This window comes from Eleutherodactylus coqui, chromosome 7 (genome assembly GCF_035609145.1).
Source record: "Eleutherodactylus coqui strain aEleCoq1 chromosome 7, aEleCoq1.hap1, whole genome shotgun sequence".
Lineage (NCBI taxonomy): Eukaryota > Metazoa > Chordata > Amphibia > Anura > Eleutherodactylidae > Eleutherodactylus > Eleutherodactylus coqui.
In genome coordinates, this window is record NC_089843.1 from 50,139,915 (window position 1) to 50,284,093 (window position 144,179).

General features: G+C 45.0%; 2 protein-coding genes across 3 annotated transcripts; one reads left to right on the top strand and one right to left on the bottom strand.

The window, feature by feature from the left end:
- Positions 1 to 2,249: 2,249 nt before the first annotated feature.
- On the bottom strand, positions 2,250 to 51,948 carry MRPL35 (mitochondrial ribosomal protein L35). Of its 2 annotated transcripts, XM_066572991.1 has the most exons (6): positions 51,873 to 51,948; positions 50,862 to 50,953; positions 6,894 to 6,937; positions 5,996 to 6,146; positions 4,766 to 4,910; positions 2,250 to 2,493 (listed from the first exon to the last, which is right to left on the bottom strand). In XM_066572991.1, exons 2-6 carry the CDS (start codon positions 50,882 to 50,884, stop codon positions 2,305 to 2,307), a joined length of 552 nt encoding a protein of 183 aa, XP_066429088.1. In that variant the 5' UTR covers positions 50,885 to 50,953; positions 51,873 to 51,948; the 3' UTR covers positions 2,250 to 2,304. The 2 variants fall into 2 exon arrangements, with proteins under 2 accessions (XP_066429088.1, XP_066429087.1); XM_066572990.1 differs by lacking the exons at positions 50,862 to 50,953; positions 51,873 to 51,948 and adding an exon at positions 9,284 to 9,483.
- Positions 9,575 to 79,749, top strand: POLR1A (RNA polymerase I subunit A). The gene is made up of 34 exons (XM_066572989.1): positions 9,575 to 9,694; positions 11,858 to 12,062; positions 12,766 to 12,915; positions 14,262 to 14,369; positions 14,469 to 14,554; positions 15,676 to 15,767; positions 16,444 to 16,530; positions 17,837 to 17,933; positions 18,237 to 18,393; positions 23,519 to 23,692; positions 25,291 to 25,413; positions 25,590 to 25,814; positions 25,917 to 26,171; positions 28,000 to 28,191; positions 29,546 to 29,695; positions 30,387 to 30,570; positions 30,653 to 30,735; positions 34,521 to 34,679; positions 34,768 to 34,866; positions 35,552 to 35,704; positions 38,243 to 38,325; positions 39,994 to 40,159; positions 44,638 to 44,856; positions 46,170 to 46,375; positions 46,919 to 47,086; positions 48,202 to 48,337; positions 58,636 to 58,793; positions 59,179 to 59,302; positions 62,163 to 62,267; positions 68,367 to 68,627; positions 72,164 to 72,364; positions 73,278 to 73,395; positions 73,887 to 74,051; positions 79,356 to 79,749. The coding sequence occupies exons 1-34, from the start codon at positions 9,618 to 9,620 to the stop codon at positions 79,454 to 79,456; spliced, it is 5,067 nt and encodes a 1,688-aa protein (XP_066429086.1). The 5' UTR covers positions 9,575 to 9,617; the 3' UTR covers positions 79,457 to 79,749.
- Positions 79,750 to 144,179: the final 64,430 nt, after the last annotated feature.

Genomic DNA, 144,179 nt, shown 5'->3' on the forward strand with positions numbered 1-144,179 from the left:
CAACTGGCGCTGAATAGATCCCATTGACTATGATGGGGTACGTTTGGTTTCCGTTGGGCCGTCCAGCATTTTATAGGATGCTATTTCGTTAGATGGGATTGATACGCCTTGAAAGTGCTACTCTCATTTCAGCCAAACATGTTTGAGATGGGAATACTACATGTACGCCATGAGCACCAGTGGTCGGTATTATGGAAACAGCCAAACTGGCTCTTCTACGCCGCTTCACTAACTCCCCTACCCTGTGCCATGCTGTTTCCATTGCTCCCATTCACTTATGTGGGAATTATGGAAACAGCGTAGAACAGCCAGTTGAGCCTTCATCACCCGGGAGTCGCATTGGTCAGACCCCCACTGGTTAGAACGTTCAGCACTTACTAGTGATATGTCATAAGATTCCAATATTGGATTACCACTTTAACCTGAAGCCATGGTGCACTGGGCACAGAATGGAGGTCATGTTTTTCATCGCTGCTTTTAAAGTTCTAACTTTTCACTGTTTCCATCTACATAGTCATATGAATGCTTGTTTTCTGCAGCACAAGTTACGGGCACCAGTTTAGGGTATATATAATGTATTGAGAGCGTATCCCAAAAACAACACTCCTTACGACTCTAGCGCTACGGACAAAGGTGGATGCAAGTAAGATAATGAGCGTTTATCCAGTGGACGTGTTTCAGCGCTGGTCTAATACCCTTCATCAGGTCCAGAACATGGATCTAACATAGTAACTATAATCTGCGAATCACTGCAAGTACAGCAATACCAGATTTATGGAGCTTCTATCGTGTTTTACTACTTAAAGCATAAGAATTTGCTTTGAGTCACCACATTCTGACACCAAAAACTGTTTAACTTTTTCAACAATAGGGCCGTCTGTCTGAGGGCTTTTGCTTTTTTGTGGGGCGAGTTGTAGTTTTAATTGGTATCATTTTGGGGGTACATACAACTTTTTGATCACTTTAAATTACACACACCAAGCAATCTTGGCATTGATGTTTATTTTTCCCCCAAGCAATAACCGTGTTTGTTTAAAGGGAATGTATCACCTACCTTCTTTCCCCACAAATTAAAACGAGATGGTGAAACAGGTTCCATTTCTCTATTCTGCTTTTTTTCTGATTATGTTCTGTACATGACTATTGGACGCAGCCATCTTACCTTTGCTTTATAGCAGCATCATGGGGCATTCCCACAATAAACAGGAGCTGGCCCATTGACTTCTATAAGATAGTGTTATAGGCATGCTCTGGGATATGTGCATAGGTCATTGTGCAGGGAGGAGGAGGAGGTGAGTTGTGACCATCACCTGCTGTGAATGGTAGATTCTGTGTTCTCTGTATATATTGGTGTACCTTTCATTGTAATCCTGACTGTGATGATAATGAGATGACAGCTGTAACATTTTCACTACAGAACAAAAGGATCAGATGATTATTAGGTTGAGCAGTCAGTACGAAAACGGCATGATTCTCTAATATATAGATTCTGACAATGAAAAAAATCTGAAAAAATAATAAGATTTAGTCCCACTAGCGGTCTAGGGTCTAAGGCTCCTTTTCACATGAGCCGATTCTCAATTGAATGAGCGAACGAACGAGTGATGTCACCACTAGCTCATTCGCTCTCAGTTCAGCTTCTTCAGACGGGCAGATACATTGTTGGTGTGTTCAAACGGGCATCTTCAGTCTTTCACATTTGCTGTATTAGTGACTGAGAAAGACTGAACAGGCGCTGGTTAAACTGAACGATAAGTAAACGAGCCAATGATGGTTCTTATTCTTCTTCTGCCTGTGGCAAAATGTAACAGTAGTATAATGACGGTAGGCTTGGAGGCACCAGCTATCATAATGCTTCGGCACTACCGCAATTGCTTTGTGGGTTTGGGGGAAACTGTGGACAGAAGGAGACACTTGTCTAACCCTTAAATGCCATGGCCGCTATTGACTAACTGGAATAGGAGTTACCTCCGATCTCGGCCACTGTGGATTCGTGTCACCTGTAAGCACTGCCATTATATAGAGCAGGATCAACTCCTGATGAAGGATGTTGCCAAGAGGTTGAAAACAGAAGGCGATAGCGGAAAGTTTTATATCGCCATCCTGTTTGTTTTTGGATGGGCATTACTTTCTTTACAGGTCGGTTCTTTTCCATGACTGTCTGATAATCCTGCATCTACGGGATCAGATTAATGCTGAATTTCCAGGATTATAATGTAACACAGATTGACAAATTGACACACGATAACTCCAGGTTTATATAGGCTTTATTACACTTCATAGTAAGATTGTGCAGGTCAAAGTCTACACTTTGAGGTTAGTGCGGTCGTGGTATTTCTGGTAGGGGTCATTGACGTACCAGTTTCTCCTCTTCCAGTACGGCGAGGTCATCTTGTCCAGCAGTTTGCTCTGCGTTTTGTTACAGAATACGATTTCTCGGAGACGCTTCTTCCTGGCGGCCTTCTTCTTCCACAGCTTCTTTTTATAACCAGCCTGCAAATGGATATTAGCATAATGTCAGCTCCTTAATTGCATATCGTTGAAGGGCGCTACACTACAATGATGGGAATTACTGTCCAAAATAGAAAATCATTCCGATGTTATGTTTATATCCAATAACGTTTATGCATCTTTATGTCGATTGTTGATTAAACCCTTAAAGGGGTTGTCCGGCCATAAACATTAGATCTCATTACTTCTGTTTGCCCATTTCCATGCACTTTGTAATATACATTGTGCATGGAAAATGAAGCAAACAGAAGTTTTGGACTTACCTGAAGGGATGCCCCCCCCTGTGTTGCTCCTCCGTCGTCCCTGGTTACCACAAGAATCTTCTCTTCTTGTCGGGCCAGCTCTTGTCGGCGCGGGAACGAGCCCCTTCTCATCCGCGCATGCGCAGTTCTTCTCTCTGCAGCCGGGACCGATATACGATCTTCTTGTGTGCAGGGGGGAGAGGATGGAAGAGCCTCAGAGCAGGAACTGAGCTCCCGCCCCCTCTCTGCCTCCTCTCCGCCCCTCTGCACTATTTTCAATGAGGAGAGGCGGGACGGGGGCGGGGCTAAGGTTCACGAATTAGCCCCGCCCCCGTCTCGGCTCTCCCCATTGCAAATACTGCAGAGGGGCGGAGAGGAGGCAGAGAGGGGGCGGGAGCTCAGTTCCTGCTCTGAGGCTCTTCCATCCTCCTCCCCCTGCACACAAGAAGATCGTATATCGGTCCCGGCTGCAGAGAGAAGAACTGCGCATGCGCGGATGAGAAGGGGCTCGTTCCCGCGCCGACAAGAGCTGGCCCGACAAGAAGAGAAGATTCTTGTGGTAACCAGGGACGACGGAGGAGCAACACAGGGGGGGGCATCCCTTCAGGTAAGTCCAAAACTTCTGTTTGCTTCATTTTCCATGCACAATGTATATTACAAAGTGCATGGAAATGGGCAAACAGAAGTAATGAGATCTAATGTTTATGGCCGGACAACCCCTTTAAGGACCAAGTGCCGTAAATAAAGGGCTTTAATCCCTGTCGATAGCAGATGTACGGTGTGGGAATATAGCCTCCGAAATCAAGCAGGAGCAGGTTGGGTCTTCAGCTGTCAGGCACAGCAGAAGACCCAGAAGAGAAGAGAGAAGTGTTTTTTGACTAATTCTAACTTCTCCTTTTCCGGCTACATAGAGCTCGGTACTAAAAAGCCCCGGATCGGCTCCGTTAGTGACTATTGCCACTACAGGGGGATATTTTCCCTGTTATTATGGCTCCTATGGATGCCCCAGGTACAGTGGAAAAGTATGTTAAAATATGAAATTAAAAAAAGACCTTGTGAATGACTCCCAGAGGTCTTATATGATGTAATTGGGGACATAGATAGTAAAAAAAAATTAGTCAAAATTACAGAATAAAATAAAAATATATACATAAAAGAAGAAAATGACCCACCGTCGACACCAATAAAAACCGTCGCAGTATGCGCCCTGTAATCCGAAACTTTACATATTATATATCAAAACATCCTAAGCAAAATGAGGAACCCGTTTCCATTATATAATATAAATTCTAATTTAAAAAAATAAATTTAAAAACAAAAAACATTTTTTTTTAGCTAAAAAAAAACAGGAGAAAAGATATAAAAAAAAATAGCCCTATATGTACCATAATAATTTTTGTAGCGGAAGGAAAAAAATAGGGCAGTATAACCACTACATGGGTAAAATCCCTAAAAAGGATCTTGTCCTTTAGGGAGACAACAGCCTGGTCCTTAAGGGGTTAAACACAACAACATAGCAGTCATTCAAAATGACACCTTTTGCATTTTTCACTACTAATTACTTTGCTACTTTTCATGTTTTACTTGCCCATTTTATCTGTATGGTTTATGTTTATATGTATCTTAGAAGGTTGGTCCACTGCAGTTTGTCAGAAGAGCCCCTGCAGATCACACAGGGTCCTACTGTCAAGATCTTCGGTAATCAGCGTAATCCGTGAAGATCAGCGCCACCACAGGGAAGATGAAGCATTACACAGGGCCTATTGCTGTTCAGAGCTTCCAGTCCAGATGTGTCCCAGAATCCTGCACTATTTTGTCAGGTAGAATGCCCAAGGGCACGACAAAAGCCAGACAGACCCAAGTATAGTCAATGGGGTCCCTCCGGCACTATTTGGTTGCATCATAGGCCGGATCCAGCAGGGATTCAGTCTTCCTGCTCTCATAACAGGACAGGAAAACAGAAACCCACAGCACAGATGTGAACCGCGCCTAACGCTATTTCTCAATAATACCTTTCTCCGGATCCAGAGGCCACAGTGCAGACGCATAAACCGGTCGGTTACAGATGGCACCGTCTTTCGCTTCCCCTTCCGTAGGCTTATATACGTGACGGTTCTTGAAGGCTGTTGAAGGATGCTTGGAAGCAATGGAGTTACACTAGAGAGACAGGGGAAAAAAGTGTTGGGGGAAAACTAGGTCAGTCGGTCCTGTACGTTTTCCGAGAGTCCAGTGAGGTTCTATGTTTCCATTGAAAACAGTTATTAGTAGTAGAGATGAGGTTCATTGGAGGATGGTCAGTTCCAAAGTGAATGGGCAAACACACCACCGCTCCATTCAATGGGACTACCGGAGATAGCTGACTCCGGAGGTTCCACAGAAGCGAATGGAGCGGTGGTGGTGCACATGCATGGCCACCTACAGCCATTCACTTCAGAACTGAGCCACGGATGGGTGTCTGCATGACAGGTAAAATCAGGAAAGGACGCTGCACAGCTTTCTAATTCACCACTGCTGATCACATGAGCAGCCCTGGCCAATCAGAGAGAGGGTATAGTCCATTAGTAATTTGGCGCTACCAATGCACCGCGGGGATTAGGTAGTCTGAAGACTGTGTTAGCCATCTTGGATGGCTGAAAACAGGACCCAGCGGATTGGACAGACAGCAGAGAAGAACAACTGCAGGTAATATACCCCCTCCTACTCTGGTCCTGGGGCAGAATTTTGTCTTGATTATTAATTCAAATAAAATGTAAAAAAAAGTTTGGAAACTCCCTTTAATCACTATAAAATGAAAACTTCTACAACTTTTTAATATTACATCTCATTTTTTCACCATGGTTATTCTGGCTTTGGCTCACAATTCCTAGTAATTGTTACAAGGCTTGTATGGAAAGTCTGATATTGACTTCCATCTTTCCATTTGCATATTTCCCAGAGCAGCATGGATGGTCTTCAAAGTCTTCTCACACCTTCTAGGTGCTCTCCCTAAGAATCCTTCCTGACCCAAGTCTATAGGCCTCTCACTAGCCAAGCCAGACACCTATTGTACACTGATAAGGGGCAATCACCCATAAACAGCTGTCTGTGTATGGTTCCTCTGGCTTTGACTCACAATTCCCAGTCATTGTTATAAAGCTTGTTTAAAGAGTCTGACAATGACTTGCAGGAATGCTGCCTTCCAATAGGTGGCGCTGCAGAGGTATTGTTCTCACCATGTAAGACCAGGAAAGAGCCCCACTTACCTGCTGAGAACGGGGCAGCTCTGTGTAGGGGTTAGTCTTTGTGTTGCTGGAAGAAGGATGCTCTGTGTGGATCTGCTGAGCGGGGAGCACAATGCAGACAATCGTCGGACGTCACCGGGCGCACATGGATTTACCAGCGGCCGAAGGAGAGCTGATAACGGAAACAAGATCACAACATTATCAAGGAAGTAATCGTGACTTTGCAACTTCTAAACAAGACCTATGAAATGCAGCGCTGTGACGGAGGCCATATTGGTTTTCACACATTTTATTGATAAAGCTGACAAATTACAACTGAGTCTTAAAGGGGTTGTCCCGCGCCAGCAAGTGGGGGTATACACTTCTGTATGGCCATATTAATGCACTTTGTAATATACATCGTGCATTAAATATTGGCCATACAGAAGTTATTCACTTACCTGTTCCGTTGCTAGCGTCCCCGTCTCCATGGTGCCGTCTAATTTCAGCGTCTAATCGCCCGATTAGACGCGCTTGCGCAGTCCGGTCTTCTCCCTGGTGAATGGGGCCGCTCGTGCCGGAGAGCTGGTCCTCGTAGCTCCGCCCCGTCACGTGTGCCGATTCCAGCCAATCAGGAGGCTGGAATCGGCAATGGACCGCACAGAGCCCACGGTGCACCATGGGAGAAGATCCGCGGTGCATCGTGGGTGAAGATCCCGGCGGCCATCTTAGTAAGGTAAGGAAGAAGTCGCCGCAGCGCGGGGATTCGGGTAAGTACTAAACATTTTTTTTTTTTTTTTTAACACATCCATTGGGTTTGTCTCGCGCCGAACGGGGGGCCTATTGAATAAAAAAAAAAAAACGTTTCGGCGCGGGACAACCCCTTTAAAATGTCCATTTGTCTCCTGAGGGGACAGAACTAGGAAAGCCATCCACATACCTGCTGCGCCGATTACAGGCGGAGAGAACTTCCTCGGCCACAGGCTGTAAGAAAGGATAGAAAGTGGTTTTATAAATGACACAAATGTTTATAAACAAAGAAAAAGAATCTTATAAAGACAAAATTCTGTCCCGGGACTGGAGGGTGGGGGGTGGGGTATATTACCTTCTCGCCCATCCCTCCTTTCCGGTTTCCATTTTTGGGTGGCCTAGATGGCCGTTGTCATCTCTAGACTACCTAATCCCCTACAGTGAATCGGTAGCGTTAGGACTACCAATATACTACACCGACTCTGTGATCGTGGAGCGCTGATCATGTGATCAACACTGGCTATTCACAGAGCAGTGTATAATGTAGTTAGTCAGGGGTTTGAGCCACTCAGCTGCTGTCACCAGCTGGCTCCCATAACCACCCAGAGCAGGGCAAGAGGTGAAGTAAACACAAATTTGGTGGGAAAGAAAGCCAAAAAGGGGTCAAAAGGGCAGCTCAGTGCTAATGATTCAAATCCCAGGCATTTCATATGGCGTTTCCATATTTTTGTCCACCTCCTTTAGGGAAATGCAATCTCAATTATTTTGAGTGCAAGAACACAACAGCGCCTGGGACTCCCGGCGATTGGCGTCCTCTCCGTTGTTTGGCCCATTCATGTGTTGATCGGTAGGATCACAAATGTCAAACCTCCAATCAAACATTGATCGACCACCCAAAGGGCCCCCTTACCCAGGACAACCATCGGGGGCTTTAGTGCCCAACAGTCGTCCCAGCGGTAATCAGCTCTGGTGCTTTCACACAGTATATGGAGGCAGAGCAGGCCTGAGCGCGTGCCAGACGGCCGCCTCCATTCACAGTAAACAGGCAGTTGTTCATAGATGAGGGACTGCCTGATCACACAGGACGATCGCCGCTTCACTTATACATCTGCAGAAACTGAACGAGGAGTGCAACCACAATCCAATGTAATCGCCGATCCACATGATAGGCGATAGAAGTCTGATCGCTGGAGGTCTCACCGCTGGGACCCCCACCCATCTTGAGAACGGAGTCCCTTGCCCCTGTCCCATCCTCATTGGGGGCTCGCTGTACCTCTCACGGTGACATGGAAATTGAATGGGGCTGATGGAAAAAGCCGTCCCACTGAAGATGACTGCAGCCGCAACGCATACGCTCCACCGCGCAATTTCCGTATCACTGTGCGGGAAGCCCACATTGAGGAGGGGAAAGGGACCCCTGTTCTTGGGATCAGCGGTGAGACCCCCACTGTTCACGCTTCCATCTCCTATCCCATAGATAGGCCATAAAAGCTGATTGCAGTACAACCCCTTCTATCTAGATAAAAACCCAGAGCTGCATTCACAATTCTGCAGGCTTCAGACCTGAAATCTCCCAGCATTCCTTGCTTGCTCAGCATCTGCTCAAGTAAGGGGTTAACAACGCCGTCTTACTTTGCCTTCAGAATTTGGAGTGTGTCCCGGCCTGATCGCGGTCCCCTGACCTGAACGCTGCGCATCATAAGTGCATATGGCGCTCGGAGTCGGGTCAGGCCGGGACACAATTCCGAATTCTGTGCGTAAAAAAGGAAGGTTAACCCCTGACGTGCAGGCAGCGAAGCGGTCATTACCCCAGTAGTGTACAGAAACCGGATATAGGAAATAACCCACCCTTAGCATTGTGAAGTCTGTCCGCACGGCTCTGACAACAACTTGCTGACTGTTTCCATTGACAACCAGCAGGATGTTGTATGAATACGGTCTGCAGCGTACAGCCAGTGCAAAATAATCTATGCCACCCAGGCCGGGCTCACACGTCCGTGTTGGTATAACGTGTTCCGCATGCGCTGTACCGATCTCCTATAGGCGGCCATGTTGCTGCTCACGTGAATTGCGTGAAAAACACACGAAAGATCGCAGTATGTTCTATCCTGGCGCGTATTACACCCACATATATGCCGAGTGCATGGCGATTGGCGCACAATGTCTCCAGCAGGCGGCACGCGGCGGATAACGGCAACCTGAGCCCGGCCGTCCTCACACGGCGTAAGAGTATCTCCATATATTATACATGGTGCAGACATGGAAGATCCCTTTAACCAACCTCCGGGGGAACTACAAGTCCCAGAAAGGCACAGATATCAGAACTGCACACAGTCCAGATACAGGGGAACTACAAGTCCCAGAAACCATGGCTCTCCGTAATATAGTGGAGTATTACATGCCCCAGACTGGGACTTGTAGTTCCCCGCTGTGGGTATACAAGCTGTGCCCTCCAGCAGAGGTGATGTGTACCCACTTCTCCCCATTCCCCCACCACAAAATACAAATGGTTTCGTCCTTAGACCCCCAACACCCACTGGCATTTTGCTCCCCAGCCGTTATGCAGAGTCCCCCCCGTACCTGAGCAGTGCGCCCGTCCTGACACAGACAGTCCGCAGCGACCCGCAGGACAGCGCCATGATGCCAGACTGTACCATCCGCAAACGGGGGGAGCCGTTCTTATGTCATACACATAAACCGTGTTCTGTAACCAAAGCTTTTCCTAGAACAGAATACAAGACTATGCGTCTGCTACAGCCTGATAATATATTACAGTCTAACCGGTTGTAGAGCGTGCTAGGTGAAAGTGACCCGTCCCTTCCCCCCCGTCCGGGTTACACAGTGGAACATTCCACTTCCGGGTCCTGCACATGTGGAGGAGCAGTGAGCAGCTCGGGCCGGAGAGTTCAGCAGCATGCAGTTCTCCAAGGAGGTACCATGGCGGCGCCTGCAGGACATTTCCTTTTGTTACTTCTCATCCGAGGAGATCAGGTAACCGGCGGCTGTTGTCACCGTCCCGCGGCGGGCTGTTACTGTGCTCGTAGCTCAGGGGGCGTCCATAACGGCACACGGGGGCAGATAAGGGGAATCCCCGCGGCCGAGCCAGACAGCGCTGAGCCGACCCACTGAGTATAGTGGGGTCAGATCGGTTTCGCTCCGCCGCAGATCCAGCTCAACATACTGGAAGGAGAGCGGTACATGCAGCACTTCTTCCTTCTGTCCAAAATCCACAGCTGCACTCACTATTCTGCTGGTGGAGTCACTGTGTACATACATTACTGATCCTGAGCTACATCCAGTATTATACTCCAGAGCTGCACTCACTATTCTGCTGGTGGAGTCACTGTGTACATACATTACTTATCCTGTACTGATCCTGAGTTACATCCAGTATTATACTCCAGAGCTGTACTCACTATTCTGCTGGTGGAGTCACTGTGTACATACATTACTTATCCTGTACTGATCCTGAGTTACATCCTGTATTATACTCCAGAGCTGCACTCACTATTCTGCTGGTGGAGTCACTGTGTACATACATTACTGATCCTGAGTTACATGCTGTGTTATACTCCAGAGCTGCACTCACTATTCTGCTGGTGGAGTCACTGTGTACATACATTACTTATCCTGTACTGATCCTGAGTGACATCCTGTATTATACTCCAGAGCTGCACTCACTATTCTGCTGGTGGAGTCACTGTGTACATACATTACTTATCCTGTACTGATCCTGAGTGACATCCTGTATTATACTCCAGAGCTGCACTCACTATTCTGCTGGTGGAGTCACTGTATACATACATTACTGATCCTGAGTTACATCCTGTATTATACTCCAGAGCTGCACTCACTATTCTGCTGATAGGGTCACTGTGTACATACATTACTTACCTGTACTGATCCTGAATTACATCCTGCATTATACCCCAGAGCTGCACTCACTATTCTGCTGGTGGAGTCACTGTTTACATACATTACTTATCCTGTACTGATCCTGAATTACATCCTGCATTATACCCCAGAGCTGCACTCACTATTCTGCTGGTGGAGTCACTGTTTACATACATTACTTATCCTGTACTGATCCTGAATTACATCCTGCATAATACCCCAGAGCTGCACTCACTATTCTGCTGGTGGAGTCACTGTTTACATACATTACTTATCCTGTACTGATCCTGAATTACATCCTGCATAATACCCCAGAGCTGCACTCACTATTCTGCTGGTGGAGTCACTGTTTACATACATTACTTATCCTGTACTGATCCTGAATTACATCCTGCATTATACCCCAGAGCTGCACTCACTATTCTGCTGGTGGAGTCACTGTTTACATACATTACTTATCCTGTACTGATCCTGAATTACATCCTGCATTATACCCCAGAGCTGCACTCACTATTCTGCTGGTGGAGTCACTGTTTACATACATTACTTATCCTGTACTGATCCTGAATTACATCCTGTATTATACTCCAGAGCTGCACTCACTATTCTGCTGGTGAAGTCACTGCGATCATACATTACTTATCCTGTCGGAGTTGGACTATTGACAGACCAGAACTGCAGATGTGAATGCGCTCTTGTGTAAAGGTGCATTTACACTGGAAGATCATCGTTTAAATTTTGTTCAAACGATAAACCGCCAGCGAATCACGCCGGATGACGCTTCCCATAGCGTTGCTATGGAGAGCACCAGTATCTGTCCACGAGCGGAGAATCATTGCGATTCTCCGCTTGCGGCAGACAACTTGCAGTATGCTGCGAATTGCCCCGATTCTCCGCGGTCAGATAATCTATTAGATAAGGCTGACTGGCAGAGATTCGGCAGCAGCTCCCGCCACGGGATACCGCATCGCCTGTGGACAGCCGGCCTAAGTAGCTAATTAGCTACTTAAGAGCTTATTCTTGTGTAAATGAAGCTCACGCTGTATGCAGAAGACAGCGGGAGCACTGTCTTCTGCATACAGCTGCATTGTCCTCGGAGCTCTCAGCTGATATCCAGCTGTGAGCTCCAAGCGGGATACCAGCTGAAACAATAGTATCAGCATCATCCCGCTGAGACCTCAGTGCGGCGCTGACTTTTAGCTTCGCTGACTCCCCCTTAGTACATTCTTAGACTTGTGACCGCGTCTTCTTCTGTTCTAGGAAGCTGAGTGTGAAAGCCATCAGCAATCCCCAATACCTGGACCCTGCTGGGAACCCCATGGTGAACGGCCTGCATGACCTGGCCCTGGGCCCCTCCGACAGCAAGGACGTGTGCACCACCTGCTCTCAGAACTACTACAGCTGTCCTGGACATCTCGGCCACATTGAGCTGCCTCTGACCGCATACAATCCCCTGCTTTTTGAGGTAGGTATCCACCATTTGTGATACGACAACCATCCCCCCCGCTGTAAGGAGTCATTATGTTCCCCGCTGGTGAGACCCTTACCTGGCCCACATGCCTCTCTGCTGTCGACACCCTTCCCCTTGAAATATTGCTGCTTTGTCTGTGCAGGGTGCGCTCGGGCTACCTGAGTGACGGAGGATCGGAAGTGTCTCCATCCATCTCAATGGGAAACCTTGCTTTGCGCACTCATGCGATGCATTAGGGGGTCACATCAGAATCAACGGGCGATGCGTTCCGATGAATGCAGAGAAATGGGACAAGCTGCGGGAGAACATCGCTCGTTAATGACTCCATTTGTGAGATTTGGGGAGATAACCGTTCTGTGTGCATGTGGCCGCTGACGGGGACAGATCACTCGCTTGGTGGCGTCCCTTGGCTTTTTAGCTGAACTAAAAGTCAAGCGACTGTCGGGCCGCGTGAACAGGAGTTGCCCAATCTATGAGGGACTCCTGCTTACCGTGAAGAGAGGCGGTGGCCACAACCATCCCCGGCGCCTCGTCTCCATTTCCTTGAAGGACTGTGGCTCTTGTGTAATAGTCGGGCAGTTGTCTACCTTAAATTCCTATCATATGTTCTCATTTTAGGGCACAAAGTATGTTGCTGCAGACTACTTAATTTTCATTGGCTCATCCGGGTAACCATTTCTTCTTCTTCCTTGTGTAGAAGCTGTATCTGCTCATGCGTGGCTCCTGTTTCCACTGCAATCTGCTGACATGTCCTCGTTCCGCCATTCACCTACTCACCAACCAGCTGAGGATACTGGACAGAGGGGCTCTCCCCGAAGTATATGAGGCGGAGGCTGTTCTCAACCGGGTAAGTCGGGCACATTGTAGTATACTAGAGACCCCCAACCCTTTCACCATTGGAGCTTCTCTGCATGGAAATTGGATCTGTGACCCCCGGAGTGCAGCATAAAATCAAGTGACACATTTTTATTAATTTTTTGGATCACTTCAGTGGGAATCCACACTGGAGTGCAGCGATTCCCAACCAGACCCGGGCACTGCCAGCTTTGTAGGGTTTTCTCGTGCAACGTTAGGGAGTATACTGAGGATGGTGTGGGTGAGGCAAAACAAGCCGTGAAAGAGAATCCTGCAGATGCAAACATCTTGTCCACAAAAGGGGTCGGAGGATGTCAGGAATTGTTGTGATGAACAGCTGTTGCACGCTCAACTCTGGTGCACCAACTATCGTGTCCGAACCTCCAACTCATCGTTCCTTAGCACACATGGGCTATAACAGGAGGCAACCAGTTTCAGCACCATCGTGTTTCTCTTAAACAAAAGGACGAGATTCCAGTGGGCAAAAGAGCGCAGAAATCTGATTCATACGACCAGGCGATAGCTTCTCCACTGCTCAGTAATACAGATTTCTGTTGCTCCATGTGAAGGGTCAGGATTTGGCAAGAGCAGCATGAATTGATGACCCCTTCCTCTCAGCTGGTCAGAACGTGTCAGCTCCTCCATCTAATTTGCAGCAACTATATATTAAGAAAAAAACATCCTGTCCATAGGGGCCGATATTACTGCAGAACAATTACCACACTTAGGCTAGGTTCACACAGGCAATCGGGATATCGCCGTGAGAAAATCCCGTCAATATGGCAATCTTGCTCATGAAATATCTGCGCGCCAGTGATGCTTTTACCCGAATAAACATGGCTGCCGTTTTCTCGCAAGACAGACAGGTGTTTCCAATGTTAGAAATGCATCACACGAAAAACTCAAGTTTGTGCTCCGCCGTGTGATAAAACGAAGGCTCTTTAGGGAAACATAGACGATTTAAAAAAGAGCAAAACGCAGAATGCTAGGACATGCAGCAACTTCAAAAACGTGCGACATCGCTGGAGTGAAAACATTGCAGATGTGAAGGAAACCATTGAAAAGCCTGGGTTTCATGAGTCTGCGTTCTCGCATCGTAAACTTTTTTTTTTTTTTTTTTCTATTTATTTTTTTTTTTCCATTGCCCGTATCAAACCGGCCTCAGGGTAATCTATGGCGCTATGAAATCGTTGCGGTTCTAAAGGCCAAAGAAGGCCCAGTGCGCTACTAGATGGGGGTCTCTAATAAAGTTGTCATTCGGTGTATTTGACTAGATCATATAGAAGATGAAGTTTTATAGACTTGGCACTTGACTTCTGTTCCATCTTCCGCCTCCAGTTCTTAGAAGGGAATAGCGGAGCCACTGGTAGGGAGATTCAAGAAGAATTGGAATCGTACACCAAAGAAGTGCTTAAAGCATACCCGAAGAAGCAGAACCTATCCCGTGTAAGTAGGCTCAGTGTTGTGTACTGCTTGTCGGTAGGGCCGTCCAGAGAGTCACGTTGGAAGATGGTCATGAATGTCATTGTGACTGCTTCTCCTCAGGTGAAGAATGTCTGTATGATCAGGAACAAGCTTTTAAAGGAGTTCTGGCGAATGCATATGAAGTCCACGAATTGTCCGCATTGCAAGTGAGTAGACCTTGTAGAGTTACGGGCGCTGTGGTTTTAGCCAGACGTTTCCTGCAAATCCGTTCCCTATTATGATTGGGTAGAGGGCTTGTCCGGCACCCTGTCCAGTCGTAAGCGATAACTGCTCAGGGCAGCATAGTCTTGTTTGTCTACTTGCACACTCCGAATCCCGTGAAGATTCATCGCTGCATGGCTGTGCTGGGGCTGATGGGCTGCTCCTTCGAGGCGATTCCTTTCAGCCGACTTCACATTCAGCCTCTTCTGAGGCCCATTCATTCGAAGTGGGACAATTCTGTGACCTACCTTGATCGGAAGATCTGACTACCTCTGCATATTCAGCGCTGCCTGTTTTGTTCGATCCCTGCTATCATGAACTATGGATGTCATGCTCACATGAAATCCATTGTTTGGCAGAAAAGGGAATGATGGTAGCATTTACACGCAACAATTATCGCTCAAAAGCCATCGTTTGAAAGAATTTTGAGTGATAAGTGTTGCGTGTAAATGGGGCTTAGGATGCATTACAATTGTCTCCCTTTGAGCCAATGTGGGACATTTTCCAATGTTTTTGTCCACACATTTCAAAGAGGTCATAGTTCTGCCCTTCTTCTGTCCAGAACCTAGAGAGCATTGTCTGCACAAGCTGGACACTACACATCTTTCTCTCTTGGACAGAAGCCTTCCGCCCTGGGTATTTGAAGGCGGTGATGCCTTTAAAAAAAAATCCAAAAAATAGTTTTCATTGTGCAAAAGTGGGAAAAACCTTCTGTGGGTTTTTTATTTACCACCATACATATGTTGAGTCCTGGGAGAACACATCTGTGACTCCTAAATGTGGTCTGTCACCTCTGACAGCCCCCAGAACCTAAAGTAACAAATAAATGGTAAGAGATGCACAGGCCAGATCTGTAATTTGCATTCTGACTCTCTCCTGCTTCCACGCTGTGCGGCTGCAAACCGCCATCTGTTGCATGGAGAAGACTGGGTGCATGCACCTAATAGAGGGGACTAGTTCTCTCCTGCACCAGCATGCAGCGAATGCCCCATTTACTGTCTCGCATGTACATCACTAGTTTCACTTGTAATATTTTGGCGCTCACCACCATTTATCTGTTACTCAGGGCACCGCGCTCCGTAGTACGGAAAGAATATAACTGCAAGTTGACCATCATGATGACGCACAAAGCAGACCCAAGTACGCCCGTCTCAGGAGGTGAGTTAGCTCGGCTTTATCTGCTCCGTTGGGGGACGCTTCTACCAGTTCTATCTGTAATATACTGAGTGAATGCAAAGTCAGAAAAGTGACCCCTTTAAATACAGGGTTCTCCATTCTATCAGTTCACAGAGTACAAAGTATGAATTGTAGGACAATGAAACCTAACAGCGCCAGAAGTTAGTTTATGGTGCTTTAGGCAGATGACTGGTTCCCTTTAAGTGCTGGTCCTAATACATTTTCTCCAATGTATGTTAAAAAGTTGCCAAACTCTTTTGGTACACAAGAAAAAACTTCATTTGCAAAAGCTGGATATACCAACAAACTCTGTTCATAAATGAAGGGACAATGACACTCCAGCAAGCACCGTGCTGCTTTTCATTGAGTACCCAGGCACAGCACCGTTCATATAGTTGAGGCTGTTCCTGGCACTGCAGCTCAGTCCAATTCACTTCAAAGCGACTGAACTGCATTTCCAAGTACAGACACAACTGTGTGTAGATCACTGGTGCCAGGATTTGGGTATTGATGGTCTATGATGAGGATGTCATTGTGCGTTTGACTTTCCTTGCATTTATTAAAATATATATGAAGTTGCCAATTTTTTTTTTTTTTTTTACAAATGTATCAACTACTTTTTGTGTTTGACAAGTTTTTACTTTTTTACCTTTTCCAGTTAGGGACACGAAACAGCTCGCTCATCGAGGCTACCTGACTCCCAGCAGTACCAAAGATTATATAGAGGCTCTCTGGGAAAATGAAGGTAATGCCATGCTACTGTACGTACTGGCACACAACATGGCCAGATATGGAATTATTTGAGCATCACATCTACATGGGCTAATTATGTTTGCATTACTGCAGAGGGGAGACTGGCTCACTGCTGGTATACAATCACCTAGAGAGAATGGTGGTCGGCTTTTTACCACTACAGCCAATGATTGTTCCAGCAACCTCAGAGCTTCAGCTCCAGTAATGATGTCATTGTTGGACCAATAAGTCCTTAGCCCTCTCATGTCTGATTCCAAAATGATAGTACAATAAATTTTAACAAGCTCCAAGAGAAACAAAGACTGACACCAGTGTCTTGTGGTAGCAGATGATTCTCTAATCCTAGTATGAAGTCGTCTATTTGCACCAAGTGACATAACAGCAGAGATACACACCCTTAAAATTCATAAGTATTTATGGTGGGTTACAACTCTAATGATTAACCGATGTTTACGCCTTAAGGGGTGGGTTAGTGATATGTTACAATTCACACGCGTGAATTCTGAGAAATGGAGATGAAATAAAGAGAATTGACTTATACAAATGATCAGTAGCCTAAGGAATGCAAAGGTAGCGATTGAAGCTCTTTCTTATCAACGGAAGGGGTGAAACTGCTCCAGGAGAAGGCAGAGAGATCAAGTTAGGAGTTTTACCCAGAGAACAAAGCGTGGGGGGTGATTAGAAGAATCTTGCACATACAAGCATATAATATAATGTGTTTGCTTCCAGCAAGAGAAACCAAGTAATCTCGTAGATATGCTAGCATATACAGTATATTGCAATACTAAAGTATTTCTGTACATGGCAGCTCTGTGGGCCTTCAGAAGGCCTCAGGCTGTCTTGACTCCTAAACTGCACCCTGTGATTTCCTTTTTGGGGGCTATTTGAGCTATTTAAATGCAGCTATCGGAATTGATAGCAGCATTTAAATAGTTAACAGCCGTGAACGAACTTATCTCTGATATTAACTTTTGCAGTGGAGTGTCAGCCATGTCTGGAGCGTCTTGTCTTTGGAGACTGCTCCATACAATCCCTGCACCCAGCCTCCATATGGGAATGCTCGATGCCGCCAAGAAGTTAAGGGGGTCCCTGATCTGAATCCCAAAGAGATAATCTCGCTACTGCCTGCAGGTTAGACTGCATGCTCTGTGACAGGTGGTCTTGAGGATACAGAATTGGTTGTGTTTAATAGCACATGATATCTGTACATTTTTGTTGAGTTAGGCCAAAAGTATTGAGAATGTTGTTGTTGTCCCTTTGATTCTGTCTTGTGACGGCTCCTTTTTCTACTTTTCCAGGTTTCTTCCTCCAGTACCTGTTCTCTGGCATGGCGATAGGCAAGGACTTCTCCCCAGACATGTTTTTCCTTGATCTCTTGGTGGTTCCTCCGTGTCGGTAATTAACTCGTTCCTCACTAATATTTGTATCACAAGCCACGTTTTGGAGAAGTTGGCTATTTCCTGTCTTATGGTTGTCACTATTGGAGTTCAGTTCCCATTGCTTGCAAGACAATTAGAAGTGTCACTTTTTATAGGCTGTATATGAGCCAACACACTTGTCTGTCTGACGCGTCACTGATGGATACGTATACATTTAATCCCTGATATAGGATGAGTTTAACTACACACAATCATTCCACAATAGAAGGGGAAAATAAGAATGACTGGGAGTGACTTGTGATGAACTCTTCTGTTCTAGATACCGGCCCATCAATCGCTTGGCAGATCAGATGTTCACCAACGGGCAGACTGTTAATCTGCAGTCTGTCCTAAAAGATGTGTCTGTCATACAGAAGTTGTTGGCGGTAATGGCTCACGAGCAGACGGAGACTCCTAATGAGACTGAACAAATCGAGGTAAGATGTGATGTCATCTTCTTGAGGGTCTCGCTCACCTCTTGCGCTCAATAGCCATTAGTATGGTCCTAGTGGAAATCTTTCCATTAGAGGTTCCGTCCCTTTTTGACAGCAGAAATATTGCAGATTTTGAGGGATGGCTTCTGTTAAAAGTCAAAGCTATGATGCCTGTATGAACAAAGCCAAAATGTAATGGGTTTTTCCAGGTACAGACTAACACTTTAAAATCTAATGTACATCATCACAATAAGTAATTCTGTAATGGGGTCACTGTACCAGGTCAGGCTACTTTATTCAATTTCTCACACGGACGGATTCTAATTGTGGAATCCGCTATCACTGCCTGTGCAGAGGATCCACGGCAAAACGCAGGCATTGGGGGGGAAAAGGAAAAAAAAAACTGTACAGTGTATAGCCACCAGTATCATCGTAATACAGAGAAATCGGGTACGCAGGGAGACCGGACGGGCTTACAGACGGAATCCGTCCCGTTCGATGTGCCCGGTCTAACCCAGACCTTTTCAACTAATTCAAGTTAAAGGGGTTAACACAAAGCAATTTCCTACTAATAAGTGATAACTGTCTAATCAGAATAGGGGATCTCAAGTTCCCCTGCTTAACTAGGCTATGTGGCAACTTAAAATTGTATGCAATTTCTACTTTCTTATGCGACTCATTGGGGGACACAGCTGAAGACTGTTGGTATAGCTATGGAAACGAAGCAGAAAAGTGTTAGCTCCTTCTATTAACTATACCCTCCTGCAAGCACCAAGTGAACCAGTTTTAGCTTGGTTTCTGTAGGAGGCATAACTGTTTTTTATCTGTCTTCAAGAATTACTTGGATTCAGAATTCGGGGCTGGCAGGACTCTCCCCGTTACCCCACCGAGGAGGAATAACAGAATGGAGTTAACCGCTCTGTTGCCTCCCCTGACCTTCCAAAAAAAGGAGGCGCATCTAATCCCTAACTTGAACGTAACCCGGCAGGCAAAGACAGTGGCGTACACTGCTGGAACTATGGAATCCCCATACTTTGTCAGCAAAAGGGTATCTCCTACACTCTGCAGCAAGGTTGTGTTCTTCCCCCTCTCTCACACCCGACCCATTCCACACTGCCCACTACGACGACTTCTGTTTTTCTCCATAGGGAGGCTCAGGGCTATGTTACTGCACCCGGGGGTCCTCTACAGCTGAACCGAGAACACCTTGGGGCTTTTGGGAACCTTCTCTACCATCTTGCATATCTGTCTCTCACACTCTGCTGCTCTTACTAACTACATTTCCCATAGCCGGTGTACCTTTTTGAAGAGAAAGGGGTGGGGTGGGGGGGGTGCATGTTGCCTCTTCAACGGTTCTACTCTGGGGCTGCTGTAGGTGGTGAGGCTCATTCAAGCCCCCAGGAGTTGGTAGGGGCGGGGGGGGGGGGGGGTTCTCTTTAGGTAGCCTGTGCTCCTTGTGCAAGTGCCACGGAGCTTCCTCTCGTTTCCTTCTCTATCTGGCATACGACATCATGCCCGTTGCCTACAAAGCATGCTGCAGGGAATGGGTGCAGCGAGGAGATTCTCCGTGGCTGAGTGGTGGATACGAGGACCCTCCCCCATTCAGAGTTTGATGTCTTGGCCAGGGAATTAAACTTTCCCAACTAAGGCTTCACTAAACCTAAGTGTCTGGACCTCGTGTGTCTTATTCCAGGGGAGTTAGTGGAGAAGTTGTTGTTTTCACTAGCAATGGATCCCCCAGTATCCAGTTTGGCAAAATGCTCCACGATTCCTAAGGCGGACATTTCGCCTTTTCAAGATGTGTGTGAAGGAAAATGGAATCTCTAGCAAAATCTTCCTTTGAGGCAGACTCTTAGCTTGCACCTCGGCAGCTTCAGTAGTCACACGCCAGGCCCTGTGGATAAAATTCTGAGACGCGGATGTCAACTCTAAGAGGTTTTCAACAGGCCTTCCTTTTGTTAGCTGAAGACTTTTCACCACCAGACTAAATGAAATAATCTCTAAAGCCACTGGTGGTACCACCACTGGTCCTAAGAGTTCCCACCTACCACAGAACGTGCGAGAGCTCCGTAGAAGAAAATACCTCAACTTCGCTCCTTTCACCACTTCAACAAAAACCTCACTGGAACAAAAGCGAAGGCCCTGCTTTAAACCGAAACCCTCCTGGTGCCCTTTTTCATCCAGTGTGGGGGGATGACTTCCCTGTTCAGGGAGACTTGGCTCACCAACGTCTCAGATGCCTGGGATTTGGAGGTAATTTCTTCAGGTTTTTTTTATCTGCCCACCTTCCAGATCGCTTCTTTAATTCCGGGATCTCGAGGTCCCCTTCAGAGGCCTTTGCTTTGGCTTGGGTGATGTAGATAACCTGTCCTCTCAGTGTCATTGTTGCGGTTCCTCATTCTCAACGCATTACCAGTTTTTATTCCAATCTCTTCGTGGTAACCAAGAAGGATGGCCGTGTTGGTCAGTTCTGGACCTGAAGAAGTTTAATCAGCGTGTCAAAATCTGACATTTCCGCATGGAGCTACTGAGATCTGTGATTGCATCCATGGAACCTGAGAAGTTCCTGTCATCCATCCACAATGCCTATCTTAATGTCTCTATCTGTCGTGCATCAGCGTTTTCGTCAACCGGTCAAATCACTATCAATTCACAGCCCTTCTGTTTGGGTTGACTACAGCCCCCAAGTCTTCACACGTGTTCTGGTGTTAATGATGGTCTTCTCCACTCCAAGGGGATAGTGTCCTCTTATCTTGATGACCTCATAGTAAAAGCCCCGAACCGGTCAGCCAACCTGGAGAGTCTCCACATCACTGTAGACACCCTGTGCAGGTTCAGATGGATTATCAACCACCCAAAGCCTTCCCTTTCACAATTGCAATGTCTGAACTTTTTGGGTCTCTCCTTTGATGCGTCTCTTCCCCCTTCCCACTAATCTCATAACTTTTCAAGATCAAGATGGCATGACTTTCATCGCTTAAGATTGGCCCCAGCCGTGTGTGGTATGAGGATCTCGATGGCTTTTCATAGCATCTTTCTCTTCAAGAAGATCTCTTATTAGGGATCCCTCTTCACCCAAGTTTTGTATATGCTTCGTTTAACGGTGTGACGGTTGAAGCCGCAGTCTTGAGAGCCATTGGATTTGTGGAACCTGTCATTCAAATCCTGATGAAGGCTAGAAAACAGTCCTACTCTCGGGTTTATCTTGGTGTTTGGAAAAATTTCTCTGGTGTGATCGCAGCTTTAATCCTATGCATTTCTCTTTATCCCGCCTCCTATCCTTCCTACAGGAGGGTCTGGTTTTTGGCTTCGGCCTTCATTCCCTGAAGGGTCGTAGCCGCACTGTCTATAGTTTTTCAACACCCACTGGGCTCAAAGTCGACCATCTGTACTTTACTAACTCCACACCATTCTTCTGTCCCAACTTAGTATCTTAACCCTTTCCAATCCACTGTCTGACGTCTGAAGACATGATTTAAGGCTGTACAGCTCCGGTGTTGGAAAACGCCCGTCTGGGTTCTCTTACTGTATATTGCCAGCCTCTCTGCTGTCGGAGCCTATCCAATGTGTCACCTCATGCAGTACTGGCTTTAGCCAGCAGATAGCGCTGTTGTATAACGGCAGAAAAAAAGTAAGATCCCTAGGAAAACCAGGATACAAATTGGATTGGAAAGGGTTAATCTGATACTGGATTTGCTGCAGTCTCTCCGTAGATTCCTCCCTTGGTAAAGGAGTTTGACTGACTGCCTTCAATGGACTGTATGCGTTTTTCTATAGTTTTCCCCACACCTAAGGGTCTGCTTTGGAATGTCCCAGTCTTCAGCTGTGTTTCCCAATGGTACAGATGAGAAAACAAGATTTTCATACTTGCCGTAAAATCTTTCTCCTCTCGTTCATTGGAGGACACTACACCCACCCAGTCTGATCTTAGGACTTTAACAGATCTTCCTCCTTGTTGGAGTGTCATCTTAAGACTTGAACATGAAGCTATGCTGAGTAATAGTTTTCATGTTTTTGCTATTGCTTACATACAAATTGGTTGGCTTGGTGCCTGCAGAATGGGTATAGCTAGTGGGAGGGGCTAACCCTTTCTGCTTAGGGTTCGCCTCCTAGTGGCAGTAGCAATACATAAGGTCTTCAGCTGTGTCCGCCCATGAATAAGACGAGATTTTATGGTCAGTACAAAAAAAAAATCTTATAGTGAAACATTTTTCATACAATGTGGAATTATCACATGGGTTGAACCCTTCTAACAGTCCTAAAGGGGTTGTGCTGTCCTTGGGGGATATTCCCATCTCAGCAGGTTATTCCCTGCCTGCAGGATGGGACCTATTTTGCTGATTGGTGGGTGTTCAATTGCTGCGACCCTCACCAATCCCAAGACTTCACTCCCGGTGTGTCCCGAAGTTCTGAAAGCGGTGGCCATGCATGCTTGCCTCTGCTCCATCCTTCACTTCAATGGGACCGCCAGAGATTTGTAAAATTCAAGCACTCGGCTATCTCCAATGCTTGCTCTGAAGTGCATGCGCTGCCCCACTCCATTCACTTCCATGAGATTGCTGAGTTCAGGTACTTGGCTATTACCGGAACTGCCATAGTCTCAGGATGGGCCGGGGAAGGGGGTGAAATTCCAAGATGGGGAAAACTTATTTTAAGTGGTTGTCCGACCAAAGAAGGTTATCCCTCTAACTGCAGGATAGGGGATTACTAGCTAATTGGTGGTGGTCTGACCACTAAGAACCACAGCGGCCCTGAGAAAGGAGCTTCTGAAGGTCCCCTAATGAATAGCGCAGCGGTCAAGCGTGTGCGATAACGCTCCATTCGTTTCATTAGGAGTGCCAAGTATAGAGTTCAAGCGCTCAGCTCCTCCCACTGTTCACTGAAGTGAATGGATCGGTTGTGCTGGGACGCCCACCGATCAGTTTATCTCCTAATCTGAGGTTAGAGGTAAAAATTATAAATTTTTTTTTTTTTTTTTTTTTTTCGTGGGACATACCCTTCAAGGATCACACCAGCAGAAGGGGTTTCTGGAAGCAGCAGTTGGTTCGCAGCTCTGCACAGCGGTTGGGTAGCATCTAGAACAAGGTGACGGAAGCAACGACTGTTTATTCCTGTTTTGTGTTTTCAGGACGACGCCAAGCCCATGGAACCCTTTGATCGATCCTTCTTAACGCTGCTGCCCGGTGAGAGCCTCACAGATAAACTGTACAGCACTTGGGTTCGCCTGCAGTGTCACATAAACATTGTGTTTGATAGCGATCTGGACAAAATGATGACTGACAAGTTCCCCGGTGTTCGCCAGGTATGTGCGCATTGCCCTATCACTACTGGTAGGATCATAATGGGCGTTTTCTTGTCCTGATTCACTGTATCTTTTAAAGGGGTATACCCAAGCTAAACCTTAAAGGGCAAACAACAAAATAAGAATTTTTGGTAATGCTAAATGTATTTTGGGTATCACCATGTATGGCCTGTCTGTGTCATGCTCCATTACTCTATGGCGGGGGATTTAAAACCATGTTTCTGGTGACATGTTCCTTCTAAAGGGGGCTCCTAAGTTGGCATACCCCTTTAAATCCTGTCTTCTGCGGTAGTTGATATGCCATCTATGTCTGATCAGTTTGCCTAAAGTCATGCCTTTATAGGAATGACTACAGTGATAACGGACATCCAGACTTTTATAACACCTCCTAGGATTTGCTCTCCACCTATTGGGGGTGTGCAGCACTCTGGGGACCCTTTAACCGCTTCACCCCAGGATGTGTGTGTATATATGCATCCTGTTTTCTAGGGGTGTGTACAAAGTGGGGATCAGGAGCCATTCCTGCCCCATACATGGCTGGCATAGGCTGTTTTTAACAGCTGGCATCTGGCCGCATCGGCTGCAATCAGCATGAATTCTCATTGCAGCTGTTAACCCTTCAAATGCCACTGTCAATTTTGACAGTGGCATCTACATGCCCCAATCGGCGTTGAGTGGTCTGGAATGACCCTCCACCATGAGATTTTGAGGTGCTTTTGAGTTGTCATGGCAGGTGGGTGCCTTATTAGTTTCCAGTATGGGATCGTCCTTCTCAGGACTTGTACCCCTGAGAAGGGCAGCCCCATTATTAGGTGTTCTATTGATTACTATGACGGCTATTAGTATATGTGCTCCATCTGGTCGAAACGTAATCCACTAACCGGTTGGTTGGTCGATTGGTGTGGTGGGAGAAAAAATGTACAAAGACATAACTCGCAGAAAAGGAAGCCAAATATGCATTACCTGTTACACTGCTGGGCAGCTCAATCACCATGTCCCCTAGTAGAATGCAGAAAGCCAGATTGCAGTATGAGGGAGCTAAATGTTATGTTGTCTGCAGTGACTCCTCCCCCAATCTGGCTTTCTGCATGCTACTAGGACAGGGGTCCCCAACTCCAGGCCTCAGGGACCACCAACAGGTCATGTTTTCAGGATATCCTATGGTAAGAACACCTGTGGCAATGTCAGAGGCATCAACAATAATTACATCACCTGTGCAATTCAGAGGAAATCCTGAAAACATGACCTGTTGTCGATCCCTGAGGACTGGAGTTGGGGGAACACTGTACTAGGGGATATGGTGATTGAGCCTGCCCTGTAACGTATCAGGTGATGCATATTTGGCTTCCTTTCCGGGTGGGTGGGTTGGTGATCGGGTGGTTTTCTTAGGGCTGGTCCTCTTTTGGAATACATTATTTCTGTGTATTTCACCACTTGGAGTTGTTAAGTAATTGTAATAAAAGCTGTGTTTTTAGGTTTTGACTTTTTTGGCAGTGATAGGTGCCATGTATTTCTGCCTATTTACTGCCAGCTTTGTAGATTAACTCTACGTAGAAGCGTGATCTCTGCACAGTATGAACGACCTGCTTCTATTACAGTTATTGGAGAAGAAAGAAGGCCTCTTTCGGAAACACATGATGGGGAAGCGTGTGGACTACGCAGCTCGCTCTGTTATTTGCCCAGACATGTACATCAATACTAATGAGATTGGCATCCCTATGGTAGGTATCTGAAGGTACAGAAGATGGACTTTAGTAAGCGCTTGGCCAACTTCTTTCCCTTAGGGCATCTATAATCCCATTTGGAGCTGCACAAGTGGACACAATCCCTCCAACAAGACATCGCCCCTCATTGGGGGTCACTGATGCATTCATACCTGTGCTCTGTCGTTTTCTAGGTATTTGCCACCAAGTTGACCTACCCGCAGCCGGTCACACCGTGGAATGTACAGGAGTTGCGGCAAGCTGTTCTAAATGGCCCCAGTATCCATCCCGGAGCCTCCATGGTGGTTGGTGAAGATGGGTATCACACGATATTGACTTCTGAGCTTGCCCAGCGTGAAGCCATTGCCAAGCAGCTGCTCACTCCATCCACTGGTTCACAAAAGTTTGCTGCAAAAGTGGTAAGTGACTTTGTGAGGACCTTTCAGCTGTGGTTCAATGCATATGCTATGTCAGCGCTTCATATTATTATTTATTTTTTTTTATGTTTCTCTGCATCTCAGGTTTATCGTCACATTAAGAATGGTGATATCATGCTGCTCAACCGACAGCCCACGCTGCACAGACCGTCCATCCAAGCTCACAAGGCCCGCATCCTTCCTGGAGAGAAAGTGCTGAGGCTCCACTATGCCAATTGCAAAGCTTATAACGCTGACTTTGATGGGGATGAAATGAACGCTCATTTTCCGCAGAATGAACTTGGTCGGGCCGAGGCCTACACCATAGCGTGTACCGATGAGCAGTATTTGGTGCCCAAGGTAAGGATGGGAAATGCTTGGATTTCAGAGGATTAATGGGCCATCTTCAGACATTCTGCATTGCTTAGTTTATTATTGCCCGGGTTTTTCAGTCGATGGTGGGTAACTTTTTAGATCTACACTGATCAGATACTTTACTAGAGACCCCCATCTAGTAGAGCGTCGGACCTGCTGTGGCCTTCAGAACCGCAGCAATTCATAATGGCATAAATTCCACTAGGTGATAAAATTTTTCTGCAGGAATACCGGCCCCTGCGGACGGGAAGCTTCTTGCCAGTACCTCTATCTAATTTTTGGTAACATTTTCTGACCAGCTGACAGGAAGGGGTCATCAATTCATGCTGCTTGCGCCAAATTCTGACCTTGCCGTCCATATGGCACAACAGAAATCTGGATTCATCTGACCAGGGGAGGTTTTTCTGCTGCTCAGTCATCTAATTTTTGTGCCCGCTGGAGTCCCCTTTTCTGCTTCTCTTAGACATTATGGTGCTGCAACTGATCATTGCTGTTATAGCCCGTCCGTGCTAAAGAATGATGAGTTGTGCATTCAGACACCAGCATTGTATTTGGATGCAGTTTGCTTGACTTTGCAGCACTTGTTCCTCCATTCTTGACATTCTCCTTTGACCCCTTTGTGGCCACGAGCCATTTACAGCCACAAGATCCCCTTTAGCTGGATGCTTTCCCTTAATCGCACCATTCTCGGTATACACCCCACACCACTGCATGAGAGTACCCTACAGGGTTGATAGTGAAATCGTGGCCCCAGCTAGTGTTAACACTGATGACCAGTGCTCGTTGGATGCCACTCGGATTACAGGATTATCCCATCTAATATGGATTTACACTGAAACAGGTCTAATTTCCATACAAGGAAGCTCCAATTGTGAAAGGGTTGATGTCTCTTATAAAGTGGCCATTCAGCGTTTGTAGTATTAGTTTTCCATTCCGTGCTCAGAAACCACTTAGTAGACCGCTATAAGGATATCTTAAGAGATGATTGGAGCAGCATTTTGGATCTAAGGACGACTTGATAAAAGTTGAAGATTCACTGGAACTAGTGGAAAATTCTGTACTCGCAAAGGTGTGCTTTTGGTTTTGGTTTTTGACATCCTTCCACCACCCACGCCCAACTTCCACCAATGACCGACCCCCCCCCCCCCCCCGCTCTACTGCCACCGATAACTCGGACAGCCCCTTTAACTGCTACATTAAACAACCACGGTGTGGGCTTCTGGAGCATGTTTCTGTTTTTTTTTTTTTTTGTTTTTTTTGTTTTTTTTTTTGTGTATGCAACACTCCTTGCATACACTGTATATGCTTTCACTTTCCCTGCTCCGTGTCGCCATCAGTCCAGCTCCTATCTCTTTCACCAGCTCTTAATATAGTCCCCAGTAAGTTCCCTAATCGGGCTCCTTACCCCTCTGGCAGCCATAAATCTAGTTCGATAACTGTACCATGGAGTCTAGCATAGTGAAAATTAAATAGCACTTGCTTGTTCAGTGGAGAGAATGCCAGCATGTGTGCCCAACAGCAACTCAATAGCTGGACCTGCACATTGCTGTACAGTGAACACCAGGTGGCGCTGTGTTATATAACTAAAGGACATAACTTTTCACTGGAACTTTTTTTTAATCGCATGTAAATGGCAAATATTTGCTTTTCATGACCTGTAAAATATGTGTAATATTTATCGGTGGGACGACCCCTTTATTTTAAAGAGCAGCAGCTGATTTTGTGTGGAGCTCCCATTAACCGTTTCTCAGTGTGATGTGTAATGAAGAGCTTACTGATGTGTGCGCCTATAATTGTTGTATTTCTCCGTCAGGATGGCACACCCTTAGCCGGCCTCATCCAAGATCACATGGTGTCCGGAGCCAGCATGACCATCCGCGGTTGCTTCTTCACCAGAGATCAGTATATGGAGCTGGTATATAGGGGTCTGACAGAGAAGAAGGGTCGGGTTAAAACCCTTCCGCCTGCAATTATGAAACCGTGCAAACTGTGGAGCGGAAAACAGGTGACATTTTTGGTTTCCATTCGAAGTGGTATTCTAGCTTCAGCCAAAGATATAAGCTAAATGGATGATGAACAGGTTTTCCAGGTCTCTAATATTGATGACTTATCCATAGGGTAGATCATCAATATCTGATCAGGGGGTTCTGCTCCTTCGAGACCTCGGTGCTACCAGGCACAGCGCTGTACATTTCATAGCCTTGGCACCTATCCACTCAATCCCAGGCCATGTAGCTAATGATCATGGCGTCATTGGTCTGAGAAGAGTCCGCAGTGATCGCCTGAGTACAGTGGTTGTTTCAAACGGCTGATCAGTGGGGATCCCGAGCAATGGACTCCCTCCGGTTAGGTATTGATTACCTATTCTACGGATAGGTCATCAGTATTAGTCCTGGGAAACCCCTTTAAGCTTCGACTGGATGGGAAGTGTATTTTAAAGGCATTATCCAGATTAGAAAAAACATGGCTGCTTTCTTCCAGAAACAGCACCACACCTGCCTGTAGGTTGTTGGGTATTGCGGTTCAACTCCATTGAAGTGAATAGGCCGTATGTGAGTTGCATTGGATAGCACATGACTATCCCTGTCGTGTGCTGTCCGATATGTGGGGACAATGGACCCTGTATGTCCTGCTCTTGTCCGTGATACGGGTCAGAATAGGACATTAGGACATGCTGTGATTTTTTTTTTTTTTTTTTTCTTTTCTTTTCTTTCACACAGACCATGTGAAAACTCGCACATGTGCATAGTCTCATAGGCTATAACATTTCTGCGTGCTGTCCGTGAAATATACGGACCGTCCATAGACGGAATATACAGCTGTGTGAATAAGAAAGATGAAGGCTGCAAAAATTTTAATTTGTATCAGTCCTGCTCTTAGAAGGTTGAAAACTAGCAGTGCCTTCCCCTCCTTCCTTGCACAGGCACTGACAGCTTACTGCAAGTAGCTGTTACACTATATGTCCACTAGATGGAGTGTCATACACAGTGTTGTCATTGCTGGCCGTGCACATAAGATTAAATGAACGCCATGTACATGGAGGCTACACATTCATTCTCTACATAAAGCAGGGGTATCAAAGGTGATAAGTTTCACATACAGATTAGGGTATAGCATATTCGGGAGGAAGTGTTTTTCAGGTTTGGCATTTTCCTCCATTAGGGCTTTTGTATTTGATGACTACTTGATAAATCTAGACCTGGTAAAAGGGGTTGTGCAAAATTGGCTGCAATCCTGTAATCCGGACTATGGAGAAGTGTGGTGCTGTTTTTGGAAGAAGTCAACCATCTTTCCTATCTTGTACAGCTTCCTTCTCTTCGCACAGCTTGTAATGCCCATTATTCCTTACTTTATCATAGGTGGTCTCTACGTTACTAATCAACGTAATCCCGGATCACTACATACCACTTAACCTGACCGGAAAAGCAAAGATTGCTGGGAAAGCATGGGTGAAGGAAACCTCTCGGCACATCCCTGGGTTTGTCTCGGACACCATGTGTGAGTCGCAGGTCAGTAATTGATTTGTCTGTACTTTCCTCTGCCTATCTAAAAGGATCCATGAAGTTACTTTGCTTTACTCCTATTGCGTTGGTTTTAATGGGCATTTTCTTGAACAGCACTTCTAGTTTAGTGGTTTTAGTTTGACCTAATTATAAGAGTTGTCTTGTTGTATGAGTGATGGCCTTTCCTCGGGATAGGTCTACAAGAGTTGATCTGCAGGGGTCTGCTGCCAGGAAGCCCCCTGATCAGTTCTTTTTCTGGGCCGTTGTGGTTGTGCACTGAGATGATTTCTGCAGGAAGCAGCTGATTCCATTCTTACTGCAGTGGCCAGATTTGGTATTACAAAGTTCCCATTCACTTCAATGCCTGCAATACCAAGTCTGGTCACTACAGTAAAAACGGAGCCATCTACTTCCTACAGAAATCTGCTCAGTGCACGAGCACACCAGCCGGTCAAATCGCTTATCAGCTTTGGTCCCAGGCGGCAAACCCTCAGCAATCTACTATTGATGACCTATCCTGAAGATACGCGATCAATAGTTTCAACTACATAGTTCGTTTTAAGAGGTGGTACCGCATCTCACAGCTGCAGGACCCCTGAATTGTGTGAAGCCCTGCCATAAATATGGACAAATATGCTTGCCTTTATTTCCTGCCCTGGGCTGCTCATTGTTAGTTTGTTTACTTCTAATCTTCCAGGTCATCATAAGAGATGGAGAGCTGCTCTGCGGGGTCCTAGATAAGGCTCACTACGGCAGCTCCTCCTTTGGCCTCGTCCACTGCTGCTACGAGCTCTATGGCGGCGAGATGAGCGGGAAGTTTCTTACCTGCCTAGCCCGGCTCTTCACAGCCTACCTGCAGCTCTACCGGGGCTTTACTCTGGGTAAGTCTGCAGAGTTTACAATGACCTTTCCTTTTTCTCCAAATGTCCATTACTGACATGTATGATAACTGCTGTCTTCCAGGGGTGGAGGACATTCTGGTTCGACCTTATGCTGATCGGGCCAGGCAGAGGATTGTGGAAGAGTCTTCACATTGTGGTGGAAAGGTATGTTGTAATATCGCTGCTGAATATTTAAGGGGATCCTGCCATCCCCCTATAAACTTCTCGAGTTATGCTACTAATAGGACACGTTGTAAGGAGTCGGGGAATGTGCTCTGCTTAATTGCTCGATTCCCTTTTCCTCATTTCTTCACTGTCGCCCATAGAAGTCACTGTGCGGACTTATCTCTGCAGGCTGTGTCTGTCGACCCATAGAGAACGGCCTGCAAAGAGGAGTGCACTGCATTGTCCACACACCGTGACGGCGGAGGAAGTATACAAAGCTCTTCCGGACCCGTCCTATGGGCGTCGTAACTTGCTCAGAAGTGATTATGGGTTCCTTTTAGCTTGTCTCAGGATGATTGTTGGTGGCATGGGGCTATAATATGCCATCCATGTCCAATCAACAGGGTACCAACCAATATAGTAGTAACATAGTATGCTAGGCAGAAAAAAAGACAAATGTTCTTCCTGTTGCCACTCCCCTTTGTTGATCCAGAGAAAGGCAAAAAACTCTCAATAAGCAGAAGGCAATTTACCTCATTTTGGGGGGGAAAAATTCCTTCCCGACTCCATAATGGCCGTCGGAATAATCCCTGGATCAACATTTGAAAAGTTCCTCCCTGACTCAAAGTCCAACGGTTGGAAGATCCTCAGAGCAACAGCCCCGCTGGTTATTTAATGCCCATATCCTGTAATGTCGTAGCGCTCTAAAAAGAGGTCTAGTTCCCTCTTAGACCCATCTATGGATTTTGCTGCTATTTCAGCTAATCGAGGTTATGCTGCCCAGTTTTCCTGCAATTGTGTATCACAAGCATGTCTAGTATTGCAAGTAAAGAGATAACCGCATAGCTAGACAAATCGGGCATTCTGAGAAAGCTGGATGAGATCTCCAGTGTATCCTGTAATGGCGGCCATGTTTGTCACTTAGCTTTTCCATAAATGGATGCACCTAGGAAACGGCTGACGTGTAAGGCTTGGGATCACACCGCTACTGAACATATGTGAAATTGTTCTTGCATGTCATTAGGGGTTTTTCCCTCCCAGTACACGGGACAGCCGCTGCCCCAGTGATAATCGCTTCGGTGCTTTTACACAAGGGCAAGGGTCGCTCAGAGAATGCAGGCAGAGCGGGCCAGAGATTGTTCTGGCCAACCCACCTCCATTCACAGTCAACAGGAAGTCATTAGTTGATGAAGAACTGCCTGTTCATACCCGCTGATCATCGGTCCGTTTTCATGCCTACAGAAACTGGTGAACGATGAGCAAACAAACTATTATTCAGATTGTGCAGGCAGTTTGCAATGATGATGTTCAGCTTCCCATGAGCCAGTAAGAATGTGAACTACCATCAGTCATGTAAAAGTCTCTGGCCCTTGGTGCTTACAGCATTAACCCCATCTAATAGCAGAAATCGATGTCCCTCTTCTAGTATTAGGAATACATTTGCGTTGGGCAGTGAAGCTGTAGGAGGGGGTGACTATCTCTGGAGGAAAGATGTAGCTGAAAGTTGTCGGTGACCGCCATCTGCGGTGCCATGTGTTCTGCATAGGGCAGCATTGTTGTTGACATGACTAGATGTATAAAATCGCACACACCTACATGTTCAGGCTCATTTTCTCTATCTTTGTGTGACCAAACAATACATAACCGGATGGCCGCAGAGGAGCGTTCCTCCACCCACGCACCCCATGTCTAACATTATTGCTATTGACATTCCATTCTGTATGTGTTTGGCAGTCATTAATCTATAATCCTCCCCTGGACAGATCTATTGGGAAAGTAAACCCATTGTGTCACTGCTCGCTTCCATCAATATGTTATCAGCGGTGACCCAGCTGTCGCTGCGCTCCTCCTGACACACAATCTATGTAAATGCCTTATTGATCTTCTCATTGATCTCCTAAAATTACAACAAAGTAGGATTCCAGAGTCCGTTTCTCGGTACAGGAAGCTTTCTAGGCCTGTGTCTATGGAAACCTTGTTGGCGTATTGTATCAAAGCTGAGCAATCTGAAGGCCCTTTTGCACGCAAAGACAACTTTCAAACGACTGAAAGATTTTGCAGTATTTTTGCATAAAGTGTCGATTGCCATTAACACTTTATCATCTTCATTTGCATGTAAAACGCCTCCAGGAGCTGTTTGCAAAGCTCAGCGTGTGTTTAATTACCTGCTGTATTATTCTCTTTGCAGCTGCTGGCTGAATACAATGTTATCTGCCGGGTCCTGTGGAAATAACAGCGTGCAGTCTGTTGAGAGATACTTTATCTCTCACTAGCTGAATGATGGATTTTAGGGTCACCTTAAAATCCCCGTTCAAACAAAAAGTGCACGATGGCAGCATTTACATGTAACGACTATTGCTCATTTTTGGTCGTTTAAACGAATTTTGAGTGATAATTATGTGTAAATGGGCCTTTAGTGTCCCCAACAAGAGTTTGGTATTGTCTTGGCAGCAGAGAAGGAACTGTAATTTTCCCTTCTGTCTTCCTGTCCCAAGGGAGGAGTAACAGAGTTTTGTTTGTTTTTACCCCTATTATCAATTGCAGAACATGTTTGCTCTCGGATTGTCACATATGAGGGAAGCGGATCTTTTTATGTCCTAGAAAAATGAACACTTGCTCCTCTATGCTGTTTAGCTCCACAGCTGCTGCAGTCCTTGCTAACTGCCCTATCAACATTTTTTTTTTTTTAACAAAAAAATAATTGTAAGGTTTTTTTTCTCACTCCCCCTCCCCTTATGTGAGGCTTTAAATGTTGATTGGGGGGGGGGGACTACACAAAATTGATATCGCCACATCCATAATTTTCCATCCTATACAATGTCATTTATGAAACAGGGTAAATTCCATATTAATAACCATTTTTTTTTTCTGGTCATCTCTTCCCCAAAACAGGAATAAAAACCAATCAAAAGGTTATATAAACTTAAAATGGCAGCAATAAATTACAAATCATCCTGTAAAAAAAACAAGCCCTCAAACTGCTCTGACAATGGGAAAATAAAAACGCCCTGGTCCTGGAATAGGGTGAAACAGTTTAACTGCTCAAAAAAAGTGGTTATGTTGGACAAAAGTAGTAAAAGATATACATTTATTATAGTGGTGTTATAGTAACCCTTAGAAGAAGGTTAACATTTATACCATATGGTGACCGCCTTAAAATAACCCCTCCCCCTAAAAAATAGGGGTGAAATTGCTTCCCCCCCCCCCCTCCCCTAGACCTTATATGTACCTGAAATTGGTCCCTATAAAAACTGGAACTCGCCCTGCAAATTTCAAGGTCTCATGCAGCTACATTGATGTAAAAAGTGGTCAACAAGTGGGGAGAAAAAAGGTCCCTCCTACACACAAGTAGCCTCCGAGAGCCTTTTATAGGCCATGGGGGAAACCACTTTTAGGGTCACGGGCGACAAGACCGTTCATCTAATCACACCACAACTCCAATCATTTGTATATCTGCCTGAGATGGAACTGCATGCTGAGTTTTGCAGCAAAAATGACAACTCTTCTCCTTTTTTTTTTTTTCTTTGGAAAGTGTGTACCTCTGTTACTATACATATAAGATATCTGAGGCTCAATAAATCGGTGCCCATACAATTGGTAGGTCGGCGTTAGGAATTGTGCCATCTTGATAGGAGTGCCCGTCTTGCAAATCCCACAGGTCACACAAGGATCTGCACAAGGTCAGGGCAAACCAAGTGGTGACACTACCTAGTTGTATCTTGCAAATCCTGTATATTGGAGCAAGGACTTGTATGGCTGCTGATGAGTTGATTTCCCACTTCTAGGCTGTGCGGGCAGCTCTCAACCTCTCACCGCTGACGTCTGATGAGGAGGTCCGGGATAAATGGGAGGACGCTCATCTAAACAAGGACGAGAGGGACTACAACATGGTAGACTTGAAGTACAAGGAGGAAGTTAATCAGTTCAACAATGAAATCAATCAGGTGAGCACAAGTTGGGGAAGGGTTTGTGTCCTCCTAGGAGTGCATTTGGGTTCACGTCCTGAGCTCCTTCCGGGTTTGTGCCTTCTAGGTCTGTATGCCGCTCGGTCTCCACAGACGTTTCCCAGAAAATAATTTGCAGCTGATGGTCCAGTCTGGAGCTAAAGGATCAACTGTGAACACCATGCAGGTACCGATCACCTCTTGGGGCATCTCTGCTGTCTTCTCCAAGGTGCTCCTACGTATAGCCACAGCTATAGTAACTTGTGGCTGCGTGACGTAAGATTGTGAAGTCTCACTGCTACATTGTAACTCACGATGGTGAACGGGGTTCTGCTGTGTCAGCAGAAATCCAACCATGCTGGGTTTCAGCGCCACCGCAGTCACTGTCATTAACCCCTTCCTGCTATATGACGTACATTCGCATCATGTAGCTTCTGGGTATGTATGAACAGAGATCACGGGGTGACCTCTCTTCATACAGCTGACACCGGCGGGCTATTAACCCTTTAAATGCCGCTGTCAATTCTGACAACGGCATTTAAATCCCGTAAGGCATTTAAATCCCTATCACGGTATAGTACTGGTATCTGACTGTATTATTTAGTAGTATACCAGAGCTGAGCCACTGACTTAAGTCTGTTCCTGTGTTATCTTAGTCTGTGTATATTATTTTCGGGGGCAGGGACATTGTTTGCACAGGGGCCCTCTGTATCCACCCCAGCACTGACATGAATGCCTGTTAGTGCATTTGGACATGGGGTTTTCTTCTTGAGACAACCCTTCTATAACCCCAGGCCGTGGCGGGTGGTTTTGAGATAGGTAGCTTTATACAACTGCCATGTTGATCTAATTACATTTTTTTTATTTCGCAGATCTCTTGTCTTTTGGGTCAGATTGAGTTGGAAGGTCGGCGGCCACCACTGATGCCTTCTGGGAAATCCCTGCCTTGTTTCCAGCCATACGAATTTGCACCTCGATCTGGTGGCTTTGTGACTGGCCGTTTTCTCACTGGCATCAAACCTCCAGTATGTGATTTAGATATACCTCAGTGCCTTGTGTTCAGTTTGTAGCTCATCGTGAATGACGCAATGTGGGTTGACGTAGACTCCAACCTATTCCAGGCGCACTAAACCTCTCCACCTTATCCAAACCCTTTATCCAGGTTACCCCATATTTCTCATACGTGTCATTAGAAGACCTTAAAGGGGTTGTCCCGCGATAGCAAGTGGGGGTTAAGCACTTCTGTATGGCCATATTAATGCACTTTGTAATATACATCGTGCATTAAATATTGGCCATACAGAAGTTATACACTTACCCCCTCCGGTGCTGGCGTCCCCGTCTCCATGGCGCCGAACAAAGCCGCCTTCTCCCTGGATTAGACGCGCTCGTGCTGAAGGGGCCGCTCCGGTGTGCTCGCGCCGCACAGGTCTTCTGCGCAGAAGATTTGGCCTGCCACGTATAGTACAGAAGTTCTGCCGTGTATTATCTTAGTGATCATGAGATCGCAGATTCAAGTCCCCGACCCAGGACATTAAAAAAATTAAAATAAAAATTACATGTTCGGCATCTCCATATCTTTTAAGGCCAATCCACTGAAAACACTTTTTTTTTTTTTTTTCCCCCCCATGCCTGCCCACTCCGCCGGTCACACTTTAGAGGTCTCCTCAGTGTATTGAAGTCACTTTCATGAAATGCAGCCCCCTGTCTGATGCTTGTGAGGCACCATCTTAGAGCTGAGGTTTTTGTTATTTTGTTTAACATCTATCCCATGGTGAATTAGCACATTAGCTAGGGTTATGCCATTCTGCCTGCTGGAGAGGGACAGTTTTTATTATTACCTTCTATATTCCCCTAAATAACCTACGAACCATAAGCATATGATCAGGAGGATGAGCTGTGATCTCCTTTATTAGAACTGTGTGACAGGAGCTGTGCATTCATTAAGAATTGTCACAGGAGATTGTGTCCCTCTGCAGGCAGTCTCAGTGTTAGACCCATGTAACAGCATCACAGAGACATAGATTCATTTTCTAGTGACAATCTCAAACTCCCAAGTAAATCTGAGCTGCTCAGAACTGAGATCACATGACCACCTGAGGAAAAAGGCTGGTGGTTAGTTATTTATGTCTGAAACTAAAGGTCCATTTACACGCAAAGATGATCACTCAAAATTTGGCAGAAACTGACAGTTTTGAGTGCTCATTTTGCATAGGTACTAATGGGCTAATCAGCCTATTAGTAGCTAACTAGCTTCATTTGCATGTATTTAGAGAACAGAGTGTGGTCTGTTCTCTAAATACATTGCTTTTGTTGACACAGCATGCTGTCCCTGTTATCGGGGACTAGCCTTTTTTTTATGCTGAGCGGAATATATATTTTATATATAATATCCAAAAAGGGTGTTTTATTGTGCATAATGGGAAGAAGAAAGAAAAAAAAATAAAAATATATATATATAATTATTTTTTATAATTTTGGTATTGTCATAATTGCTCCCCTGGTGAACACCATGCATAGGTTTTTAAAAAAAAAAAAAAAAAAGACTATGGGAGAATTTATGCTCTTTTTTTTTTTTTTCTTCATCCTGCCCTAAAGAAGTTTTTAAAAAAAAATTGCATAACTCCAAAATGATCCAAATAAAAACTACAGCTAGCCACACAAAGCACAGGCCCTCATAAGGATATGTTGACATAAAAATAAAGTGTGTTGGTTTTTAAAAAGTAGAGATGAAAATCACAAAGAATGTTGTGTCCTTAGTTTCAAAATAAGCCCTATGGAAGAGGTTAAACAAGCGTGGGCTGCGTGGTGTTACTGCGCCGTGTAAGAGGAGCAAACTCCTATTGTGGTTTACACCGCTGACATTCAGATAGACGGATCATTTAATTGTGTGGTTTAGTAGGAAGCTCTGGACTTTCCATTTTAATTATATATTGGCGATCTTTCCTGTACACATTAAATCCCATGGTGACCTTTTGTTAATGAATTATTGAGAGCGGGTTTTATCCCATCATAAGTAGCATTATGACGGCTACTTAAGATTTATGTGCAAACTTTTAAAGGAAACTTACAAGTAACCGAAGTCTGAGACTTGCAGAAAGGGTTTGTATGGCTTTACTAAGAGGCATTGACTTTTTTTCCAGAAACGGCTCAGCTGTTGTCCTTGGGCTGTGTCTGGTATTGCAATGTTTCTTGAATGGGGAGGAGCTTCAGTACCAGATACTGCCAACTTAAGAGTAGCGCTGTTTCTGGAAGTCTCCTAAACCCCTCTTCCAATGATGTGTGGGCCACCGGAGAGGATGGAGTTCATTAAATGGCCAGAGCTTTATGAGTATATTTCCAGATGATTGGGGGTGGAAGCTTTCTTCTGCAGCAAGCTGCTTCCCAGCCAGTGACTGGGCACATAGCACTTTTTGTCTTCCTGTTTTTTGCCATTTTCATTTCAATATGAGACTGAATCAGAGTAGGAAGAGTGGATTGTGATAAACAAACAGCCCACTTTCCCGTTAACACATTTCCCAAACCTGCTTTGAGACGTTGCTTGTATTTTTGCTCTACTTTAGGAGTTCTACTTTCACTGTATGGCTGGGAGAGAAGGCCTGGTGGATACGGCTGTGAAGACAAGTCGTTCCGGTTATCTCCAGAGGTTAGTGGGCTGCTGTATATGAGCAAGCTTCTTGTGGTGACATAATGGTCCATATTTTCAGGTGGCCACTCTTGCAGAGATCTTAGGTCTCAATTATGAGCTTTTACAAGGCAAATACCCAGTTTAGTTAGTTATGATGAGATCCAAATATTCAGCCACTACAAGCTCTGTTCTCTACTTTGTTGTTGGAATTGGCATTAAAACCTTGGATCAGAGAAGCACTGTCCTACCAAAAGTAATTGGCACCTGAGCAAGAATCAAAAGTAGGAGTTATTTACATTTGTATATATTTAGTGGGGTTTCTTTGGCCCTAATGACAGATACTCCCCGTAGCACACTTCAGCTGGTATCTCCCTTCATTCATCCTGCAAACATCTGGCGATTTTTTTTTTTTTTTTTTTTTTTTTTTTTTTTTTTTTTTTTCTTCCCCCCCCCCCCCCCCCCCCCCTCTCTCACAGTAGATGGGCGCTGTTCTTATTTCCTCATCCAATATTTCAGTTCGTCCACAAAAAATGTGCAGCCAGTCCAATCATGGGACATCCATATGCTCAAACTAACTTAAAACAGCATTGTATTTGTGTGTTGTCTTGTTGGAAGTATGGCTGACCATTCCCAGAGTATTGCCACATTGTCAGCAGCACATTGTCTAGCATGTCCGCGTACACCTCTGTATTCATGGTTTGTGTCACTACAACCAACAGACCAAGACCATGCCACTTATAACATACCCAGACCATAACAGAAACTCCGCCGTACTTGCCTGTTGGTACAACACACCAGCTTCTCACCTGACAGTGCTCTACGTGGCCGTTGCCTCATCTCTTCAGGACCAACTTGATAAGAAGCTTGAGTCCTTGGCTAAATTCTCTTTTGAAGCAGCAGGTCTGAGTAGATTATATCTCAAGTTCTCCTGGGGTCAGTATGGCCTTCTCAGAATGGGCCAGACAGCTGCACCGAGATATTCTCTCGGGGGTCCCTCCAGAACATCTGATTGTCCTGGTTGGCCAATGCCACTTCTAAGGCCTCTTGTCCACGACAAAAATGGAATTTTAAAAACCGCACAGATCTTCCGCGCGTGCGATTTGCACCCATAGGGAATCATTGACCACCCGCAGGTAATTAAATACCTGCGGATGTCACGTTCTCCTTGGCATGCGGAACGCACGGGAAAACAACCGCAGCATGCTCCATTTTTGTGTGTGTTTTTTTCCGCACAGACGGCTCCTGCGGCTTCCATTGGAGCCAATGAAAGCTGTCCGGATCCGTGGTAGAGACGTAGCTGTCACTGCATCCGTGCAGCAGGAAAGCAGGAGTTTTTCTTTAAAAAAAAACAAAACTGCATGCTGCCGGCGGGCCGAGCACATCCGCCGTGCAGAAGAAAGCAGATCCAGCCTGCACAGAGGAGAGCCCCGCAGCGCCCAGACAGGTAAGTATATTGTATTTTTTGGCCTCATGTCTGCAGGCCAGGTGGAATCCGCTGCATGATTCTGCACGGGGAAACCGTGCGTGCCCATGGACATGAAGCCTAAGTCTGAGCCTTCCTATCGTAGGCTCCTGTCTCTTCGGTAGTCTCCTCAATGAGATGGTATCCGAGGCAATGGGCAGAAAGAATTCTCATCTCCCTCCAGAACACTTTTGAGATGATGATTATTATTTTTTTTTAAACAGGTGTGTCATTAAGCATCTTGAAGGGCTGGTGGTTCAGTATGACCTCACCGTGCGTGACAGCGATGGTAGCGTGGTGCAGTTCCTGTATGGTGAAGATGGACTGGATGTACCCAAGACGCAGTTTCTGCAGCCAAAGCAGTTTCCGTTCATTGAAGAGAATTATGAGGTATGTCCATGTTATACCGCTAGTGTTGCACCAAGCGGTCTGGTGTGTACATGTACAGTGGGATGCCAGTCACGACCGAGAATCTCAGGTGCAATTATCGGCTGTGTAAATACGACCCACCAGGCATAGGCCAGATACTAGTTGGCAAAAGAACGTGAAAATGAAATCTCTGAGCAGCTGAAAAACATCTGGTGAGATGAATCCAGATTTCTGTTGAACCGTGCTAATGGGAGGTCAGAATTTGGCACAAGCAGCATAAATGGATGAACCCTACCTGTGAGGCGTCAACAATTCAGGCTGGTTGAGTGGAGCGATTATGCAGGGAATGTTTTTTTCTGCACACCTCTGTTCCACTATATGTGGATGGGTCATGATGAATTGCTGCGGTTCTGAACAACAAAGGAGAGCCAAGGCTCTACTAGATGGGGGGGGGGGGGGGGTCTCTACTAAATTATCACTTTATTGGAGGGGAAAAACATTGTGTTGACTGTGTATAAGCACCAAGTTAGGCTGGTTACACATCTTAGTTGGAATTTGCGGTCGGAGGTTCCGTCATGGGTCCGGCTCTAAATATCAGAATATTATAGTCGGTGTGTTCTGTCTGGCGCTCTTCATTTCCGTCCAGGGGCAGAGCAGTCCGGCCATGGGGATTCCTCTTTCCTTGTTCCCGAATGGAGCAGTAAAGTGGTACCCCAAGCGCAAGTGGTACTCCAGAGGTGCACATACACATACTGAACCTGCAAACCGATTCAGAACAGGATATCTGTGAGCGGGTGCCTACAGTGGATTTTTCGGTCGCTATTGACATTTGAATGATAAAGGGGAATGTAAGGTACTAATGGGGCATATAGTCTCCAGGGATATGGGGAAGGAGCGGACACAACAGGCTTAAAAAAATCCTCTTTATAACTGGGGTTTATGATGTTTGCTCTCGTCTGTGTGATCCATGCCTGAAGCCTTTGGCCGTAACCTTTGGAATAATTGACTGATCCATAAGGAGCTTAAGCTGTTAAGACAAGTGGGGGGGACATCACCAGTGTTTCTGAATGATCAAAATACATAGTAGCAATGTCCATCTAGTTCAGCCTGTTTTAACCTCCCCCTAACTATACTCTCCCAGGTCCAACCTAGAACCTGTGTTAAGCATGAATTCAGTGGGAATTCATTTTATTCCCCTGCATCTCGTGTGGCATTTAATTTTCATTCGTGAATACACTAGAAAAAAAAGCTATTTAATAGATCTGCCTTCCGTATGGTTTTTCCTGCATTATTTGCACTGCTTTCAGTACAAATCCTTTTACTGTTTATATTATTGAAGAATAGTTTAGGGTTACTTTTGCTCTCTTTGGCAATCAGTCTTCCTGCCTCCTCCTTAGCAATTTTTATCTTTTCTTTAGGCTGGGTTCACACAGGGCTGATTTGTCGCGTTTTTTCCGTTGCGGTTTTGACGCAGAAGAACTGCTTCTGCGGCAAAACCGCTTCAAAGGTTAATTTGGGCTTGCGGATTTTGCTGCGAATTTTCGTGCAGAAAAATCCGCACGCGTTTTTTTCCGCAGCGCTTTTTTACTTTTTGTCACGTATTTGGTGCGGTTTTGGCTGCGTCCATAGAGGTCTCTGGACAAAAAAAGCGCAGCGGAAAAGACCAAAGAATGAACATGCTGCATGTTTTAAAACCGCGACGCAGTTGCATTTCTGCACTGCGGCTGTGCGGAAAAAATCCGCACTGTGAGAACAGCTTTTTGGCAAATCTCATTTGTGCTGCATTGCACTGCAAACGCAGCGGTTTCGCCGCAGTGCGGATATGCAACGGCAAAACCGCGGCAAATCTGCTCTCTGTGAACCCAGCCTTACAGGATTTGTTTTTTTTCCCTGTATGATTTTTAGCGCTGCTTCGCTGCCTTCTTGTTTTAGTAGTTTAAACGCTTTCTTTTTTTCGTTTATTGCCCCCCTTAGTCTTGTTGAGCCACATTGGTTTCCTTCTACTTGTAGTCCTTTTATTTTTAAAGGGTATGAACTGCTCACATGAGGTCATTAGGATGTTTTTAAACTTCTCTCATTTGTCGTATGTACTGTTATTTGAGGACATTATCGCAATTAATTTTACCAATGGCGCTTTTGAAAGGATCAAATTTTGCTTTACTAAAGTTTAGTTTTTTTTGTCGCTCCCTGCTAAGGCGTCTTGTTAAATGACAGCTGGAAATTAATAATATTGTGGTCACTATTTCCCAAGTGTCCCTGCACTTGCACCCCCGTGATTCTGTCTGGTTTGTTAGTACGAAGTCCAGAGTGGCCCTTCCTCTAGTTGGCTCCCGTACAAGTTGAGTGAGGTAGTTATCTTGAATTGTTCTCAAGAACTTATCACCCTTTTGAGATTTGCAGGTTTTTGTCTTCCCACATTATGTTTGGATAATTAAAGTCCCCCGTAATTTCTTCATTGCAGTTTGACACAGCTTCTATTTGCCTTAACAATAAGACTTCAGTTTCTTCTGTTGCTTTTGGTGGCCTATAGAAACCCTCTATCAGGATTTTTTTTTTTTTTTATCCCCAAGATTTCTACCCACAGAGATTCGACGTGTTCAACTCCTGCACCTATATCTTCCCGTAGCTTCGGCATTAAGTACAATTTAACATACAGACATACTCCTCCTTTCTGGTTCCTTCGGTCTCTTCTGAAGAGATTGTAACCCTGTAAATTCTCCGCCCAATCGCACTTATCATCAAGCCATGTTTCCGTTTTTTCCTACTTATCGTAATTTTCATCAGACATTCTCGCTTCAAGATCACCCACTTTACCGATCAGACTTCTTGCATTCATTGCCATACAATCTTATACGGTGGTTGTTTTTTTATATTCACTTTGCTACTAATGGTACTATTAGCTATTCTGTGAGTTCTAACTGCACTAACCCCCACCCTCTGCGTGACACGGTCTACTCACCCCCCCCCCCCCCCCCCCCCCCCCGTCCCTAGTTTAAACACTCTTCCAAACTTCTAGCCATCTTCTCCCCCAGCATAGCTTCACCCTCCCCATTGAGATGCAGCCCATATCTACGGTAGAGCCTGTAGCCGACAGCAAAGTCAGCCCAGTTCTCCAGGAACCTGAATCCCTCCTCCTTACACCAACTCCGGAGCCACTGGTTTACCTCCCTAAGATCCTGCTGCCTTTCTAATGTGGCTTGTAGTGCAGGTAGTATTTCCGAGAACACTACCTTGGAGGTCCTCTCCCTAAGCTTAGATCCTAGGTCCCTGAAAAACGTTTTTGAGGGCCCTCCATTGACCTCTAATTTGTTCATTGGTGCCAATGTGCACCATGACCGCTGGATCCTCTCTAGCCCCTCCCAGTAATCTGTCAATCCGATCCGCGATGTGTCTAACTCCAGCGCCAGGAAGACAACACACCGTTCGACGATCCCGGTCTTTATGGCAGATTGCCCTATTCGTCCCCCTTATAATTGCATCCCCCACCACTAGGCCCTGTTTAGTCTGCCCTGCGCTCCCTGAAGCAGTTATCCCCCTGGCATGTCGTGCTGCAGCGGTGCTGGCTCTGTAATGACATCCCCCCTCATCTGCCAACTTTGCAAACTTGTTGGGTTGTGCCAGTTCAGGACTAGCCTCCCTGGTTCTCTTCCCTCTACCCCTTCTTCTGTCACCCCTCTAGCTGCCCGCTCTTCCGGACTACCATCTGCCCCCGCCTCTACCCCAGCGAGTGTCTGCTCAGCAAACTCCTTTCCATGTTGTCAGTGCATCTCAGTGTTGCCAGTCGCTCATTTAGATCCAGGATTTGGGCTTCCAAATGTGCGACAAGCACACATGTTGTGCAACAGTATGCACCCTCGATCGGCTGATCAAGGACTACATACAGTGCACAAGTTGTAAAATGAAGCAGATAACCGCTGCATTACTGTATGAGGAGACACTAGCTACAGTAATGCTCAATGGGCAAGATTCAAGATGCAGAAAAGAGCTGTCGCTAGTTGGAAACCATCAAGATGCAGGCTAGCTGCTGTTGCTAGTGCAGCTCTGGAGTATAATACAGGATGTAACTCGGGAGCAGTACAGGATAAGTAATATATGTACACAGTGACCCCACCAGCAGAATAGTGAGTGCAGCTCTGGAGTATAATACAGGATATAACTCAGGATCAGTACAGGATAAGCAATGTATGTACACAGTGACTCCACCAGCAGAATAGTGAATGCAGCTCTGGAGTATAATACAGGATGTAACTCAGGATCAGAACAGGGTAAGTGGTAAGTATTTACAAAGGGACTCTGCCATCGCTATTTTGTTGTGGATGCAAAATAGTGGTCAAAAGTGGACATAACTTTTTTTTTTTTTTTTTTTTATTCTTTTCGGGAACACAAGCTGTTCTTGGCATCTGACACTTCCATAATGTGATTCATCTCGGTGACAATTCTCAGTACTTGCATGGTTACACACCATCTCTTTCCTCTTATCATATATCTTCCTTCCATAGGTGATCAAACGGTTGAAACACTTGGATGAAGTCCTATGTAAAATGGATTCTGTACAAGCGAATCTCTACAATAATTCTATCCTAAAGTGGAGAGCCAAGCATCCTCCCTTCCAGAGAAACGGGCCTTTCCTGTTGTACTCCCAAAAGAAGATGGCCGCTGCTAAGGCGCAGTGCGAGGAGCAATATATTGACAACGGAAGGCAGCAGGCCGTGGTTCTGGTGAGAAATAATTGCCTGCAATGTATGAGTGCCCCCTATAGTCTAGGACTGCGTGAGAGCCTATACAATAAATGGTAAAGGGCTTCTACCATGACGTATAACTGCTTCTCCATCAGGAAGGACAAGGGGGGGGTGAAGCAATTTGAAGTGATGGAAAAACCTCTTTAATTTTTAAGGAATTGTATGAGGTAAAAAAAAAACATGTCTATCTCCTTGAGTTGTCTGGTATTACAGCTCAGCTCCATTGAAGTGAATAAGGCTAAGGTGCAGTCCCACACACAACCTGTGGGCAAGTGTGGCACTGTTTCCAAGCAGCTTCCTGGGTCCTTATGATATGAGGGAAATAAGATACTGAAGATCAAAAAGGCCTTGGTAGAGTTGGAGTTTCTCCATAAAACTCTTGAGTCATGTGATTTTAATACCACCGCCTGATTTGGCATGGCTTTAATGGCACCAAAATATATTTAAAGAGGAACAGTCGTCTCTCCTGGCATATCCGTTATTGTGAATACTTAATGGACCTATATATAAAAAAAAAAAAAACGTTGAGGAATTTTTGTGCCATTCTTGTGTTCCTCCTGGAAAAGTAAGACTAAATTGACAACTGGGCATTACCATTCCTCTCTTCAGTCGGGTGATTCTCTAGAGTTGGGCAGTGTTAGCCTGTAGGAGATATAATTTATTGCCATAATAGGGAAAGATGCCCCAAATTGTACCATGGGAAATGTAAGTCATTACTACAACAGCAGCCGTGTCTGATCAGACAGGTCCTCTGGTAGAACGCCTCCGTTGATTTCAAATAGGGCTTCTCGCACAAGCATTTGTAATGCTGCAATTTTGTATCGCTGTCTGTTTGGTTTAACCCTTTGCAATCCTATTTTGAATTCAGGGTTTCCTAGGGGGTTTTCTCTCTCTGTCATTATACAATGGCACCATCTGCTGGCTAGAGCCAGTATTGCGATATGGGACATGCTGGAGAGGCCCCCCGACAACAGAGCGGCCAGTTATATACAGTAAGAATACCCTGCCGGATGTCTTCCGACATCGAAGCTGTACAGCCTTCAATCAGAATGTCTTTAGACGTCAGACAGTGGATTGGAAAGGGTTAATTTGTTTCAGTGATTTCCCCACCATCAGTCCTTGTGAAAACTCGTCCATGGGAATAGTTTCATAGAATTCACGAATGGGCCCCTTTTACAGCCCATCAGTGAAATATACGAATGGCAAATATGACCGTTTGAACGAGGCCTTCTTTAGAGGTATTGAAGACTTTGTTGTACTGCTGGTTAATGTGACTTGCTTTTTCTTCCCAGCTGATCAATAATTGGCACAGCCTGGACAGAAAGGTGCAGAAGAAGTACTTAAAACGAGGGTCTCGCCTGCCTGACCCTTGCCTTTCCGTCCTTCGTCCAGATCTTTATTTTGGATCGGTGTCTGAAGTCTTTGAAGGCCAAGTGGATCAGTACACTCGGCAGCAGGAGGCGCAGAACTACAAACAGTCTAAGGTGCCATCTGATAGGTAATCAACAGCAACATGTACTTCTGGTGTGCGGCCATAGAATTGGTGCAGGTTTGACTTTTTATACGAACACCCTTGTAGCTCCCTCATAGTTAAGGCCTCATGTCCACGGGGAGATCGGATTCCGCATGCAGGAGCCTGCAGCAGAATCCGACCCTGCCCACGGCTGAGGACACTGCTTACCCGTCAGGGTCTTCTGCACACATCCACAGTGAAGAAAACAGAAGCGCCGGGGCAGGCTATTTGAGCAGTGTAACGAGTGCCGATTAGCGAGACTGGCATTCCTTTACCTGGATTTCACATAGGCCATTTCAGACTACATAGGAGACAGACTATCATTCATACGATTGTCCATCCATCATACTGTTGCATTACTGCTGGCAGCACGTCCCTCGTTTACATGGGGAGACAATAGGGACACTGAATCGGCCAAGGACTATATGGTAAAATAAACCCTGGAATGTAGCCTATTTGGCTGGAGGGCCCAGTGGTTGCTCTGCATATTACAGTACAGATCACTGGAATTATTTCTTTTCGATACAGTTTAAAGACTTTGCTGAAGCTGAAGTGGCAGAGAGCCCTATGTGAGCCGGGGGACGCAGTGGGCCTTCTTGCAGCTCAGAGCATCGGAGAACCCTCCACTCAGATGACACTGAACACCTTCCACTTTGCCGGCAGAGGAGAGATGAACGTCACTTTAGGTATTCCCAGGTAAGTGGCTTGATGCTCCCGTGAATCTCCTTGTTCTATAATTTCATCTATAGGACATACACTACCCTACCAAAAGTAATTGTACATCTGGGCAAGAATCAAAAGCAGTATTTTTTTTCCATTTGTTAGTACTTATTGAGGCTCCTTTGGCCCTAATGACATTAGATACTCTGGCATACTTTCTACTAATGTCTCATACTCTTCAGGTGGTATTTCCCTCCATCCATCTAGCAAAGGTCTGGTCTCAAAAAAAGATGCATTGGTCTGTCTACAATGGTGCAAGGAGCACTATCGTTGGGCATTTAAGCGATGGAAGAACAGTCTCTGGATTAACAAATTATGCTACTCTAAATCAGATGTCCGTACCTGGGTGTGGAGGGCGCCTGGGGAACGTCTCTTGCCTGAATGTGTTGGGCCAACAGTTAAGTACAGTGAAGGTTCCGTTATGGTCTGGGGTTGAATTACATGGTGTGGTCTCGATCCATTAGTTGTAGAGGCAAGAATCATAAACTTGGAGGTTTACCCTGACATTCTAGACAATGTGGCAATATTCTGCGACCGGTCAGCCATACTTCCAACAAGACAACGTGCCTTATCACAAGTCCAATGCTGCTTTACGTGGGTTTGAAAATATGCGTGTTCTACAATTTGGACCGGCCTGCATAGAGTCCTGACTTGAATCCTATTGGACATCTTCAGAACAAACTTGAGCGTCTGGTCAGGAAATAAGAACGGCATCCAACTTGTTTTAGAGAACTCATCAGACATTTGCAGGATAAATGGAGGGAAATGTCAACTGAAGTGTATTAGATGTTAGTAGAAAGAGACTATCCAATATCATTCGGACAAAAGGAGCCCCACTAAGTCTTAACATATGGAAATAAATATTACATTTGTTTCTTACTTGGGTGTCCTGAGCAAAAAGCTTAGTGGGATCAACAAAACTCAGAAGATATAGTATTACATCTGATTGTGCAACAGACCGCGTGCATCAGAGCTACTGCCTGTTAGCAACTCTGGCTCATGGCGGAGGTCCTTGGGCAGATTTTGCCTTCCTAGGACATCCATGTGTTTTTTTTGTTTGTTTTTTTTAAGTAGATTTTTTACTTTTTCAGGCTGAGAGAAATTCTAATGACTGCGAACTCAACTATTAAAACTCCCATGATGAGTGTGCCTGTCCTCCCTACTAAGAGCGCTATGAAGAAAGTGAAAAGATTGAAGAAGAAGCTGACCCGGGTGTGTGTGGCTGAGGTAAGTGGAAACTGCCATACTGCTTGCTATGAAAATCGCATCAGTGAATTGGGGCTTACATGATGGTTCCGCCAGCACATAGCAGCCAGATTTATACGTTCGCTGTTATATTGCAATTTACAGCTTCGAGCAGAGCTGGGGTTGTCATTTGGAATAAGTAATAGTGAGATTATAATGTACTATCTGTGTAATCTGAAAGGGAATCAAAGTACTTACGACCACTTGTCTGTGAGTGAGTTACATGCTCCACCCCTCATCACATGACAGTGACATAATCACCAGTCCTTTATTCCAACCACAATGTCACCTCACCGGGCAGCTGGAGCTCTGAGCTCCGCCCCTGATCACATGACAGTGACATCATCACAGGTCCTTCAATATTTTGACTAACTCAAACAGTCGTCATAGGTCCTTTTTAGTGAGTGATGTCATTCACTAAATATTATAAGTGGTGCATTGCGGCACCAGAAACACTGGTACTATAAATAATACGAACAACTAGTCTATCATATTCCATGCAGGGTTAACAATGTATGCAGTGGTGCAAGTACATAACCATATATTTTGTATGACAATATTCATATATCTGTTAGCATCCAGATATTGTCTTTTCATGAAGGTTTTTCTATTACAAGCGATCAGGGTTTATTTCTGCTTTGGATTGTTCATGTCTTTTATTGAGTACACCAAGTAATCCTCCACAGTGCAGACAGAAAAAGTAAGTAAGCCTCCGCATTAACGACTTCTCCAAGAGCTAATTGGTAGAATGTGCTTGTCCCATTAAATAAAGGCACACAAAGCCTGGTTACTGACTCATCTGTTCTTAGGAATAATGTGATCTTTGCCTCTATAAAAACAACTTTCAGAAAAGCTCAGAAGGTGTGTTCTAGATATGCATTCATCTGGAAAAGGCTACCAAAGCATTGCTGAAGACCTGCGTGTACAGCAACCCACGGATTATCTTCAAATAGAGAAAATTCAGGACTGTTGCTACTTTCTCTAGGAGTAGGTGGGGATCACTCTAAGAACACAGTGAGTCCTAAAACAGGGTGAGCGAGAACAAAATGAGAACGGCAAGAGACCTACAGGAGACACTGCAAAACCCTCTGTTGATATATCCACTAGTAGAAAAAAAAAACACTGAACAAGAATGGTGCTCCTGGAAGGAAGATGCTGCTGGCTAAAAAGAAAACATTATGGCTGGTCTCAAGTTTACTCAAGACCACCTAAATATTTCACAATGCTTCTAGGAAAATGTAATGGAGACAGATGAGACAAAAGTGGAACATTTTATCACAAATTCATAATGTGTTTGAAGGAGAACTCTTTTCTCCTTAGGGAGAGCAACTATATACTATAAACTATAAACTATAAATAAGTGAGGAGACTCAAATGGCCACGCACGCTCCTCTGGGTAATATGCAAATAAGGGAGATGGAATAAATCCTCCACAGTGCCACCTACTGAAAGGCAGCATTCCTTCGAGTCAAAGTGGGACTTTTTATACAAGTCTTGCTACAATGACTGGGAATCAAAATCCTCACTTATTTATAGTATATAGTTGCTCTCCCTAAGGAGAAAAGAGCGTTTCTGACCCCTGTCCCAGGCCTCTCACTAGCAAAAGCCAGACTCCTACTGTACACTGATGATGGGCAATAACCCGGAAACAGCTGTATGTACATGGGGTCTGGCTTTGCTTTTGATTCCCAGTCATTGTAGCAAGACTTGTATAAAAAGTCCCACTTTGACTCGAAGGAATGCTGCCTTTCAGTAGGTGGCACTGTGGAGGATTTATTCCATCTCCCTTATTTGAAGGAGAACTCTGCACACCAATACCAAAGCTCATCCAAGTGTGAAGCCTAATAGAGGGGACATCATGGTTTGTGACTGCTTTGCTGTCTCAGATCCTGGACAATCTCTGAGGGTACAATGAATTCTAAGGAGGAGCAAAGCATTTTACAGGAGAATGTAAGGGCAGCCGTCCATGACCTCAGGCTGAAGAGACAATGGATGATGCAGCAAGACGCTGATCCAAAGCACACAAGCTAATCAACTGAACAATTGTGGAAAAAGATGTGTTTTGGAATATTGAAGTCAGAGCTTCGACTTCAACCCTATCCAGATTCTGTGGCATGACCTGAAGAGGGCTGTGCATGCAAGACATCCCAGAAATATTGATTAACTGAAACACAGAGAAATTGGCCAAAATTTCTCTTCTTCGTTATGCAAATCTTATTTACAGGTACAGGAAGTGTTTGGAGGTGATTGCTGCTGAAGGAGGATCTGCAGGTTATTACATTGAAGGGTTCACTTACTTTTTCTCCCTACACTGTTGGTGTTTACTTTTTAATGTGCTTAAAAAATACATGAATGGTACAACTGAGTACCGTTAGTTCGATTGCCACAAATACTGTATGGACAAACATCAGACCATATTTAAGTAGAATTTGGTGCAGAAAAACAGGTAATTCCAAAGGGTTTATTTAGCAACTTGGCTTGTACTGAATTGTACAGGGTTACTTACAGTAGTATGCTCCAGAGCTGCATTTTCAATTCTGCTGTTTTTTTGTTGGATTGAACAGTTTAGGTTGAAGACTGTTGTGTCCTTCCCGACATCTGTGAGGATTTTCAAGCGCATGAAATAAATGTTACACCTCCCACTTTGCAAATCATCAGCACAAGCTCTGTGCAGCCATTGCGCCCGCATGGAGATTTCAGCTCTGAAGCCAGCAGACATGTGAATGCAACAGCTCTGGCATATAATATAGGCTGTAAGAGATGCAATATATCTGCAAAGTTACCATACCCTTTAGGTAGATTAAAAAACTGTAAAAATGTGTTCAAAGGTGGGCATAAGGTTTCAAGCGCCAAGTAGATGAGGGCATGGCCTTACCTCTGAGCTGTCCAGACTCTAGGGGAAAGGAGCTCCTGTGCATACAAGGGAAATACAGCCCATATTTCTATTTCCGAGACCCATAAACCTGGTGGGCTTGTGTATTAAGAGCCCGCACACCATGAGGTAACTGCAGATACCTGCATTGTGCGGTCAGGAGATTCCCCATCAGTACTTCAGCCTACAACACATGGCTCACCTGGACCTCCCCACTATGGTCCTGGCGGCAGCAGATCCTTCCTTTTCAAGGGTTTAACTTAAAAATAAATAAATAAAAAAAAATAAAAATATTTAGGCTTTTCAGCCTGGAGATAATCGTATCCTCAACCCCTGCTGTTTTTGTGTATTAAAAAGGCCTTCCCTAGTGGATGTGGAGTGATATGTTGCTGATTTTGGCCTTTCTACGGATGTATTAAATGTAGAATTTATAAGCTCCTCCAGCCTGCCATTACTCTTGGACCTATTTTTGTGTGCTACCTTGACTAGTGTGCATCTTTTACATCTATGGCCTCTACTAAACTTGCTAACAAGCTGCAGCAATTTGCATGATCCAGTGCCATGGCGGTCTCCACCACCTTCTGCGGCTAGTTTAACTAATCTGGATGTTATCAAAGCCCTAGCAGAGTGCCTATCCGTGCTTACCGTAAAGATCACCTCCTTTCAGTCTGACTTTGGACTGCTACGTGCGGAGGTCCGGTCTCTGTGCAAGCACATTACAGCAGCGGAAACTCGTGTCTGATCTAGAGGAATGCGGCCACGCCGCTTGGAGGTCAGGTACAAGTCCTTCACTCTGCCTCTGTTACACAACAAAGGAAATAAGATGGCCTGGAGAATCACTTGCATAGGTGTAATATTAGACTGATGGGACTGCTGGAGGGGTCGAGGGGAGAAGTCCCCGTGAATATCTTGGCTCTGTCCTTAAGGAGACCGGAGGATCAGAATCCTTCTCGCCCCTTTTCTGCGTTGACCGTGCTCATCACATGTCAGCCTTGAGCTGCGCCACCAAAGGCTTCTCAACGCATATCATTCCCATCTATGGGACTAGTGGGATAGATATAAGTGCTTGAGGTGAATCCTCAGCTGGATCACCTGAAGGTCAGGGAATAGGAGGTGTAGGTTTTCCTCGACTTTTCCTTGGAGATACAAAAGAAGCGTTCAAATTTAGCAGAGGCAAAAAGCCCACTACTCTCCAAGCAACTTACCTACACAATGTTGTATCCCGCTGAATTGAAAGTCATCAAGAATTATCACTCCCACTTCTTTGATAAACCGGAGGATGTTATTTCTCGTCTGTATCATTGGGGGACACAGCAAAGACCTTGAGTATTGCTTCTGCCACTAGGAGGCGACCCTAAGCATAAGTGTTAACTCCTCCACTAGCTTTTCCCCCTTCTGCAAGCATCATGCTTGCTCAGTTTTTAGCTTGGTGTCTAGGAGGCAGACTGTCTCTCCTACAGAGACTTTTTTTTCTTCATTTTTATCCGGAATAACGGGGAGGCAGGACTCTCCCTGTTAACTCGCCATAGAGCCCCCTCTTTCTTACGGTCCGGCATCCCCTCCCCCATCAAAGGCAGGCGATGGTGGGGAGAAGCTCTGCGGGAGCCTGGAAGCCACCCTACCTCGGTCAAGAGGTAAGTATGTGATTTTGTTGTTAGTCCACCACCGTGCGGATCGAACAGATTGCGCTGGCGCGGTAGTTGCGCCGCCTGTGTTTTTTGTTTCGCACTGTCTGTCTGCGCCTGCAGCGTGTATTGCGCCGCCTGAGGCTTGGGTTCTCCTTGCACCATCTGAGACTTGTGTTGTGCTGGTCGCAGGGACTGAGGTCAGGATGAAACGCGGACGGGTCGGCCAGAGCCACGTACGGGGTGTGTGATCTCGCTATGACACGAGATTTACATTCACCTGGACTAGGCCGCCCTATGAGCAATATTGTTGAACTGCCTGTGAGTTTTTGTCTCTAGCCTTGCTGAGACCTGCGGTACCTTCCAAGTGGAAAGAGTACGCTCACAGGAATCTGCGAACACATCGCACATCATCTCCGCTCTGCAGCGGGTGAGCTCGCGCACTGGTCCTTTACCTAAGTGCTAGCTCCCCGGGGATGACCGCCTGCCCGGCAGGCAACTTGGGGGCGATCTCCGATTTACAGGAGAGCCGCAGGCTGGAGCGGCATACTATGTGCACTCTCACCACAGCCGAGACATCGAGTGGTATTTTGGGTCCCAATTCCGACATGGAGCTGGGAGGGGGGGCGATAGATACGTCTATGGGGCTCCCCTCCGGTCAGCTCTTTATCATGCCTATCCACTGAGTCCGCTCCCTATATGGACAGTCTCGAACTACAAGGCATCTTGTGTGGGTTTTTTTTTTTTGTTTCTTCTAGGAACCTGGACTGCTAGTTCTATCAGCCGTGTCCGTATGGACATGGGTAGCTCAGGTCGTCTGGACTACAAGCAGGATACCGGTTGAGACAGAGTTTCCTGCCGACCCTAATGGGTGCAGAACAGGCCACGTTTTTTCCTATATTGTGGATGGAGAGGCTGTGGCCGTAGAAGTACTTTGTATTTCGGAGCAGTGGCTATTGCGGATCAGGTGTTGGGTGCTGATCCTCGGCAGAACTAGTTCATCTGATTCTCTTGCGAGAGTATAGGGAAGGTAATATGTTTAGCGGAGTTAAGGCGGACGGATCCAGCAGCATGCTGCGACCCTCCTGCATTGTTCTCCCTGCATTATGCTTCCAGGAGACCGTGAATCGGTCAATACTTGTACCGTCTATAAATTCTTAGGGTTCGCCCCGCTCTTCTGCTGATGTTTCCTCAAAGAGACAAGCAAGAGTCCCGTACGATGTACCCTTGCGGCCTTGCTGTGCAACTAACCTTTTTGTGCCCAGTGGATTCAGACGGTTCAATGAATCCCAGTACTGGGCCAGCTACTCAGTCAGTCGCCATCCCAGAGGATAGACGTCTTCGGAAGCCCACGGTTCATGCAGAAAGTTGATGCTGTGCGCATTGTCTCAGGATCACGGGGCCGAAGTATATCTTTAGGCAGGTTTTTTTTGCTAATTCGCTATCGGACATGCTGCACTTCAGCTATGCGGCCTGGGGCCAGAAGTCTGTCCTGGGGTGCTTGTCCCCCCCCACCTCACATCTGGGGGTAGTTAACTGCTTTTACGATTTCTCCAGAATAATCGAACCGGGAACTTACCGCCGCAAGCCTTCCAGCTTTGGTTAACACAGGGAAGAGGTGTAAATTGCAACAAGCGGCTTCTTCGTTGGCGTCTGGAATTGACCCTGCTTCCTCCCTCACGGCGGGACTGTGAAGGTGATATTGCCACCAGGTGTATGGAAGCTGATGTACAACTGGGTTGAATGTTGGAGGGCCCCCACCTTCCTGAAGTTTCGACGCTCATGGCTCCATAGCTCTGTCTTGGATGCCTATTTTGTATCGAAGGTTGTTATCGGGAGACGGCCGTTAGCGACCTGCTGTATATGCTGCCGGTGGTATCGGGATCCATTTCAGTGAGGGATTTGGTGGACACCTTTCTCGGTAGTGCCTTGTTCCGAGGAACGCTCCAGTGGCATGTGGGCCCGGTTCAACTACGCAAGAGTACCCCTCTCAGATAGCATCCTGCAGTCGCGCTGGCTTGCTGCTGGTAATCCTGGTAACTCAGAGTGAATTCCTGCTTTTCCAAGGTGGAGGCAGTGTTACGGCTCATATTACTTGGACAGCGGGTTACTCGTTGGAAGCTCCTTATCAGGAGTTCCTTCTTCCGCCCAGAGGGTGGATGGGACCGTTACTCAGGCCCCTTTTATGCTCTCTCTGAGCAGGCTGGATGCCTAAGCATGCATTAACGCTAGCCGCAGGTAAAGCATGATTATGCTTCCTTACACATGCGGCTGATTATATTTTCCCACCCCCTTGGGTACTGCTCTAGAAGCTCCCAAGGTCAGAGCTGTGTCCCCCAATGATACAGACGAGAAAACTAGATTTTGTAAGAACTTACCGTAAAATCTCTTTCTCGTCTTGTTCATTGGGGGACACAGCACCCACCCAGTCTGGTATTAGGACCGTCACATAGGCTCCTCTTGGTTGGAGGGTCTCCTCTTGGTTGGAGGGTCTCCGGTGCGGTCACACAGTGTTGAAGTGAGTTACAGTTCATGAGTAATTGTTTTTTATTATCTATTGTTGTATCCTACTGGCTGCTCCTGCTTGCATGCTGCAGGAGGGGTATAGCTAGTGGGAGGAGTTAACACTTATGCTTAGGCCTCATGTCCACGGCTAAATTGTAATTAAGAATCCGCAGCGTGATCCGCGCCCCATAGGGATGCATTGGACACCCGCAGGCAGTTAAATACCTGCGGATGTCATTTTCCCCTGAGGCAGGGATTGCGTTTGCGGGAAAACTCCCGCGGCATGCTCCATTTTTAGTGCGGGTCTCCCGCGGGGACGGCTCCCGCATGGAAGCTGTCTGGATCCGCGGCACAGCTGCGGTTGAATTTCTGCTCTCTGGCGCGGGAGAGCAGGAGTTTAAAAAAAAAAAAATAAATAAAAAATTTAAGTGCCCGGCGCATGCCGAGCACATCCGCTGGGCTGAAGAAAGAAGATCCGCCGCGTCCGGACAGGTAAGTTTAATCTTCTTTTTAGCCTCATGTCCGCGGGAAAGGAGGGACCAGCTGCGGGATTCTGCATGGAGAATCCGCAGAGGGCCTGATTTTCCCCGTGGACATGAGGCCTTACTGTCGCCTCCTAGAGGCAGAAGCTGTACCCAAGGTCTTTGCTGTCCCCCCCAATGAACAAGACGAGAGAGATTTTACAGCAAGTTCTTAAAAATCTAGTTTTCTTGACTAAAGCTTCATTAAATTCCTCTTGCATTGGGCAGATTTTATGCTGGCTTGAAGTCAGCGATGAACGAAAAGTGCACGATGGACGTGCATTTACACGCAAAGATGATCGCTCAAAAACCGTCATTTGGACGAATTTTGAGCGATTTTATCATTGTGTCTAAATTAGCCTTAAAGCTGTACCATCCTGATCTAATCTAACACTTATTTGTTAAACTTTTTTGTTTTAAGTGTTTTTTTTTTATTTTTAGGTCTTAGGCTGTTCAATGCCATATTTCTGTATGACGTAATGCCCTGTTAATTACTTACTAATGGGCTTCCCCATGGATACTCCCCCTGCCTGTATTGCAGTCCTGGGAGGATTCCCTTGGTGAAGTCTTCCTGGTTGATGTTACAGATTGTACTGGGGGGCATACCTCTAGACCATTAGTGGCTTATTTCTGTGTAACGCTAATTTGTGTCTAGTTGCAGGGGAGCGCTTTGTCCCTAAACTTTCTTTTGTTAACTCCGTTAGTAGGTTTTGCACCCCTGCCTGGTTCTGGGATTTACAACTATCCTATGTCGGGGTGGATGGTTAGGATGGGAGAGACCTGTCCTGAGTTTTTGGAGGGACAGGAGGGTGGGAATCTTTTTATATATTTAAAATGGTTGTGTATGGCATGTTTTGCTGTATTCTACATGTGGTGTCCTTTTAATAAACATGCCTTAAAAAAAAAGCGCCAAGTGGGAGACGGCCGTCCAAAGATGCTACTCAAAATATCCTTTTTCGTTAGTGGCCTCTTATTCCCTCTGAAAGTCTACCCAACAAAATAGTGCTGATCTGGGAACTATTTTTGTTTTGTCCCTAATTTTAGTGATCCTGTCCCTTTAACATGGCAGCGTTGTGGGATTTATCATTCTCTCTGTGCTACCGGTTATTATAATGGCAATTATCAAATCCTATCTCTCTAGGCAGTAAATCTCTAATGCTGTTTATCTTCTTGTTTAAGTCGATAAGAGCTTGGGCTGGGCTGTTTGCATTGCTGCGGCTTCGTCTCCTGCTGGAAGGAAGGCAGCGCTTTATTAGTCCTTACAAACCAAATAAATGATCTGGAATAAGGTAGCCAAGAACAACAAGACCGCGGAGAAGCTCGCTTAAAGGGACACTTGCGTATATTGGAAGCTATTACATAGAGAACACAATGAGCCTCACCTATGAAAACTGTCTAACAGATTGCCCTTGCTGCCCATAGCAACCAATCACTGCACAGCTTTCATTTGGTCATCAAGAAAAAAACTTTGCAGAGGAAAAAAAATTAATAACCAATGGTCAAATATCCAAAATAGTACTAGTTAAAAAAAAACGCAGGTCCTCATGCAAGAACCATCCCCAGCTTCATCGAAGGAAGACAGAAAAATATTAAGGAGCTCAGAAGACGGTGACACAAAAAGTGTGTTTTTTTTTTTTTTTGTTTTTTTTTTTGTTTTAAACATTTTAATTACAAGTAGTACAGCAAAAAGTAAATTTTTGGCATTGCTGTAATTCTACTTGCATACAGAGTGGAATTGGATGCAGTGTATTCTTTTTTTCTGTTTTTTTTAAAGCAAGATGGGGCAGGAGGGGGGAGTAATTTCTCCATTTCGCTCCATGTAGAATTTTCAGTACATTTTTATAGTATTAGTGTATTTTTCTGCAAACAACAAGCCCTCGCCCAGCTACGTAATGATTTTTGTGAAAGGGGGAGGGGAGGGGGAACTGCAGCCCTCAGCAGTTAGAAAAGAAAAATACTTTTGCTGCTGCAGAGTCTGTATAAAGGTCTCCTTACACGGGACGAATGTTGGGTGCCTGACAGCCGTCCCATTGACTGCCACCCAATTATCATTCCTGTGCTTACATGGGTGCGATAGTCATTCAACTCAATTGAACCGGAGCGGCTGGGGATCATTCCAGCCCACCCGCCTCCGTTCATTCAAAGATTGAGTGGCTCCTGAAGACATGGATGCTTTCTCCCTTACACAGCCCTAGTATCGCTTGGTTTATAGCTATACGCTAATAATTAAACGACTCCAAAAAGTGAGCAATTTCTCGTTCTGTGCATGGGACAATTATTGCCTGAATTCACTGTTTTCAGTGAAAATTTATGCCATACTCTCCCTGTTTAAAGCATCCTTAACTCCTTCACATAACTAGCTGTGCTGCCGCTTCTGACGTAGGATGGACAGAATCATGCAGGCTGTACTTCATCAGAGTGTGGAGGAGAGCAGACACACAGCAGTTTGCAGGGGTAAGGAGTAGAAGTCTCTGCTGATACATGAGTGCTAGTGAAGGCAGCAGCATCCTGGGCGCACAGACCTCACATCCAGCATGTATTACCAGGAGGGACACAACCACATGAGACGCGCATGGAACTAAGAGCAGATTGTAAAATGCTGGGGTCTGAAAATGAATACATGAATGAAGATTGCAACCTAAAACGTAGTGGTTATTGAAGTACAACTAGTAGTGAATTCATTGAAGTGTATAAATTAATTTTCACTGTGCTCCCCCTAGTGGCCGCATTAACACAAATATTGTTTCCCTGTTCTAGATACTGCACAACCTGGATGTACAACAGTCCTTCTGTATAGAAAAAAACTCAGAGAAATCTAATGTCTACGAAATAAAATTTCACTTCTTGCCATATGAATATTACCGGCGTGAGAAATGCTTGAGACCTGAGGATATTCTACGCTTCATGGAGACCAGGTGTGTATGTGTGAGGGCTTAACCAACTTCACCTGGCCTTTCCTGGGCTCGGTTGGTACAGCCACACAGGACCAATCTATTGGCCAGATCATGAACAAACTTGACATAGCCCTTTTATAAAGGACTGTCTTATATTGGGGTATATGAACTTTATAGAAGTGGGTATCCTCCTTCTCCAATCCTTATGGCCTGGCCAGCGCAGCAAGAATTTTCCCATGTGTCCTACACCCCCACTCCCCTTCCCATTACTGGCCTAGTATTTGCATTGAATGGACGTACAATAAGGTCTATGACCTCCTTCAGATTATTGTCTATAATAGGGAGATGTGTGGGGTGATGAATACATGTTGATTCTGACAAGTTGATCTTTTTGCCATATTTGCAGGTTTTTACGTATTATGTTAGAAGCCATCAAAAGGAGAGGCACAAAAATTGGCTTCTATAGGAATGTAACCAGCAGAAAGGCGTCTCGGAAAGAAATGGATGAAGCAGAGGAAGCAGCAACCCAGGTGAGTAACAGGGAATACTGTAGGCACTCCCAAATCTATAACCCAACCACCGCCAACCCACCATGTGCCATCTAGACAGTGTAGTCTTATATGGCACGGGGTTCTTTAGGTTCCTTCAGGCTCTACAGCCTGGATGTGACTTCTGATTACTCACTTAATACAAGTATGTGTGTTTTAAAGGGAACCGGTCATGTCATGACCTAACCTGTCAATGTCTGTTGTCATGTGAAGTTAGTCTCTAGTAGCAGACACTAAGAGGGATTACAGGAAGTGGTTGAGGGCGGGGTTTGCCTCCTGCTGCCCATAAAACTATGGAGAGTTGAGAAGGAAGCTGCTGTAGATTGAGAGAAAAGCTGAGACTCTCAGGTCTGGCTTCTGCAGCTTGTAGTAGGTGTTTAGTGTGTGACAGCTATTGGAATCACATCTACACAGCATCATGGAGATTATACAGCAGCACTGAGCAATTATTTCTTTGTGTGCGCTACAGAGGGTTGGAGAGAACAGCAGATTTTGTTCTCTATGTGCAGTATATGGTACCCATCGTAACGGCAGTCTACACCCACTAGCTCAAGGGAAACTGAGAATTAGAGGTGTGGCTTACATAGGGGAAAGCTGTTAAATGCTATAAACCGGTCACTCCCCGTGTACACATACATGGTAGCTTACTCTATGAAGTCACCTGAAGCTGTGGGTACACTTTAAATACATAATAGTTGAATGTACATATGGGATCTCTTCTGCATTGGTGCCTAAGGCCTAAACTGTTCATTGGATATCCCAGTAGCTGAACCCTCACTAATCTTAGGATTTGAAAGGGTTTCTGATGTGTCAATAGTACAAATAATAATCTCTCCTCCTCGTCAAGAAACAAATACTAGATGGATACCGGTTGCAGTAAGGTCAGAGGCGCCCTTTCTATTAAGAGCCTGGAGATAAGCACAGGTTTATTAAACAAAGCACCAGTGCCCACAGGCAGACTCAATTCTAGGCTCATTTGGTGCCAAGTACAATACAGATACGGCCAGCTTGCTGCACTGCCAATGTATTGACCATTCCTTTATGAACTAGCACTTTATTCAGTATCCTCCTAACTGCCGTGGTTGCAGTGAGGAGAACGGGGAATACGGGAGCTCTGTTCTGTCTCAACGGTGAGACCCCCACGGATCATATTTACTACCTTGTAGGTAAGGAGTAACTTAATTCTGGTACAACCCCTTTTAAGAATAAAACCTACACTGCTGCATGGATCAAAGCATAATAATTTTATAAAAATTACATAATCCTATAACTAAAAATCTGCAAATAAGGGAGATGGAATAATACCTCCACAGTGCCACCTATTGGAAGGCAGCATTCTTTCAAGCCAAAGTTAGACTCTTTATACAAGCCTTGTAACAATGACTGGGAATTAAAAGCAAAGCCAGACTCCATGCACAGACAGCTGTTTCAGGGTTTTTGCCATTCATCAGTGTAAAGTAGGAGTCTGGCTTTGCCAGTAATAGGCTTGGGACAGGAGTCAGAAACGCTATCTTCTATCCTTAGGGAGAGCACCTAGACAGTGAGTAAAGAGTGAATGGCCTTTTGAGTCCCCTCACTCACCGTCTACGTGCTCTCCCCAAGGAGAAAAGTTAACTTATGTCAGACCTTTATAGTTAGAAACGCTAAGTCTGAAATGTACAACCCCTGTAAAAAAAAAAAAAAAAAAAAAAAGTCTTGGGATAGCAATATGTAAATTATGTGGTTATAAAGTTGCATTGCCTCAGGTGACACTTGGGAACAGCCACACCTGTGACTTATGAGGCCTTATCTTTTTTGAGTGACATTGAACACTGCCAGCGTGTTCATGGCAAGGTAACCTGAATTATGGGAGTTCAAACAATGCATGATAGTACGTACCAGGCAAATGGGACATTACATTTCTGAACCTTTCCTTGATCCACAGTATATAAATAAAGAAGATGACGCAATATCTCTACAGCGCCACCTATTGTCTTTTAAAACATTAATTGGGAATTGAAAACCAAGACGGAATCCATACACAGACAGCTTTTTCAGAGGTTTTGCCCCTCTTTGGTGTGCAGTAGGTTCAATTCCCAATTATTGTTTTAAAGATTGGGCTTGTGAGGTTTCTACGTGAACCCTAGAGGACTGGCAGCATGTGGGTTGGTCCAGTGAGTCACTATACCAATTGTTTAGGGCTGATGGGAGGGTTCATGTGTGGTGCAGAGCCCATGTAGCAATTGACCCAAGTTGGTGATGGTTCCATACTGGTGTGGGTGTAGTCTCATCGCATGGGTTGCATCCACTGGTCTGCCTAAACACATCATTGACCGTTGCCTGTAATGTCTCACTGCTTGTCTAGCAAATGGTCAACACTCTGCTTTCCCAGGATGATTCAGGCATTAATAATACTTCCCCTGCTGATTGGACCAGATTCAGCATGGGAAATAAGGGTAAGAAAGTACAGGACAGTGAACTATTGGCAAAATACTCTGCTTTGTACACCCCCCTAACCACTCCCACCCTCTTAATGATCGTGAATTGCAAACAGCAAAAAAATGGGGAAGACCACCTGAAAATCAGAACTTACTGACACAAAACTGGGTGCAAATGGCAGCAAATGAAGGGGGTAAGGAAAACTTGCTGCAGTTTTTAGAAAACCTGTTAAAAACTCGGGTAAGCTTTAAGTGCTGACTGAGTTGAAATACTTGTAGTTCGCTTGAAAAATGGTGGGGTGATCTAAATGCACAACATTTCTTACAATCTAGATGTTTTACCAGGGGTTCACGTGACGTGGTCCATAACAGCTGCATTCTACCCCATCCATATAAGCTCGCAATATGTCCTTGTGTTTTGTTAGGAGAACCAAGATGAGTCTGAAGAACAAAACATTGTAGATGCAGAAGCTGATGAGGGCGATGCGGATGCTACAGATGCCAAACTGAAAAAAAAGCAAGAAGAGGAGGTAAGTGTATAGAAGATTTTATCACCCCGAACAACTAGCCAAAATAATCTCACCCAAGCCTATTAGTCATGGAGGAGCTGCCGGCAATCCTGGCATGTCTGGCTGCCAGGACTTGTGTTCTGTATAGTCTGCTTTGTGCTCTTCCGGTTTCGTTCTTAGAAATATCTGAATTATTTGCATGCGTAATTCATAAAAGGAAATGCAGTTCTTTACGCCCCATTTAGACACAATTTTTGAGCAATAACCGTTGTGTCTAAGCCCGCGCTCATCCTGCAGTTTTCAGTTACTATTCGCTCATCGTTGTCTCAGTCAGCCTAAAATCCATCGTTCTGCAGTTCGGTTCTCGTTGGGTTAAAATGATATTTGTTCAGTCATTTGAGGGGAGTGTTTAATCGTTTGGTGCGGCGTACATTCAGCCGGCTAAAGGCAGAGCGATTGGCTGTCGGAAGGACGTGTTTTTCCCTGAACACAACCACAGCTGCTTTTAGGTCACTAATGGGTCCATACACAAAACTACACATATATTTGAGACGGATGACCAAGAGATTGTTTACATTCCAATGACAATAATACTATCGTTTGTACCAGCTAGTTTTTGTTTTTTTTTCATATAACTCTTTCGCAATTCCTTAACATAGATCGCCTATAATTGGCTTCCTTTTTTTTTTTTTTTTTTTTTGGTTACTTTTATATTAAATACATCTAGCTTTCTGTCACTGCTCATCAGCTAGGCTTTGTATTTAAAGACCAGATAAGCGCACCCACGATTTTCACGAGCCAATAGAAAGGAGCTCTTTCCCCCCCCCCCCCCCCCCCCTTCACTATCGCTTAATGATCGTTTAATGCAAGTGCTACACGATGATAATCTATCGACTGAAATGCCCGGCCACTACGTCCATTCTTCAACTATCTTCGTTAGATTAAACCGTCCATCATTAAAAGCAAAACAATCGCTCACTTTTGATCATTGTAAGGAATTTTGAGTGATAATCGTTGTCTAAATGGCCCTTTTAGTATAGAATATATTGTGTGTCTGTGTCTGTGTCTGTGTCTGTGTGTGTGTGTGTGTGTGTGTGTGTGTGTGTGTTTATGCAATCTATGCTTATTAGGCCGGCTGCAGATGTCCGGATTTGCATAGCAGAATCCACAGCGGGTGTCCGCCTCCGGGTTTTGCAGCAAATACCACCTATAGCATGCTAAGGAAAAGTGCTTTTTCCTGCACACGAGCGGAAATCAACTGTTTGTGTTTTTTTTTCGCTCACGGAGGAAAAAATCGCAGCATGCTCTAGTTTAGTGCGGTGTCCGCACTGATGGTTTCCATTGAAGTCAGTGGAAGCTATCCGACCCACGGCCTGTCGGCAATTAACCTTGTGGACAGGTCGCAGATTCTGCGTCCTGTCTAGGCGACGGCGCAATAAAATCGTACTGCGCATGTCTGACAGAGAGCCGTCTGAACCATCCACAGTACAGAAGAAAAAACTAGTGACAGGTACTCTGGCTCAACGGCCGGGCACAGGATTGGATTCCGCTGTGGAATCCTGCATCCATAATCCGACCCGGTCGTATGCAGTCGGCTTTAGGCATCCAGATACCTTTATTCAGTTTGTTACAGTTATTTCTTGTCAAACCTCAAGGTTATTAAAAAAAAAATGGAAATTGTACATAGAGCTATGAATAGTAATCTATAAATTAGTTATTTTTTTTATATGCAACCCCAAAACCACACCGAAAAAAATAGAATTTCTCCTACATAAATGACTCCATACAGTAATGTCAATTTTTGATTCAATTAAATTTATTGATTTTACATGTTAAACCAATATGATTTATTACAATAAACATTGGTCTATCTTAACCTTTGTCATTGCTTCACGTCCTCTTGCACAATGAAAATAATTAGACCGTCTCCATCTGCATCACATATTAATCTTAAATAATACTTGACACATAAATGTTTACAAACTAATAACTAACTGGGGGGGGGGGGGGTGGGGAGAGAACGGGTAAGGTTAGGAGAGAGGGGGTAGGGAAAGGTGGGTTTTAGGGGGTAGTAAACCTCCTCGCCTGTTTGTATTGGTGTTCTCACTTTTCGAGTTGACCTGATTCCAGCCAGGTTTTGAACGTGTCTGAGGCTCTCATCGATATCCACGGGCTCCATAGGTTATGCATCCCAATTCGTTCCTTTTCGCTTTCAGCTCCTTCCTCCTCATACCTCATTAACATATTAAGTTTCTCTGACCACATTATTCATGTGGGTGGAGATCCTGATTTCCACAATTCAGGTACCGACATTCTCACTGCTAGAATAACCAGCCGCAACAGGTCAGCTCTCACTCTAGCCATAGAACCGGGTAGTATCAGGAGCAGGGCCATCTCCGCTGTTATGGACACTTTAGACCTGGTCATGTAATTGTATAGTAATTCCACGTTACTCCAGAGGGTCCTGACTGGGGGGCAGTCCCACCAAATGTGGGTCATTGTCCCAGGACCGTTTTGGCACCTCCAGCATATCGGCGGTATTCTATTATCAATTTGGTGTAGTCTTGTCGGTGTCCGATACCAGCGTGAGAGGATCTTAAAATTCTGCTCCTGTAGTCTACCGTGTCTGGTGCTTTTGTGGCACACGAGGAAGGCCCTCTGCCATTCTGATGTAGTGCAGTTGACCCCTAACTCATTCTCCCACTGACCCGTGTAGTTTGGGAGGGAGTCCCCCGTCTCACCGTTCAGCAACAGCTTATATATTACCGAAATGCCGTGCTCCGTAGGCCCCGGCGACATGCTCATCTCCTCAAATGGCGTCAGCTGTCTTTTAATACTCTCCCCGGGCGTCAGGGACCCCACAAAGCCCCTTACTTGGAGGTAGCTCAACCAAGCTCCTGAGGGGGGACTGGAGTTACCATAAAACTCTCTCAGGGGTTTCATCCCGTCCTGATTTACTACGTTTACGACTCTAGGAATTGGAGAGTCTGGAATGGACAGGATTGCATTCTTATCTCTCGCTGGTGGGAACTGTGGATTGGCTACCAGTGGAGTAAGTGGGCCTGGTATTGATATCAATCTCGCTCTTGTGGCCCATGTCCCCCATTTCTTGAGGACCTTTATAAGGTGAGGTGAGAGGCTCTCCACCTCCTCAGGGTACTGTCTAGGTATCCAGTGAGCCCCCAGGGCTATCCTGGAGTCCGCTGCATGTTCCATTTCCACCCATAATTTAGTTGCTTTCGCTTGTAACAGCGAGAGGATGAAGTTTGCCTTACAAGCCTTGTAATAGAGTGAAAAGTCCGGGAGCCCCAGTCCCCCTTCTTCTTTGGTCCTTGTTAGTAGCCTGTGGCTAAGTCTAGATTTACGGTTCATCCATACAAATTTAATGATTAATGACCGGATACTCAAAAGGTATTGGCGGTTCAGGGCTACCGGGAGGGTCTGGCACAGATACAGAAACCTTGGGAGGGAGTCCATCTTGACTGCATTTATCCGCCCTGTCCACGATATGTAAAGCGGGCTCCATTTGCTCAATTCCGCCCTCAGACCCTCCAGGTATGGGAGGAAGTTTAGTTCATATATCTGTGCAGGGTCAGCTGGGATCAGTACCCCCAGATACTTAATGGCCGAAGGCTTCCACTTAAAGGGGAAAGAATCTGAGAGGGCCTCCACCTCCGTCTGGGCCATTGTTACATTTAGGATCTCCGATTTCTGTAGGTTAACTTTAAAATTACTTACTCTCCCATATCTCTCAAATTCCTTCATTACCACTGGCAGCCCTACTCTTGGGTTCGACAGGAACAGGAGGAGGTCGTCCGCAAAAAGCGCTAACTTGTGTTCGGAGGGGCCCTCCGTCTGTCCTCTGACTGACCCGTTTTCTCTGATGGCATTGGCCAGGGATTCCATGGACAGGATGTACAACAGGGGTGACGGGACACCCCTGTCGAGTTCCATTGTTGATCGAGATGGAGTCTGAAAGGGTCCCATTCACCCGAACTCTGGCTGATTGTCCCTTGTATAAGGCCATAATCCATTCCCTCATTCTCTGGCCAAGGCCTATCTGACGGAGGGTCCCCTCCAAGAACCTCCACCTGACCCTGTCGAACGCCTTTTCTGCGTCTACTGTCAGCAAGCACAGTGGTTTATTTGCTGCTCTTGCCCTGGAAATTAGTGAGATTGTTTTAATAGTATTGTCCCTGGCTTCCCTCCCAGGGACAAATCCCACCTGCTCTCTATGTATCAAGTCAGGGATATGCTTGCTGAGTCTATTTGCTATGAGTTTGGCTAACATTTTGACATCTAAGTTTATCAGGGATATAGGTCTGTAGTTTGCGTAGGAGGAGGTGTCCTTCCCCGGTTTCGGGATTACTACTATATGCGCCTGGAGGGCCTGAGGTGGAATGGGGCTCCCTTGAGAAACCTCATTAAACATCTGCGTTAGCATAGGGGATATTTTCTTTTTCAAAGATTCTGTAGAATCTGGCCGAAAACCCATCCGGGCCTGGCGCTTTGCCTATCTTTAGATTTTTGACTATCTCCTCTACCTCTTCACCTGTGAAGTCCTCCTCCAAGGCTGCTGCATCCTCTATCTTTAGCGGGCCCGGGCCGTGTTTTTCTAGGTCTTTCCTTTCCTCCTCCCCTTCTCTATGTTGTAAAGTCTTTCATAGTATAGACGGAATTCTTCCAGGATGTCCCTTGTGGAAATCGCTGGTGTCTTCCCTGCTCTCTGTATTTTGGGTACGAATGTCACCGGTGTTTTGGGGTGTAGCGCTCGAGCCAACTTTCTTCCACATTTATCCCCTGCCTCGTACGTTTCCCTACGGATCTTGTCTCTCAGAGCCAGCGTCCTCTGATCTAATATTGACAGGATCTTCTGGCGTAGTGTCGATAATTCTGCCCGGACGACGTCGTTTGGTTTTTTTTTGTTGGCTGTCTCTTTCTCCTGTTAGGCAGTTAGCAGGACTCCCAACTCCCTTGTTCGCTCTTTTTTTAATCTTGCCCCTTGGGAGATCATGGTTCCTCTCAGGACACATTTTAATGCTTCCCATTTGACTGGGGCCCGCGTGCTATCGTTTTGGTGGTCTTTTACAAAATTGCCTATGGTTGTTTTAATCTCTTGGACACATTGGGGGTCTTTTAGTATGTTGTCATTGAGTTTCCATGTTCTAACTCGTAAATCTTTTTGAAATCTGTTGAAGTCAGCGTATACCGGAGCGTGGTCGGACCAGATAAATGGTCCGAATTCGCATACAGGCCTGTAGTCTAGGAGGGCGTGTGAGACCCATAAGTAATCAAGCCTGCCGTAGCTATTATGGGGGATTGAGTGGAATGTATAGTCCCTGACGCCCGGGTGTAGCAAACGCCATATGTCCACTAGGTGCTTGTCTCCTCGTTCTTGTTGCTGCCCGTGAGACCGAGGACCTACCTGACGATGTGTCTTGTTCCGGATCCACGGCCAGGTTAAAGTCGCCTCCCAAAGCAATGGTAGAGCCGTCCGCAAACTTCGCCAGCTCCCTCAGGGTGGCCACACAGTAATGTCAATTTTAAAGAAAAAAAAAATTATAGCTGCTGAAACGCAGAGCGCCTGAAAAAAGGAAAATCAGTTGGTCCTTTGTGATTGTCCAAACGCCTTTCAATTTTTTTAGTATAGGCTAAAATGACAAAACCCGTCCTCGGCCCTGCCGATCCAGCACTGCAGCCCCATGGTCCTCTGGTTCTTTCTTGGAGGACCAGATACCACTTAATTTCAGCAGCCAGTCAGAGGCCGCAGTGGTCAGGTACCTTTCTCCTGGTATCATGGCTCCCAGCGGTGATGCCAGGCGAATGATACCAGACTGGCTGCCGCAGTCAGGTGGTATCCGTTCAGCAACAAAGCCAAGAGGACAGCGGGGTTGCAGCGCTGGATTGCCAGGCAGAGGACGGGTCATTATCACTGGTTTTATTTGAACATTTTTGAGAACCTACTATTTTTTTTTTTTTTTGTCTGGCATTTGGACAACCCCTTTAAGGGCTCTACAGCGTGGCTGAGGATGGAGTATGGATGTGATCAGAGGTGTCAGCCATGTTTGTTTTTGTAAGCACATATTAAATGCAGCATTTCCTCGTTAATGTCTCCATTAGGTGGATTATGAAAGTGGAGAGGAAGAGGAGTCAGACGAGAATGCTGCGGAGGAGGAGAAGGAGGGCGAGGAAGAGGAGAAGGAAAAGGAGAAGGAACACGAGGAAGATAATGACGACCTAGTGCCGCCGGTTGAGAATGATCGCAGGCACTCGCGTTCCAAAAAGGACTTGGTGCCAGAGAATCGGATAGACCATGTCAAGAGCCTGAGTACTTTTGTAACAGGCTATTCTTATGACTCGGAAAACAGCTTATGGTGTGCGGTAAGATACGCCGGGACGCTTGTACATAGATCATTATTAGCACTGTGTATAATTCTGCTATCAGAAGAGAAGGCCCACAGAATTGAGATGTGGGTCCAGTCAGTGTAGGGTCATCCTATCTAAAGGGCACAACAGCTGGCATCATTATCCTGATACTGCGGGGGGGGGGCCGAGGGTCCTGTATTGATTTGGCTGCTTGCATTGCATGTGGGTAAAAGATCAATTTTCAATGGATTGTCCACGTGATTCAAACTTTGTAATCTAGCTAATGGAAACGGCATTCCACCTTCAAGGAATCCTGCATGCAGCATGCTTCTGTAATCCTTTCCACAATACTCCATATTTGGTCTCCGGCTGTAAATGACCAGTGTTGTACAGACTCAGATTGCCTGCAACCACTCTTGAGAAGACAAAATGAGCCAAACAGCCACAGCATTCGGATGAGCACTTCTATCTCTTCATTTTTGTGATTGGTGGGAATCTTGGCATCCAGATCCTCACTGATCATAATTCCTGCCATGTCAAAAGTATTTAAGATTTAGTTTCACTTTTAAAAATTCAAAGGGTTCAGACCATGTTTTTTTTCTTAAAATTGTTATTTTTCCATTGAAGCGAAACTCTTGCAAAAACATTTTCCCTGCCCCCTCACCTGATTGCCTGTCACATTCTGGAGGTCTCTTCTGTGTATTCCAGCCACTTCCGTACAGTGCAGCCTCCTGTCTGATACTTATCGGGCACCATCTCAGTGAGGGAGATTTTTTTCACGTTCTTGATACATCGGCACAGCTTTAGCTAAAGGCTGTACCATTTATACCTGCTGGGGGGACAGTTAATTTATAGTTACCTTCTGTATTCACCTCAATAATCTACAGACCAATAAGCATGCAGTAAGGAGGATGAGCTATGATCTCCTCTACTATAACTGTGTGATAGGAGCTGTGTGATAATCAGTAACTCAGTCTGTGTCCTCTTGCAGGCAGTTTCTGCAGTAGGCTACAGTCAACCTGTTGGCAGAACATCACAGACCTCTGCAGTCAAACACAAACCACAGCGTGCTTGTGATGAAGTCTGTGATTGGCTACAGGGGAAACCTATGATGTCCCATTTACAGGCTGCCTCTGCAGCTTGTAAGCAGACCCAGCACATAGTATAGAGGTGCTGCTTCTGGTATGTGGGAAGCCACCGAGAGAGGTTAAGGAGCTTTTATTATAGTTGGGCATGGGGAACCAAAATTCAAGGGAGAGAAAAAAACAAGCCTCAAGTCCTTTTAAGTGCAGCAAGCTGTCTGTAAGTGCACCCACTTCATCAAATTTTATATAGACTGTGGTAGCCAAATTGCCATTCTCTCGATGGTTCTACTGTAGATATACCAAAAATCCAAAGTAATGGGCGGACTACACTACCCAGAGAGGTTATCACAATTGAGATTTAGTTTAGAAAAACAACTGTTGGAGGACGACCTAATAACTATGTATAAATCAAGGGACAATACAGAGATCTCTCCAATCATCTATTTATACCCAGGACTGTGACTGTAACAAGGGGGCGCCCTCTGTCTAGGGGAAAGAAGATTTCTACACAACATAGCAGGGGGTTCTTTACTGTAAGAGCAGTGAGACTATGGAGCTCTCTGCCTGAGGACGTGGTGATGGTGAACTCGGTAAGAGAGTACTAGGGGGGCCGGACGTCTTACTTGGGTGTTACAATATTACATGTTATATCACTAATTACTTCAGAAGGGTCGGTGATTCGGGGAGTTATTCTGATAGCCAGATTGGAGCCAGGAAGGAATTGTTCCCTTAAATGGGCTTCTACCTCATTGGAGTTTTGCCTTTGTCTGTATTAACATTGGGGGTAATAGTATGTTAGGCTGAAAAAAGACATATGTCCATCCAGTTCAGCCTATGGTGTTATATTAATCCAAAGTGATCAGAGGTGAGAGCTGGATGAGCATGTACAGTACTCTCTCTTTGACGTCCTTAAAGGGGTAATCCACGTCATCTTTAAAAAAAAGTTTTCTATTGATCACCAACAGGTGATCAATAAATATGTGGGGACCTGTCGCTCGGATCGCTTGGGGCTGCTGTCATTGCAGCGAGCAGATTGCGCTGACCATAGAGCAGCTGCCTGGATTTGTATTGCAGGCACAGCTCCCATTGAAGCCAGGGGGAGCTGCGCCTGCAATACCAACCCAGCCCACTGCACTATGGTCAGTTCTTTCTGCTTCTTGTGCAGAAGACAACGTTCTTGACAACGGCCCCACAGTGGTGATCCAAGCGTCTGGATCTAGAATACCCCTCTTAAGCTACAGAAGCTGCAGTGTAATATTAAACAGTGAACATCGTGTGCTGTAACCTGTAGAGCGAGGGTCACCTGAGGACGCCCATTCATTTTACTTCAGACGGTTTTATAGTTTTCTCGTAAAGTTTAAGCAGACTTAAAGTGAAGAACGGGTGGCCGGTAGATCGATGACCGTGGCAACACGAGAAGACATGCAAGGGAATCCTGTCTGATTCTCATGTAATAACTCTAATTCGGCTGTTTCTCCTGCAGAAAGGACACTCCTGGAGTCTAATGAGTTAAACAGCCTGGACTCCAAACTGATACATTGTAGCAAACCAGCAGAAAGATTTGTACAGCAGCAGCTGATGTGTTTTGCTCACAGAACATTGTCTATTGATACAATTGTCTGCACTTCTCAGCTGAGTGCAGGACTAGGTGGTTACATTCAGGGGCAGTTGACCTGCACACAAGTGTTCATTCACTGACAGCAAGCGACCCTTGCACTACGACTTAACACCAGCGGTCAGATGGTCCTTAAAAGAAACGTGGTCCTCTGTGGAGTAACTGTAGTGATGTAATGAGCATATTTGAATGGTCGTGCCAAGCCATCCAGAGCAGGAGTAGCTCTCCATTCTGGCAGGCTGTGAGCAGAGGTCTCAATGAATTGAAGCTACATAACGGCTTGGCTGGCAAAGTCATCTGTCAGATTCAAGATCTGCAATAAAGATCTGATTACTGTGGCACTTGTGATCTAGAATGGGTCGTCCATGGTAAACAAATGCTTTAAGGATGTGTTTACACGTTGCTGATTTGTTGCAGATCTTGTCACGGTGCCCATCTGCAGCAGATATCGCCTCTTCAATTTGAATTCAATTGGAAGGGTGAAATCTGCTGCAGGCTCACAACAAAATCTGCATGAAAGAAAGGATAGCACAGGAAGCTGATTGCTCTATCCGTACTGCAGTGGCCTGGTTTGGTATTACAGGTGCAACTTCTGTTGAGTACCAACCCGGACTGCTGCAGCACTGTTCTGCGCTGACAGCTGACATGAGGATCGGCCGATTGGTGTCCTCCCACGCATCAGCTATTTGTGACCCAACCTGAGGTTAGGTAATCAATTGCACAAAGCCCTGGCTAACTCCTTTAATACTCGGTCATTGGTATATATGCATGGAATGTCTTTTTGCCCTCTATACTGCATTATTGTCATACCTCTATACTAGGATGTAATATGCTGACTCCCCCTTCTGCAGATCACACTGAAGCTGCCCATCATGAAGGCTCACTTCGATATCTCCTCTCTGATCTCATCCTTGGCACAAAACACTGTTATCCACGAGACCAAAGGAATAACTCGCTGCCTGCTCAACGAAACCAGGAACCAAAATGGGGAGAAGGAGCAGATCCTGAACACAGAGGGCATCAATCTCCCTAAGATGTTTGAACATGCAGAGGTAAGTAGGCTGAACCAAGAACAGTTGGTTTCAGTCAATCCATTCCCCATGAAATAACAATTCTGAGTTGTGCTGTTCATCTGTTTAAGCCCCATTTACACACAAAGATGACTGCTCAAAATTCGTTCAAAACCTAGTTTGAGCGATCACTTTGCATAACCTACTGATGGGCACTAATGCCCATTAATAGCTTATCAGCTTCATTTGAATGTAAATGAGGCTCCCTTTGTTGTGTGCAGATAACAGCAAATAGTCTGTTATCTGCATACATCCGCTTTGTTCTGCTGTGGAACTGCAGCTGAAAATCATGTTATCAACGCTCCCATGGAGAAGTCGGTGAGCGGTCGCTGCTATCACGAACAATGGATTTCATGCTTACATGGAATCCATCTTTCAGCAGAAAAGCAAACTATTGTAGAATTTACACGCAACGATTATCGCTCAAAAGCCATAGTTTGACCGAATTTTGAGTGATAATCGTTGTGTAAATCAGTCATTACTCCTCCTGGAAATGTATGACTTAATTGATGACTGGCTATTACCATCTCTCGACTATGGGGGTTCTTATCTACACACGGTGTCCAGACAGTGCTGACAAGGTGTCACTGTGTAGAGGCACATCCTATTGTGAAGGGGGACTGTAGCGTCAATAGTCAATTAATTATAGGCCAATTTAGACATGACTATTATCGCTCAAAAGCCATCTTTTGAGCGATAATCGTTGCGTGTAAATGTGCCCATCTTTCACTTTTCTGCCAAACAATGAATTTCAGTTCAGCAAGAAATCCATCATTCTGTAGCGTCCCATAACCAGTTGACTATAATTTATTCGCTAACTGTACTCTGCACTTTCCGGTTGTGTTGTGCGCTTACATGATTCATTGTTCTCTTACTAGTGTCCTTCCGTTCACAGATCCTGAACCTGAGACGCCTGTATACAAATGATGTACATAAGATGGCCAACACGTACGGCATAGAGGCTGCATTGAGGGTGGTGCAGAAGGAAATTAAAGATGTGTTTGCTGTATATGGTAAGGAGTGCCGAGTAATAAGGAAGGGGGGGTGGGGTACGTTTATGGAGTCCAGCACTAGTTTTAGCCGTGATATGAGATTTTGCACATGGCCTGGGCACCTGTCGCTCTAAAAAGGGGCATGGCAACAAGAGCTGTGTATTTTAAAATGATGGAATTTTGCAGATGGTTTTGATTGACTATCTTCTATCGTTTTGTATCTACAGCTCCTATGTAGAAGTAAGTGTCTCCATGGTTACAAACTAACCCTGTGTAGTCTGATCCTGCAGTCGTACTCCCTTCCATCCGTACCCTACTTGGTAATATATTCCCTGCAGTCCGTCCTCCAACCTTGCAAATGTATAACTGCAGGATCAGACTACACAGTAGTCTGTTACCATAGAGACACTTAGATCTGCATACAAGCTGTAGACTCAAAAGTTAGGAAAAGTTTGAAATTTATTTATTTTTGTCATTACTGTGTTATATACCTATCCCCTCGGTTTCTACAGGTATTGAAGTAGACCCCCGACACCTCTCCTTAGTAGCCGACTACATGTGCTTCGAGGGAACGTATCGGCCTCTCAACCGTCTCGGGATGCAGTCCAACTCTTCCCCTTTCCAGCAAATGTCCTTTGAGACCAGCTATAAGTTCTTGAAGGACGCTACATTGATCGGTAAGTAATCCAGAAGAGGAACGTGAAGTGTCACAAGTGTCGTTATGGCTGGAGTGGGGGATGGGGTATCACCTCTGTGCATGATATGGGGCTTCACCATTTTTATGCTCTTTGACGATCTGTGTGGGGTATTATGGGACATTAATTTCTGCTATTGATGATGGACGACGAGGACCCGCCGATCAGATACCACCATTCGGCTGATTCCTGATAAAAGGGTCTGTCCTGGGAACTGACTCCAATTCTGTAACGAACTGTGACAAATGTCTCAAAGATTGATAGTGCCGCCATGGAACTAGCTGAAGGGATCATGACCAGAGATTAAACACCTTGCTAGAAATCAGACGCTGGCCTATTATGGGCGCCTCTACAGTGATTGGTTCAAATCCAACTGCAGCCATCATCTGCAGGGAGTTTCTATGCCCTGCCCAGGTTTATGTGGGCTACCATTGGGTACCCTGATTTACGACCTTGGCCCAAAAACCTATTGAGCAGGTAGTGGCTATAGTGTATGTAGTACATAGGGGGAAAATACATTGTGAAGCCCATTGAGGTCAGGGACTCATGCAGGGGATGACTCTCTGTCATGCTGTGACCACCATCCCCTTCCAATGTAGGAGGATGTTATGTATTCATGTCCAGCCTGGCCTTCATTATTGAGAGTAGGTATAGCCCAGTGACCTGCGGCACGTGGCTCCTCACTTGTCCTGAAACTACAACTCCCATTATGCTCTAACAGTCATCATCCATGTGTTAATAAAGCATTACATATACTTTAAGGTCCTTTTACACGGGGTGATTGTCGTGCGCTTAAGTGCCTGACAGTCATCCCAGCGATGATCACTCCTGGTCAGTCAGACAGGAGCGACATTTGCTTAGTGAATGGAGGCAGAGATGGCTTTCAGTTGGCTTACTCCAGTCACAATAAACAGACAGACGTTCGTAGATGAGCGATTGCCTGTTTACACAGGTTGGTCGTCATTCATTTTTTTTAGGCAAACGAATTATGGCTTTTCGTTCAGTCGCTGGAAGCGTTTATTGCTCATATCCCTGAGACGCTGCGAATCTGAACGATAATCCGTGTAAAAGAGCCCCCTATACAAGGTACTAAAGATTTATTGCCGCCTTCTCTCTACGTAGATGGCTATTTTCTTCAGTCACCTTCCAAGCTGCACTAAAAATTGTTTTGATTCCATGGTGGGTGCCCAGCTGCATCATTGGGGGTACAGCTTTTAGGAATTTGTCTATAATGGAGATAAGACAGCAGAATGTGGAATGCAGCTCAGGATGTGAATGGAGTAGAAGATGCAATCTGCCTTGACATCAGTAGAAGATAGATAATGTGTCTGTGATGTTACTCCAAGTGTTCTATAAGTTTATGGCCGCCTGCACACGGGCGGAAATCCCGCGGCGGGATTTCTGCCACTGAAAGTCTGCATAGGAGTGCATTACAATACACACTCCTATGCAGACGGCCGTGGTTTGGCCGCGCGAAATCTCGCGCGGCAAACAAACCGCGGCATGTCCTATTTCTGTGCAAGCCCCGCACAGAAACGTCACTAACCCGGCCGCCAGCTCCGGTCTGCGCATGCGCCGGCAGCCGGCACATGAAAGAGCCGGGGCCGCCGGGCGTGGGTAAGTACGCGCTCCTCCCTGCAGGCGCTGGTGTCGGGTCCTGTGGCGAGAATCCTCGCCGCCGGATCCGACCCGCTCATCTGCAGGTGGCCTATGCAGTAGAGCTTTCCCCGCTCTTCCAAAACTTTAGCAGCTACCCTTTACATTCCACGTATGCTACTGTCTATACGTTCCTTCCGGGCGCCACCACGTCACATGATCAGCTCACCGCTGAGACACAAATATCGCCGCTATTTTAGGATCCAGTCTCCTCTTTCACCATAGAAGGCCGAGCGTGAATGCGGCTCACCAGTGTGTTATATGAAAGCAGCGCCTTCTGTAGGGGCTGGATATACAACTCCACTCACACTTCATCTAGTGCTGGAGAACTAGGGATGTGTTTAATCTTGGAAGAGGCAGCCCTGATTCTAGCAGACATCTGTTGTGTGGGGAAGCTTAAAGGGACACTCGGAGCTAGCATATACCTGGAGACCTTTAAAGGGATATCCCTATCTCGGCTTTACATGACTTAGATGGGAAAACCTGGCACTCTGTGCCAGCCACCTGCTGTAGAGAGCCGAGCACTTCAGCTGAGTGCGGATTCTATAGCTCTCGTTTAAGTAAATGGGAGGTATGGAAACGGCATAGCGAGCTGTGCTACTCTGTTTCCATAGTTCTAATTCACTTCAATATAATCTACGGAAACAGCGCTTGGCTCTTTCTGTGGGCTTCAGGCAGGTGACCGGAAACCATACCAGCAGTTTTCCATCTATGCTTTTTATAGGCGAGATAGGAACACCCTTTTAAGTTGTTTCAGTAGGTTTCCATTTGTTTCAGATATTTTGTGTAAAAAAGAATGGCGTGGTGGACCCAGTTATTAGGAGACGTGACAGGGAGCCGGGTAATTGTATTTTTCTTTTTTTTAATATACTCTCTCGCTTACACATTGCAGTTAGCCATTTTTCCTCTACACATACAACTACAATGTCAGGTTCTAGGGGATAACCCAGTAAATGACACAGCCATTGCAACACTCGTTGCATGGTCCTGTTGCACCAAATTTTTCATGTAGTCAGCGGAGACCAGTCAAGGAACCTATCCCAGGGACATCCACCACCATTCCCCTACAGGGCCATGAACCCGAAGGAGCACATTCCCTCTCAGTTATGGACTTTAGGAAAGCTTCCAGGTCCATTGTGGTGATGCTAGGCAGGACTTCCAGCCAAAACCTGAATGAAGGGTCTGATGCTGAGGAATCATTCCTAACGGAATGCACAAGTGTAGGACCTTCAAAATGTTAATGGCCCCTAAGGTCGCACTGTCATACACAGTCATCACCTTCCCCTGCCTCACCTCCACCAGTAGCATCACTCCACAAACCCTTTAGGAACAGCTCTGTCTTACAGAGGGAACAGTCGTCCAAAGTCTCTGCCATAGTAGACCCTCTAATAGGGGAGGTCAAAGAGTTGCTACATGTGCAGGACAAAGGTTATTCTGCCCCTGGCAGATGTGTCCTCTTTTAAACACCAGCACGATAAATTACTGGTATCCTTCGTCAAGTCATCTTTTGAGGCGACAGTGTCGGCCCTCCGCACTCTTCGCTTCATCCTGAGTTAGTAGGGCCACATCCGAATGAGCGAAACTATGCCGAGGCTTCCTGTCCGGTGCACCTCAGAAGTTAACTGAGGTTGCTCTTCAGCGCTCTCTGGCAGGCAAGTTCTGCTGTGAAGCCTCCCTGGATGCTGCCAGGCTATTAGCTGGTTCTTCTAGACTTTCTATGGAAATTCGCAGCACCTTGTGGCTAGGGGCAGGTCTGCAGACTTCCTCTCCCAAAAGTCCCTAACCAGTCTTCGCTTTACTGGAACTCTCTTCTTCGAAAAAATCATTTCTGAGGCTATAGGCACAAAAAGGTCTCATCTTCCGCAATACAGGTCAACTCGTCAGTACTTCTGCTGAGGCAGAGCCCAGCTCTGCATTTGCTCAGATGACATTTGTTGGCATGGCTGTTGAATCAGAAGTTCTGAAATACGTTGTCCAGACTGTGCTCAGGGCCAGGAAACCACCTTCTTGTATATCTACCATAGGTGGTAGGAGTTCTTCAGATGGTGCAAGCACCATTCTGTCCAACCCATGCACTTTTCCATCCCCCAAATCCTTTCTTTCCTCCAATCGGGCATGAATATGGGCTTGAGCCTCAGCTCCTTAATGGGTCATGTCTCTACACTATGTCCTTTTCCAGCACCCCTTAGCTTCCAAATCCGCTGTGTGTACTTTTCTTCAGGGAGTGACATATATTGCCCATCCTTGCCACTTCCCAACAGCATGTTGGTCCTCAATTTGGTCCTAGATGCATTTACAATTTTCAGTGTGTTTCCCTTCATCTGCTTTCTTGGAAGGTCGCCGTCCTGGTAGCCATCACTCTCGATCCACTGCATCTCTGAACTGGCCATGTTATTATACATCTTCTTTTCTGGTACTTCATCAGGACAGGACGGTCCTCTGCCCTGTTCCATCTTTTCTTCAGAGCATGGTCTTGGCCTTCACCTTAACGAGGACATTATTCTGCCCTCCTTCTGTCCGGAACATTGACATCATCCACAAACTGCAGCTCTGTCTTTCCTGTACAGTATCTTTCCACTGTTCAGATTCCTTGTTCTCGTTCCGGTCAGCCGTCGTTGAGGTCGACTTTGTGTCCATCCATTAACGGAAACTGCGATTGAAAAACCCTATTGAAAATGTGAACTGAGGGTTCTGACCGGAATATGGACAGGGCTTATTACCATCCTGAAAATCTGATTGAGTGTATTTACGCAAGCGAGTGCGATATTGGTCCGTGAGTCTCAGTCCGATATTGCACCTTTCAAAACCTACGATTTTATCTGCAAATGTTAAGTTTTGCGAGAAAAACGAATTGCATCACTGCACACTTTTTTTCCCGAATGTGAAATCACAGCATGTCCTATCTTGGTGTCTGAGTGAAAAATCGCTCATGTGTATAAAAACACTAAAGGTTATTTTCTTGTGTGAGTGCCGCCATATTGTAATCTGACAGAACTCGCACTAGGAAATATCTCTTGTAAATATGGTCTAATAGTGCGGTCTGAGATGGTAAAAACATGGCGGCACTGTTGCAAAGCTGATGATATTTTTTTGTTTTCCTGTACCAATCTGGCTCTGCTAAATTTATAGTGCGGCCATGAGAGAGTCTAGTTGCTATGGATGTATTGCCCTAACAACCATAATCTGACAATAAGTCTAGCTGGCAGTTGGTCTCAGTTTTAAGGCAGAAATGGAACTAAATGGTAGGCGGGGAAGGGGGCATGAAGGTTTGGAAGGTCTTTAAATTGTGTTTTTCTGCATTATCATTTTATTTAAATACATTGATGTGGATACCTCATCAAAGGGTCTGTAACTAATCAGAAAGAAGGGTCCAAATGGTCTCCAGAAAAAGTGCTGCTCTCATCCATGGGCTGTGTCTGGTATTGCAGCTCTCTTATTCAAGTGAACGATGTAGTACCAGACACTGCCTATGGTCACAGGAGGCACTGTTTCAGGAGAAAAGAGAAGCCAGTTTAGCTGCAGTTCCATGTAGGACCACAGAGAACACATCCTATTGCTTAGTTCTGCTACATCTGTGCATTCTCATTGCAGCCATAGCCTCTAATACACAGATTTGTTGTATTTTAACAGGTGCAAAAGACGATCTTCAGTCGCCATCTGCCTGTCTCGTGGTTGGAAAAGTTGTTAAAGGAGGCACTGGATTGTTTGACCTTAAACAGCCAATGAAATAAATCTCAAGGACTAACCTTTACAGATTTGACTCTGTAGCAGATGGTTAATGCAGTAGACAGTGCCTTACAGCCAAGATCTAAACGGCTATTCAGTGGATTCAGTGTGAAGCGGAGTTTTCCTACAATCACTAGAGCAATAAGTAACCTGAGCCTTTACTGCTGCCGCCTGGCGTCATCCACATTACAACGGTGTTCAGTAGAGGTTGGCTTTTCCTGACCTAATCATCTTGTGTAAATGTTTACAAATGTAAAATGGATGAGTTTAGCTTTGTAATAAAGTATATTGTACAAACCGTGATTGTTTATAGCGCTGTTTATTCCAGGATGCTATACAAATAAAAACTGGTTTAGAGGAATTGCCTATAGAGAATGGGAACAATAATTAAATGAGTTAACAAACTAAAGGCCTATTTTCCCTTCGACATCATGACAGCATACATCTGGAGGTTGCTCACCTGCTGACCTGATGGGACAGGAAAAGGCAGAGCATAAAAGAAACCTCCCCTCCACCAAACACCAGTGCTTTTCCTGTCCCTTCAGGACAGCAGCGGCAGAGCTCCAGCGATGCTGTCCCATGCCGGAGGTTCCAGGGCTTACCGGTGAGCGGCGGCATCTCTCCTGGCAGCCCCGGTTGCCCCAGTGGGCAGTACCTCATCTGGGAGCTAACCGGGGACTGCGTGGGCCTGGGTCCAAGTACGGGCTTTCCGGCACCACTGCGGCCGTCATTTAGGCGGCGGCCGCCATCTCTGGGTCCAGGGCTGAGCAGCAGCATTCCTCAAGGGGGCGTGGCCTCAGCGGAGCTCCGGGAGTGACGCAGTGACGTCAGACGCTCCGCAAGGGGGCGTGGCCTAGCGTGAAAGGGGCGTGGCCTGGCGCCGGATTCAATTTTTAAAGCTCCTCTGCACCAGGGAAGACGGCTGGTGTTTCTTCACGCCGGGAATCGATCCTAAGTACAGGAGTTGATCCCACAAGCGCAGGATGTCGGCCAGAGAGGACCCAGAGAATCTCCAAACTGTAAGTGGTCCAGTGGGCCAACCTACAGACACCTGCACTACATACACTTCCTGACTAACAGAGTTCTCCCTTGTCATTTCAGGACAGGGATACTCAAAAACCTAGGGAGGCTAGGAGGAGGAGTAAAAAGTGTCCAGTGTGCTTGGCCAAACTCGACGACTCCTACACCAAAACATTATGTGTCGTTTTGTTCTGCAAAAGTTCTGCAGGAGGAAAAATCTTCCCTTATGTCCGAAATTCCGTCGGTCGTCCGGGAAGAAGTTCAGTCCTCCCTCTCGGACCTCCAACCTGTGCCCTCAGGGGTTACACGAAGGTCTGCTCCGGCTGTGTCAGAGTCCGACTCTGACATGGCGGAAGATTTGGAGTTTGATAATCTTGGGGAAGTGTTGCAGGAGGAGAAAAAGTACCTTTTTTCCACCGCTGACATGGATCAACTTTTAAAAGCTGTACGTAGAACCATGCAGGTGGAGGAAGATCTGCAGCAACCCCGCACAGCTCAAGACGATATGTTTGCGGGATTGCTTCCACAATGGAAATCTTCGTTTCCTGTAAATGCCACGCTCAAACAACTAATCCTGAACGAGTGGGATTGTGTGGATCAGGCTCCGCTAATCCCTAGGGAGTTCAAGGAGCGCCTTTTATTTGCGGGAGACGAGGTGGCGTTTCTGGACGAAATGCCGAAAGTAGATGCGGCTATCGCTATGGTGTCCAGGAAGTCTGGATTACCATTTGAAGATACGTCCCACTTAAAGGACACCTTGGACAATAAAGTGGACATAACCATGCGTAAGGCCTGGTCCACGTCCAGCCTTATTATAAAATCCAATATCGCGGCCACTTCTGTGGCTCGCTCCATGGCGGTCTGGCTGGATCAGCTCGCGTCCCTAATTGACCAAAAAGCCTCCAGGGAAGAGTTTGCGAGCGGCATCCCTCTGCTACAGATGGCAACGGGGTTTCTGGCGGATGCCTCTATGGAAACGGTCCGCTTCGGAGCTCGCATGGCAGCCCTATCCAACACCGCCAGAAGGGCAGTCTGGGTAAAGGAGTGGTCGGGGGACTTAACATCCAAAAACAAGCTGTGTACCCTACCCTTTCGGGGTGCACGCATTTTTGGACCGGACCTGTATCGCCTGCTGGAAAAAGCAGCTGACAAGAACCAGGGACTGCCAGCCATCAGACCGCCCAAGAGACCCTTCACTCCACGTCCCTCGTCTACATACGCTGGGAAAGGGAAGACCGGAAGATGGTCTTATCCGAAGGGTGGAAGGGGTAAGACTCTTATTGTGGTCCCTCAGCCCGCATCTTCGTGCCCGGTGGGCGGTAGACTGGCTTGTTTTGCCAGTAGTTGGCGTAACATAACGACTAACGAGTGGGTGCTACACCTGGTGGCGGAGGGGTACAAGATCGAACTAGAATCTCGCCCCCCTGACAGATTTATCGTAACCTCAATCCAGTCTCCAGCCCTAGAGCAGGCTCTGTTGAGAGGTGTACAGAACCTGCTGGATCTTGGCGCGGTTATCCCCGTCCCCAAGAAGGAACAGGAGAAGGGATTTTATTCCCCCCTTTTTCTGGTTCCCAAACCAGATGGCTCCCACCGCACAATAATTAACCTCAAAGAACTGAATAAATTCATTGAGTAGAGGAAATTTAAAATGGAGACTATCAGAACTGCAACTCCCCTAATTGCCAGGGATAATGTAATGGCTACAATTGACCTAAAGGATGCTTACTTTCACATCCCTATTTACGCCAACTCGCAAAAGTTCCTGAGGTTTGCGCTGAGAATGGAAGGGGAAATCTGTCACTTTCAGTTTATTTGCCTCCTATTTGGAATTTCCTCTGCTCCGCGGATTTTTTCCAAGGTGGTGATAGAAATGGTTGCCTTTTTGCGCAATCGTGGGATTATTATCGTCCCCTACTTGGACGATTTCCTGTTGGTGGCAGATTCCCCGACTATTCTGAGGTCACACTTGGGTTCCACGCTTCAACTGTTTAAGGACCTGGGTTGGATTATTAATGATCTAAAATCCAACATGGAACCAGAAACCAGGAAAAAATTCCTGGGAGTCATTCTGGATTCCAGTCTCCAAAATTCGTCCCTTCCTCCTCTAAGAAAACAGCTCATTTTAGAGGAATGTTCCACTCTATAAAAAAATCTAGAGTAACAGTAAGAGATGCAATGCGGATCCTGGGGCTAATGACTTTGTGTATTGGTGTGGTTCCCTGGGCCCAGTTCCATAGTCGCGGTTTCCAGTCACTAATCCTTCAGAATTGGGACAAGTTACAGTCCTCACTCGACCAGACAATCTCTATTTCTGCTAAAGCCGGATCTTCACTCCGCTGGTGGTTGTCATCGGACAACCTGTCACGGGCATCTGAATGGAACTTGGACCCTGCAATAATAATCACAACAGATGCCAGCGCCAAAGGGTGGGGGGCCCACTTTGAAGGCGGTCATATACAGGGTACTTGGGACGCTCATGAGAGATCTGGTTCGTCTAACTTTAGAGAACTTAATGCGGTGTGGAAATCCCTACGTAGCCTGCAATCGCTCTTAGGGATGAAGCATGTGAGGATCTTTTCAGATAATATGACGACAGTGTCACTCATTCGCCACCAGGGTACCACCAGGAATCCTCTACTGCAGCAGTTGGCGGGAAGGATCCTTCAGTGGGCGGAACTCACAACCAAGTCACTGTCGGCCTTTCACATAAAAGGAGCCGAGAATTCAGCCGCGGACTTTCTAAGCAGGAAGAAAGTGGACCCAGGAGAGTGGGAACTCCATCCCGAGGTGTTCAGCCTGCTTGTGACGAAATGGGGGGGTACCAGAAATAGACCTATTTGCGTCAAACGCAAATACCAAGTGCCGGCTTTTCTTTTCCCGAGGCGCGGAGAAACAGGCCTTGGGCACGGACGCTCTCTCTCACCCCTGGGTTTGGGACTTGGCGTATGCTTTTCCCCCTTTACCATTAATTCCGCTCCTACTAAGGAAATTACTGCGGTCAAGCCTGTCAGTAATTCTGGTAGCACCTTATTGGCCCAAAAGACCTTGGTTTCCCCTCCTGAGATCTCTGTCAGTAGGAGAGCCTTTCCACCAAGACTGGACCTATTGCTGCAGGGCCCTCTTCTTTACCCGGAGGTTCACAAGTTCAGGTTTACGGCCTGGATCTTGAACGGGTAAAATTCTTGGGGAAGGGTCTTTCTCCTAACGTAATTTCCACTATTAGCGAGAGCCTTAAAGGGGTTGTCCCGCGCCGAAACGGGGTTTTTTTTTTTTCAACCCCCCCCCCCCCCCCCCGGTCGGCGCGAGACAACCCCGATGCAGGGAGGTAAAGAAAGCTTACCGGAGCGCTTACCTTAATCCCCGCGCTCCGGTGACTTCAATACTTACCGCTGAAGATGGCCGCCGGGATCCTCTGTCTCCGTGGACCGCAGCTCTTCTGTGCGGTCCATTGCCGATTCCAGCCTCCTGATTGGCTGGAATAGGCACGTGACGGGGCGGAGCTACAAGGAGCCTGCATTCTGCACGAGCGGCTCCATAGAAGACTGCAGAAGACCCGGACTGCGCAAGCGCGGCTAATTTGGCCATCGGAGGGCGAAAATTAGTCGGCACCATGGAGACGAGGACGCCAGCAACGGAGCAGGTAAGTATAAAACTTTTTATAACTTCTGTATGGCTCATAATTAATGCACAATGTATATTACAAAGTGCATTATTATGGCCATACAGAAGTGTATAGACCCACTTGCTGCCGCGGGACAACCCCTTTAAACCCTCGACAAAAAAGATCTATTCCAAAGTCTGGAAAAAATTCTCAGAGTGGATGGGCCAGGACATCCAGCAGTTAGATCAGCCAGACATCCGTAAAATCCTAGATTTTCTCCAGGCGGGCCTAGATAAAGGGTTGAGTCCGAATACCCTCAAAGTCCAAGTTGCGGCTTTGGGGGCATTCTTTGATCTCGCGCTTGCGGAGCACAGGTGGATTAGGAGATTTCTTAGAGGGGCAAGTAGATTGCATCCATTCACAAGGCTTACGGCACCCCCCTGGGATCTGACCATAGTCCTTCAGGCCTTCTGCGATCCCCCATTTGAACCTATTAGAGATCTATCCATCGCCTTGCTGACGTATAAGGTAGCCCTCCTTGTGGCAGTCACGTCGGCTAGACGTGTGGGTGAAATCCAGGCCCTCTCACGAAGGGCCCCATATATGACTATTCACCCACACAAAATAGTATTTTCTTTAGACCCGTCCTTTCAGCCTAAAGTCTTGTCAGATTTCCACAGAGGCCAGCCAATAGTCATTCCAGCCTTCTGCCAAGATTTCAAAAACGAAAAGGAGCAGAAGCTCCATAATCTAGATGTCAAAAGAGCTGTACTAGCGTACCTTGAGGCAACGAAAAGTTTCAGAAAGACTGATAAACTTTTCGTTCAATTTCAGGGGCAGGCCAAAGGAAGGGCCGCTTCTAAAGATGCAATCGCCCGGTGGCTCAGGAGAGCTGTCCAGGAGGCTAACAAGGCCAAGGGCATCCCTCCTCCAGATGGATTGAAGGCCCACTCGACGAGAGCGGTGGCATCTTCTTGGGCAGAAAGAGCGCACGCGTCAATCGAGCAGATTTGTAACGCAGCCACGTGGACTTCTGGCCATACTTTTATTAAACACTACAGGCTGGACTTTAAATGTAGTCAGGACGCAACCTTCGGTAGGAAGGTGCTCCAAGCGGTAATCCCTCCCTAAAAAAGCCCATGCAAGTTATTTGGTATTCCTCCAGATGTATGCTGTCATGATGTCGAAGGGAAAACGGGAATTTTTCTTACCGATAATTCCCTTTCTTGAAGGCATCATGACAGCATACAGGCTTTCCCCCCCCCCCCCCCTACCGACATGGTTACCCTTGTTTTGTCTAACACATGAGGTAATGTGTATGCTTATGTTTCTTTGTCTGAGGTGTGTGATGTCAATAAAAACACACCTTCTGGTTAAGTATTCTGTCACTGTGGTTATTTGGAACGCACTGGTGTTTGGTGGAGGGGAGGTTTCTTTTATGCTCTGCCTTTTCCTGTCCCATCAGGTCAGCAGGTGAGCAACCTCCAGATGTATGATGTCATGATGCCTTCAAGAAAGGGAATTATCGGTAAGAAAAATTCCCGTTTTTCACGGGATGATGCCTGACAGGTCGCCCCGCGGTAATCATTCTTATGCTTTTACACAGGAGCAATCCTTGCTAGTGGATGGAAGCAGAGCGGACTGTGGATCATTCCAGCCGGCCCGCCTACATTCACAATAAACAGGCAGTTATTCATAAGTGGACAACTGCCTGTTCACACAGGCCGATCCTTCATTCAGTTTTCCGTATGCAGAAACTGAATGACTAACAAGAAGCAGCTGAATCCTTGTTCGTCGTTCAGTCGGGGCATGCATTTACGGTAATCGTTCAGATTCCTACTGGATGCAGGAATCTGATTTACCTTCAAGAATAAAAAAAATGAGGAGAGTGGGAGGGGTGACCCCTTTTTGCAGAGACATCGGTACATGCAGTCAGAGGAGTGTTAGATTCTCCTATGTGTATACATATTTTATTCCTCGGTTCCTCTGAAGTAACCATAAATTCATAAAATTGTAACCCGTTTAGGACCAGCCACGGTAAATTTACGGCGGCTGGTCCTGGGCTTAAAGCACCACCAATAGTAAAATTACGGCAGCGCTTTAAGTCTCCTGCCCTCTGCAATCCATCAGAGGAACAGGTTATCAGCTGTTAGTGACAGCTGATAACCAAGAGCAGAAGGAAGGAGGGGTATTTAGCCCTTTCTGCTTCCCTGATACACAGTGCTCAATGCGCACTGTGTGGTGAAGGTGAAAGTAAAATGCGCTTTCACTACGGGAGCCTCCCGGGATCATGTGACCTCCCCGGGATTCCCTGCTACTGCAGAGCTGGAGGGTCAAACTAGACCCTGGCAGCTCTGCAAGTGACTAATGTCACTACAGGGGTTGCTTTCCCCTGTAACTGGGGCTACTATGGATGCCCCAGCTACAGTGGGAAAGTGTCAAAGAGAAAAAAAAATGTGAATGTCCCCCAGAGGTCTTATGACGTCATAGGGGACATAGATAGTGAAAAACACAATTACATAAATAAGTAAAATTGCAGAATAAAACAATAATATATACATAAGAAAGAAAATAACCCAATACTGACCCCAACCAAAAACCTGGCTATAAGCGCCCTGTAAACCAAAACCATACATATTATATATCAAAACGTCCGAAACGGAGGAACCCATTCTCATACTTTATTTTAATTTAAATATAAATAATGAAAACATTTTTTAAACTTTTTACCCCCAATAAAACTAAAAAAAAGTCATTGAAAAAGATATTTAAAAAATCCCTATATGTCATGGGAAAAAAACGCAGCAAAAATAATTGATAGCTAAAGGAAAAAAATAGAGCAGTAAACCGCCACATGGGTAAAATCCCTAAAAAGTGGTCCTTAAGGTACAAAACAACCTGGTCCTTAAGGGGTTAAAAACCGAAAACCCTGACTGACTAAATCGCCACTAATTCTCTAACTTCCCAATGTCGTACAAGCATGAAATTTGGGAAGACCGTTCTTTTAGGTCCTAAATAAGAAAAGGGGTCGCAACTTGATTAAACTCCCTATGTTATGTACCTAATCTAATTCTCAAACTTCCCGCTGCTTCACAAACTTGAAATTTGGCAGGACTGTTTTTTGTTTTTTTTTTTGGTCCTAAAGAGCAATGAATAATAAAGTTGCAACCCCTTTTATGTTTACACTTAGGTAAAGTAGTGCCCCCCTTTTTGCAATGTACCCAATCTAATTTTCTAACTTCCCGGTGTCGTACAAACATGAAATTTGGCACAACCATTGTTTAGGTCCTAAATAGAATTGAATAATTAAGTTGTGACTAGAGATGAGCGAACGTACTCGGTAAGGCCGATTTTGCAATCGAGCAACGCGATTTTCGAGTACTTCACTACTCGGGGGTGCTGTGGGTGAGTGGGGGGTTGCAGAGGGGAGTGGGGGGGGGGGGAGAGCTCCCACCTGTTCCGCGCTGCTACCCCCCGCTCCGCCACGCCCCGCCCCACAGCGCCCCCGAGTACTTTTCACCCGAGTAGTGAAGTACTCGAAAATCGCGGTGCTCGATTGCGAAATTGGCCTTACCGAGTACGTTCGCTCATCTCTAGTTGTGACCCCTTTACTTTTACTGAGTGCAAAAGTACCAACCCTATGTAATGTACGTGATTCTTATATCCTAGCTGGGGTTGAGTACCAGCCCAAACAAAGATCTAAAGGATTTAAAGAACCTCATTGGTAGTTAGATGGAGACTGCTTGAAAAAGGTACAAAATGCACAGCAGTCCATTCATTTTAAGGGAATGTATCGACCCAAACCATGACAAGGGTAAAGGCTACCACATGCCTAAATTATTAAGTGTCCAGAAAGGAAAGGAAGCTTAGTCTATATACTGTGAATCTGCCAACTCAGAGGAAATGCATGTACACAGATATTTGATGTGCTTTGTACCCACCGGAATAAACGTTTTTTTGAGGCTTTTGACCATCTATCTGTTCCAGTAGGGAGATATTGAGAACCTCAGACTTTTGGAGATTAACCTTAACGTTTTCAAATCCTCAGAAATTGAACTTTTTTTTTATATATTTGGGAAGCCTAGACCTTGGTTGGAGCAGAATAAGAGGTGGTTGTTCAAATAAATTCTCATCATCCCTGCTATGGATTAGTCCGTATTGCTCCAACCAGGAACTCCCATCACCAAAATGGCCCAAGCAATTCTCTTTTGCTTGTTTTTCCTAAGTAGTGGTTGCTTTCCAGCAATTTGACTCTAAAGTCTGATTCTTGCAGTCACATCTCAACATTGACTGTTCAGAGGAATCTCTTGATCTATGTGTGGCCTCTAATCTGAGGTGTTGGTAATTTGCAGTTGCTGAGGCTAGTAACTAATGAACTTCTCTGCAGCAGAGGTAACTGTTGAACTTACTTTCCTAGGATGTTTCTCATGAGAGACAAATAAGGGAGATGGAATAATACCTCCATAGTGCCAACTATTGGAAGGCAGTATTCCTTCAAACCAAAGTTAGACTCTATACATGAGTAACTTTGGTGATCATGAGAGACTGTTTCATCAGAGCATTTGATGGTTTCCATGACTGCATTTGAGAATACCTTCAAAGTTCTTCAGATTGTCTGCATTGACTGACCTTCATGTCGTAAAGCAATGGTGGATTGTTGTTTGCTCTTTACATAGTTGAGTGGTTCTTGTTTTAATGTGAAATGGAACAGAGGTTGAATAGGGCTAAACCTTGTATGGGACTGTGTACCAACCCAACTTTTACACAACTGATGCTCTCAAACACATGAAGAAGGGAAGCAATTCCACAAATTAACTCTTGACTAGGCATACCTGTTAAATGCAAACCATTCCAGGTGACTACCTCATTAAGCTGAGAGAATGCCAAGGATGCAAATCTGTTGTCAAAACAATGGGGGGGGGGGGCTACTTTGAAGAGTCTAAAATATACAGCGTATTCTTGTTTGTTTTTAGCAATTTTAGATTACTACTTAATTCGATATCTCTTCCTTACTTTATATTTTTTTTATGCATAGTTATATGAGGGGACAATACAGAGATCTCTCCCATTATCTGATTACCCAGGACTGCGACTGTAACAAGGGGGCACCATCTACGTCTAGAGGAAAGAAGGTTTCTACACCAATATAGAAGGGGGGTTCTTTACTGTAAGAGCAGTGAGACTGGAACTTTCTGCCTGAGGACATGGTAAACTCACTAAAAGAGTATAAGAGCGGCCTGGATGCCTTTCTTGAGGGTTACAGTATTACATCCAGGAATTATTCTGATTGCTAGATTGGAGTCAGGAAGCAGTTTCTTTCCCCTAGAATGAGGAAAATTGGCTTCTACCTCATTGTTTTTCCCTACGACATCATGACCGCATACGCTGGAGGTTGCTCCCCTGCTGCCCTGATGGGACAGGAAGAGGCAGAGCATAAAAGAAACCTCCCCCACCAACACCAGTGTTTTTCCTGTCCCTTCAGGACAGCAGCGGCAGAGCTCCAGCGTATGCTGTCACATGCCGCCGGATCAGGACTCACCATGGTGGCAGGCGGCATCGTTCCTGGCAGCCTCAGTTACCCCAGTGGGAAGTACCTCACCTGGGTGCTAACCGGGGAATGCGTGGGGCTGGGTCCAAGAACGGGATTTCCGACACCACCGCGGCCGTCATACAGGCGGCCACTACATCGGGTCTCCCCGGCACTAATGCTGACGTCAGACTCTCTGCAAGGGGGTGGGGTGTCAGATGGAGTGCATGGAGGGGGCGGGGCCTAGAGTCTCTTGGTGCCAGATTTAAAAAATAAAAAGCCCCTGCACCAGCAGTTTTTTTAACGCTTTTTGTCGTACAAAATAAAAAACATGTTCAACTTTTTGTACACATCGTTACGGACGTGTCAATACCCAATATGTGGGGTTTTAATTTTTTTCCCCCTTTTTTTATGCTAATATTAGAAAACATTAAAAAAAGGGTTTTTTTTTTTACATTTTTCATTTTTTTTACACTTTTCTTTTCTTTTTTTTGCACAATTTGAGTCCCTCTGAGGGACTTGCAGCACTGTGCCTATGATCGCTGTGATAAGGCATGGCAGAGCTACTCCTCTGCCATGCCTTATCGCTTATACAGCGATTATAGGCATAGGCAATACAGGACGCCAGTGTCTGGCGTTCTGTTGCCATGGTGACAGGCCGGGCTCTCGCGATGACATAGCGAGAGCCGGCCGGAGACACAGAGGAAGCGCGATCCCTTTGTGAACTCTTTCCCTGCCGCGATCTACTTAGATCACGGCAGGGAAGGGGTTAACAGTGTGGAGGGGGGGGGGGGGCGCATCTCCGATGCCCCCCCGCTGTTGCAGGGGGACGCCAGCTGTGACTGACAGCCGGCTCCTGCTGCGGGATAGCGCGGGATCTTATGTGATCTCGCGCTATCCCCAGGACGTACCTGTACGTCCTGTTGCGGGAAGTACCTGGCTCCCAGGACGTACTGGTACGTCCTAGGGTGGGAAGGGGTTAAATGATCAAAAAGCCTCCAGAGAGGAAATTGCAAGCGGCATTCCTTTGCTTTAGATGGCCACAGGATTCCTCGCAGATGCTTCCTTATCCACCATGGCCAGAAGGGCAGTCTGGGTAAAAGAATGGTCAGGAGACATTGCCTCCAAGAACAAACTGTGTACTTTACCCTTTTGGGTCTACGCATTTTCGGACCGGACCTGGATCGCCTGCTTGAAGAGGCAGCAGACAAAGACCAGGGGCTGCCAGCTATCAGACCTCCTAAAAGACCCTTCACTCCGCGTCCCTCAGTTACAGCCTACGTAGGGAAAGGAAAGACCGGAAGGTGGTCTTATCCGAAGGGAGAAAGGGGTAAGGCTCTTACAGTTGTCCCTCAGTCTACGTCTCCGTGCCTGGTAGGCGGAACATTCGCTTATTTTTATACCAGTTGGCAAAATATAACAACCAACGAATGGGTTTTACATCTGGTAGTGGAGGGTTACAAGATTGAGCTAGAATCTCGTCCTCCGGATAGGTTTGTGTTAACCTCGTTGCAGTCTCCAATAAGAGCAGGCTCTCCTTAAGGGAGTGCAGAACCTGTTGGACCTTGGTGCTGTTACTACCCACTTTTTCTGGTTCCTAAACCAGATGGCTCGCACCGCACCATAATCAATCTTAAATAGCTAAACAAATTTATAGAGTACAGGAAATTTAAGATGGAGACTATTAGAACTCTAACCCCCCTGGTGGTATGGATAGTGTAATGACTAGAGATGAGCGAATGTACTCGTTAAGGGTGATTTCGCAATTGAGCATCGCTTTTTTCAAGTAACTGACTACTCGGGTGAAAAGATTCGGGGACGCCGGGGGTGAGCGGGGGGTTGCAGAGGGGAGTGGGGGGGGGGGAAGAGAGAGCTCCCCCCTGTTCCCCACTGCAACCCCCCGCTCCACCACACCGCCCCCCAGCACCCCCCGTATCATTTCACCCGAGTAGCCAGTTACTCGAAAAAAAGCAATGCTCGATTGCGAAATCGCCCTTAACGAGTACGTTCGCTCATCTCTAGTAATGACTACTATTGACTTGAAGGATGCGTATTATCACATCCCATCTACGTTAACTCGCAAAAATTCCTAAGATTTGCGCTTGAAATTGAAGGCGTAATCCGTCACTACCAGTTTATTTGCCTGCCTTTTGGAATTTCCTCTGTGTTTGCCAAAGTTGTTATTGAAATGATAGTATTTCTGCGTAATCTGGGAATTGTTATCATCCCATATTTGGATGATTTCCTTCTGTTGGCGGATTCTCTGACAATTCTGAAGTCACACTTAAGTTCCACACTTCAGTTACTTTGGGACCTGGGCTGGATCATTAATGATCTAAAATCCAACATGGAGCCAGAAACCCGGGAAAAATTCTTGAGTCATTTTGGATTCTTGTCTCCAATGTTCATCCTTTCCTCCCATAAGGAAACAGCTCATTCTAGACGAATGCTCAGCTCTATATAAGAAATCTGGAGTGTCAATCAGAGAAGCTATGCGGATCCTGGGGTTAATGACTTCATGCATTAATGTGGTTCCGTGGGCCCAGTTCCACAGCCATGATCTTCAGGCACTTATCCTCCAGTACTGGGACAAGTCGCAGGTCTCACTTGATAGAACGATCCTTATTTCCTCTAGGGCTAGATCCTCACTTCGCTGGTGGTTGTCCTCCGACAACCTTTCTAGGGCATCTGAATGCAATCTCAACCCCGTGGTAGTAATAACAACTGATGCCAGCGCCCAGGGGCAGGGGGCCCACTTTGAAGGTGGTCATATACAGGGTACATGAGACCTTCATAAGAGCTCCAGTTCATCTAATTTTAGAGAACTTAATGTGGTTTGGAAATCCCCACGTAGCCTGCAAGCAACGTTAGGGATGAAGCACGTTACGATTTTTTCAGATAACATGACAGCAGTGCACTCATTCGCCACCAGGGTGCTACCAGGAATCCTCTACTTCAACATCTGTCAGGAAAGATCCTTCATTGGGCGGAACTTACAACCACGTCACTGTCGACTTTCCACATGAAAGGAGCCGAGAATATAGCTGCAGACTTTCTCAGCAGGAAGAAAGTGGATCCAGGAGAGTGGGAGCTTCATCCCAAGGTGTTCGACCTACTCGTGACAAAATGGGGGTACCCGAGATAGACCTGTTTGTATCAAGCACAAATACCAAGTGGGTCTCTTTTTTTCCCTAGGCTCTGAGAAACAAGCCTTAGGCACGGACGCCCCCTCTCACCCCTGGGTTTGGGACTTGGCATACACTTTTCCCCCTTTACCTCTGATTCCTCCTAAGGAAATTGCTGCAGTCTATCAGTAATTTTAATAGCTCCTTATTGGCCCCAAAGACCCTGGTTTCCTCTCCTGAGATCACTGTCAGTGGGAGAGCCTTTTCACCTCCCGTCAATACCAGAATTACTGCTGCAGGGTCTTTTCCTTTACCCGGAGGTTCACAAATTCAGGCTGACGACCTTGATGTTGAACGGGTATAATTTTTAGGAAAGGGCCTATCTAGTAATGTGGTCCTTCGACTAAAAAGATTTATTCAAGAATTTGGAAAAAATTCTGAGAGTCAAGAGATATACAGCATTTAGATCAACGAGATATCCCTAGAATACTGGATTTTCTCTAGGGGGACCTGGATAAAGGGTTGAGTTCAAATACCCTCAAAGTCCAAGTAGCGGCTTTGGGGGCATTTTTTTGATCTTTTGTTTGCAGAATACAGATGGATTGAAAAATTTCTTGGAGGGGCGAGTAGACTCCATCCATTCACAAGGCTTACTGCGCCCCCCTGGGATTTGACTATAGTCCTTCAGGCTTTTTGTGAACCCCCGTTTGAACCTCTTAGAGACCTATCCATCGCCATGCTGTCGTATAAGGTAGCCCTCCTTGTGGCAGTTACGTTGGCTAGGCTCGTGGGTAAAATCCAGGCCCTACCATAGAGGGCCCCATATATGACTATTCACCCTGACAAAATCTTATTTACCTTGGACTACAGATGAGCGAGCATACTCGCTAAGGACAATTGCTCGATCAAGCATTGTCCTTAGCGAGTACCTGCCCGCTCGGAAGAAAAGCTTTGGCTGCCGGCGCGGGTGAGAGGTGAGTTGTGGCGGTGAGCAGGGGCTATCAGCCCTACACCACAGCCCTCTTTGGTATTCTTTAGAGATGAGTGAGCACGCTCGGATAAAGCAGTTACTCGAGCGAGTATCACTCTTCTCGAGCAACTACTTACTGGTTCGAGCAGTCTCGGGGGGGAGGGGGCATTGAGGGGTAGCGGGGAGGAGAAAGATCTCTCTCTCTCTCCCCCCTGCTACCCTCTGCCGCCCCCTCGAGCCTGCTCGGACCAGTAAGCAGTTACTCGAGAAGAGCGATGATCGCTCGAGTAACTGCTTTATCCGAGCGTGCTTGCTCATCTCTAGTATTCTTTGAATCTCTTTGTTGCATCCGGCCCCTAAGGTTCTGTGCAAGATATGTCAGTGTATGCATTTTTCTGGAGTGCTCCTTTTACTTGGATAGTTGGTAAAACCATGAAAATCATTGCCTTTGAAAATCATTGAGTCTGTTCAAACTGTGTTTAGCCAAACAATTCCTGATTCAGATGAACCCATAGGTATTCAATAGTCACACAGAGACCTATTTGTCTGAGCAGCTTTCAACCCATTCAGGGATTTTTGCTGGATGGAATAGTGTAGACGAACAAAAAATTTTTATGAGGTCTCGGGATGTAGTGTAAAACGTGGTCTGAACAGATTGTAAGCTGTGTATTATCTTCATCACACAATTTATATGGTTCACTGATGCCTGGCATTGACCTGAGCCATTATAAACAGCAATGTGTGATCAGACAATATAACAAGTTTTCCATGTTTAATGACCTACATGAGAGCTTCATGGCTAATTACTCTTGTGACCTGCCGTAATGGCTTTTACTTCCAAGACTTCTGCCAAGAGCAGTAAGATAGCGATCACATCCACTATGATAGGTTATAATGAGCTCTCTGCCCTGCGGTAGTTTGAGACTGAGGAAAGAATTTGCTTTAATTAATATTTGCTTATTGGTGGTTCATTATAAAGTATAATGCTGGTGAGATTTATGAATCTTGGTGGCAGATGTAGTCTCAAGCATTAGAATTCTGGGAAATCTCATGAGATATTGTACAGAAATAACTAACTGCCCCAGTACATTATAGGGGCTGGGCTTAGCTGGAAGGGGTGTGTCTGTCCACAAGCTTGTTAAAGGCGGTGTCTGGGCTCGATTCAACTGCCGGATAGGTAATCAGTAGATGGACAGGATCAACCACTCGAGACCCCCGCCCCTCAGCTGATCATCTGACCCGCTATCCAGTGCAGCCAGCGGGCAGTGGAGAAATTGCAGGCGCTGGCTTCACTCCTATTGAAATCAATGGGAGTGCCGCGATCCTACAGCACTTCCTGCTCTTGATATGGGACATTCTGTCCTGGGCAGAAAGTGCAGCAGCAGTGCAGTGCTCCCATTGATTTTAATGGGGGTCTATCCAGTGCCAACATTACCCCTCTCTGTTGATGTCAATATCTGGCCCACTGTCCAGTACATAACAATCAGCTGATGGACAGGGATCCCAAGTGGCAGACCCCCATCCATCAAGTACTAATGACCTATCCAGACAAGCCCTTTAACAGTTTCCAATAAAAACCAGCATAATTGTAAATGCAGTTCTAGACTATAATACAGTATCAGTACAAGGGTAAGTAAAATAAATAAATCTTGTTATGGGTATAGCGCCAACTTATTCCGCAGGTATTTTATTTATTACTCCCCACCAAGCTGGGTTCTCCTTTTACCAACCTCGGAAGGATAAAAGGCTGAGTCAACCTTGAGCCGGCTACCTGACCGGGGATTGAACTCGCAACCTTCAGGTTGTGAGCGAGAGCTTAGGACTGCATTTCTGCTGCCTTAACACTCTGCACACAACATATTTACAAAGTGACCACACACAGTGTGTTCTGATTTTCCAGTGGGCCTTATCATCACTATGTGTGTTTACTGAATAGTATACGTAAGGGTGGTTTCCACAGTTGGCATGGGATCTGATTATAAACATGAGTGTAATGTTTCAGATAAATTCCCTGGCTTATAGGGCAGCACCTGCTGCAGTAAATTGGTTTTCGACATACTTGAGTTCCATCCATTTTAATTCCTCTCCCTCATCTTGTAAACACAAGATTAGGGAGAAACCATCTGCTCGCCTTTTCTGCGTCTCACAAAGACATGGCGGTTAAAACAAAAAATCTCAAATCTTGACTCATCAGACCAAAGAACAGATTTCTACTGATCTGATGTCCCTTTTCTCATGTTCCTTGGCCCAAACCATTCTTCTCTTGTTGATGTTCCTCAGTGGTGGCTCCTTTACAACAGTTTGACTATAAAGGCCTGGTTCTCACAATCTCCTCTGAACAATCGATGTTGAGATGTGTCTATTACTTAATTTCTGTGAAGCATTTATGTGGGCTCTAATCTGAGGCTGGTAACACAAATGAACGTGTCCTCTGCAGCAGAAGTATGTACTGATCTTTCTTTCTTGGGGAAGTTCTCATGAGAGCCTGTTTCATCATAGCGTTTGATGGTTTTCATGTCATTTCAGGATACCTTCAAAGTTCCTCAAATCTGTTGGAGCTTGCATTGATGATATGATCACATCCTGGGATGTTTTGAAGCTAGGATTGTTTTCTATGGTTGGCATAAAATCCGATTTTAAACATGGGTGTAATGTTTGAGGAAAGTTCCCTGGCTTACAGGGCAGCACCTGCTGTAGTAAATAGTTTTCGGCATACTTGAGTTCTATCCACTTTAGTTCCTCTGCGTCATCTGACATATTATTGGAAACACAACATAGGCATTATTGGCTGCAGCTGCCTACAGTTAGGGCTGCTTCACACGGGCGTATTTGAATGCGTTTCTTTGTGCAGAAAATGTGCGTGTGCACTACGCAGAGAATAGAACCCATGGAGTTCAATGGGTTCTTTCACATTTCATTTTTTTGTGCACGCAAAAATAAACGCAGCATGCTCTACTTTTGTGCACATTTCCTCACCAAAGGTCCCCATAGGAGTCCATGGGGGGTGCAAAAATGCACTGGAAGAAGACACCTGCAATTCATTAGGCTAAACAGTCATTTAAATTAGGCTATGATTTTGTCCCGCTTGCAAAAAAAACATGCCTTACACGTAAAAAGTACAGTAAAATATACTGATACACGTGCAAAAAAACCCTTGTTCAGGGCAGAAATACATTGCATTGAGATATGTGCAAAACGCACGTGCATATGTGAAGGAGCACTAAGATGTGCTATCAGAATCAGATGGTGACCATGAGCAAGAGCTCAAAACAAGAGAGAACGAGTGTGAGGGGAACGTGAAAGTCCATGCCCCACCAAAAAACCTTGTAATGTAGAGTCAGATATGTAGACTGGTGGTGCGGAGAACGACTCAGATGCTGACATGTGATGACGGTGTTAATTTCTTTGCTCTTTTTGTGTGGCATTCTGATGGTGGGGTTCACATTAAGGTCTCGTTCAGACGAACGTAGTTGTCGCACTGCTAGCAGCGCAAAAAGATCTTAGTTTTAAGAGCTGTCAAGATCGTGTTAACGGGCTGCTTTCAGCTACTTGAAGTAGCCCATTCACACGATCCAAGGTGCGTGCTATGTGCTTTCCAGCTCCCATAGGAGTGTATGGAAAGCACGAAGCAAAGATAGGACATGTCCTATCTTTGCGCGCACCTCAGAGCCGACATGCAAGTTTGCACTCGCATGTCCTATCTTTGTTGGGTGCACGCAGTTTTGTGCGCCTAACAATCATCCATGTGAACACGTCTATAGGAACCTTTTGGTTTCTATAGAAGCGCGTTCTGGGCACTGCTATCAGTGCGAAAACTATGTTCATCTGAACGAGCCCTAAAAGTGACATCAAACAATGTGAATAGCATTAAAGTAAGGAGGACGAGACATGCCGTTTATGACCATCTCAGATATCTGGATGCAGATGTCATCTTCTTACAGCAGACATGTCTGACAACTTTGGGGCTCATACGTGAGGCTGAGAGAGGATAACAGTTTGGTCTTTCTTTCTGGTCACTGGATGTGGAGCCTTATGCTAGAGTAGTGATACTGTTCAACACCATTAATGTGAAGGTACATAGGTTAACGGAGCTGACTATGAGAAGATGCTTGGTTCTAGAAGCCACCATCCATGGTAGAAGACTGCAGTTTATTAATATCTATGGCCCACATATAGTGACTAATCCAGCTATTCGATGAGGTGAAGCAATATCTCTTTACCTCTGTACCTGTGGTAATGGCTGGGGATTTCAATGTTGCCAGGACATCAGGTGACAGAGCCTCGAGAGAACAGTGACCAGAGACTCGAAGGGCTTAAACAGAATAGTTTTGCAGGCCGGCTTGAGTGATGTGTTCACACAAGGTGGTCGGAGGCTGCAGTTCACATATTCCTGTGCTGACAGAAGAAGTGGGATAGATTTTGCTTTTGTGATTGCTACTGAAACAGTTAATGGGATAGGTGAAAAATCATCCCTTTCTCAGACCACAAGGCCTTGTGTTTCTGTTTAGGAGACACTGAGTGCCCTGATGTTGGTCGGGGATTATGGAAAGCTAATTCCAGTCTCTTGGACAACGTTCATATTTAGAGTGCTGTTCACGCCCTCATCCAGTACCAACTAGAGAGAGTGGACTTATATGACAACATGGCTGACTGGTAGTAGGAGATCAGATCCCTCTTACAGGGATCAGTAAGTGTAGCTGGTATCTCAAGCAGCCTAAATAATTGGTCACTCTATTTGGCGGGTAGGGATGACGAACAAAAGATGGATCAACTGAAATCTGAGCTAAGGCAGTATCAGTATAACCGGTATACATCCCTGGTTCTTGAATGGGATTATGGGTCCTTAGGGGCACCTGATCCCTTTGAGAACTGCCTGGAGTGAGTGGCAAACAAGTTGGTTGCAGGTTTCACTGACTTCCAGGGCATTTAGCAGAAATCATGGGAGGTTATCCTGGGTGTGGTGAGATCTTACTATGCTGACTTATTTTAAAGGAAGGTTTTGGATAAAGAAAAAGGTCGACTCAATTCTTGGAGACAACTCCAATCCCTGATACTAAAGATCTGGACTATTCACAACTGACAACAGAATTAACAGTGGAAGAGGTTAAGGAGGCTATTGATAAGTTACATGTCAAGAAGACACCAGGTCTAGATGGTATAACAGCAGACATTTCCGAGACGTTTAGAGACCTCTTGGCTTTAATCCTCATGGGTATGTACAAACCTGACTAGAAAATCACCTGATGTCTCCATCCCTGAGATTTCTTGATGGTATTGGGACTGTGTATATGGAGGTACTGGTTCTAACCTCCAAGTGGGGATCTGCAAGAGGATATAGGAGCCTCAGCAAAGAAATTTTGCTTGGTCTAAGAATGTGCTGCTGATGATACAAAGTGGTAATCAATCAATGAGATTGTCCTTGTTGATTCAGCTGTCTAAAGGTAGGTAGGCTAGTGGCATCAAGAACTGAAGGCATATTGCCCTCTTGAATGTTGACAGGAAGATTCTGTCAAAGTTTTTGTTTTGTAGATTAGTCAGTTTATCCCTGGCACTGTTGGTAGGCTGTCAGTTCGTTACAATTAAAGGGTGGAACATCTCTGGAGCAGTTATCTCCATAAGGATTCCTTCCCACGAGTGTATATCAGCCACCTGTTTTAATGGCCAGCTGATATACACTGTCATCTGATGCATTGAATTCCAATGCATCAGATCACATGGCCGTATTCCTGAGACGTAAAAGCTCCTGGCCAGCCCAATATAGCGCCAGGCAGGCTCACCTGTCCTCTCCCACGCGCTGGCTCCCGCCCTCTCCCCATCACTTGTCCATAGCCATCAATAGGAGGAGGCAGGATGGGATGGTGCTTAGCTCCGCCCCCGTCTCGCCCCCCTCCCATTGCAAAGAACGAGCGGGGAGGAGAGGACAGGTGAGCCTGCGATAGGAAGGGAGGGAAAGGGGGTGACGGCATGGTAGTCTCAGCGTATACTGTCAGGGGAATTCTGCGTACAGCACCAATCAGGCCAACCCCAATGCCCCGCTGCCGGCGGTAAAGAAGAGACACCACACACGGAGGTCTGGTATAGTTCCTCACACGGGGACATAACTGTGCACTTTATTACAGATTACATGGGGTCTTATACCCTTTGGTCACGTCACTAGGAATGGGTAATGGTCTCATTGGCCCAAATTCACCGCATAACCATATATGTGAAGTCCGCATTTCCGCCTGAGGCAGTGATAGTTATATACGTAGTTAAACAGTCGTTATCTAGATACAGCGCTTCTGGGAAAACAGCCAAGCATGCGGCCTTCATATCCGGTTCTGTATCATCTCTGAATTTCTGGACACATCTCTCTCAGTTTTGCAAAGCTTTGGAATATCTGATATAAGGAGACATATTACGTTTTTGTCATTTAACATTGAATAGAACTTGCATACAGGTATAAAAGCATAAAAAACTTATGGCAATATATACATATACCCTCACAAACCCCCCTAAAAATTGAATATGGAGATCAAGCACCAGGCCTCGCACTCTCTCTCGGTAGCCTTTCCCTTGCGTCAGGGTTTCCCCACTGCCCGTAAGGCCCTACTCCTGGGAGGGGGGATCCCTACCTCACCTCAGAAGGAGGCCATGGATTCCCTGGGCTCATTTCCGGGCATCCATACCCTCTATCTGTACAAGTTAACACCCCGCAGAGTGCGCCCTCGCTGAAACCTATGGTCTTCTGCACTATCCCTAGGCAAATGGGAAGTCCACTGACAATCCATCTTAGGAGATCGGGGCAGGCGCAGTACTAGTACATTTCTCCATTCTTCTGGTAACGTACGTGGTTGGCATTATCGGAACTGGCTCTTCATCTTTTTCAAACAAGGGAAATGTTGGTGTCACATTGTCCAGTCCCTTACTCATACTCTTTTTGATCAAAGGGATAATATACGTACAGGAAGTTACATACCCCACCTCTTTCTGCTAAAATCATATCCAGAGCCACTCTATTTTGAAACGCCATGGATGCAGTGGGCCCTAACTGGTCAGCTAACTCTTGCAAAGCATCTCTGGTGTAGTTTACAAACCTCTGCTGATTGTAATAGATATAATTCATCCAATCTACATTATTATTAACAGTGACAATAGCAAATAAGGACTCAAAACCTGCTTTAACCTGATCCCTGGCTTTGAATTAATCTGGCACCCCCCTTGGCACTTCTATTGCATCTATGTATACATGTGGATCAAAGTTACCACTTGGAGCGTCAACTTCTCTCTTAGCACGATGCGGTGTTAGATTCTTACCTTCAGTGTAGTCTTCATATTGCACATTTCATTGTATTAATTTGTTCTGATCCCTGAAACAGGGGGCTAGTGTACAGTAGTCAAAGGTGTGTGTTAGAGGAATTGTACCACATTATAGCATGTAAAGGATATGCAGGATCATGAGTTCTGTGCTCCGGGACCCAGGGCCTTTTTGCAGTACGAGATGTGGATCCAAGTGGGCTTTCCTTCGAGCTTGACTGCAGTTGGGGTGGTGAGCAACATCTGTTAGGGACCTTTAAACCGGGTTTCTCTCTCAAACTTTTTCACATAGACCCTGTCACCTGGTTTCATATTGTGACACTCATCTGTAGGACCTGGGAGAAAAGCGGAGACTGCAGAATGCGTTATTGACAATTCCTTGGAGAGACCTATGACAAAATTAACAAGAAAATCATTCCCCCAATTCAGCTACTGTGGCATGTACCCTCCGGAGAAAGAACTAATGGAAAACACTCAATTCAAGATTTGCCCGTTTTCTTCATTGCCTTTTGTATCTACTTTCCCACTACTCCGTGGATGGTAGGGTGTGTGAAAAGCCTGGAATATACCCAAAGCAGACATGATGTGTTGCATTATTTCACCTGGGAAGTGTGTACCTTTGTTTGACTCAATCACTTCCGGTGCTCCATATCTGCAGATTACCTCATTCATGAGCTTCTGTGCGGTTACCTGCTTACTTACGTTGGCAACAGAGTAGGTCTCCAACCTGAAAAACATCAACAACCACAAGCACATATTCATACTTCCGAACAAGTGGGAGCTGAATTTAGCCAATTTGCAATCCCTGAAATGGGTAGAGTGGCCCCGGCAAGTGTTATATGGCAAATTTTACTTCTGCTCTGTTGCTTTACGGCAAAGATCATGCAAAATTGGACAAATGATACAGCAGCTGCAGAGAACCCACGAGCCACCCGTCCTCGTTCAAGCACTGACATCATTGCGTCTTTCCGTGCATCAGCTGGGCCATCATGGGGCACAGGGACTGTGGTAGGCAAGTTCTGTTGACTGTTCGCCATACGCCGTCCCTTTTTCGTCCATTTTTTCCTTTTCTTCCTTGCTGGCTTGTAACTGTAAAGTCCTTAGTATATCAAAGTCCAAAGTTTTTATCAAAGTTCAAAGTTTTTAGTCAATGTCCAAAGTTTAGTCAAAGTCCAAAGTTATTGTTAAATTCTTCTTTTCTTCCACGGCTTGAGGGCCACTGCCTTTGCTGTGTGGTCTGTGATGGCGTTGCCTCTTGTTTCTCCGGTGTAGGAATTGGTGTGAACTTTCCACTTTGTCAGGTAGTAGTAGGGCCTCCATGAGACTCTGCACCGCTGCACCATTCTTAATTGGCTGTCCTGTTGAGGTAAAAAACTGTCTGGCCTTCCATGTTGGGCTGTAATCATGAGCTATGCCAAATGCATACCAGGAATCAGTGTAAATGTTTGCCGTCCTACCTTCTGCCACTCTACACGCCTCAGTGAGGGCCTTCAGTTCTGCTTCTTGTGCTGAGACATGCGGAGGCAGAGCTTCTGCTTTTAGGACATCTTGTTATGTGACCACTGCATATCCGGTGTGAAGTCGTCAATCCTCACCCTGGTACCATCTACAAAAAGCTCAAAATATGCATTGTTAACAAAGGCTTTCAGTAACTTTTTAAAACTTAAATTTTCTTGTTGCAAAAATCTTTTTTAAAACAGCTGATCTGTAATACCTAGATCACCTATGCCTTCTCCTCCCCCCCTTTGAACGAGGATACTCAATTGGAAGAAGAGTAGCCGGGTTCAAGGTAGTACAACATTGGGAAAAAAATTAATGGATGCAGATAAGGCTTGTAAGATGAACAGAGACATGAGTTACATCAGGGCAGAATAATCTACAAACATCTATTAAATTTGAAATGTGATATCCTTTAAGCAAATTCATTATTAATCTGATCCTGCCTGCAATGTCTTATCAAATTTGAGAAAAAAAAACAACTTTTTACTAGCTGCTCAAGATTCTCACCCCCTCCTTTGTGGATAAGAGAGGGATGACCCATTACATACTTTTACATCATCTAGCTCCACCCCTTCGATACAGGCCGCTTGCGTCTATCTTTACACCTTCATTTAAACTTTATAGTCTGCCCATCCACATCACAAACAAGCAAAGTCCCATGCAGAGGGGAAAGGAACACTTTTATCCCCAGTCAATATCTGCATCACACATTTTATATTCATCACAGCCTGAACACTGGTCATCAACTCTCATCCATCCATGCGGTCATGTCTGCCCCGTCATCCCCTCATTTGAAAGTGTACCAGTACAGATAGATGGACCTAAAAAAGTGTGACAAACAAACATACATCAGCTGAAAAACATTGAGGTGAGTGCTATAATGTTATAAAGTACATGATTCTATTGAGATGAGATTGTGAATGAGCGCTATTTTTAACAATTTGTGTGAAAAAGTTTGCTGAGTGACTGAGACATTCTCTCTTTCTTATTTACTAAAGCTATTATATGCTATATTAAATGCTGATATATTTTAGAATGCGTGGGTATCTTTCAGCCCCCCCTGTCTTTCCTTCTCTGTCTGTGACCCCAAGCAAAGAGTGAAGTCTAAAAGCCCCCACCTTTGCAAAATAACGGTTATCTCTCTGCGAATATGCATTCACCGACTGAACAAAGTTGTTTTAGTTTAACTATTCCCTGCATTTGAACTCATAAATAATACATATGCTGGGACCTTCTGACAGCGCAACATGTTCTGCATTTTCAACCCCTGTATGCTTAAAAGCCCCCACAGGATGTGAGTGGTGTATAACTTTCTTACACTGTATGAAAGAGACCAAGACGTGTCCATTTGTGACCTCAGAACCCAGTAAGAATGTACCTTAAAATTGCTATCTTTCCTGCCTTCTAAGACATTATAATTCATTAGATTCATTACAAGCTTCTATTCTGTTAAAGCAAACAAAGCTACTTTCCAGGGTTAGTATCGCATTTTCTCTCGCTGTTATCTCTTGGCCTTGAGAAGCTAGACATAGACACTACAGGTTCAAGTAAACAATCCTTCTCTCACTAGAAGCGAGCTCAGTTAACCATTTGTGTATGTATATATATATATATATATATATATATATATATATATATATATATATATATATATATATATATATATATATATATATATATATACACACACACAAATACATCTATATCTATCCACCTAGTATTATACACCTTTTCCTCTCTCTCTCTCTGCCACCAAATCACATGCCAGTAACCTTCCTCTCGACTTTGCTTGTTCACCATATTTCTCTCCCTACCTAACTGCCAATGTAACCTTCAATAGACACCCTCTTGATCACTTACTGTACTTTTCAACATTTCACTTAAGGATACTTTCTTAAACGAATAATGTGTACATACTTAACTTTCTCTGACTGTCTCTCTGCTGCTCTCTTCAGCACTTTCTAGTAAACCTTTGTCTTTCAAGGCACCCTTCTTAGTCCTAAGGACCTCCTCCCAGTCACCTTGCTGTAATCTACCGTGCGGGTCCTTGTTACACATTTTCATAAGAGTTTTCTTACATTTTACAAATTGGGACCCTTGTCTCTCCACCAACAATTCATCCGCCCAATCACAGCCCTTAAGGGGCTCCGTCTTCTTTATTAAGGTCTTAAGCATATTAAAACAACAACAACAACAATAATAACACGCTCCACAGAATGTATCCTTCTGATCCAAATTGTCAGCCCCTTATGTATGGCAAAACAACCGAGGGTCCCTTCTTCTATGGAACCAGCCTCACAGAATGCATCCCTCTAATCCAAATTGTCAGCCCCTTATGCATGGCAAAACAACCGAGGGTCCCTTCTTCTGTGAGACCAAATGAAAAGAGAAAGAGAAAAAGAATAAAAATTCTGCAGATACAACAAACAACATTCACTATTGCTAAAACACTACGGACTTCAGAGTACAAATAGACTACAGACTAGTTTCTGGGTGAGTGATTGGTGCGCTTATCATGGTCAGTGGTCCGTGACTGCAAACCCAAAGCCCACGAGTTACCATGTAGAACTCTTAGCTCAACCCGTCCAGTCAGAAAACACAGATAGTCCCTCCTGCTGCAAGTCTCCAACGTAAAACACAACATAAATATATGCCAGTCTTACCAGGAGTTCTGTGAGTTGATCAGGCTCGGTTTGCAGCAGGACGGCTTCCCCGTGGCGTGGATCCGGGTGGACTGGGCTGTACGACTCCAGTTTTGTCGCCCCACGTTGGGCGCCATCTGTCGGGGGAATTCTGCATACAGCACCAATCAGGCCCACCCCAATGCCCCGCTGCCGGCGGTAAAGAAGTGACACCACACACGGAGGTCTGGTATAGTTCCTCACACGGGGACATAACTGTGCACTTTATTACAGATTACATGGGGTCTTATACCCTTTGGTCATGTCACTAGGAATGGGTAATGGTCTCTAGGCTCAAATTCACCGCGTAACCATATATGTGAAGTCTGCATTTCCGCCTGAGGCAGTGATAGTTATATATGTAGTTAAACAGTCGTTATCTAGATACAACGCTTCTGGGAAAATAGCCAAGCACGCGGCCTTCGTATCCGGTTCTGTATCATCTCTGAATTTCTGGACACATCTCTCTCAGTTTTGCAAAGCTTTGGAATATCTGATATAAGGCGACATTACGTTTTTGTCATCTTAGCATTGAATAGAACTTGTATACAGGTATAAAAGCATAAAAAACATATGGCAATATATACATATACCCTCACAATACGTGCCAGGACCTATGCCGTCTAAACAGGTGCACAAACGCTTGATTTGTGTGCCCATTTACCAGTTTCAGCGCTCCCAAAGTAGCGTATATCGGCCAGCTATGAAAACGGCGGCCGATATACGCTTGTGGGAAAGAAGCCTCAGGGAAATGTTTGAGAGATGTAAAGCTCTTGAGTGTGGGAGACATATTGTGACTCTCCATCAGGCTAAGGGCGAATGCCCACGGCCAGATTTTTACTGCAGTATTCACAGCCAGACGCCCGCTGCAAATTCCGCAGCAATGTCCGTCCATATATATGCTAGGTTAAAAGATTCTCCGCTGCCCACGAATCAACTGCGATTTTCTGCTCGCAGGGGAGAATTGCAGCAAAGTCTATTTTGTGGTCAGAAATCACATGGACGGCTTCCATTGCAGTCAATAGAAGCCGTCCGGCCCACGATACTTCAGCAGTGAGCAATGCAGAAGTATCGTTTGAATTCATGACACCACCCAGTGCCAGGCGTGATGCGCTACACTGCGCATGCGAGCTGGCTCACTGGCTCACCGGCCAAGGCACTCAGTAGATCCAGACAGGTGAGTATAGGGTCTCTAGGGGGCACTGGGTCCGATTCCGCTGCGAGATTTAGCAGTCGGAATCCGACCAGACCATGGGCATGAAGCCTAAAGGCTTCGTCAGAGTAGATCATGAGTATCCATGGGCCACTTTGTCAAAGTAAGGTATTCTGGGACAATTTGTTGATTTTCTAAAAACTTTAAATTGTGAGGCAGAGAGCTTTCCTCTGAACAACGGTTGGCCAGGTGACACTTTTAGAGTTGAGGTGGGGGTGAGGCAAGGTTGCCCCTTAAGTCCACTGCTTTAACCTGTTTCTGAGTTCACTGTAGGAGTGTGATTTCGGAAGGTGCCGGTCTCCCACTGCCTGTCTCTGAGAATTGTTGCTTATGCAGATGATATGAAGGTGGGGATATCTGAGCCTCATGAGGTACAGATGTTATCAGCTGCCATCAGAAGTAACTCAGGGTGTCAGGGTCCTAAAATTCTAAGTACAGCACCAATCAGGCCCACCCCACTTGCCCCGCTGCCGGCGGTAAGAAGAGACACCACACACACGGAGGTCTGGTATAATTCCTCACACGGGACATGGCTGCGCTTTGCCGAGCTTTATTACAGATTACATGAGATCTTATACCCTTTGTCCCATCACCAACAAGGGGTGATGGGCTCATAACCATATATGGGCAGTCCGGATTTCCGGCCTGAGACAGTGAAAACAGCCGTTATCTTGCTACGGCGCCTCTGGCTTATGTACAGAAAATCACGTATTCAATTAACTCCAGTACAAAGAATCACCCACTCAATTCTAAGAAAACGGCCCAGCATGCATTCTCCATATATGGGAAGTCCGGATTTCCGGCCTAAGACAGTGAAAATTATGTACATTTGAACATCTTGATATTGCGCTTCTGGGAAAACAGCCAAGTACATGCGGCCTTCATGTCTGGTTCGGTATCATCTCTGAATTTCTAGAACATCTCTCTCAGCCTTGCAAAGCCTTGGAATATCTGATGTAAGGCGACATATAAGTTTTTTTCTCATTTGGAATTGAATAAAACTTGCATATAGGTATAAAAGTATAAAGAACATATGGCAATATATATATATACCCTCACAAACCCCCCTAAAAAACTTAATATGGAGATCAAGCATCAGACTTTGCACTCTTCCTCGGTCGTCTCTCCCTTGCGTCAGGGTTTCTCCACTGCCCGTAAGTCCCTACTCCTAAAAGGGAGGGATCCCTACCTCACCTCAGAAGGAAGCCATGGATTCCCTGGGCTTATTTCCGGGCATCCATACCCTCTCTCTGTACGAGTTAACACCCCACAGGGTGTGCCCTCGCCGGAACCTAAGGTCTTCTGCACTATCCCTAGGCAAATGGGAAGTCCACTGACAGTCCATCTTATGAGACCGGGGCAGACACAGTACTAGTCCATCTCTCCATTCTTCTGGTAACGTACCTGGTTGACATTATCGGAACTGGCTCTTCATCTTTTTCAAACAAGGGAAATTTTGGTCACATTATCCAGTCCCTTACTCATACTCTTTTTGATCAAAGGGATAATACACATACAGGAAATTACATACCCCACCTCTTTCTGCTAAAATCATATCCAGGGCCACTCTAGGGCCATGGATGCAGTGGGCCCTAATTGGTCAGCTAACCCTTGCAAAGCATCTCTGGTGTAGTTTACAAATCTCTGCTGATTGTAATAGATATAATTCATCCAATCTACATTATTATTAACAGTGACAATAGCAAATAAGGACTCAAAACCTTCTTTAACCTGATCTCTAGAATTAAATTCATCTGGCACCCCCCCTTGGCACTCCTATTGCATCTATGCATACATGTGGATCAAAGTTACCACCTGGAGCGTTAACTTCTCTCTTAGCACGATGCGGTGTTGGATTCTCACCCTCAGTGTAGGCTTCATATTGCACATTTGATTGTATTAATTTGTTCTGAAACAGGGGGCTAGTGTACAGTAGTCAAAGGTGTGTGTGGCTACTTGTGTGTGTTCGAGAAATTGTACCACATTATAGCATGTAAAGGATATACAGGATCATGAGTTTTTTTCAGTTGGAAGTGTGGATCCAAGTGGGCTTTCCTTCGAGCTTGACTGCAGTTGGGATGGTGAACAACATCTGGTAAGGACCTTTAAACTGGGTTTCTCGCTCAAACTTTTTCACATAGACCCTGTCACCTGGTTTCAGATTGTGACACTCATCTGTAGGACCTGGGAGAAAAGCAGAGACTGCAGAATGCATTATTGACAATTCCTTGGAGAGGCCTATGACAACATTAACAAGAAAATCATTCCCCAAATTCAGCTACTGTGGCATGTACCCTCCGGAGAAAAAGAAAAACTAATAGAAGACACTCAATTCAAAATTTACCCATTTCCTCTATTGTCTTTTGTATCTACTTTCCCCCTACTCCGCGGATGGTAGGGTGTGTGAAAAGCCTGGAATATACCCAAAACAGACATGATGTGTTGCATTATTTCACCTGTGAAGTGTGTACCTTTGTTTGACTCAATCACTTCCGGTACCCCGTATCTGCGGATTACCTCATTCATGAGCTTCTGTGTGGTTACCTGCTTATTTACTTTGGTAACAGAGTAGGTCTCCAACCTGAAAAACATCAACAACAACAAGCACATATTCATGCTTCCCAACAAGTAGGAGCTGAGTGTAGCCAATTTGCAATCCCTGAAATGGGTAGAGTGGCCTAGGCAAGTGTGGTGTGGCAAATTTACTTCTGCCCTGTTGCTTATGGCAAAGATCATGCAAAACTGGACAAATGATGCAGCAGCTACAGAAAACCAAGGAGCCACCCGTCCTTGTTCAAGCGTTGACATCATTACTGCTTTGAGAGGTGCGTCTTTCCGTGCGTCAGCTGGGCCATCATGGGGCACAGGGACTATGGTAAGCAAGTTCTGTTGACTGTTCACCATACGCCGTCCCTTTTTAGTCCATTTCTCCTTTTCTTCCTTGCTGGCTTGTAACTGTAAAGTCATTAGCATATCAAAGTTCAAAGTTTTTATCAAAGTCCAAGTTTTTATCAAAGTCCAAAATTTTTATCAAAGTCCAAGTTCATATCAAAGTCCAAGTGTAGTTAAAGTCCAAAGTTATTATCAAATTCTTCTTTTCTTCTTTCTTCCACGGCTTGAGGGCCGCTGCCTTTGCTGTGTGGCCTGTGATGGTGTTGCCTCTTGCTTCTTTGGTGTAGGAATTGGTGTGAGCTTTCCACCTTGTCAGGTAGAAGTAGGGTCTCCATGAGACTGCACCGCTGCATCATTCTTAATTGGCTGTCCTGCTGAGGTAAAAAACTGTCTGGCCTTCCCTGTTGGGCCGTAATCATGAGCTATGCCAAATGCATACCGGGAGTCAGTGTAAATGTTTGCCGTCTTACCTTCTACCACTCCACACGCCTCAGCGAGGGCCTTTAATTCCGCTTCTTGTACTGCGACATGCGGAGGCATTCTGCTTTTAGGACATCTTGTTGTGTAACCACTGCATATCCAGTGTGGAGTCGTCAATCACCCTGGGTACCATCTATAAAAAACAACTCAAAATATGCATTATTAACAAGGGCTTTCAGTAACTTTTTAAAACTTAAATTTTCTTGTTGCATCACTGCTAGACAATCAGGCTGGTATTCTATTTGAAAAAGATCAGAATCTTGTTGCAAAAAATGTAAAAATGTAAAAATGACTTGCAAAAAATTTAAAAATGGCTGAATTTAAAAATGGCTGATTTGCAATACCTAGATCACCTATGCCTTCTCCTCCCCCCCTTTAAACCAGGGTACTCAATTGGAACAATAGTACCCGGTTTAAGGTAGTACAACATTGTAAAAAGATTTGATGGATGCAGATAAGGCCTGTAAGATGTTAGCACCAATAACAGACATGAGTTACACCGGGGAAGAATAACCTACAAAACATCTATTCATATTTGAAATGTGAGATCCCTTTAAGTGAATTCATTATTAGTCTGATCCTGCCTGCAATATCTTATCAAATCTGAGACAGGAGAAAAAACAAACAAAACAAAAACTTTTACTAGCTGCTCAAGCTCCTCACCCCTCCCTTGTGGACAAGAGGGATGAAACATTACTACGTACTATTACATCATCTAGCTCCACCCCTTCGATATTGGCACATTGCGTCTTTCTTCCTAGCTCATTTCAGCTTAACAGTCCACACGTCCACATCTCAACCAAGCAAAGTCCCATGCATGGGGAGGACTTTTATCTCCAGTCATTACCTGCATCACACATTCCACACAGCCCGAACACGGGTCACTAACTCTCATCCATCCATGCTCTCAAGTCTGCTCCGTCACCCCCCATTGAAGGTGTACCAGTACATACAGATGCACGGACAAAAAAAGTTTGACAAACATACATCATCAGTTGAAAAACATTGAGGTGAGTGCTATCTTTGACAAATTATGTGAAAAAAAAAATTGCTGAGTGACTGAGACATTCTATATTTCTTATTTACTGAAGCTATTATATGTTGTATTAAACGCTGAAGTATTTTAGAATCTGTGGGTATTTTTCAACCCCCCTTGTGACCCTGAGCTCAGAGTGAATCTGAAAGCCCCCACCTTTTTAAAACATCTCTTATCTCTCTACGAATATGAAACACAGACTGAATTGTTTTAGCGTAAACTATTGCCTGCATTTGAACTCATAATTAACACATATCCTGAGACCTTGCAACATTCATTTTCAACCCCTGTATAAGTAAGAATATAACTTAGAAATTGCTATATTTCTTGCCTACTAAGACAGTATAACTAATTAAATTCATTTCAATTCATTTTAAGCAAGCAAAGATATTATCCAGGGTTATTATTGCATTCTTTCTCTCGCTTCGTTATCTCTTGACCTTGAAAAGCTTACACAGACTCGCAGCTACATGTCAACAAAACTCTTCTCCCCTAAAAGCAAGCTCAGTTAACTATTTGCACATACAGTATATACATATATACACATATATATCCATATCTATTATCTATCTTGTATTATACACATTTTCTTCTTTCTTTGCCAACAAATCACATGCATTGTAACTTTCTTATTGACTTGCTTGTTCCTTCAGCACTTTCTCCCTACCTAGCTGTCAATATAACCTTTAATAGACACTCTCCTGACGCCCTCTTGATCACTTACTGTACTTTTCAACATTTCACTTACGGATACTTTCTTAAACAAATAATGTGTACATACCTAACTTTCTCTGACTGTCTCTCTGCTTCTAGCAAACCTTGGTCTTTCAAGGCGCCTCTGGGTCCTAAAGACCTCCTCCCAGACACCATTTTGTAATCTGCCGTGCGGGTCGGTGTCACACATTTTCATTAGAGTTTTCTTACATTTTACAAATTCATCCACACGGCGGCAGCCCTTGAGGGGCTCTATCTTCTTTAATAAGATCTTACGCATATTACAACAACAACAACAATAATAATAACACGCTCCATAGAATGTATCCTTCTTAATTCCAAATTGTCAGCCCCTTATATATGGCAAAACAACCGAAGGCATCTTCTTCTATGGAACCAGTCCCAAAGAGTGCATCCCTCTCCTCAGCTAAACCATCAACAACTAACTAAACTAAACTGAGGGTCCCTTCTCTTGTGAGACTAAATGAAAAGAAAGAGAGAAAAAAAACTTCTGCAGATACAACAATCTCCACTATTATTAAAACGTTAAAACTTCAAAGTACAAATAGACTACAGACTAGTTTCTGGGTGACCGATTGGTGCGCATATCACGGTCAGTGGTCCATGACGGCAAACCCGGAGCCCACACGAGTTACCGTGTAGAACTCTTAACCCAACCTGTCCGGTCACAAACCACAGATAGTCAGTCCTGCTGCAAGACTCTCAGTAAAACACAACATAAATATATGCTGGTCTTACCTGGTGTTCTGTGAGTTGATCAGGCTCAGTTTGCAGCAGGACGGCTTCTCAGTGGCGTGGATCCGGGTGAATTGCGCTGTAAGCTCCTGGTTTTACCGCCCCACGTTCGAGCGCCATTTGTCAGGGTCCTAAAATTCTAAGTACAGCACCAATCAGGCCCACCCCACTTGCCCCGCTGCCGGCGGTAAGAAGAGACACCACACACACGGAGGTCTGGTATAATTCCTCACACGGGACATGGCTGCGCTTTGCCGAGCTTTATTACAGATTACATGAGATCTTATACCCTTTGTCCCATCACCAACAAGGGGTGATGGGCTCATAACCATATATGGGCAGTCCGGATTTCCGGCCTGAGACAGTGAAAACAGCCGTTATCTTGCTACGGCGCCTCTGGCTTATGTACAGAAAATCACGTATTCAATTAACTCCAGTACAAAGAATCACCCACTCAATTCTAAGAAAACGGCCAAGCATGCATTCTCCATATATGGGAAGTCCGGATTTCCGGCCTAAGACAGTGAAAATTATGTACATTTGAACATCTTGATATTGCGCTTCTGGGAAAACAGCCAAGTACATGCGGCCTTCATGTCTGATTCTGTATCATCTCTGAATTTCTAGAACATCTCTCTCAGCCTTGCAAAGCCTTGGAATATCTGATGTAAGGCGACATATAAGTTTTTTTCTCATTTGGAATTGAATAAAACTTGCATATAGGTATAAAAGTATAAAGAACATATGGCAATATATATATATATACCCTCACAAGGGGCCTCAGGGTCTGGTTAACCTTGAAAAGAGTCAAGTTGTCTGGACATTGAATGCTGATCCTGACTTTGATCTGCCACAATTTGTAAAAGCCTTCACTTATACTAAAATCCTAGTGGTTGAATTCTGGAGGGAAGATAATCCATGCTAAATTGGAAAGAGAAGTTGGAAACCGAAAATGCAAAGGTTCAGCGATGGAAGAACTGGAGGTGGATGACCTATAGAGAATGGATAAAATGTTTAGGACTTACCTGGTCCTTGTCATCTGTGTTTTTGTTGTTTTTTCCTTGCCAAAGTCCTTCTCTGCTAGGCTCTTTAGCCTGTTTTTTAGCCTTTGAGGGAACAGGTTGAACCCAATAAAAAGAGGGATGACCTACCTACAATGGAGAGAGGGTGAGATTGATATGTTAAATCCAAGGATGTTCTTTGACTCCTTGTTTGAAAAGTTAATTTTGGATACCTGGACTGAAATGATAGTTCCCTGTGGGTAAATAGTATCAGGGATTAGATATTGCATTTTGCAGAATCTTGGATGCAAAATGGCAGTCTCAAGAGAGGAAGATTGACTCGTGACTACCTGTCCCAGTATCTGGAGTATTGACATCAGGTGTCTGAAAAAATGGGGTATAGACAAGTCCTGTATTACAAATAAGACCAGAAAGGACCTATACTTCAGGATATGTATGAGTATTTTTTGCTTATAGTGATACTAAACAAAAGTATTACTGCAACCTTACATAGAAGCCTGAAATTTCTCAAAGGAGTGAAGCTCCCAGCTTAGTTTTTTGATATTGCTTGGCTGTCATTATATGGGAACCTTTATGTTAGAGGGAACTTCAAATGTCTGCAAGTGTCAGGTTGAAAATGTCCTTTGGGTTGTCAGCAGGAAGAGATAGGTACACGTTTTATATCAGAGTCATGGGGAAGGAAACAAATTTGGCAGAAAATATTGTATAAACTAAAAATCCCAAGGCTGCAGTTCCTAGACATAATCTTTTGAGTACCCTCAAATGTAAATTACATTAACCAAAACACCATGTACATTATAATAACCATCACTAAATACCAACACTGGCATTAAAGAACAAGAGTGTCCATCCACAATGAGCCATTCCATCATTGTCAGAAGTGAACCTCAAAATAACAGAACTGAGGTGGATAAAACCTTTGCAGCTGAGGGTTTCTCCAAAATGTGACATTGTGGATAAATAAATAAATAAATAAATAGAGAGAGAGATGAAAGCCTTCACTGACTGACTGACTGACTGAAACACTCACTGATTCACTCACTGACTGATGCACCAACTGACTTACTCACTGACTGACTGACTCACTGACTTACTTACTGACTCACTCACTGATTCACTCACTGACTGACTCACTCACTGACTGCCTGACTTACTCACTGAATTACTGACTGCCTTACTGACAAACTGATTCACTCACTCACTGACTGCCTCCCTCACTGACTCACTGCCTGACTAACTGACTCACTCACTGACTGACTGACTCACTCACTTAATGACTCACTTACTCAGTGACTGAGTCACTGATTAACTCACTGAGTGACTGGCTGACTCACTCACTCACTGATTGACTCAATGACTGACTGACCCACTCACTAACTCACTAATTGACTGCCTTACTGACAGACTGACTCACTCACTGACTGCCTCCCTCACTGACTGACTCACTCACTCACTGACTGACTCACTCAGTGACTGAGTCACTAATTGACTCAATGACTCACTGGGTGACTGACTCACTGACTGACAGACACTCACTGAATGACTCACTCACTGACTGACTCACTCACTCACTGACTGACTGATTGACTCACTGACTGACTGACTCATTGATTGACCAGTAGGAGCGGCGGCTCTCGGGGTCTCCGTGCCCGCACCACCTGTCCTATCACCCGAGCTGATCGGGTGCGGCGCAGGGGAGCCCCGATCTTGGTGCCTACCCTGGCTCCAAGCGCATGCTCCTGTGCTCAGGGGGCAGCGCCTGGGTAATCGAGTTGCTGAGGATGTGGCAGATGCCGTCCCTGTTGCCATGACATCCTGATTAGCATGTTCTGCACTTGCTGCTGGATGTCTGGGTCTCTGCACTCGCTGCCTTATGTTTGGGTCTGGCTTCTGGCAGGCCCCCGCCCCAATCAGCTGCTGGGGTGGGAGTTCTGACAGCATTTAAACGTGCCTGTTTCCTTCCAGCATTGCCAGTGTATGTTTGTCTCCAGACTACACCCACATATTTGGATTGCGCTCCCGGCTCTTGACTCTCGGACCTGACCTTGCTTTGCCTGACCCCTACAGGGGTAGTGGGTTGTTTTCAGGGACTCCTGGACCCCAGATCCCTGACACTGACTGACACCCACTCACTGTCTCACTCACCAACTCACTCACTCACTGGCTTACTGACTGACTCACTCACTGACTAACTCATTGACTCCCTCACTCACTCACTGACTTACTGACTCAGTCACTGACTCACTGACTCACTCACTGACTCCCTCACTGACTCCCTCACTGATTGATGCACTCACTGACTCACTCACTCATTCACTGACTGACTCATTCACTCACTCACTCACTGACTGCCTCACTGACTGCCTCACTCACTGATTGACTGACTCACTCACTGAGTAACTGACTGATTCACTCACTGACTCACTCACTCACTGACTCACACAATGACTGACTGACTGACTCACTAACTGACTGATTCACTCACTGACTGACTCACTCACCGATTCCCTCAATGACTGACTGACAGACTCCCTCACTCATTGACTCACTGACTGGCGCACTGACTGACTCACTCACTTACTCACTGACTGACTGACTGACTCACTCACTCATTGATTGACTGCCTCACTGACTCACTCACTCACTGACACACTCACTGACTCACTCACTGACTGACTCACTGCCTGACTGACTCACTCACTCACTGACTGCCTGACTCACTCACTCACACTCACTGACTCACTCACTGACTGACTCACTGATTGACTCATTCACTCACTCACTGTCTCACTCACTGACTCACTGACTCACACACTGACTGACTGACTCACTGACCCACTCACTAAGTGACTGACTCACTGCCTGACTCACTCACTCACTCACTAACTGACTGATTCACTCACTGACTGACTCACTCACCGATTCCCTCAATGACTGACTGACAGACTCACTCACTCATTGACTCACTGACTGACTCACTGACTCACTCATTCACTGACTGACTGATTCACTCACTCACTGACTCACTCATTTACTGACTGACTCACTCACTCACTGACTCACTCACCACTAATTCTCCAACTTCCGGATGTCGTACAAACATGACATTTGGCACAAGCATTCTTTAGGTCCTAAATAGGAAAAGTAAAGGGCCACAACTTGAAAATACATTGCTAAGTACAAAAGTATTGGCACCCCATGTAATGTACCAAATCTAATTCTCTAGCTTCCAGATGTCATACAAACATGAAATTTGGCACGACCATTCTTTTGGTCCTAAATAGAAAAAGTAAAGTGGTCACAACTCGATTATTCAATGCTAATTGCAAAAGTAAGTGCACCCCTATGTAATGTAACTTCCCGGTGTTGAACAAGCATAAAATTTGGCGCGAGCATTCTTTAGGTCCTATAGGAGGAGAGTGGGAGGGGTGGCACATTCTGCAGAGGTATATCGGTACATGCAGCCTGAGGAGAATCTTACGCTCCTCTATGTGTATACATATTTTATTCCTCGGTTACTCTAAAGTAACCTTGACTTTATAAAATTTTCTGTGCAAACAACACGTAAACACCTGCATCAAATTAACTCAGGCGAGACCAGGTATATCATATATATATATATATATATATATATATATATATATATATATATATATATATATATATATATATATATATATATATATGCAGCTGTAAGTATATTACATTGTACTGTTACAAAATTACAATGTTCTCCCTTCTCCTTCCCCTTAATAGCAATTATTATAATACTGCTACCTATGTAGAAGAATATAACTACTATAATACTGCTCCCTATGTACAACAATATAACTACTATAGTACTGCCCCCAATGTGCAAGAATATAACTACTGTAATACTTCCCCTATAGGTACAAAAATGGAACTACTATAATACTGCCCCTCCTATGTACAAGAATATAACTACTATAATACTGCCTCCTATGTACAAGAATATAACTACTATAATACTGCCCCTTATGTACAAGAATATAACTACTTTAATACTGCTCCTATGTACAAGATTAAAATGACTATAATGTTGCCTCCTATGTACAAGAATGTAGCTACTATAATACTGCTCCCTATGTACAAGAATATAACTACTATAATCCTACCCCCTATGCACATGAATATAACTACTATAATACTGACCCTATGTACAAGATTATAACTACTATAATACTGCTCCTATGTACAAGAATATAACTACTATAATATAGCCTTCTATGTACAAGAATGTAGCTACTATAATACTGCTCCCTATGTACAAGAATATAACTACTATAATACTACCCCCTATGTACAAGAATATAACTACTATAATACTGACCCTTTTGACAAGATTATAACTACTATAATACTGCCTCCTATGTACAATAATATAACTACTATAATACTACCTCCTTAGTACAAGAATATAACTACTATAATACTACCTCCTTAGCACAAGAATATAACTACTATAATACTGCCCCCTATGTACAAGAATATAACTACTATAATACTGCCCCCTATCTACAAGAATATAACTACTATAATACTGCCCCCTATGTACAAGAATATAACTACTATAATACTGCCCCCTATGTACAAGAATATAACTACTATAATACTGCCCCCTATCTACAAGAATATAACTACTATAATACTGCCCCCTATGTACAAGAATATAACTACTATAATACTGCCGGCCACTATCTACAAGAATATAACTACTATAATACTGCCCTCTATGTACAAGAATATAACTACTATAATACTGCCCCCTATCTACAAGAATATAACTACTATAATACTGCCCCCTATGTACAAGAATATAACTACTATAATACTGCCCCCTATGTACAAGAATCTAACTACTATAATACTGCCCCCTATGTACAAGAATATAACTACTATAATACTGCCCCTATGTACAAGAATATAACTACTATAATACTGCTCCTATGTACAAGAATATAACTACTATAATACTGCCCCCTATCTACAAGAATATAACTACTATAATACTGCCTCCTATGTACAAGAATAAAACTACTATAATACTGCCCCCTATGTACAAGAATCTAACTACTATAATACTGCCCCTAACTACTAGAATATAACTACTATAATACTGCCCCTATGTACAAGAATATAACTACTATAATACTGACCCCTATGTACACGACTATAACTACTATAATACTGCCTCCTATGTACAAGAGTATAACTACTATAATACTGCCCCTAAGTACAAGAATATAACAACTATAATACTGCCTACTGTGTAGTACAAGAATATAGCTACTATAATACTGTCTCTTATGTACAAGAATATAACTACTTTAATACTTTTTTAATACTGCCCCCTTAATATATGCACTCTTAGTGGAGTAATTATGAAACACTAGGTTTCATAGCATTAAGTGTCACAGCAGCTGCTACATAGTCGCCCATTGGAAGGGAGCTTATCTCGAGGGCTCAAAAGGCCAAAACAACACAATATAAATGCTAACGAAGAGTGCCAGAACAACTAATATGCGATAGGTCCCCATAAAAAAATGATCAGTAGTTTGAGGATATTGATACCAACATGTGTTTTAGATTCGGTGCACATGTGCTGTGTGTGTGAGACGTCCATGAGAGACTCGGCCACAACTTGCATCGAACAGCATACGAACACCTGTATCTGTGTTGTCCAATGTACATGGACAGAGCGCATAGACATGCATTAGAATGTCCTATTTCTCGTTTGTGATATAGACAGAAATAGGACATGCGATGAGATGGTAATCTGCATAGCCCCATAGGCTATAGTGGGGCTGTGTACTGCCCGTGAACTTACACAACTGAGGGAAATGAAAAATACCTCCACAGTGCCACCTATTGGAAGGCAGCAATACCTAATGTCAATGTTAGACTCTTTATACAAGCCTTGTAACAATGACCAAGTTGGACTCTACAGGGATGCAGGGCAGGATGCAGGTGAGTATAATTTTTTTTATTTTACTGACAGAACCCCTTTAAGGTGCTCAAGGCATATATTATGTGTATAGCTGTACTACCATACACTGCATGTCTCTAATCTTACATGTATTAGCATGGAGTAATATCTACCTAGTAGAGTCCCTCCAAAGATGTCAATAATGTGATTCATCTCAAGAAGACAGTCTTACTGCTTTGCGGTGCAGTCACCAGGTATAAAATTGTTTACAAAGTCTACAATTGCTAATTGTGTTCCTTAGCAGCAGACATTACGAAATTTTTTGGTGAAACTTCTTGTTTCCCTTTTTAAAGAGATAGGGGATTTTAGGCCTTCTTGTTCAGAGTTGCAAAAAGGGATGTTTATTGGCTTTTAAGGCCAAGGAAATACCCTAGAGTGGAGCAGCTCACCATGCACATAAACCATGGGGCTACCAGACGTTTGTCTAAAACAGCAATTCAGTGAACGCTACTGTGTATAGGGCTCCAAAGCATGGTCACTGCATCTATTGGGATAAAAGGCTTCAATTTTCAGAATTAGATCACCCCTGATTCGCAAAGGGTTGCCTTCTCCAATCAGTCATGTTTTCGGCTTCATTGAACAGACGGACATTGGAGTGTCAGGAGAGAAACATCAGAGAACAACCACCCTACAACTATTTCTGGAAGAACACAAGCCGGTGGTGGCGGTGTTATGGTCTGCGGAATATTTTCGTGGCATTCTCTGGACCCACTCATCCATGTGGAAGGCACTCTCAACAGATTTGGTTATGAATCCATCCTTGCAGATCACATACACCCTGTGGGAAGACAGCTCAGTAGAGTGCGGGTTTGTGGCAGTCAGAGATTGAGACAAGTATTTAAAGTCCAAGTGCAGGCGTGACCTGCGTTTATTTCAGTCCAGAAAATCAAAGCAAATCCAGCCTTAGCTTCAGGTAAGAAAACAATAGTCCAGCGTTAGGATAATAGGCAGTCAGTCCCTGCCTATACAGGTCACGTTCAGCAGGTGCACCACACAGCAGGGCTTTTGCCTCCAGCAGGTATATCAGGCTGCCTGGGTCCAGCAGCCATCCAGTCTCTCCTGTGTCAGTGCATGCTGCTATTTATATGCAACACTTCCTGGCCCACCCTCAGCACCTGTGCTGCTTAACCTTGCACTTAACCTGGAGTGGAGGAAGTGGAATGGATGGCCCCACTACCAACCTACCATCCATTCCGAAAATTCAGGCCCAAAGATTTTTAGAGAACCCATCTCCAGCAACTACTTGCTGGTGATTACATTGCCCTCCTGGACTTTCATGTCTCTAACAGCCGGACATGGACTTCCTCCAGTCCCACCAGGTATAATAACGGAACCTAGGGGCGACGTAGGGACCATCCCCTCTCACGCCCCTCAGTACCTCACAACCCATACTCACTATTTGTCTAACCTGGGGCATATGTGATCTTCCAGCAAGACAATGCAACATATCATATGGCTAGAAATGTCCAGCAGTGGTTGGAAGAGCATAACCAAGACATCCACATACTTCCCTGGCCTCCCCAGACTTGAACCAAATTGAGCATCTGTTGGACCACCTCAATCATCATGTTCACTCTTTGGCTCCTCCCCCAAACATCCTTCAGCTACTGTGGGATGGACTGCAGTCAGCACAGCTCCAGATACCTAAGACAACCTACCAGCACCTTATTGAGTCCCTCCCAGCCCGTCTAGTTGCTGTCTATGTGGCACACGGCAGTTAGTCTGGATATTAGCTGGAGGTCATAATAGTGTAACTCGACTCTGTATATAAAGTATTTATCTGTATAAAAAAATCTTGTGATTTTACAACCTCACAGTAGACTGACAATTTCCACTCTGTAGAGATCACTTTTCAGTAGTCATCTTATTATCATCACAGGCAGGATTACAATGAAAAGTGACACCTATATATACACTCTTTGTCAAATAAATAAAGCACCTATAAGAAGTTGTCGGTTAGCTGTAAAACTCAGCATTCAGTTACATGTCAGACAGATATACAAATGATTAGAGTTGTGGTGTGATTAGTTGAATGGTCTTGTCACCTGAACCCTAAAAGTGATTCCATTCTTCGAAGCTTGTTGACCACTAGATACCTCTACAACTCAATCAAAGAGATTTTGCCCAACTAACAGAGTTTGAAAAGGGGCACATTGTTGGAATGCAAGAAGCTGGATGTTCATATCGAAGAATTGCCACCACCTTGGCCGTTCTGACCGGAGTGTTAGGAGGTGTTGTTACCGGGCTCAGGAGGCACTCCACAGGCAACAAATAAAAAGTATATTCTGATTGTCTAACAAACACAAGCAGCTTCAACTGTTTCATTGTCTGCCAACCAGAGACAGATGACACCATTGTTACAGGCCCCTGTGTCTGTCGGGACCATTTTCAGGTGCTCAGCAGTAGGAAATTTGTTCCCATGGCACCCATTACATGTACTGCCTTTGATACCCACCCACCATTGCCTCCGTTTGAAGTGGTGGAATGAACAACGAAACTGGACTGTTACAGATTGGAAAGGTAGGACGGAGGCGCTCACCCCTACGTCTCCAGACACGAACACATCCATCTTCAGTGACTAATCCAGGTTTAGTTTGGGCACTGACGATGGCTGTGTTCGTGTCTGGAGACCTAGGGGTGAGCACCACTGTCCTGCCTTTGCAGTGGAGTGGCACTATCCTGCCCTTGCTGTCAAGAAGTGGCATGTTACTTTTTTCCTACAGCGTCAAAATAAAATCTGCTCACAAAATAATCCATGCTGTATAAACCTCAGCCCGGATTTGCAAGTGAATGAAAGGGATGCGGAATGTGTACGGAATTGCCATACATGGATTCCACACAAAGTCTAAATTTCTTTCCTTTTTGTGAACAAGGCTTGCAGGGGTATTCCCATGTTTTCAAAGCAATTTAGCTATTACAAGCCGGCTTTGTCTAAAATAATCTTTGTCATCACTTTCCCCTGCACTCCATAGTCCACACTCTCTCCCTGCACCCAACTGCATTGCTGGGAGAAAGAGCTGACAAAGTCATGAGGAGTCGACTTGGGGAGCCATGGAGGACATGGCCTGGAGAATCTGTGTTTGTTAGAGAGGGACAGTTGCACAAGAAAGGAGGCAGCCGGAGTTTGAGAAGTGCACCTCCATTACGCACTAGAACGGACATTGCTGGGAATACAAAGCTGCATGGTCTACAGCTAGAGAGACTGCTACAAAGGATTCCCATAATTCTGCAGCTCTGCAAATTGGGATACCCCCATTAGACGTCCAAAGACGTGTTACCTACATTACAATACTGAACACTCTGGAGATATGTAAGTGAGGTAGGCCTTCAGGAAAACGCCTGGCGTGGTGTGCACACAAGTAGTGACTTAAAAGCAGGCCTGACAGTTAAAATATGCATTTTCAAGCCAAGACCAGGGAAATACACATTCATTCGCCAGTTGCAGAAAAGTTATTGGACAAGTTATTGCATTACTTTGTATATTTTTGTAAACCAGGTGTCTGCATCATACCCTGATTGCCTGCCCCTTCTGCGACAAATTGATGAACCCTTCCTGTCGGCTGTTCAGAACATATCAGTACTGTGACTGCCATCTAATTCTGGCAACTACAACAAGCTTCCTGTCCACATGGGCCAATATTCCTGCTGAATAATATCATCACCTAGTGGGATCAATGCCGTGGCAAATTGTTGCGGCTTTGAAAGTAAAAGAAGGCCCAACATGCTACTAGATGGGGCTCTCAAATAAAGTGGCCATTCAGTATATATACCCAATAGTCCAATTGAAATACCTGTGTCACTGCTATTTTATCCCTGTTTTCTTGTGTAATTAAATGTGTATTTGCTCTATTGAAACCAAACAAATGTTTCTATGACAACCATTGTATAGAGTGACTAATGTAAAAATAAAGTAAATAAAAAGATTACTTTGCGATTTTATAAAAGACTGACATCATACCTCACTCATGTTAGTTAATCATACTCTTAGTCAGGTTGTCTAACGTTACAGAATAACCACATATTACGTATCTTTTAACAAAAGCTTCAACTGTCCACTTCATCTCCAAGTACCTGATTCCTGTGTTGCCTGTCCATACCACAGCATAAATTTGGCATAGTGAGCAGTAGGATACGCTGCTGGACATGGAGGCGCATAGCACAAATGCTGACATGGTGGAAGCCAGCTCATCAGCTAGTGGCGGATCCCCCACAAGGGTCCTACTGGTTTCTACGATACCAAGCCACTTTACCAAATGGACACAAGTTAATGCTCATGGACTACATAGCTAAGTTCAGAAGCGTGATCCACCTGTACAATATAGTTTCAGAGTTGCAGAATGAATTGGCCCTGAATGCCTTGGAAGGAGATGCATGAAAAACTGTCCTCCTGTAACCTGAATCTGAGCTTCAGAGGGGACGCCGTTATCAAATTACTTCAGGACGCCTATGGGGAAGCAGCAAGTGGTTGAAATTTTGGGGCTCAATTCTTCACTTGAGTCCAGAGCAAAACAGGGAACATACCACAGTATGCGAACATGCTTGAGGAAATCCAAGCCAGCATACAAAAACAAGATGCATTCGAAATTAACATCATGGGCCCAACGAACCAAATCTTGAGAGATCAGACCATTCTCGGGTTACGCAGTATGTCCCTTTGCCACATTCTACATGAGCGGGTACTGGTCAACCCCTTGCTGGCTTTCCACTGATTGGTCATGGAAGCCTGGGAGAGAGAGCTGCCAAAGGAGTGAAGAGTCAGTTTAGGGAGTCATGTGAGATGTGTCTTCGAGAATCTGTGGCTGTTAGGCCGTTTTCACACGGCCAAAAAACTCAGGCAAGATATGTGCATTCTGAGACGCACAAATGTCGTGCGAATATGAACCCCATTCTCTTTAAAGGAGTCATATACACAAGCAATGTGTTCCTGCACCGCATTGCGGTACGGGAAAAAATCACTGCATGTCCTATCTTTTTGCGTTCCTCGGAATACATCAACCAATGTTTTCAATGGGACAGTAAAAAAATGCAAGTGCAATGCAAGGTTTCTCATTAAAAACAATGGGAAACACTTGCCAATCCTCTAACGTGGCTTTCAGCCATGCCAGAGGATTGCTACTTTACAGAAGTGATAGGAGGCATTTTTGCCAGAAAACTGCCTCACATTGGCATAAAAACGCACACTGGTGACGACGGTTGCCTTAGAGCGGGATAGTTGCATGAGAAAGGGGGCAGACAGTGTTTGAGAAGTGCATCTCCATAACACCTCAGAGCCATAGAATCATAGAATAGTAGAGTTGGAAGGGACCTCACTGCAGGATTCACTAAATCATTCCAGACAGATGTCTGCCCAGCCTTTGTTTGAAGACTTCCATTGAAGGGGAACTCAGCTGCCATGTCCATGCGGCTCACAAGCACCACACTTAGCATGGACGCAGGGTGATGTTCATGACTACTAGTAGATAGACTTATGCACTGAAGAGCAGTGCGCACCACAACTGAAATACGTAGCCCAAATGTAAAGCCTGTTCGATACCAAAATACTACACTCAGCACGGCAACAGGGAACGTACGCACAGTTGGAAAGAACCGCACACCACGCTATGCGGGACGGTAGCACCACTCCAGGGAGAGGGAAGGAAGCCTGGCTAACCTAGCAGGAAGGTGATGGGTCTCTGCCTAAAGCAGGGTCATCGCCTTGGTAAAAGGCAGCCCCACGGTCCTCTTTCTGGGCCCTGATTGTCCCTATATGAACCCCTAGAGAGATGAACCAACACGCAAAGCAAAAACAGAAATGAAAAGCAACAATACAACTGAAAAAGAACCCACAGCAACTTATCTGCCATTAGAAAAAACACCCAGCACAGCAGAGCTCCAAACTCCAACTTCTCCACTATGGAACGGAATAAGCAACACTGAACAACAGGAGGGGAGAGAATATATAGCCACTCTGCACCTGAAAACTGGCAAAGTGAATAGAAAACCACACCTCCACCGTACTCCCAGGCATGACTAATCCAGCATGCATCCATGCAGCAAAGGCAAACAGCACCAGCAGACTCTGCACATGGTGCATTAACCCTTGACCTGTTTAACAAGGCAACAGATCTTTGCCTGTGTTAAAGCCACCATGCCACGATGTTGTTGCGACCGACAAGCCGCGACATCACCACCTCCCATGGTAACTCACCACCTCCCACTGAGAGAACAAAGCTACATGGACTACAGCTAGAGAGACTGCTACAAAGGATCCACATTGTCCTGCAGGTCTACAAATTGGAGCCAATTTTTCAGAGCATGTCAGCACTGCAGAATGATTTCATCACCAAGTGGGATCTATGCCATGACAATAAGAGGAACAACAAGCTACTAGATGGGGCTCTCAAATAAAATGTCCATTCAGCATATTTACCCAATAGTGCTGGTAGCTCCAACAGAAATATCGAAATATATATCAGTTTTTTTCTTATTTAATCAAGTGGGTGTTTGCTGTATTAAAGCCAAATCCATATTTGCTGCCAACCATTCTATGTAGTGATTAATACAAGAAGTAAATAAAAAGGCTACATTGTAAGTTAGCACTAGCTGTCGCTTAACCAGAAACAGAAACCTAACAGATCCACCCTTTTTTCAGCTTGACCTTTTCCTGAAATGATAAAGAGTGTTTAATCCTTTGTAATGCAAGTAATATTGTTAGGACATCAAATACCATTATGGTGTCAAAATCTTCAGGGGTTAGGTACACAGGCACATCCGTGCGCCGATGTGCCAGTCTTCCTGCAAGATAAGATGGCCGCACTGCAGGGACGGACGATTCTCCACACCGCCGGCAGAAAGAACACGTGACTGGCTCCATTGTACCCTACCTACTCAGTTTTCCCAATAGTAGACATTATGCAGCCCCTTTGTTCTCAAATACCACATGATGGGCGCGTCATGATCCTCTCTCAGATATTGTGCTGACCTCTCCTCTGTGCAGCAGAAGGAAATATTTGGCAGTCATGTAAAAGCATGAGTGACTTTGACCGCCGGTAGATTGTTGGTACCTAGAGTATTGGTGTCAGTATCTCTAAAATAGTTGCACTTGTTAGCTGTTATGAAACCACAATATCAAGAATTTACTAAGTCTGGTTGAACCATGGGCAGATATTTAACATAAGATCACACAGTGGCAGGCCAGAAGTGAGTGTAGGGTGGCACATCTGATATCTCAGCAACAACATGCCCCATTGAACCAAACTGACTCAGCAGTACAACACAGGGGAAGTTTGACAAATCTTCACAATGACCATGCAGCATACATTGCATTAACGCGGGTTCAATAAGGTTACCCTCGATGACCCATCATCACCAGTAACTCCTCGCATGAGCCAGGAAAGATGCCAATGGACCTTGGACACATAGCAGAAGTTCATCTGGAGTGACAAGTCCAATTTCCTATTGAACCATATGGATGGCTGGGTCCACATCTGGTGTAGATAACATGAAGCCATATGGGGCTCAACATATCACTGGTGGCCAAAGACCATTGGTCATTATACTACAGTCCTTGAATGGGGAACACTACAGGGATCTGTTAGCTGACCCTCTGCACCCACATCTTCAGGAAGTCTTCCCTGAACACAGCAACGTCTTTCAACAGGATTATGCTCCTTGTTATTGAGCTTGGATCACTAGGCATTGATTGAAAGAACACAACACTGCCATGGCCCCCAAACTCACCAGACTGTTATCCCATTGAACAAGTCTTGGAAATGCTGGAAAAGGCTATGACATCTACTACCACTTATCCACCAAATCTACCCCAACTGATGGAGCTGCTACAGCGGGCATGGGTCGAGTTGAGTATTGATTATGCTTGCCACCTCATGGAATCTGTTCCCTTACATCTGAAAGCCATGAGCATTCAAAAAGGTGGACTAACTTTTCATTGAGTAGGCCACATTTATACACACAGATAATCTTTCAAAAGATTGCAAGATCAGTGATCGTTTTGCATAATTGGCACTAATTGCTATTAGTACTTTATCAGCATGCAAATGAGCTTCTGGGAGGTCTGAGCTCTGTATTTAGGTCCATTGTTCAGCCAGAGGCTACCAAGAGAAAACAATGTCATCTCTAGCTCCCTGTGGAGAATTCAGCACCATGGCCACAGACACAGCTTGAAGTCCTGCTTATCAGCTGTTCTGCTGACTGGGCTAACAGCTGAGAAGGGCTTATACAATATTATTAGCTGTAATCAGCTCTCCCTTGGGCAGAACACAGTGTGCGGTCCTGCTTATCAGCTGTTCTGCCCAACTATGGTTTTCAAGCAGAACTGAAAACCGTCGGTCGGCAGAAAACTAAAAGATGGGCACATTTAGACACAACAATTATCGCTCAAAAGATGGCTTTTGAGCGATAATCGTTGTGTCCAAATGGGCCTTAAAGCAGTGATCTTTCAGCATATTAGACTCAAAGCTGCCTCCCCTATTGTCTGGGCCTTTGTGTGACCATGATTAGCACAGATCATACATGTGGTGTGTCTACTCCTGCCTTGCCTTGCATATTAAAAGAGAAGACCTTATTAGTCATCTACTCATTTGGAACCAGACTGTTAAGCATCTGTAGAGTGAGTTGGAGCTGTACAGGTGCAAATCCATAAGACCACCACACGGTATGTGACTTAAGAATGTATTTGATGGCAGATACAGCAATGTGTTTTAGGTCTATACAAGATACTTGAACTTGTGGCTTACATACACCGTGCTGCACTAAGCTTGTGTGTGATTTCACGTTCCAGACTTGCATGCCCTTTAACATACACAACCACAATAATTTGGACAGGTGGGATTTCGCCTTTTACCGAATATGTACTATCTGCGTCATAAACCCATCCAAAACTCCATGTGTGAACGCAGCCTTACAGAGCTCTGTTTTGCAATCTCAAGTATGTACTTGTGTAATATTAACTTGATGAGTTGAATTGGTACCATCTTGAGGTGTATATGGTTTTATAATTATTTTTTATTCCTGTTTTGGGGAAGTGAGATGATCAGAAAATGGCTATCTCCATTCCTGTGAACTGGATGAATTTACTGGTCTAATAAGAGAATGTCTGCTCTGGATTCGAAGGGGGGAGCACACAGGTGAGCTGGTTTGTTTGTCACTTGAAGAAAGTTATTTCACTGCATAACCATCCTAGACAACCACAGACTACAGTAACCAATATAAAACCTTAAAACATCATTAAAGGGTTGTGCCAAAGAAAAAAGGATAGGGGTTAACTTTATGACCAATGGGGATCTAACTATTAGGACCCCATTCAATCCAAAGAACAGGTGTCCTGAAATTCCCTGCATGGATGGAGTGACAGTCGTACATGCTGCTCCATTCATTTCAATTGGAATGTTAGTGATTAGCTAGTGCTTCTAATTGGGATACATTTAAAATAAAAAAAACCCTTCTAAACTGCACAGTGCCTGATGCTAGAAGTCTGACCAATAAGGTTGATGAACTGGAAGTAATAATGTCTGAGGAAAACTACGGCTTAGGCCGCCTGTACAGGGGCAGATTTGCATTGCAGAATCCGGAGTGGGCCTCCACCTCCGGATTCTGCAGCAAATCCAGCCCATAGCATGCTATGACAATACGTGATTTCCTGCCCACGAGCGGAAATCGATTGCGATGTTCCGCTTGCGACAAGAAATCGCGGCATGCTGCGATTTTGTGCGGATTATGCACAGCCGGCTTCCATTGAAGTCAATGGAAGCCATCCATCCCATGGCCATTCCGCAATCATCATTGTAGAATAGTTGTGAGAGCCGCATCATCATCATAGTGACAGCGCATTGTCATCTCTACTGTGCATGTATGCCGGCTGGCACATCCTCAGCAAAGAAGATGCCGGAGAAGTACGCTGGGGTCGCCTGCAGGCCCCGGGTCAGATCCCGCTGCGAGATCCTGCATACGGGGTCCGACCCGCCCGTGTGCATGTGGCCATAGTTGAAATTGTCTTTACATAAAATTTTGTTTAAAGCCCACTGTAGCAAGCGGGGTGCACTTGCCTGCGGATCGCCAACTCTCAGACCGGAATGGGCACCGACCATGTAGAAGTACTCTCTGGAGACACGGGTTTCCTTTAAACCTGGCTCTTGCCAGTCTTTATTCACAGTACAACCAACATAAACAGAGTCCATATAATGTTCAACAACAAAAACATAAAAGTCCACATACACGCCCCACCTGGGTGTTAAGGTTAGGGGGGGTCACCCCTGTCAACCTCTGGCCTGTGCTAGGCAACCGGACTGCAGCAGCTTAGCTCTGCTGCACAGGTCCGCTCTGGTTCTCTCAGGTCCACTGAGCTGTCTCTCTGGCTCTCTCAGCCAACATCTCTCTGGGCATAGCAGGAATGTACTCTTATATCCCACCTCCTGACCACACCTATAGGCGTTTTCCCTTTTCTCAGGCACCAGAATGCCTGTTTGTTGCCTCCTGCAGGCCATTCTCTGTAGTACAACTCTACACCACATTACGGGAAGATATATGGGAGGAAGATGAACATGTGGAGTCTCCATGGATAGAAACACATGGAGGGAAAGACAATAATAAAATCCTCATAGGGTTTTTTTTTATAGGACACCAAATATAACAGCATCCATCTTCTCCCCCAGCATAGCTGCACCCTCTTCATTGAGATGCAGCCCGTCCCTACGATAGAGCTTGTAGCAAACAACACAGTCAGCCCAGTTCTCCAGGAACCAGAGCCCCTCCTTCTTACACCAACTCTGAAGCCACTTGTTTACTTCCCTAATCTCCTGCTGCCTTTCTGGTATGGCTCGTGGTATAGATAGTATTTCAGAAAATACTACTTTGGAGGTCCTTGCCCTGAGTTTATATCCTAGTTCCCTGAAATCATTTTTAAGAACCTTCCACCTCCCTCTAACTTTGTCATTAGTGCCAATGTATACCATGACCGCTGGATGCTCACCAGCCCCTTCCAGTAATCTGTCAACTTGATCCACGATGTGTCGAATTCCAGCGCCAGGAAGACAACACACCATTCGACGATCCCAGTTGCCCTCATCTGCCAAATTTGCAAACTTTGTGTTGACTCTGTAACAACATTTTCTATGCCTGCTGCCAAATCACATGAGTCACAAATAGAAACCTAGGCAGCATTTCTCAACGGGTTCATTTCAAGGTAACTTTCAAAAAACCCAAAGTCTCTGCAATCTGAATAAATAAAATATACAAATCAAGTACTGATCAGACAGTCAGAGGTGAGTAAACAATGACTTCAGTGACTCGCAGAAGGAGAGTCACCAAAATGTACAATATTTATTTAAGAACAAAAGAATGAAAGTGACCAAGGTTATGTTGACAAGCAAACAATTAAACTAGCTAACGAGGTACTAAGCATAACAATACTTTGCGCACAATATGGAAAAAAGGTGGTATCATTAATGTTGTATGGAGATCAGTTCCGATAAACAGAAATACAGTTCTTGCAACATAACACCCAGTTTGTCTGTAAGGGTTCCCACGGGACAGAAATCTCATGGCTTAGCCGCACCGAAAAACCGCGAGATTTCCGCGGGAGAGCCGCAGCTTCAAAACCCATGGCATTTCACAGCAGGTTTTGGAACGGTTTGGCTGCCGGTATTCCATTGCAACTTTCTCTACCCATAGAGAGGAGTGAGGCTGCAACAAAAAAAAAGAAAGAAAAGAATTGACATGCTGCGGCTGTCAATTCCGTGCTGCATCGCCGGTTCTGCCTGGCTTTGCTGCGACGCATTGGTTGCCCCGTGTAGACAAAATTTTTGTAAAATCTCATCCACATGGCTGCCTAATCCCAGGATTAGAAGCCGCGGGCGGATTTGCCCTACAGAAATTCTGCACAGAATTTCTGCGACAAATCTGTCCCGTGTGAACCCAGCCTAAAGGGTGAACTATTATTATCAATACAGTATGTTGGAAACACAATTGTCGAGCTCTAGAGCAAGAGAGTCTTTATGTTGTTGGCTTGTGTCCTCATATCTCTATCTCATGTCCCTTGTTGTGTGCACACCTAGTAGTTGGATTGAGGCCCACCTCACTTACAGTTTTTTGTACAGGAATCGCCACTATGATCAACTCAGGCTTATCTGAAGTCAGGAATGCAACTCTACAGCGCTGTTCTCCTGGGTTCCTTGGTGCAAACGGGTGTACCCAACAGGCTGTGGCTATGACACTGCTACGTTCTCCCTCTTTGCGGCAAACAGTCTCTCGTCCCTCTGGTCAGCTTTCTCTAAACAGTCCCATCTTCGCACAGTCTCTGGACTCCACTCCAAAAAAGAGCCCTGGACTGAGGAACCATCCTTACGCCTATTTAATAGTGTACAAAGGTGTCACATTTTAATTAATCAGTTTATTTTGCAATCTTAGCAGTGGATTTCTTACTGATTCTGTACCTATCAAACCTGCAGATAGAAGTCTTCTCTTCATTGTTGAAATGGACACTTGTTTATGTTTTTCTGCATTAAGCTGTGTTTGAAGATTTTGTGCTGTGAGGCGCCGATTACACAAATTGTTGACTCTCAAAAGCTTGTCATCTGATTTTGCAGTGACGTTTGATTGGTTAGAGCTCTTCCTATCAGAGTTTGTTCCTGTTTTCCAAGTTCTTTTGATAATAGAGGAAACTACTGACGGCCACCTTTACCTTCTTGTCTAAGGGTCATAATCAGGGGCGTAACTATAGTGGATGCAGGGGATGCGGTTGCACTTGAGCCCAGGAGCCTTAGGGGGCCCATAAGGCCTCTCTTCTCCATATAGAGAGCCCAGTACTATTAATAATACATTATAATTAGCGGCCCTGCTACACATTTTGCATTGGGGACCAGAAGCTTTAAGTTACGCCTCTGGTTATAATTGTCTATCTTCTTTGGTTAATTGCCTTTTTCTTGCCATTATGATAGTAATCTACTCTGTCTGGAAGAGCAAAACTGCAACTCCTGCCCTAGAGGATGTTATAATGCAGTCTGTTCCAACACTGGTTATATAGACTCAGAGGCTTTGAAAGTAATCTACAAAGGTTAAGACACCTTTGTGTGTTGCCAAACAGGTGTCCTTAAAGGGGTTGTCCCGCGCCGAAACGGGTTTTTTTTTTTAACCCCTCCCCCCCCCCGTTCGGCGCGAGACAACCCCGATGCAGGGGTTAAAAAAGAACACCGCACAGCGCTTACCTGAATCCCCGCGCTCCGGTGACTTCTTACTTACCTGCTGAAGATGGCCGCCGGGATCTTCTCCCTCGGTGGACCGCAGGGCTTCTGTGCGGTCCATTGCCGATTCCAGCTTCCTGATTGGCTGGAATCGGCACGTGACGGGGCGGAGCTACACGGAGACGGCATCCTGCACGAGCGGCCCCATTGAGATAAGAAGAAGACCCGGACTGCGCAAGCGCGTCTAATTTGGCCATTAGACGCCGAAAATTAGACGGGCTCCATGGAAACGAGGACACTAGCAACGGAGCAGGTAAGTGAAAAACTTCTTATAACTTCTGTATGGCTCATAATTAATGCACAATGTACATTACAAAGTGCATTAATATGGCCATACAGAAGTGTATACCCCCACTTGCTGCCGCGGGACAACCCCTTTAATGTGTTCCCTGAGAAAAAAGCCCTTTGGTTAGGGCTTAAACAGATGGGCGTATGCGCAACAACACTCGCCGCTACGGAGCGAAGTTGTGAATGAACTGCGTTTTTTTTTTTCGAACTATAAAAACTTTGCGCTATAGCAAGCGAGTTTGAAAAAAACAAAACAGTGGAAAGATAGATCCATTCTGCCCTTTTTTTCTTGCGCGTAATATTAATGCCTGAGAAAACCGCTCATGAAAACTAAACCTTTAAACTCAATGGTTTTGTTTCATCGTATGATGCGGTCATGAAAATCACGGCTGCATAATGGGACAAAATCTCACCCATCTGTTGAAGCCCTTAAAATTTTAAATTTAGACTATTGCTGTGTTTCAGCTTAAAATTTCATAATGTTTTTATATTTTTAACTTACTTTTGAACTTTTTCACATTATTTGCTGGACTTGAACAGTGTTAATGTAAAAAATAATTGGTGCTTCTAAAACTTTTGACCGGTAGTCTACATTGTGTCCACTGAAAATAACTATGCCACACATAGCTCTCCCTAAAGATAGCACTGCACACAGTGCGCCTGATTATAATCGTACTATGCACCGCGCCGCTGAAAATAGTTCCGCAAATATTGCAGAATATTGGGAATCTCAATGCCACCTAGATTGCCATAGTCTCATGAAAATGTTATTACCACATAAATCTTTGGTCGTGTTCACACATTGTGGATTCTCTGAAGATGTTTTTGCAGCCAATCTACATGGAAAATCCTCACTAAATGGTGCATTTTGGCGCAGACCCTCGGTGAACTTCACCCCTCCTTTGAAAGAGTAAAGTTTTCTGTGAAAAACCGTACCACAAATTGACATTCCGTGGATTTAAAATCTGCAGCGCAGGTCAATTTATGCTGTGGATTTGTCCTGCAGCGTGTGAATGGGAGGTCTTAAAATCCTATCCACAATTTTTGTACTGTAAATGCTTATTATTTTCTACAACTAAATCCACTGTGGAAAACCTACAACATTTGTAGCACATGTGAACATACTCCAAGGGCACTCTCACACATCCGTTTTTTAGACCACGATTACCGTGGCATTTTGAATGCTGAGGTGATCACGGTATAATGCTCCCATTGATTTCAATGGGGCCTCAGAGATATGCACAGCGCCAAGATTTTCGAGTGCTGTCTGCTCTATTTTACCACAATTAATGCACCTCATCACATGTCACAATGATGAGGTGCGCTGAAAACCTCTGTCGGACGCGGTCAGCTGTAAGATCGCAGTCTTTTGTCGAACCTGTGTGTGAGAGTGGCTTTAGACCTATGCAGTGCAACAGATATTGAAAAAGCCACTTTGTATTTCAGAGTGTAATGCATGGGTAAAGCAATGGTGTAAAACTGAAAGTTTTGGATATGTTAGTCATGATGTTGACAGGTGATCTAATAAGGAGCTGTACCAGAGGGATGGTTTGCATAGTTCACATAAAGGTAGAGTATTGGGTAAGGCATTCAGAAATGATTTTCTCAGACATTTGAACAAGATGGAGACAAAAATGTAAAATTTATGAGGATGATTTATGTCCCCAGAGAGTTAGGATGAAGTGATGTGTTGGTAACTCCACATATGTGGTTGTTGGTATGGTAGATGTGATTAATGCTGCTGCCAAGAATAAAACAAAAGACAATGTTCTTCATATAATTGTATCATATGTAGGGATAATTTAGATCTGGTTGCCACAACAGAGACAAGGTTCAAAGATTGTAATGACTGGGAAATAGCTATTTCTGGATACACGTTGTACAGGAAACACAGAGTAGAAAGAAGGGAGCAGGTGGAGTAGCATTATTTTGTTCAATGCATTTTGAAGCAGTAGGGCAGATTTACTATTGAGGCCTCAGTCAGACGGGCATTTTTTCGCGCGATTTGCGCATGCGCATGCGTCTGGCGATATTATAAAACCATTGCTTTGCAATGGTATCGGACACATGAGCGCTTTTTATGCGCTCGTCCGATAAATTATAGAAGAGAAATCGCAGATCGCACCTATCTGCGATCTGCGATTCCTGTTCTCTTCTCTATATGAGAACATATACTAGACAAATCATTCTCCTCTGCCACAGCTGTAACAGCTGTGGCAGAGAAGAACGATGTTTGCCCATTGAATTCAATGGAGCCGGCAATACAGCTCCATACTACAGAGAGCAGTTCAGAGAACTGCCGTCCGGCCGCGCTGAACTCTGTCTGCCGGGACAAGGTGAGTATATATATATATATATATATATTTTTTTTTTTACACATTTCTGGATGAATTGCAGGGAAGGGCTTATATATTTAAGTCCTTCCTGACAATTCATCGTGAGATCGCCCGCAGCGCATTGCTTTCAATGGAGCCGGCTGTATTGCCGGCTCCATTGAATTCAATGCGCTTGACAGCTCCGGCCCGTTTCTATTGAAACGCGGCTAGGAGCATTTTTTTCGGGCGATTTTTCGGCCCCGGTCACGCGGTTTGTGGATGCGCATCCATCATGCGATTCGCAAATCGCGGCAAAAAACGCCCGTGTGACTAAGGCCTGATAATGCACCAGTCTTCTGGTGCATCAAAAAGCTGTCTTACAGGCTATGCACATTTATAACACGTTTTAGACACCTTTTCCCCCATCCAAACAAAGAGATGTGGCTTCACATGAAAGTCATTGCTCTGTCATAAAAAGGTGTGTCCTAACTGCAAGCTGACGCACCAAAAATGCTCCAACATTTTGGTGCAAAAACTGTTGCAAGACTAAGCTAACTAGTAGATGGCAGAAGCTTAGACTTTTTTTAACTGTTTTACATTCACTGTTTCTTTTAAATACAAAGATGCCTGCTGTGTTTTATGGTTAATTGCAGGGCATAAATTACATGAAAGTCATTTTGATAAGTATACATTTCCTGTAACAGTGTTATTTTGATGAAAGCTTTTTCAGATTAGAATACTGAAATTAAATAACAGAATACTCAAAACTAAGACCATCCAGGTGGCAAGAAGGAAAAAGAGAAAAAATACATTTTGTGGAAATTATAGCGGCACTGCAGTTTTACTTTTGGGAGACCCCATATATGAACCAAGCAAGCCCAAAAATTACACCCACTCTAACCTAATACCAAACCCCTTAGTAAATTAAATACCCATTTATAAAAGATGTATAAAAATACAGAGTGAAAAAACTACAAATGGTTTAATAATGTGCGACTGTAGGGATGGTTGCAGAGATCGGGATATTTGAGACGTGTAGAAAACATTTCTACTTCGGACTTCTACTTTGGATGGATATGTCTCTTCCATAAAGGGTGGTGCATCAGAAGTTGGCTGAATGGCTACTATAAAATCATTATACAGCTTTCATTACAGGGGCATTTACATCTCAAGTCAGTTAGAGTGACCCGCGCAGAAGATCTGCAAATCAAGCTGCCCTTAAGAATAAATGGGCATCCACAAATGAAATTAAGGCCTTAATCTCACTATCTGTCCTTCTGGTAGAAGGCTCTGCCCTCAGTACAGCTGTAACAATTAAAGGGGTTGTCCCGCGAAAGCAAGTGGGGTTATACACTTCTGTATGGCCATATTAATGCACTTTGTAATGTACATCGTGCATTAATTATGAGCCATACAGAAGTTATTCACTTACCTGTTCCGTTGCTAGCGTCCTCGTCTCCATGGTGCCGTCTAATTTCAGCGTCTAATCGCCCGATTAGACGCGCTTGCGCAATCCGGTCTTCTCCCTGGTGAATGGGGCCGCTCGTGCCGGAGAGCTGGTCCTCGTAGCTCCGCCCCGTCACGTGTGCCGATTCCAGCCAATCAGGAGGCTGGAATTGGCAATGGACCGCACAGAGCCCACGGTGCACCATGGGAGAAGACCCGCGGTGCATCGTGGGTGAAGATCTTACTAAGGTAAGGAAGAAGTCGCCGCAGCGCCGGGATTCGGGTAAGTACTAAACGTTTTTGTTTTTTTTTTAACACATGCATTGGGTTTGTCTCGCGCCAAACGGGGGGCCTATTGAATAAAAAAAAACAAAACATTTCGCGCGGGACAACCCCTTTAATGCCTGGCTCATTGTGACACATTCTGGCGCTAAACCTGGAACACTCCAAGAGATGCCCAGACTTCTCACCACAAATGGCAGCTTGCTCTGCTGTGGGGCTTCTCCAGAAAACACACAATGCTCTCTCCTGTGCATCGGAGTCACAGATACCACCCTGGGCAGTGAGAACAGTGAAACCAAGTATGTGTTATCTCACTGCACAGGAAGAGAAAGCAAACTGTTATACTGATGAAATGGAGCCTCAGGCACAGGTTCAGGATGGGCGCAGCCTTCCCTAGGAGGCAGGCTGGAGGGGCAAGCTGATGGTGGTCCTGACTTGGCCAAGGCCATGCACCATCTCCAGTGATGCTGGACTCCCTGGCTCTTGGTACTTTAAATTCCACCAGTCTTGCGCTTACACCCTAACCTTGCAGACTGTGCATAAACTGACTTTTTAATCTTCATTAATAGTAATAGATCACAAGTTCTAACTCTCGCTACAACAAGATTCCTCAAAGTTGTTCTGAATAAGATCAAATATATTCTGCATTGTTTCTACTTTTCCACCCTGCATAATGCATGCTGTCCCCATTCCAACCCTGAGGCTTTGTTTTCCAGTTAGCAATCGTCCTATTGTGAAAGTTGCATAATATATTATTGTGTTCTAGTCTTTGTAGGAAGATCTGAGTGCAGGTTGTGTGGTGTGCTACAATTTCACATCTGGCTATGTAAGCTCAGTAGCACTGTTGTCATGTAGCACTGGGGTCCTGGATCAAATCTAACCAAGGCTAACATCCACATGTATATTGTATGTTCTCCCTGCTTATGTGTGCGTTTTCGGGAGGTATTCCAGTGTTAAATTGAGTCGAACTGCAAGTCAGAATGTCGCCCTATCTACTAGTGGAGCTGCCGCAGCCATTATTGGGTTGGAGAAGGGGAAGCTGGTTCCGTCTGGAACAATAGCAGGTGCTACTCTAGGGGTTATAGTGGCCTTGTCGGCTGTAAATGGAAACAGAACAAATAGTGCCTCAGGCCTCGGGTCTGGCCATTCTATCTTGGGGCAAGGCCGATGGCTATTCTCCTCATATTCACTTTAGGACATTATCAGAGGCCAGGGAGGTAGTATGCAAGTGTTCACCAGACATTTTTCTGCTCAACTAGAATATTTATCAACAGTAAACAGGGCCAGGCCGGCCGTGCATAAGTGGTAGCTAACAAATGTATAAGTCCAACAGGTGTTTAGTAGTTAAACACAGAGAAGGCCGTAAGCTGGCTGCAAATCATTACTGGAAAGTCTCTCACACAAGAGTAACTGTGAGGATTGCCTCAGTTACAGTATGCTGATGCACTAGTCCATACAAAAGAGGTTGATTACTCACAGTCCCAAAGGAGCCCAAGGCTGGGTACTGAAAGCAGATGCTGCGCCGGATGTGACTGCTCCTCACTGTGTACGTAGACCCGTCTCATAAGCCCATTGAGCAGCTGGTAGAGGTCACCTGTAGGGTGCAGACTGTGATTGGAAGAAGAACCACCTGCGATGTTACGGTTTCTACTTTAGCGTGCCACACTTTGCACTGAAACTGGACGTAGATTGAACATAGCTAGGAGAGGAGCGGTCACACCCAGAGACTGTAGGATACCCTGTATGATACGTCCACCGGATTCTATGCTTGTTTAAAAATACACTACCATGCAATGTTAAATGAACATAAAAAACAACATATCCCAAGTACTACCCCTTTACTCTGGCCTCATCCAACATTCCAAAGATATACAAAAGTATAAATTGAGTGTGTGTCAGGGAATGGAAGATTCTATTGGGAGCCCACTGGAGACAGGGATTGATGTGAAGGAATCATAGAATGGTAAAGTTGGAAGGAACCTCCAGGGTCATCGGGTCCAACCCCCTGGTCAGTTCAGGATTCACTAAATCATCCCAGACAGATATTTGCCCAGCCTTTGTTTGAACACTTCCATGGAAGGAGACCTCACCACCTCCCGTGGTAACCTGTTCCACTCACTGATCACCCTCACTGTCAGAAAGTTTTTTCTAATATTTAATTTGCCTCTCCTCCCTTTCAGTTTCATCCCATTGCTTCTAGTTTTTCTTTGTGCAAATGAGAATAGGGCTGATCCCTCTGCAGTGTGACAACCCTTCAGATATTTGTAGATGGCTATTAAGTCTCCTCTCAGCCTTCTTTTTTTTCTGCAAGCTAAACATTGCCAGATCCTTTAACCGTTCTTCATAGGACATGATTTGCAGACCGCTCACCATCTTGGTAACTCTTCTCTGAACTTGCAGACTGCATTATATTCTTCTTTAGACATTCCCCCCTCTTTCCATTTGATAAACATATTTTTCTTCCGTTTTAACATGTGTGCAAGTTCTGTGTTTACTCCAGTTTGTCGGTCTTTTTTAAAGTGGGACACAGAACTGGACACAGTATTCCAGATGAGGTCTGACTAAGGAAGAGTAGAGAGGAATTATTATCTCACATCATCTAGACTCTATGCTTCTCTTAATACATCCCAGAATTCTATTTTGCCTTTTTGGCTGCTGCATCACATTGTTGACTCATGTTCAGTCTATGATCTATTAGTATACACAAGTTTTTTTCACATGTGCTGCTGCTTAGCCCAATTCCCAATTCCTTGTATGTGCTTTTTTCATTTTTCTTGTGCAGATGTGGGACTTTGCATTTCTCCTTGTTAAATACCATTCTTTTAGTAACCACCCACTGTTCAAGGTTTTCTAGATCTTTTTGAATACTTTCTCTCTTTCCTAGTGTTAGCTATCCCTCCAAGTTTTGTGTCGTCTGCAAATTTCCCATCAGTTTCCCATCAATTCAAAGCGCTGCGGAATAAGTTGGCGCTATACAAATAAAGATTATTATTATTTATTATTATAATTCTCTCCTCCACAATCCACTGCATTTCCCTGATCAACCCAGCCGATGATTCTGTCATAGAAGGAAATAAGATTCATCTTGCAGGACTTGTTTGTTACAAACCCATGCTGGCTTTGGTTATTTACTCCATTTTTATCCAAGTACTTGCATAACAATTTATTCAAAGATCTTTCCTGATATAAAAGTCAGGCTCACAGGCCTGTAGTTTCCAGGATCCACCTTCTTCCCTTTTTTGAAGATAGGGACAACATTTGCCCTTTTCCAAACTTCTGGGACTAATCCTGTTCTCCAGGAATTTTCAAAAATTATGGCGAGTGGTTCAGCAATTACCTTCGCTGCTTACTTTAGTATCATAGGATGTGTTGACCTTGAGACTTGAATTCATTTAAGTTAGCTAAGTGTTCCCTCACCATCTCTCTGCTTATAGATAGTCTGCATTCTTATATTCCCCTAATAGCACAGGGAAGATCAGTTGATGTTCTAGTTACTTTCTGAGAGAAAACTGATACAAAATAGGAATATAAAAATTCGGCCTTCTGAACATCATTCTCAACCAATTAACCATTGTCATCCTGTAAGCATCCTATAGCATCTTTGACTTTTCTTTTGCTTTTGACATACCCTCAAATCCTTTTTGATTGCTTTTGGCCTCTGTTGCAAGCTTCAATTCATTATTAGCTTTTCTGACACTTGCCCTACAGTTTCTGCAGACTGAATTATATTCTTCTTTATATATTACCCCCTCTTTCCATTTGATAAGCATATTTTTCTCACATGTGTGCAAGTTCTGTGTTCATCCATCCTGGTCTCTTTAAATGCTTCCCATTCTTCCTGCTTTTAGGGATTGTTAATGATTATGCTTTGAGAATCTCATTTCGCAATATTTCCCAACATTATTGGACATTTCTGTCCTTAAGAACATCCAGCCTATCCTCTTTCTGAGTTCATTAAAATCTGCCTTTCTGAAATCCAACCTTCAGGTCTGAGTTTTCTCAGGTTTTCCTCTCCTTTTTATACAGAATTCAAGGATAGCATGATCACTGCCTCCTAAGGTACCAGCTACCCTTTCTTCCTCAACCATTTCCTCCCTGTTGGTAAGAATTAGGTCCAAGATGGCAGATCCCCTTGTTTTCTCTTCTACCTTTTGGAAGATAAAGTTGTCAGCAAGAGCGGATAAGAATTTGTTGGATCCATTAAATTTGCCTCTCAACAAATGTCTGGATAGTTAAAATCTCCCATAATCACTATATCATGCTTTTTGGATAGCTTGGCCATCTGATGTAGAAAGAGTTCATCAATATCTTCTGCTTGTCCAGGTGGCCTATAGTAAATGCCTACAATTGTGTCCTTTCTGTCTTTCTGTTGTATTCTTACCCAAACAGTTTCTACAGAACTACCATCCTCTGAAGCTTGAATCTCGGTTTCCTAACATACAACACAATACCTCCTCCCCTTTTATTAGGTCTGTTTCTTATAAATAAGTTGCATCCTTCAAGCCTTGTATTCCAATCATGTGTATCATCCCACCAGGTTTCCGTGATGCCTATGACATCATATTTCTCTTTTTGTGTTAGACGCTCCAATTCTCCCTGTTTGTTTCCCATGCTCTGTGCATTTGTGAAGAAACATTTTAGTTTGTGATCGGTGTCTCTTGCTCCTCTATTTTCCTTCAGAATTTTTTGTCTTTGTTCTTTCTTTCCACTTCTAATAGCGAGGTTCTCAAATGTATTAATTAGCTGTATATTTTTACCTGGCCTTTCACTTCTCTTCCCATATTGTTTTAGTTTAAAGCTCTCCTGATAAGTAAAGCAAGGCGCCTGCCCAATATTTGCTTACCTGTTTTTATAAGGTGCTACCCCTCTGTAGCAATCGTACAGATAATTCACTCTGTGGTCTAGAAATCCAAATCTTTGCTGACAGTGGCAATTTCTGTACACCTTGGTGATATAAAAACAACAGGAATAAATAAACAATCAAAGATAATATACCAAAGTGTATTCGTTGCCAAAGTTCTGAAATTTGGGACCATGATATTTCTGCATGGCAGATTTTCTTTACCGGCTCAGAGATCTCAATTCTAACAAGGCAGGAGTGAAGAATGAAATCGCAGGTAAACTGTGCTTAAAGTTGTGCCAAGATAGAAAGTTATCCCCTATATACTGGAAAGAGCATAGCTTTCTGATATGTGGCGATTCAACCACCGTGACCACATTGATTCTGAGAAAAGGGTAACAAAAGTCCCCCATGAATTGAGCAGTGGTCATACATGTGTGCTGCTGCTCTATGCATTTGAATGGGAGCACTGAAGTTTGCCAAGTTTCAGCGCTCCTGCAACGCGCAACCAGGTAGATGAATATCGGTACAGGGCGACATCCTAGAATTCTGGGAAAAGGTTTTTTTTGGTGATTCCAATGCACTGATCAGTTCTTGAGCAGTGGTACTGCAGCGTCTGAGGAGCAGGCCCTCAGTCTAGGAGACAGTGGGTAGAGTTTTGGCTTTGTCATGGGGCTCTACCATCTTCCACCCTGAGGTTAACACGGGACCCATCCAAGTAATTGAGGGCAGGCTTTGCAAAAGGGGGTAACCCAATACATGGTAATACCTTGGCGGTCGGTTGTCACGGGTGACGCCACCGTTCCTTTCTCTGTGGTGAATCCGGGCGATGGAATAAAGGGTCAACACTCACAGGGAATGTTTAACTAGCAAAGACAGGAACGGTCGGCAGTGCTCCTTTACTTGCAAAAATTATTTACAGTTCTATACAAGTACACTTCACACCAGCAGGAGAACAGTGCAGAAATCACAAGATGACGCAACAGGGAGAAAATCACAGGTCCCTAGGGCTCTGATCCTGGCACAAACGTCTTTCAAACTCTCCAACTCTCCTAATGATCGGCAATCACGTCATCAGGCACTCCACGCTGCAGTGGCGATCCCACTCTCTCTTTTTCTCTCTCCGTCACTGGTGTTGGAGACCACTGGAGACTCCTGGGTACGGCAGTCCAGAGAAGGCTAAGGGTGCCTCTTAGCTGCTTCCATTCTTAGCCACATAGAACTGAAGGGGTCTGTGACTCTCTCTCTCTCACATCCAGCCTGATGGACTGGCAGACAACTCCAACTACACTATCTCTTGCAAACACCTTGTGTTAATACATATAAAGCATGATCACGTGACAAACAACAAGATACAATTCTCAGACATCCTTGCATACCAGACAGTTAACCCATTCAGTGCTGCAGCTCTGCAATACACATCATATTCTTGCAACATGAAAGACACTGACAATACAATTAGCACAAGACAAATGCATTCATACATTATGGAGGGGCCCCGTTAACTCCAGTACTCCAGGCATAATCTAATTGTGGGACTGTAGATATCAGATGAATGTTGCTGTCCTCAGAGTTGACACACAGCAAGTCATACAACTAGACAGTTGAATGCGTGTTCCCTACAACAGGGGTCCCCAACTCCAGTCCTCAAGGACCACCAACAGGTCATCTTTTCAGGATATCCTATGGTAAGAACACCTGTGCAATACTGAGGAAATCCTGAAAACATGACCTGCTGGGGGGTCCCTGGGGACTGGAGTTGGGGAACACTAGGCTAGAAGGTCTTAAAATTAGGTAAATACCACCTCAGATGAACAGCAACAAATTACAATGTATTATTTGTTTACCAAAAGCTAGGCCAAAATGCAGAACAGAGTGTGAAAAATTAAGTACACCCTTAGGCTGGGTTCACACAGGGTGGAATTACCTCGGAAATATTGCGGTTTTTTCGCTGTGGATTTGCCACAACCTAGCCGCATCAGCAGCAAATCCGCACTGAAAGTCAAACGTGAACTGCGGTTTTCACAGCGTATTTCTCAGCGGTTCTACCGCTGATAAATTCGCAGTAGAAGTGCTGCATTAAAAACAGCAGCGGATTTTTCATGTAGTCGCGGTTTTAGGTGCGGATTGGCGTGCGTATTTTAGGTGCAGATTCTTGGCTTGGGAAAAAAAAACAACTGTTTCCTGTGATGTCATTGTCCCTGCCCATTTCAGCACAGGGAAGGGAAGGAACGGCACAGGATCCGTGGTCATTTTGTCTATCACCTGCAGCATGGAAGCAGCATGCAGACTGAGGCTCTGCCGTGCTTACCGGCGCAAACTCCCCCTGCTCGTTGTCTTGATGCAGGCAGAAAAATCAAAAAAGGTGAGCAATTTCTCATTGTAATATGTGTGCTTAACTACATTGTTGTTGAAAGTGTTTGTTGAAACAGTGTGCACTATAGTGTGATTGAGGCCATGTCTTTTATTAATAATTGCC

What these genes read in the sequence shown, in the direction of transcription:
- MRPL35 (XM_066572990.1), bottom strand. Translation starts at nt 9,360, where the DNA reads ATGGTACAGTCTGGCATCATGGCGCTGTCCTGCGGGTCGCTGCGGACT. An exon ending in AGCTGCCCCGTTCTCAGCAG is followed by an intron (nt 4,911 to 5,995) that starts GTAAGTGGGGCT and finishes CTGTCTCTCTAG; the next exon opens with TGTAACTCCATTGCTTCCAA. An exon ending in GCCTCTGGATCCGGAGAAAG is followed by an intron (nt 2,494 to 4,765) that starts GTATTATTGAGA and finishes ATCCATTTGCAG; the next exon opens with GCTGGTTATAAAAAGAAGCT.
- POLR1A (XM_066572989.1), top strand. Translation starts at nt 9,618, where the DNA reads ATGCAGTTCTCCAAGGAGGTACCATGGCGGCGCCTGCAGGACATTTCC. An exon ending in AGTTCCCCGGTGTTCGCCAG is followed by an intron (nt 23,693 to 25,290) that starts GTATGTGCGCAT and finishes CTTCTATTACAG; the next exon opens with TTATTGGAGAAGAAAGAAGG. An exon ending in CGTTCCGGTTATCTCCAGAG is followed by an intron (nt 38,326 to 39,993) that starts GTTAGTGGGCTG and finishes TTTTTTAAACAG; the next exon opens with GTGTGTCATTAAGCATCTTG.